The sequence below is a fragment of the Anguilla anguilla genome, chromosome 5, assembly GCF_013347855.1.
Source record: "Anguilla anguilla isolate fAngAng1 chromosome 5, fAngAng1.pri, whole genome shotgun sequence".
NCBI classification, from domain to species: domain Eukaryota; kingdom Metazoa; phylum Chordata; class Actinopteri; order Anguilliformes; family Anguillidae; genus Anguilla; species Anguilla anguilla.
The window spans coordinates 44,335,278-44,454,059 of NC_049205.1; the positions used below are offsets into that span (position 1 = coordinate 44,335,278).

The 118,782-nt window shown below is 40.8% G+C and overlaps 2 protein-coding genes across 5 annotated transcripts; one reads left to right on the forward strand and one right to left on the reverse strand.

Moving 5' to 3' along the window:
• Nucleotides 1–3,880: 3,880 nt before the first annotated feature.
• On the forward strand, nucleotides 3,881–68,228 carry LOC118228001 (OTU domain-containing protein 7A-like). Of its 4 annotated transcripts, XM_035419161.1 has the most exons (16): nucleotides 4,001–4,124; nucleotides 5,373–5,736; nucleotides 24,922–25,027; nucleotides 35,504–35,630; nucleotides 38,631–38,683; nucleotides 43,786–43,943; nucleotides 51,233–51,415; nucleotides 52,075–52,293; nucleotides 53,329–53,430; nucleotides 54,360–54,487; nucleotides 55,191–55,303; nucleotides 56,438–56,565; nucleotides 57,734–57,883; nucleotides 64,411–64,525; nucleotides 65,392–65,476; nucleotides 66,768–68,228. In XM_035419161.1, exons 6-16 carry the CDS (start codon nucleotides 43,859–43,861, stop codon nucleotides 68,226–68,228), a joined length of 2,769 nt encoding a protein of 922 aa, XP_035275052.1. In that variant the 5' UTR covers nucleotides 4,001–4,124; nucleotides 5,373–5,736; nucleotides 24,922–25,027; nucleotides 35,504–35,630; nucleotides 38,631–38,683; nucleotides 43,786–43,858. The 4 variants fall into 4 exon arrangements, with proteins under 4 accessions (XP_035275050.1, XP_035275052.1, XP_035275053.1 ...); XM_035419159.1 differs by lacking the exon at nucleotides 38,631–38,683 and having other exon boundaries at nucleotides 3,881–4,124; XM_035419160.1 differs by lacking the exon at nucleotides 38,631–38,683 and having other exon boundaries at nucleotides 4,002–4,124; nucleotides 5,373–5,728.
• A 12,189-nt stretch (nucleotides 68,229–80,417) lies between these two features.
• On the reverse strand, nucleotides 80,418–106,448 carry LOC118227078 (Krueppel-like factor 13). The gene is made up of 2 exons (XM_035417195.1): nucleotides 105,667–106,448; nucleotides 80,418–88,433 (listed from the first exon to the last, which is right to left on the reverse strand). Exons 1-2 carry the CDS (start codon nucleotides 106,112–106,114, stop codon nucleotides 88,138–88,140), a joined length of 744 nt encoding a protein of 247 aa, XP_035273086.1. The 5' UTR covers nucleotides 106,115–106,448; the 3' UTR covers nucleotides 80,418–88,137.
• Between the last annotated feature and the right edge of the window lie 12,334 nt (nucleotides 106,449–118,782).

The window sequence follows — 118,782 nt, forward strand, 5'->3', positions numbered from 1 at the left end:
AAACAAAAAAAAAAAAATGTGAATCAATAAGAGTCTACTTTTCTGTATTAAAATCTTATTGGCAGGGGAATTTATGGAAAACCAATGCAGATTTACAGAACAATTTACACAGATTTTTCATAATTAATCACCAAAAAGGGTTTGAGACTTTCTATGGATTGTACACATGCGATATCACTCAAAAAGTGTTCGGTGTGACAAAAAAAAGACTGTAACTCTGCCATTTCTGTGTTGAACTGTGAGTGTGATGGTGCATGAGTTCTGCTGGGAGGAACTCTGACATCACCGGGGGAGATGGGTTTGCAGATGACAGGGTATTTCCTGCCATATCTCACAATAGGAACTCCTGAGGCCAGTGTGCCCAGCTGTGTCATTTGTGCTGTCTACTGGTACAGCCGCTCAGCTGGCGGATTACAGAGTGAAAATAAGCAGCGAAATCTGGGCCCTCATGGAGGACTTTGCAGCAATTGGATGGATCTGCAGTTGTGCAGTCCAACCCGGGAAATGAGGAAAATTGGAGTAAAAAGGTTTATAAAGGTGATTAAAGAGTAGACTAAACTGAGAAAAGCTTTCCAAATTAATTTAAAATGCATGCTAAAAAGCAGTTCTCAGGATTCAGGAAATTAACCAGCATACACAAGCAGTAAGAACTCAATTTCCTCTTGGCAGAATGTGAGTATTGAGGCTGGATGCTGGAGTGTCCACAGCACCTGTTATTGTGGTTGCACTGTAATGCTGTGGGTTTTTAGCAACAGGGGAAGACTGCAGTTAAGTGGTGTCATATAAAGCCCTTCTGTTGAACCAACAGTCTTGATTTACTGATGGATATTGTGTGTTGTTCTAATAAGGGTTCCAGGAAACACAAGATAACACTCCCCTTCAGCTGGAAGTTCTGTGGAAAGTGATTTCAATTTTATGTTTGCCAGCGCTGATGAATTATACAGTGAGTCAGGGAGAGAACTTAAAGCACTAGGTGTTTGTTTTCAGTTGTAATGGGGGCTTGGGGAAGGAGGGAGACCAGACATCGTTTAACAGTGCTCCCAGAATGCACAGCAGTGGCACGGGCCGCATGGAGGAGATCCTAGTTCTGGTGGGAGGTACTGAACTTCACTTTGAGGGAGAAAGCTTGTTTTTGTCTCACTCAACCACACCCTCTAATCATCTGAAGGTTAACTCCATTAGAGGTGGGAGGGCAAGAGCTGGGAAAGCAAAAAAAATTGATGGCTCAAATTACTGGATAATTTGTAATCCTGTATTTCATTTGCCAGTCCAATTAATTATTCCCACAGTTATGACTGTGGTAATTTATTTACTGCAGCTTTTATCCTTCTCATTTCCCACAATGGACAAATTACCCAACGCTGCCTCAGCAGCCTGCAGGAAGATTTTCATTATCTGACTCATTTAACTATATATACAGCAGCCTATGAGTCCAGAGAAAATAGGTGACATGTACCTGAGACAGTGATATTTATTACGACATACCACTCTCTTCTGCTGTGTGTGCATCATCGAGGCTATGCTATTAAAATGCGTAGATGGCAGGGTTCCCGAGTGGCTCATTAGGTAAAGACGGGCCCTACAGTGCCTGGTTCGAAGCTTGGCCATTTTATGAACTGACTGCAGTACTGGGAGAAAAAGGTGTTGGGCAAGATTAAGCCAGCCAAAGGTCTTTTTTGAGTTGCATTATTTCCATACTGCTAAATTTTCTGTTCTAATGAGGATTACACAGTATAATACCTATATGAGTTATCTAGGCATATTATTTAAAGAAGTGAATTGTGAAAAATAAGTTTAAAAAAATAACAACAACAATAATAATAATACACATGATGTATTAGTAGTATTCATTAATATATTATGTATTAGTAATGTTAATATTGGCAATACTCATAATTACTTTAAAATAATGCTAAGTATTTAAGAATGAACACTGAACATTTAATGTATAACCAGCTTTAAATAACTTGTTAAAAAAATTATTAAGATGATTAAATTATGAATTTGATTTCCAAAACTATATTTTGTATATATTTTTTACATTTCCAACAGGCTGTTTTTACTAATAAATGAAATGCAGGTTTGATAGGGACGAGTCAAAGCACAGGCCCTGCCGCTGGTAGACGAGTTGGGAGGGAGCCGTCCTGCTTCAGACGGAGCTTCGCGGCCAGCAGAACCCCTCCAGGGGAAGAATACGTTCAGTCTGTCCTCTTCTGCCAAGAACATGAACAGTGGTCATGTGACAGCTGCACTTCCCCTCTGCCGATGCGGAATCCATTAGCCGTGAGACAGATGGACAGGAAACATATTTTCCAATCATGGCCTCCTCTAGGAATAGCAATCAATGACTCCCCTTTGTCAATAACAAGCCTGAGCAAAGTAGCCTCCTCCTAATCCTCCTAACATGCTGGCCATTGAGGCAGCTGTTTGTTCCTGTCCATTCCCTACACAAGACAAAAAGAAGCTCTTAGAAGTCCACCTGATTAAAATTAATTACACACAGGGCACCGGCGTTTGTCACTGATTCCCATCAATTAGTTTAAAATAATTTGTTCTTATGCCCATTTTCCTTTTGGAGTAGATTTTCCTTTTTGGGCACACATTAGGCGCCTTAATATGAACTGCCTAAGCATTGTTGCTGACTGTGTATCCCTTTATTGCCAGCCTACCCGTTTTCACATGGATACTTCCAGCAGGATAATGTGCCATATCACAAAGCACGCATCATCTCAAGCTGGTTCAATGCACATGACAGTGACTTCAGTTCACTCCAATGGCCTGTAGTTCCCAGATCTCAATCCAGTTGAGCACTATTGACTTTGAGATGAGGCGGATAAGAAAGGTTTGCAGCATGAATGCGTGGCAGGAACTGTGTGATGCTCTTGAGACAATTTGGATCAAAATTCCTAAGTAATGTTTCCAGAAGCGTGTTCAATCAATGCTGCAAGGTATTCAGGCTGTTCTGGAGGCAAAAGGAGGTCCCACCTAATACTAAATCGGTGTACCTAATAAAGTGGCCACTGAGTATATATAGTTATACAAATCCAAGAGAAACTGGTATTTAAGGATGCATGACAATGATCATCTATTCATAATAGATCATGATTTATGTTGATGAGTCACCATTTCCATACCTAAGGGCGAGACCACAATGTCCCTTTTATCAGGAAATGTTCCGTAAATATCAGAAACAACGCAGCCAGACAGAGCTCCATGGGGTTACCACAGATGTAAACAAGGTCAATCGCGTGCAAAGAATCAAAACAAAAATAAATAAAGGAGCTTTGAGGAAGTGACATGGCGCACAACGCCAGTTGAGGGCATCACCGCCAACCACTCGCGGGACAGAAAGACGCTCACGTTGACTGACTTGAGTCACACTGTCACATTGAGTCAGCGGCCTGAAACGTGCACCCTGCCCAGAGAGCGGATGACAGGCGCCGTTACCGCCATCGGGGTAACGACGCCTGTCTTCTGACTCCAAATCACAGGACACGGGCACCGAGCGTACTGACACGGTGAGGTTTCAATATGCCTATGGAGCACAGAAGCCTCACAGCCATCAAAGCCTGAACCGTTACTGACACAGATACGTCAAAACTTGGACCCCAATACAACTTGCGTGTGCACTATGGTTCTAGTTATTTTTTTCTTCTATAAATGCTTTGAGAGACAGTTGATGACAGACTTCCAGAAAGCCTAAAAATAAGAATAAAAATAGGTAGGAACCCAGTTGACCAAAGAAGCGGTTACAACTGACTGAACGTGTGAACCGACCTCTCCCTCCCTGCTGTGGGGCACCCAGTCGCAGTTGGCACTGGTACTTAAAGGATTCGATTCTGGGCCGTGGAGCGCACACAAATTGTCTTCAGATTCTGGAGGCAGCACTGAGGGCTTATTTTTTTAAACCTCTTATTATTCATGATCATTAACATGAACATGGCTGCCGTTTGATTTTCAGTGCAGTCACAGTGTAGTGTCTTCTAATGTCGTCAGAGCCAGAGAAGCACAGGCACTTGCTGGCGGAGATGGAGAAGCACTACCAGTCTAGCAGGAAACCACCAAAGTTTTCTTGTTTCCCTCTGACGTCAGCCACGATTTGATGTTCATATATCCCACAGAAGGTACTAATCTCCATTCTCTTTGAATTCTTGTGATACTCATGAAAAGACACGTAGGAGAACCTTGCTAATAACCAGTTTCATTTTAAGCAGGGTTTCTAGGAATTCAGAGAAAACATACATTACATTACAGGCATTTAGCAGACACTCTTATCCAGAGCGACTTACATTGTATCCATTTATACAGCTGGATATATACTGGAGCAATGCAGGTTAAGTACCTTGCTCAAGGGTACAATGGCAGTGTCCTACCGGGGAATCGAACCTGCAACCTTTCGGTTACAAGACCAACTCCTTAGCCATTACGCTACACTAGGCTACTACATTCAGATCGAACTTAAAAACACAGCAGACATGCTTGGAAAACTGAAATACAGAAATATACCATTCAGCACACCTGCTATGGATGATCCTACTGAATCGTGATCCCAACAGCCTGGGCAACTGGCCAGCACCCTGCCATTCATGCATCCATGGTCTAGTAAGAACTTCAAAGCCCATTTATTCCCCTTTTCAAAGACTCTGTGTTTTCCATTGAAACAAACACCCTCAGAGTGCCCTTGTGGCTGAACTGGTCATCTTTAATGAAATCATTACTGAATAAAGCACTGCACCCTGAGATAAATGGACTGTGAACACCTGCCCGTGTCCTGATTGGATTGTTAGCCAGAGGATTCGGTCATCAATGCCACACTGCAATATTTTTTATACACACAAAAGAAAGTTTAGACTTATTTTCAACTAGAATTGTGCATATTCATATTATACATATGTCATTGAATCTTTACATTCATGAACTTCAAAAAAAAATGGCCAAGAAAGAGCTGTGTGTGTGTGTGTGTGTTGTCTATGTTTTGAAGTTCTAAAATGCAACTGTTTGCAAATGTGTTTCTAATTTGAACAATAATTAAATGTAGGTCTGGTACATTTAATTTAGTGTTTGGGCCCTCAGTTAATGAAAACAGCCAACAAAGAATTTTATACTTTCATACTAAGAATGACCTTTTTTCAGAAAAAAAAATCGTTTATCTGATCAAATTTCTGGTCGCTACAACATGTTAATTTGCCCTTATCACGGATGGACGCGGTAGACAGGTGACTGGCTCCAGCCAAAAAAGAACACGTGTTTGATATGCAAGCCTAACAATATGAGCCATGCCATTTAAAATGACTTTGCAAGCAAGTAGCAGATGCTATCAGTCTGGCATTACATGTTTGGTAATGCATATTCTTGTTCACTGTATCCCTAAGCCATTTTCGTAGCTCCCTCCATCCTCCTTTCCGAAAAGAGAAACCACCCATTCAATTTAATTGACGCTGAATCAGACGAACCGACGAATACGCCGCTTCTCAGCTCCGGGACGCCAGGTGAGGGGACCGCCAATGACACAGCCGAGGAGGGCGGATGCTGTGGAAGCTTGACGTCACACCCTGGAAGCGATAGGGGGAGTGACTTATGCTTGTGGTGCAACAGAGAATGACAAGAGGAGGATGAGAGAGAAACAGACAGCCAGACGGAGAGGCTTTCTGTACCAATAGGAAATACATAAGGCTTTCCTTAAAGGACGTGGGAATTAAACAACAAGGATGAGAAGCAATGACTGAATGTACGACGGTAAAGCTCCTCTTTTTTTAAATTAGGCGACGGGATTAATGAAAATTCATGTGGTAAATATTTAATTTATTTCACTGTTATAATGACTGCAGACCTGAAGCAGGTGTACCCACTACGTGGCCGTGTCTGCTTGCATTTTGCATGTTAGGGATTGTCTTTGTTAAAGTATGCGAAGGTCTACCAAACACGTTAATATTGGGGTGGGGTATTTGAAGTTACAGTATTTTCATGGATGTGTGGAAACCCTGCCGCAGGGAGATACCAATCTAAGCTGAAATGTCAATTGGTGGATGAAAAAAAATGTTTTTGTGTTTGGCCGTTTATAACGATACGTGTTACCAAATTGTTTCGCTCTGTCATTGCGTTTGTAGAGTCAGCTGGCCAAGTAATTGAACGTATCACTGTTGCCTATAGGAGTAATACGTTTAATTAATGTATATTCTTATTTCGGCGTGACAAAGCGCTTTGCTTGGAGTATGACATTTGGTGTTCGAATTAACATACAGAATGCTGTAACAATTGTTCGTTCGTAGGCGACAGCTACTGTAGCTATGTGTCTGTCAGGCGCTGATTCCGATGTATTCGACCTAATATTAGTGTAAACGCGACCTGTTTGTATTATAATAACCTTGCCGGAATTTGCTTAAGTTATTAGATTGTCTTCTACGTGTTGTGCACGACTTGTTAGGCGTTTGGGCTTGAATTGAAAGCATAGTCAGAGACGTTTTAATGTGTCTGTATATGAATACTGTTTGAAATAGCCTACATCCATTTGTGGCCGGCCATACAGGATTTATACATGACGTCAAATATGAGAGCAAAGTTTGTATAGGCTCTTCAGTAGGTACTTCAGATTTAATTTATTGTCCAAACACCTATATTTTTTGCCAGTCTTAAAGACTTAAAAAATAAAAATAAATGAATAATTAAAAAAAAAAAAAAAAAACCTTCTAGCTACGGCAGTTCATACTTATTTGCCTTTTTGAAAATGGCCATTTAATTATTCAACTGAATGAAACTTGAATGGCTTTTAGCCTACTTAGGTGAGGCAAGCATGCTCTTTTCCAGTCATCAAGCTGAGGCTCATGTCATGTCGTGTGTACTTAAAACATTTTTACTGTAAGCACAAAACAATGTTTAGAAGTTGCAAAAATAATTTATATATGTATAATATATTAAAAAATGAGAGAATAATGATAAAGGAGAATAACGCATCCCACCAGTTACTAGTAATTGATCCTATTGTGTGAAATGGCTTTGTTCAGGTCCACACTACTGCCCTAGCCTGAATTATGACTGTACAGTATCTATCAATGAATAGAGGAAAGCAAGATTTAGTATATCCGAATGGCAGACATATTTATTTGACTTTGAAAATGATAATCATTTGACCTTAAGGTCTGCCCTTGTTTTGAAAGAGCCCGATCATGGAGCAAGTGATGTGATGGACTGTGCCTCTGTAGTTAAATCTAAGAAAATCAATAAGGTGTTTTTTTCTCTCTCATATGTTTTATATCTGTTGTAATACACATTTTGTATGCTGTATGGTCTCAGGCCACTGGGAGTGAGGTTTATTAGGGTTTGGCCCTGCGTTTAGGCACAGTCCTTGCCGTGGTATTAATGTGTAATGACAAAAGAAGCTGATAATGCAAGGATGCCATCTTCCTCCAAGTGATCATGAGTAAATGCTAAGTAAATACTATCTCGCTAAGCCAAACTAAATGCAGATGGATTCTTTGGAAGATCACTACCCATGTCCCACCCTGTCTGGAGGCATATTTACCTTCATACATACATACACACATTTATACATGTACCTACGTATGTATGTATAAAGTTAAAGATGTCTCCAGACAGGATTCAGAATTTAGTGCAAAATTTCTTTGGAGTATAATTTTGGCGCCCGTACATACCTTAGGATAGCAGTGAAATGGGGTAGCACTAGTACCGCCTTGGTTAGGCTCATAGGCCTACCTAGGCAGAACCGTTGCTAAAACACAGAGGAAGAAGAAAGGCTAGCCTCCTTTCCTCCAGACCCCATGAGCCTCTACTTATACATACATACATACATACATACATACTGTATGTACATACATACAGTCATACATAAATACTACACATACATACATAATACATACATGCATGCATACATTTGCAGAGTTTATCCTTTATTACATGAGTAAGTCTGCATTGGGACTGGCACTGAGTTGGGACGTTGCCTGCCGACTGTATAGTGGGTTACCCTCCCAGAGCAATGGCCCAATAAACATTTGATTGTGTACCATGGGACACTTCGTTTAGAGCAAGTACCTTTGGTGGATACATCAAAGAACAGCCTTAGACTCTCACTCTTGATAGCCCTTCCAGATATCTCCTATGCTGTGGTTGTGAGTGAGTATTTGAAGAACTGAGGCAACATACACATTTTATACAATAATGTATGTAAGTTGTACCTACATTAATTTCTTGGAACATTAGGTTGTTATAGAATGCATGTGGCCAATTTAAAAATCCCACTGGCTTCTATGCACATTCTCTCCCTTAATGACTTGACATAATTACAGTTAAATGGAAAATGAGAAATGTAATTTATTTTTGCAATGTCTTCCAAAACATGCTGCCTACCTGTTTCTACTCACATTAGTACTGATGGCTACATCATTATTGATATCATTATTCCAGTGAATACATATAACAGTTACTGATCGGGTCAGTCAATAAAAATTGAATATGTAAAAGCAACAATCCTAACAAAAACAGAATGTTGTACATTAACTTAATTTTTAAAAAAGGTAGAGTAAATGAGATATACCATATAAAACAAGATTTAAATGGAAATGGGTTTCATTAAGCTTTTATCTTTGTCAGTCATTCCATCCTTGATGTTAAAGGGATAAGTTATGTGTATTCTTATCAGTGGCGTAGGTTTCGTTTTCTTATGATGCTTCAGCCTGATGTCATGTTTAACTACGCTTTCCCATTCTGCATGTACAGTTATAGCAGTTTTACTTCTTCACAGGACCGATACAATTAATTGCTGAAGAACACTGACCACAATTTTCACTTATGGGAGGCAGTATGTGCTGAATAGTAACCCATATATAATAGGAATTTCACACTTGATATACATATAGATTACTCTTCAATAAAAAGCAGTCTTGACCCTGAACTGACTGTCTAGCACCATGCCCAGGAACCATCACTGTCAAGCTCTGTCCCCGTCTGCGTTCGGCGTGTATGGGTGTTTGTCTGGGATGGGCCGCTGGGAAAGGGAGCCGGTCTGGAAACAGACGGAACAGCGAGGGGCTGGCAGCAGAGCTGACATGAGGTCTGGCTCAGATTTGAGGCCCGACGCCATGGTCGCCAGAGCACCAGGGGGCTATGCTAGGCATCCGATCAGTGCCCACTGCAAATTGCGTTTGCTGTTTATTTATTTAGTCTCGTAAGCCATAACAGCTACAGTCCTGTCCCATCGCTGCGACCTCCCAAAATCGGCTTGAGCCTTTTTCAGTTTTACTATCCGCCAGCTGAGATGCAGTTACTGCGTGGGATGACCACACACCTGCCAGTTTTAATGACATATGGAAAAGTTTACTGTTACTCATTTCTCTTTGCACCAAGAACATAGTTTACAACCAGGCTATATTTATTGCCATTATATTTACTGTAAGTGAGGCCAGGGCTATTTCAGCGCAATGGTGTGGCATTATATCTCTTATTATTCCACAGAATGCTTACCTTGCTGTGTGAATGATCAGTTACTAGTATTTTGAACATAAAATATATATAAAATGGGTGACACCTGAATGGCTATTAGAGTTGGATAGCTGAGTATGTATTTTCATATGGATAGAGCGTTTTTTTAAATCTTATGTGGAGAAGCTCTTGGCTCAAGGTTCCTCCAGTACTGTGACACAGAAGTCATATGAGGAGGTAATCCAGCAGTGATGTTGCAAACAGCACTGCAAACAACTATGGGTGTGAAAAAGAGTATTCAGTATACTATAAAGCAGCATTGTCAAGGCATTATTACTTTTGATCCTTTACTTACTTTGCTCAGGCTTTTTGAATTTAGAAATAAATGCTTGTTTAACACATTAAATAACTTATCTTATTGCTAAATGCTTTGCCAATTTAAATTTCTAACAGTAAATATGTGATTTAACAATAATCCTCTGTAACCTAAAGTTATCCATTGGAAGTGGAGTATACCTGTCAAACTTCCCTTTTAGGAAATACAACATGTAATTTTTCAGCAAATGGAAGTGAAATGTTTAGCTTTTTTTGTTTTCTAATGTTCATATTGAAAACATGAAGGTCCCTGTCAGCTTCAAAGACAGAGGAGCCAGCTTTACTTGTTCAGATTTTTTTCTGCCTCCAGAGCAGTTTTGTTCTCAAATGCTCGCCCCCACAAAAAAAGGTCCTCACAGTATTTTCGAGCTCTTCTCGCCCCTTATATTCAATTACGTACAAAGATTAAGAAAATCCAAAGGACATTTAAAATTGAGGAGTGCTTATTACTACAAATATTACCTCATGGTACAACATTGTGCCATATAACTCTGCTTCTATATCAGAACAGTTTATCATAAATGTGATCTGTTTAGACCAGGTTTTTTTTTCATTTTTAAATTGTAAATAGTCACTGCTATGGATATTGTTGCTGGTTATATGGATTATTTAGATTACATTTTGATTATTTTTGGTTTACATGTTAAATGCTGTTCTGCAATAGATTGGCGACCTGTCAAGACTGTATTCCTGCCTCTCGCCCAATGCACTCTGGGATAGGCTCCAGCCACCCCTGCGACCCTGCCCAGGATGAGCAGGTATAGATAATGGATGGATGGATGCTAAGTGCTTTCTTGGTTTTGGGAGCTGTGGTAGGATATCCCAATGCTTGATTTTTCATTGTAATTAGTCCAAAAATGAAAAGTAACATCTGGTAGCTTGTGTGTGAATGTATTGTTACTGTCGTTTGCTGTTAAAATCTCAAAATCAGGTGACAGATTCGCCAAGTAGGCAACATTTGTATTCTGGAATGAGATAGTTTGTGCATAACAAATCAGTTATATGGGCAAAAGGGGGGAAAGGAGAGTAGAGCTTGGAAATTGAATATAGTTTCCAAAGTGCAAGTAGAAAAGGCACACTGGCCAAAATAATTCAAACGGAGCTTGGTGTTAAAGTAAAATAAGTATCAGCTATCCGTCCAGTCTCCAGAATGACTTTATTATCAAGATGAAAAAGCGAACACTGTACCCACCAAAGCAATCACACACAGGGTAGAAGGTGCAACACACCTGAGTCCGTTACCTGAAGGAGTGCGGAGGTTCAGAGTGACCACGTCCTGACACACCAGTCTTTCCCAGCTGTGGCTGACGGTTAACAGCAAAGCAATGAACTACTGAAAACCTGCACAAGGTGCCATGTTCCATTCAGGTGTTGTGTCATGGTTTGTTTGCATGGGCTGAAACGGCAATTTTTTAAAAAATAGACATTTTTTAAAAGTATGTCCTTAGATGCTGTCATGTGCTGCTGAATTATTAGTGTTGTCTATAGAAACGAGACCTAAACATTGATTATTTATTATTCCATTCATATATTAACTTATGAGACTATTTACCATTTGAGTACAGAATTTGTACATATCTGTTCATCTTAACTATTGAAACTTGGTTGTCAAGCACACATAATAACATTTATCTGAGCTCTGTTTTTGGCTAAAACCATCTGGGGTTTGTGGGGCATAATTTTAGGCAATAGCAGATTCATCAGGGCCATTTACAGTACATTATATACAATTGACTCAGAGCCATCTTCACTTTGTGTGGTTCGTTTTTCCACTGAAATGGATGCAGTTTCCAGTTGATGTTTGGACAAAAAAGTGAGGCGTTTATTGAGTAGGTTTATATATTTCTATATCACTGAAGAATAGAAAGACAGGAAGAAAATGTGGGAAGAGAACAGGACAATGTTGGGCTGTGTATTTTCAGCAAGCAGTTCTGTGCAGCACAGTATGGTAGCTCATTTGTACTGAACATTCAGCTGCGGCCACTCAGACAAGACTGAAGGAAAATTGTCTTCCTAAATCTCTCAATTAAAAGATAGCATTGCGCTGCTCGAAGGCAGCAGTGAGGCATGGCAACGTGAAAAAACTGAACCGGTAATTGCAAGTTTGCAGGTTAAAATCCATCTGCTATGGTTACCTTAAGCATTGTACGTAACTGCTTCAGTACATATTAGTATAAATGGGTCTAGGAGGTATGTACATTGAATGTAATGCAATGGAATTGATAAGCCCGAAGCTGCTAGATGTTGAGACCTAGGAGAACGCAGGAAGTGATGTAAAACTTATATAATACTGTCATGAGTGTGGGATTTAATCTGAATTGGGAAAACCTATAGAGAGAGGGAATTGTCTCAGGGCGCCTTCAGTGCTTTTGTTCTTATTCACCCTTCTGCCAAATCTCTAAGAGTGGATTCAGTGTTAGCCAGGTTTTCCCCATATAAATCTAGTGCAGATCATTGGGGGCTTAGTGTTAGTAGACATGTAGACATCAGCAGCTTTTTCCAAATGTTCTAATTGTCTGAATAATACTGTCATTGGCTCAGTGTCACCCTGTTCAGGAGAGTGGTTGAGCAGGTACAGACACAAACCATAGATTTTTAGGGCTTGTATTCAGCATTGCTCAGTTAAGGCTTCGGTCACTGCTAATGGTAGAAAAATTGCCAGAGAGAATCAGATTAGTGGCGTGTAAATGTGGAAATGCTGATGAAGGAAATGAGAGTAAAACGAGAGGATGTTTCACTGTGACGCTGGAGCACTTAAAGCTGACTGCTTATGAAGAGAAAACTGGTTGGGAATTTGCTGAGTCGGGTGGTAGTCAGGGGAACTTGATCATATTTCATCCATCAGTGGGAACTAATAGCATTTTGAAGGAATGGCTGCCTTTGCAGGAAGTAGTCGGGTAAAAGAGGCAGAGGGTCAAGGGTCAGTAGTCCTGTTGTGTACTGGAGTCCTGATGGTACTGTGACTGCAAAGGTACCCTTCACAGGGAGAACTTGAACTGTGCACTAGTGTGAAAGATTCTGATTTACACGGTGACAGTTATGACCAATCATGTTTGCTGTACTCAGCGAGTCTGAGATTATACAGCTCAGGGTGAAATAGTTATATCTCTCTGAGTATCAGTGCATCTGCAACATACTAGAACAGTGGTCCTTACTGTATGTGCTCTATCTTCCAAAATATGTTCTGTCATGATGTGGAGGGAATATATAGCGGAGCAATACACTAATCTGGATTATTTGTGATATATTGAAAAACATTTTTTCTGTAAATAATATTTGTATGTTTTTTTTCACCACCATTAAAGGCAGAATTTCACCAGTATCCCACCATCTCAGAATAATCAGTTCTGCCATTACCAACATGGTGACAGAGTGGACTGTTCCCACGCCATTGTGTGGCTCCCTTTGCCTGGGTAGGCATGCATAATTTTCAGGTACATTCTGTGGAGAAGTCTGTTATTCTGCACTTCTGTCAAGAGTTCACCCGGTGGGGTTCTCTGAGGAAGCAGAACCCAGGAATTATACAGTGAGCTCCATAATGTTTGCGATAAAGATATTTTATTCTTGATTTTGCTCTGTACTCCACAATTTTTGATTTGTAATTATCTGTGGTTAAAGTGCACATTCTCTGCTTTTATTCAAATTTACTCTGCATTTTTATACACTTTGGCTTCACCATGATCCAGAGAAAAAAAAAGTCTTTGTCCCAAACATTGTGGAGCTCGCTGTATAAGCCAGTGTTGTGTAGTGTAAGGCAGAGTTCGGGCCAGTGAGTTGCTCTGGCACAATCAGACCATGCTGTCTGTAACCCTCATTCCCTTGATGATGCTATGGCCAATTAGGCGCTGTGTTGTGGGGTTGCCAGCTCTGTTGAGGTTTTGATTGTAGTTAGTGTGAACACCCTGGATGTCACTGCCTTTCATATTTAAAATAGTGTTTTATTGTATTATAAAACACATATTGTGTGCTACCTTTTAAATAATAATTTCAGTTTTCAAATGTTGATTGTCTGCTTGTTGTGTATACAATGGTAGCTCAGTGAAGAAAAGAAAAGTGTGTGTATTGCACAATGTTTGTTTTGTGTTTTGGAAATCACTTCTGGGCTATCTGTGACTGACGTGTGCCCTCGCTCAGATCTCGTAGCTTCACTGAATGAAGAAATGCTGCAGATTCCCAAACCGCGCCCTTCACAGTGTCTTAGCAGTGCTATTCGAAGTGGTCTGTGTCTGTGTCCTGCTGCGTCCGGCACGCCTAGAACGCTGGGCCCCACCCTCTACAAAGCATTCCACCTTCCGCCCGATAGCAACTGCATGACATTGCGGGGTCTCCTCCCTGCTGAGTCTGGGAAAGAAACCTGGCGGCCATGTCTGACATTGCTGTGAATGGCCTGTGAGGGACAGAGCCCTGACGTCAGGCATTCTTTAACTGAATTTGGCGGAATAGAGGATAAGTGTCATGTGATGGTGGAAAGACAGAATACCTACAGTATTTCAAAAGAGCCAAGAATTATTATTTTATATGCAGACATTATCATTTTGAGATGTAAATTCTTTTCAAGCTTTATGACTGTCAAGTCTGATGTCATAGTATTTGTTTGTATTGCATATTAGTTTGAACATTTATGAAATAATTTCATATATTTTATGTGCTATATAGCACAAAATAAATAGTTAAAATTTCCGTTTTAATAGGGTACGTGTGCCAATTAATCCCACCCAAATTTGAGTTTATTACTGTCACAGTTTTGCTGTAGTTTGTATGACTTTATATTTAATCTTTTAAATGTTTTGATGAAAAAAGTTATTATATGTGAAAAATACAGATTGGGCTTAATTGGTACCTAGTGTACCAATTTAGCCCAAAGATGTTCAAAGTAAGCCCACTTCATTAACTATTTTTTTTTTTATGAATTACAATTTAAATGGTAAAAAACATCACAAAGGTCAAATGTAGAGTCTATAAAAAGTGAACATCCGCTTGAACCTTCTACATTTTGTATCAGTATAGTTTTTCAGACATTTTTCATTGCAAGTACTGATTTGATATCATGATAGCATAAATTGTCATTTATGAGATACCAAGGTTAGCAGTTCTGAGTTGGCAGTCACACCTCATGGTTCAATAAAAGCACTAGTGACATAACTTACTATGACGGCACTTAAAACAGTTAGTAGTTGTATCTTACGTTTTCCTGACTCTCATTGATTTCCTGTCCACTAAAAACCCTTCAGATAGTGCAGAGAGGTGTATGGTTGTGCCCTCTTGAGTAAGGCAACATGCCTCTAGCATGTGTGGACACAAACATAATTTTTATAAAAGGTATGCTACACCCAGCACTATACAGTGTTAGCATTGATTATGTTTTCAGATATAATATTTTTTATGGTTTTTTACATTCTGTGTGGGAGGAGTGCTTTTATGGTTGCACCAATTAACCCTACTTGAGATAAATGCTATTTTTACACATATGCACATATGTATGAATCAAGTCAACTGTAGAACTGATATGTTAAAACACATTAGAAATTGTTTCAATGCTAGACATATATTATGTTGTTGTACCACTAGAAGTGTTATTACTGTATTACGGTGTGACTGCTCAAACAGTAAGACATGTTTTTGACAGATAAAATATATTAGTATATGACATCAGATTATGCATCAAACAATCTAAATTTCTAATTACAAACAGACAAAATGCAATTTTATTAAGGTCCCTTTCAGAGCAGTTTTTGGCCAACTTTCAAAATGCCCACCAGGACATAGCCTATGTGCCCATAATTCAATAACAATAAATATGATTGGCTTAGAATTTAAACTGGTATGGATATAACAAGTTGATGTATTGGTTGAGGCATTGAACAGCTCTTTTTAAATTTATTTTATTCATAATTCAAATCCAAAAATAGAAGTGGGCTTAATACTGTAGGTACATGGGCTTATTTGGCACACTTTACCTTTATATATTTTTTACACAAATGTCACAATCCTCTAATTCTATTGACCAAATTCTATTAATCAGGTTATTGTTACCCACATACGATATGCTGTGTGTTTAAATTAATAAATACATGGACACAGATGCATTAGGAATTTTATTTTTATGAAAATGCCTCCTGCTGCATTGCCTGTGCTCAAAATTACGCTGAGCATCATTCGCGAAACAAAATGGGCCTCATTCCCTAATTTACTTATACTGCACTATGTGGATGATGAGCGGCCAAATTAAGTGAGGCATCCCGCAGTACACAATGAGCACATGCTGCTAATGCTACAACGTACCGGTGCTGCTGTGCTAACCTTCCTGGATGTCTTTAACAGCATATTTCAGTGGAATATACTGTAGCTATGCAGATCTGTGGTTGTCCTTTTGATAGCTATCTCTTGAGCGTAAGCTATTGGGACTAGCATGCACAAAAATGTTTGATCACCATCAGTGCCCTCATATGGTACATAATTGTGTTGACAGTGGAAGACATGGGGATACTGGAAATAGCTAATTCAAATGATGTGTAGAACATACAGGTTGGTTTTTAGAAGAAAGGGCTCTGAGCTGCCCTTTACATCAATTGTATATTTCGAAAGGCTTTCATAAAGAACCTTGGAAAAGAAAATGTAAATTCAGAAACTTAAAATGATACCAGTCTGTACTTATACTGTACACATGCAATAATAATAATTTTATATGGAAAGAATGTAGTCACTTCATATGCATTGTTAATTTTTTTGCTCAAGGCAATATTAATGGCTGTGTGAGAGTTGAGTCAACCCCTGCAGTTTTCTTTAATAAATTTCATTTTCGCATTTTGAAATGCAGAACTGCATTTCAACCGGTGTGATCTATTTCAGACAGCAGAGGTGTGTTACTTCTAACCATTCTAACTAGGTACAAGTAACCATACTGTACATGTATATATAACTTCTGCTAAAATTCTCCTTGATCAACATTAAACACAACATCATTAATAGTGACTTATATTGAGAGCTGTTACTTTGATAATCCTATGTTTAGTTACCAGTATGTGTTACCTCTATTCATCATATCCTACAAATTCTTCTACATTGTATCATATGCACCGAATATTTAGACGTGAGCATAAATGCAATTCTCTACATTCAGACTGCTGCATCTAAAGGTCACGACCCTTAAACAGAAGGAAGGAGTCTCTTTCCTTCACAGAATGCAGGCTTGGCCCACGTCACAGCCTTCCAGCCACAGAACCACATGCTCAGCACTCTCGCAGAAACCTTGCTGTCCCCACATTTTACACCTTTTCAAAAAAAACTGTAAAAAGGCCATTCTCATTTTACATTTTAAAAACAAAATTAAGCCGTGTTTGGCAGTCGTCCAAAGAATCTCAGAGCCCTCTCTGCGTTACGAATAGCTGTGTGGTTGACGCAAGCTGCAAAGCCAATTTAAGAATCTTGGCACTATAATTGCTTTATATTTCAATTCCAAAGATATTTTTCATGCTAAGGAAGCACAAACATGGGAAATTACTTCTGTGAATGCTTGCACTGCACTCTGCAGTGGGAAATCATTAGGGGCATGTGGCAGGGCTAGGACTGATACTAGGGGCGAAGGGGTAGCAGTGAAGATTAATGGAGAACATAAGTGCTCTAAACCCATAGAATCTACTTTAGCCGGTTAAAATCATGTTGTGTCCCTTGGAAGAAGATTGCTACTGTACTAAGTTTAATGTCCCATGCGCACTCTAAGCTAATTTGGGTGGTGCATCAATTCCATCCAGCTGTGCTATGCTGTGCTTTGGCCTCTGGCAGTCAGACTGGTTCAAGGTTCAGGAAAAAGGAATGAAAGCACCTGTGAACTCCTCCAACTCTCACACAAAACATTCTTATTTCTTTACATAACTGCATGGCTTCCCTCAAATCACACAGAGTTGCATACTATGGACCTGAGGAGATGAAAAGTATGTAAACATAAATGGAGGCTCAGTTTCTTCTGTTAAGTTTGTTATGGCACTGCACTTAATTTAGAGTGTGCACTTCACAAAAGTACTTCTAAAGAAGCCTTCACAGTAGGATAGTCTTTTGATTGATTCAAAAAAGTCTATTTCATTGTGCGATTTTGTATGGAAAGAATGGGAGCCAATGGCACCTTCAAAGACCTCACTGCTGATAGCGTTGCTCACCTAGTGTTATCCACTTCATCTTCTCCTGACACATAGAATGCATGGCACACTAAGAATAGGAGGTTAGGGCAGTTTACAATATGCATCGCCTGATGTAGGTTGTTTTTGTGCATGTACATTTTGAAGCATTTTTTGCTTGATTCCAGCCATGAAAAACATCACAAAGCAGGTTTTGATAGGATGGCACACTGCTGTTAAGAGTGGAGATTGTTAAGGTGGTCTGCTTTATGTTGGAGGGCTCCCTCTCCATGGAAGTGGAGCGCCCTGGAAGTGTAATTCATCAAAGACACACAACCCCCCCATACATCATAGCGGCAGGATGCCTCCATGGATTACTCCACCCAGAGGTGCAAACGATGCAAATGCATGACTCTGTTAAGTGGGACCACAGTACAGCGTGTCACTGCACACTGACTCCACGACAACTTATTTGTCCAGATTTGTAAAGGGACATTCATGGCAGAGGGGAGGGCAAGGTCGACAAAGTTTGCTCTTTGAATAGTGATGGTGTTTTTGCCATGCAGCCTCACTTGCTCAAACAACAGCGTGAATGGACTAGATACTTGGCTTGAAGCTTGTAGTTGGCAGTATTGTGAATTTAACACCATTCTTTACTTTTCAGCCCTTTTCGGATGTTTAACCAAAGGCAGTTACATGTGTTAGAAGACTTTACATGTGTTGTTTTTTTGCACACAATTGATTTAGGCTGAAAGAGTGTGTATGAATGTGGAACTTGTGAGTAAAGCTTCAAACTGTCAGCTGAAGACAGGAAGCTAGAAATATCTGTGGTTATTGAGACGGCACTATTTTCATTTTTGTATTGTTTTTCATGTCAATTTTTTAAGGTTGGTAGCAGTCTGGGTTGGTGGCCAGGGTCACCATTCAGTGGCAGCAGCATAAACTGCTCTAACACTCATGCAGGCACTGTTCCCCTGTGATTAAACACTTCTGATGTTCCTAACAGGGATCTAGGAGTGAACTGACCTCCTTAAAGTGTCTTCCAGTAGTTAAGTTCATGCTTTTTCTCTCTTGGTATATGCTTCTATCAAATATGGCCGCTGATGTAAAAGCTCTGTTTGGATTAGTGTCAAGAGTAATGACCTCAAATTCTGGAAGTGTTGAACATAGATGTGTCAGTGCTAGTGCTAGTGCTTTGTCTTTTCAAGGAGAAGTGTTAGCATTTTTCCAAATTCATCAGGGCTTAAGCTTGTTAATCAGAACTAGAGAGGAAGAGCAGTGGAAAATCACACAGTCACACAGTGCTGCAAAAACTTCTTGTGAGCGCTGGACAGTTACATGTCATAGAAATTTCCCCTTTATGGAAAAATATTTTATTTAGTTGGACCTGAGATTGTAATCACAACACCCCCCCAGCTAGAAAGGAAGGTTTGAGGACAAACTTTAAGTTGTTAAAATATGCTTGTTAGCTAACTAAATTCTATTAGTTTGGGTTGAGCTCACATTGATGTCGCTAACGCTATTCACCTTACTTTCATCCATTAGAAGCTTTGCAAGAGTGACAGTCTGTATCTATGGCAGCTGCAGTGGCCAATAATAATAATAATAATAATACTTTATTGTGCATTTTATATAACATTAAGGTTATGTAGTAATTTATTATTGACATTTTAATTTTCTTTATTGTTACTATCATTTTTGCATCTTTATTTTTTTTATATCACCAAGCCTTGCAGCTGTGACTTGTGTCTGAATCGTCAGGGACTGAGGCTGAATTGTCCACATCTGTGTGAAATGAGCCACCGTGTTCCCAAAACGTGAAGAATATCTGGCGAAGGGGACACGGCGGCTGTTTGTTCTCCTGAGCGTGCCGTGGGGGCACTGCTTACCCAGGGAAAGGTTACGAACGGACGCTCGCCATTGGATCACTTTACTCACAGCGAGGTTTAGAGGCTGCCACAGTTCGGGCCCTGTCCCCTTTATGTGTCACTTCTCTTATTGAGTGTCTGCTGCTGCAGATCCTTTCTTCTTTCTTTTCTCCCCTGAACAACACTGCCCGGCTCGGTGGTGTCCTTCGACTTTTCAGTGCGTCCATTTCAGCGGGAAACCGTCCAAATGTGGACTATTGCTTTATTGATTGCGTAATGTAAGAGCGGCCGTGTGGATTTAAAACATTTTCTCAACAATTACTGCTTGTTGTCTTGTGGCTGCGCTGGTCTGTGGAAACAATGAAAACCAGTTCGTTTTAGTCACTTTTTCACGACCACAGATTCACCTACATAGAATCTTTTATTCCCTTATCAGAGTAAAGGCTCTGCAGTATGTTTTGCGTCACTCCCTTATAAAAAATAAAAAGCCACTTTTATCGGATTCTGTTATGGCATTGTGCAGGGTAAGACTTATTTGTCAGTGATAAATGCAAGCTAAGACTTGTGTACTTTGGCCAGTATGACTCAGTATTCACCACACATCTCATCTTCCCTACTTTTCCTTTCTCCGAATTTGAAATTCCTAATTATTTACCCTATTCTTTGAGCCGTCCTGTCACTGTGAATTCCTTTAACTCACTGTACTCGCTGTCCTTGGAAACTGTGCTGCTATTTGCTGCTTCTTATATGCACAGCTGGCACAGGCAGCTTGCAGGTGTCACTTGACCAGAGGAGTTGGATACAGAATTACTTATTTGAAAGCCTGTCTCCCGGGCAATATTACTGCACCTTTTAAGAAGATGTGCCATCTGGCAGTCCCAGCGCTGTTGGTTTCCATAAAGGCAACCTTCTGCTTTAGGGTGATAGGCAGCAGCCGGCTTGTTAATACTACGGTGGGTCAGGAAGCAAAGAGGAAATGTGCTGTCAGTACCCCGTGAAATGATGAGTCGCAGGAAATTACAAGCGCCTCGGATTCAGGAATGCATGAAGAGAGGCAGCCATTTGACAGATGGCCATTTTGCCACTCATGTGACACCCCTCTTCCCACTGTTTTCAATAACCCACCTCGGCGTTCTGAGTGCAGATCACCGCTGTGCGAAGCAAAACAAACGTTTGGATATTCACATGGGTTAGACTGTCCTCATAAAACACAGTTGGTTAATAACAAAGCTTTATCTGTAGATCTGTAAGGCAATACAAAAATATGGTCACACGTTTCATTTAGCGTTACTTCATTATCCCATTATGAAGCGCACATAATTCTTCATGAGCATGGAGTTGGTGTTTTATAAAGTGTTTATAAATGATTACAGGTTTCTATGACAGCTGGCATTTAGTGACATAATGCTGCATGGTGATAAAAGAAACCCTGTGCAGTAAAATGAGAGATACTGTATGTCACACCATGTCCACATACAGCTTAATGCAAAACATTGCAGACTGTTCTGTGTTACTAATGAATGCTTTTCTGAGGTTACACAATGAAGTTATATTAAAAGTTAAAATTATTCACAATTTTCATCATATGCACTGTATTTTATGTAGTAAAAACATAGACATCTTTGCACCTATTGTCCATTTCATCTTGTTTATTTTGTCCACAATAGTGCTGAAATGGTAAACCTGGTAAAACTTACAGATATGAATATACATTTCAGCCTTTGCAGTATATATTTTGTATTCTCCTTAAAGACAGAAGCTTGCTTGACACTCTTTCGCATATTGTGTTCTTCCACCTTCTGTGGTGTTTAAAAAAAAAAGGTGCAAGAATTATGGTTCACACGGTTATGCGATGGAGTTATAGATGATATTGCCCATAAAAGGCAATAGTGTGCCAATAGAGTGGTCCCTGAAAAAGCAAGAATTAGAAGCCATCCTGAATGGCAGGAAGCTAATGGATGCTAAGCATTTTCATCCTACACTGTTCTCTTCATCTCCTTTGTTTTCTGCTGTGCTGCAGTAAGGTGCAGTGCATTCTCTTATTGAGTCCTCTTGCTTACCATCCAAAGAGGAGGCTTTCTTTCTTTGTGTGTGAGTAAGTGAGTGAGTGTGTGTGTTTATGTGCATGTGTGCATGAGGGTGTGTGTGTGTGTGCGGGTGTGTGTGTGTGCACGTGTGCATATGTGTGTATGACAGGGTGGTGGGTTATCCCCCAGGATGACAGGTTGCTGAAAAGTAGGACAGTACCGTGAGGCTGTGTGCTTGTATAGTTTGCTTGCCTCTGCATCTACATAAAATCTGCTTCGTTTGTTCTTCTGCCCGTCCTGGAAAAGCCCCCTTTATTAGAGGAATTGTGATATTGACGGTGATGGGTGTCACCAGATAATAATACATAGGTCTCCATTTGATTCCAAGAATTGGGCTCATCTTTGCATTTTACACTGGACATTGTATACATTTTGTCAGCAGATTGGTGATCTCTCAAAATCACAGGTGATGTGATCTCTGTGATGCCATCCAGTGTGGCTCTTTGTGCTGATAACACCAATGGCACATTACACTTATCTTTGACTGTGTATCACCAACATCTGTTTAAATTCACTGATGAATTTGAAGGACAAAACATCATGGGTACTAGGCTGAATGTGGGCTGGATGTGGGCCAGAGGATGTGCTGAAGTTATAGCAGAAGAAGTGCAGCTGCCAGTGGCAGAGGGAATCAGATGCAGGAACAGCTCTCCCGGCTGCGGAAGGTGACTGTGATTTGGCGATGGTGTCGTCTGTCTGTCTCCGTGGAGGCGATGCTGCCCCAGGGGGCTTGTCTCAGTTTCTTCTTGTTCTCTGCTACGACAGCGACGTGAACGAGTCTTTGAGCTGGAGCTGGAGCTGTCAGAAAGGCTTCCGCATTAGCCACAGAACAAAAAAAAAAAAAACCCTCCAAGCCCATCTTACCAAATGCATGTATGCTTTGCTTATTTTACCTTTATCCAAGTAAGACCTATTGAGACAACAGTCTGTTTTTGCACAGAATGAATGACTGAACTTAATGAATTAACGACACATAAATTAACATAAAATACGAAGCTGGGGTACAACTGTAGGTAAACATAGATCATGACAGTATTATTAGAATAATGGGGGGAAAGAGACTGTGAGAGACATGAGGACTAAACCTTGGTGCGTATGTTTCCCCTCCCTCAGTACGCCTCTCCTGTTCCCACTTCAGCTCTCTTTAGTGGGAATTCAATTTCTGCTGGCTCTTGCTTTTCCAAATCAAATTTCTCAGTCACACAGGGGTTAGAGCAAGCTTGCAAAAGCAGACCTTATCAGAAAAAAAGGCCCTTCCTATGGGTCCCTTTTACTGTCAGTTAAATTGACATATTTTCACTTGTGCTGAAATTAGTTACAACATAAAGTATAAAATGGATCATTTCCCAATAATCTTTAAATGGGTATTTAGACGAGAGGCTAAGGCTTGAATTTTGACATTTGTGTACACTTGTTTCTTTTGTTAGACACACAACATTTGGCCATGTGTGTACAGTACTACAATTTGTATTTATGAATATTATTCCTCTGTTCTGAGGCAGTGGTGTGTCACCCGAACCAATTTAGAGCGCTTTTCATTCTGCAGATTTGCTGTTATCATGCCACTGCCCGTAAGGGCCTCCAGTTGGACCATACTGATCCTGGGCAATACAAAAAGCCTGTCGGGCAGGAGTTCATGACTGTGCAAGGCCGAGCCAGCTGCCTCTCCTTTCTCACTGTGCTTTTCTCATTTCTCCCTTGAGTAGAATTCCATATATACCATACATCATTTTTACCATCTAAGGAGCGCAGTTTCTTTGAACTCATTGCAATTCCACTAACAGTCCTTGATTAGTAGAATTGAATCACTTTGTTTGGATGAAACCGCAAAACATTTTATCGTTCAGTTGGAAAGCATAAGGAATAACCATAACAATATGTGATCCTTTCTGTTGTGCAGACTAATAACCATAATCATACACATGCTGTTATAATCCTGACAGATGTTTAACCGGCAGACTAATAACAATAAAAACTTACATCCTGAGTGGCAGTGTTTCCAGTTAATGTATGATACCTCTGAGAGTGGCACAAGCAGTACAGGTTTCATTTCCACTGAATAAAGGCAGAAAAAGCATCAGCGCGTTCTTTGTGACTTTGCACAGAACCGATTTGCAGCCTTACGATAACATATCTTAGATGGCCGGAGCTGGGTGGAGCGTTTCGGTTATGGTTGTGTAACTCCTCTTTGGGTTATGATGTAGATGTTCGCTCTTAGGGTCCGACCAGGATGATTCACACTGTTATGAAAGCCTGTGGGTACGCAAGGACTGCAGGCTCAACCCAGAGGGCTGAATCATTTTCCCATGGCGCCCCGCGAGAACAACACCAAATTTCTCGCCCCGCCGGCACATTCAGATTTCCATCGAGAATGACTTCAGTGGCTCCGTCGCCGGGCCGAAACGGCCGTAGCCGTCACGCTTTGGGCACTTGATGCATCGTTTCATATTTTGCTCGCGCGTACAGCTGTGATGATAATAACCTCGCTGTGCTGGGGGAGGAACATCATGCTCTGGCGCAGCCTCCATGTTACGCCTCCCGTTATCAAAAGGCTTATGCTAGGTCTCCTTTGAGAGCTATACGCAGGCATGTGAAGCTCCCACAATGCTTGCTTGTACCTTCCTTCATTATTAGGAAGACTGTTCCCACATCTTAGAGAACACAGTGAGTCACGCGAATGTTTCATTGCAGTCTGATGCTGTTCATTAGTGCCTCAGCAAAAGGTGGTGGGTTGCAAGTAAGCAGTGCTGTAATGATGTAGTACAGTATATAACATGAACTGAAACGCAACCCTGCTTCTGTCTCACACTGAAGTTGTTCAATACATGTCTTCATTTGTTCCTCTCTTTGGTCTAGAGTGCATCAACACCTGTCCTTAAGTTTCCTTTTTCGTATAAATGTTTTTTTTTCTTTTTCACCAGCACTGGTGAGTTAATTTTAGAGATATTCAAACTCACAAGAATCTTTAAAAGTATCAAATTGTCTTTAATGTATTTGTGAATCACAAATGTTGATTGAATCCTGGGCTTTGTTTCCTTATTGTTGTAGGTGGGGCTTCAGAGGTTGTGCCTACCCACAGGAGGTTCTGATCTCATGTGGACTCATGTGCCTTTGTGAAGCAGGAGAATTTGTCCCTCACCCCAAATAACCTATGGTAAGAGCACTCATCCTCTAAATGGTTTTACTGCTGCCAGACATTATGTAATGATGGCCGTCTGCACAGTACGTCCGTCTGTCCTTCCTTGACAGACATATCTGGAAAAGTAATGGCAATGAAATTTTATTCTAGTATGTGTATGTTATGGTGAGTAATACATGTAGCTAAAAATGTTTTTCTCTTTTTATCAAATATGAAACATTTACAACTTAAAATGCAGAGAATGATTCCTGTAAAAAAAAAAGTGTAATTTCTTATCATTCCCATTTGAAAATGAATGCACTTTGGGATAGTTTGCTCTTGTTCAACAATTAGCAGAATCCCGGGCTATGTTTGTGATGGCTGGGGATTTGCATTTATGTTTTTGCGTTCAACTGATTGCCACCATTTCAAGTGAGGGGTTTGTCCGCGTAGCACCAGCTGATGTTAGAAATCAAGAGCAAGATGAACTTGGCCTCCAAACAATATTTTGGATTTATTGATTAGATTAAATAATTAATCAATGGCAGGAATTCGACGTTACCCATATGAATCAGAGTACTTGCTGCAGAGAGTCCTAGTTCAGCCATTTTTCAGATCTATATTTTGTATTATCACAATATCAAATATGAGGAAAGTTGGGCTACTTCAGGAATTTTGGGTTATTGATTAATTAGGATAATGGAAACATGCAAAACGTTTGAAGAAGGAATATGCTAGCTAGCTAAATAGCTTTTATAAGTTCCATGACTATGTATTCCTATCTGTAACAGAATAATTTAACTTAGGACACAACTGTCTCAATGTGAATGTCTGTAGACTGCTCTGTTTCCATTGTTCCAGCCCTTATCTCTGTATTTAGGAAGTGCACTATTGACAGATATGGGAAGATGTCTGAGTGATGTGCAGTGAAATTAGATGTGGACTGATCATTTTTCCTCTGTTTATCAAATGTTCCATCATTACCAAATCATTATTAAACATGTGAAAGGGAGCAAACATGCTGCTTGACCTGGCTCCTGCCAGAACCGCAATAAGCCCATCTGGTGTATTTTCTTTTTTTTTTGGCTGTAAGAAGAGTTCATTAATTCAACCTTGGTTTTTCATTCCTTTCAAGTGGGAATGCCAAATTTTATCTGTGAGCCTATCACATCACTGTAATACCAGACAAGCTGCCCCTTCTTTCTACTCTGCAGCCTCCCGGCTGAGCTGCGCAGTCGTTGTGCTGTAGTAGTGCGTTTCCTGCTCAGCTGCTGCAGGAAATCTGCACATGCCCAGTTGAGTAGAGGAGATGTTCTTGCCCAGTGTTCCGGAAAAAGCTTCCAAAATTATTCCCTCCCTGGGTGATGCTAAAGGCAATTATGACCTAGGCCAAGAGGAAACTGGCCATGGGCAGCATTGCATGGTCAGGATTTGATACAAGAGCTTAGGGGGCATGTCTTAGCAGTACGCACCGTCAAGCAGATGAAGTTATTCAATCATGACCATAGTTATTTTGTCTCAGAGAGACCATGGGCATGGCCTACAGGGTTGAATGCTAGCCAGTTAGCCAACAACATGAACCACCATCACCACTGTGCTACTTCAGAAAGAGACATTTGAGCTAATGAGTAATATCTGTTGCATGAATTATCAGTAGTAACTCAACTTATGAGCCAAATGTAGTTTTACAATGTAGTCTGTTATGTAATCTACGATATACAGTATGTCATTACAAAAAGAGCAAGAGCAACACAATTGCCGTGCAATTGTACTTATTTTAGAATTTTGAGCATGCGCTTAATTTAGAATTGCCATGGTAACTCATCTGTGCTTATTAGATGCCTGCAAAATGCAATGGAAGAAATGATTGAGGCCATTACATGGGAGTGTGTTTTTGAAAGGAAGTCTACTGAAAAGCATTGTAAAGAATATTTCATACCAAATCTTTACTTTTAAAAATATAAGAATGTGGAATTTGAGGTAAATGAAATATCTTATATATCGTATGTTAGCAGTGAAATGTTCAGTGTTAAATTAACTGTTACATTGTACAGGTCCTTATTGGACTTATATTGATATAAACTCTATATATTTCTTAGAACACCTTACAAACTGAATTACACAGTGCTAGTTATTGTGTATACACAGCACTAGTGATTGTGAATGGTTTTCAAATGAACTTGTTATTTGCCATTAGAAGTAATTTGTTGATGTGGGTGTCCGTCCAATGTGACAACCAATGTACTACTCATTCGCTGTCATGTTAAGTCTAAAACAGCACCATTTCCTAAGAGCCTTGAGGGCCGGGAAGGGGGTATGGGAGACGCCTAGTAAGTTTTTTTTTTTTGGCATTTCTGTAAAATGAAACAGTATGAATCAGGTCCATCTCCTCCTCTACGGGTGGAGGCAAATGCAGCAGATTGTTTATCAGTGCCAGATCCAGAAGCAGCCCTCCGCAATGTGCGATCTTCGCTTTCAAGAGAAGGCTTTTTTTCACATTGTCAGGCTAAAACAGGAACTGATTTTACAGGAGTGTAGGAGTGATAATTCAGCTTTCGCAGTGCACACACAGTGTTTCTCACAGCTCAGCATTTCATTTAGCATGGTGACTTGAGTTAGCCTCCTCTACACTGTGCACTTTTAAGATTGCGCTTGTGTGCAGTTTTTTTCATTAAGTCAATATTTATCAAATGCCTTTTCATGTAGCAAGAAAAAACATATGGCCATTTTGTACATTTTAGCAAAGCTTGCTAAATCGAGCTTAAATTAAGCTAAATTACGCATTGACAAGGAAAATGTAACAGTGCAGTGCTTAAAATCTGAAGATCTGCACTCTCCTTAATATCTGTGGCTACTCTTGGAAACATTTATTTATTTTTTTTATTCATTAACTCAGTGTGCATTATATTTATTTTGATTAAATCCTAAAAAGGTTTTCTGTACTTGTCATGTACTCTGCACTGGATCTGTCCAGGTTATACGTCTTGCACACAAATTTATGAATTTAGTAGGTTTTTTTCCCTTCCTCAATTTAGAAATGGCAGTCGTGATTTTAGGCCCATCCCATTACGGTAATGTGCTCCGGCAATTTGGGAGGGTAGCCACTAGCACTTGCGGTCCCTCATAGCACTGCATCATAGCATTGCAATCAGACACCCCCTTTTCACTCTGCAGTCCACCTCCTCACTCCATGTTTAAAGTAGACATCACATCATTGTAACCTGACAGCAGGTTGTTTCCAAGCATCCATCTGGAGGGGAGAGAGAACAGAGCAGTTCTTTTAAGTTGTGTCCTTTGACTTTGACGTGAGTTTTCCTTCTCTTTCTTCCTCTCGTGCCTTTCCTCCTGTCATTCTGTGCCTTCCTCTGCTAATTATAGCAAAAGAGGAACCCTGGCATTGCGGTATATTCTGAATTACAAGAACAATGCAATTGTCTTTGGCTGTAGCCCATTATAATTTACTTTTAAGGACATTACATTTTAAATTGATAGTGATTTATACTGACTACACATGCTTTACTGAAAACAGAATAATTTTGATGAATGAATGCAATTTGAGTTACTGCTAACCCAGAGGCACTTCACTTGTGGACTTTGGAACTGTTTTTTGAGTAATTTTAGGTGCCCTCCAAGTGTTCACTCTCACACACGGAGTCCTTTATGCACCCTTGTGACGAGTACAAGTATGTGCTTTTCCTCTTGTACATTTTCAAGCTTAGAATCATCTGCTCTTCTGCAAAAGGGAGGGATTTATCACTGGTTGCCAAGGAGACTACCTTGGATTCTTAGTGCCCCGATGAATGGTGGGAGTTTTCTTTGTGGAATCCCACAGCGGAGAGTCTTTCCAGCTATGCTCACACTCCTGACAGCAAGCTCTTAATACATCCTTTCCACTGTAGAGCTGGAACCAGGCTGGCTCATTTTATTCACTTTCTATTGTAGAACTGGAACCAGGCTGACTCATTAAACCCTTTTTGCCCTGTACAGCTGGAACCAGGCCAGCTCATTATACCCCCTTTCCACTGTAGAACTGGAACCAGGCTGACTCATTATGTCCATTTGGCACTGTAGAGCTGGAACCAGGCTGGCTGATTGTACCCACTTTCCATTGTAGAACTGAAACCAGGTTGCCTTATTATACCCCTTTCCTGCTGTAGGGTTAGACCCAAGCAGTACAAGTCTTTCTGTGGAATTCTCGACATACAGAGCCTTAAGATGTGACATTTATATAATAAATTATATGAATAACTCTAGATGACTGTCAGGATGCCCTCTAAAGCCCACTGGGGAATCATGTCCCTTCTGTCCCCCTCTGGCTGTTTGCTGGCTTCATCTCTTATGGCATGTTCTGTTCTCCTTTTTGGTCCATTTCCTTTTTTTCTCCCATGCATTTTCATTCACAGTCTTTGTAAACTTGTAGGGGAGACATTAGTTTTCATAATAATAATAATAATACATTTATCTATCACTTTTGCTAAATCCCTTTTGTGCAGTGACAAGAGAACACGGAACTCATCCCAAACCACCTTTCCCTTTGTTTTTAGCGGGAATAGCTTTTATAATGTCCATGTAGCAGAAAACAAAACAAACAATCTTTGAGAAGTATTTTGTTAGTATGAATGCTTTTCAAACTGAAATCTCTTCTGCTAGCCGTATTTCTAAACCAGAGCCACAATGCTGCAGAAACTCAATCGCTGGCATTTAAACTTGGACCATTGTGTTTGCCCAAGTAGCAATTTCAACCAATTGCCCAAGTAGCATTTCAATTTTGCTAAACATGGAAAAGCAGTGGAACAACAGGTTTTGTTTTTTGTTTTTTTGCTGAGGTCTGTAATGGAGTCTAATCTGTTGAAGGTTACAAGTGGGCTGGTAAGACAACTGCTGTTGATAATTATACAGCAGGTGAAGACAACATCCACAAGTGCAGAAAATGCCAATTATTACTACATTAGGCCAGCAGCGTCATTGGCACAGATGATTACTGTACGTTTTTGGATGAGAAATTGGGTGCATGAAAGCTTTATGAGCGTAATCTTTGTTGCTGGTTCCAGCTTTGAATAGCAAGGTCTGCAGTTTGTCCCTGGAACCACAGATCTGGAAGGCAATGCTTTCATGAAGGTTTTAGCAGGGATGTGGCTGGTGTTCTGTTTTGTCACATCAAAGGTGTTTGGCTGGACCTTGCTGCTGTGCACTCTGGTAGATGCTCATCAGATGCGAGAGCAAATGTCAGAAAGCCAACATGGATCGCAAGCCTGCCGGTGATATATTACTGCTGCAACATATTTTCAAAACAAGCTTTATTGTCTTTGCTTGCACTGTACTGTGACAGACATTTCTTTCCATGTTTAACTTAAGTAAATGAACTTCAACAGAGCACTTTTGGGGGGAAAACAGCTGCCGGCCCATTTTGAGGAAGGAAAAAGGAAAAATGTGTAGGCTACAGGTTATTGTTGTCTGTAGAAAGAGTATCCTGTACTGTGCATGAACAGCACGTATTAATGCAAGGTTCAGCTGAGCACGTGCCTAGACACCTACAACTAAAAGCGGCCCAACAAAACATAAATAAAAAAATAAATGACAGGGGGATAACGTCAAACAAATATAAGCCAATGACAGTACGCAATAATATAATTGGCAATTGAATACAAATTTGTTTTGCTTCGTGGTGAGTGATATGAAGCGAGCAATCAATGAAGGCCGCAAGAGACAGGTAGCAAGTGGTTGCTTGGATTGAATTAGCCTAAACTTGCTCGCCAAGTTTAGCTATGGATTGATCAAGTGGAGCAGCTAAACACAAATTAAAGAAAGAAAAGGATGTGAGGGAGGCAGCCAGTCTTCAAAATGTTCCTTCAATTTTGTAAAGCACAGTTGCGGGATGGCATTTACGTGGAAGAGGCTATGGTAACTGGTACGGTAAATAGCCAAAGTCACAGAAATGACAACAGGTACAATGCATATCACCTGCAATAGTTAACTATGACTGAACTCGCTGGACTGAGACTATACTCTAATAAGCTAGTTACTTGCTCTGCCCTGCCCTTGATCTCATAGCAAGTTTCCCAGGAGCTAGCCAGCTGTATGTAAAGTTGCTATTGATTTGTTCTACTTGACTTGTTTTACACAGTAGCCTGCAGTTAGCATGCAAAACGAGTTTAGCTAGCGACATTTTTATTTTCAGCTGATTATGTTATAGTTAAAAAGCAGTCTCTGATATCATTTTTGCTGACCAGAGGCCCTCTTTATCATGAACATTTGTTCTTTTTAGGACTAAAACTAGTAGAAAGTAGAAAAAAACATTAATGTTTGACCGTACGGTGTAGGGTCATGGTCCGTCCCTGTGCATGACTGTATGTATTGTGCTTTGAAAAGAACTGCCCAAAAATACTCAGTGGGTCTTGCTTCAGTTCTCTTCAATTCTGTGAGAGCCCCATTTCTTATTGCTTAATATTGGTTTGGAGGGAGCAAGCTTTCCAACGGACCTACTTATGTGTTCTTTTTTCTCTTTTTAACCAATATCAATTCTTTTTTTCTCTTAAGTTTGAATGCTGTTTTCAAACACCAGTTCTGATGCTACAGAATCCTCAGTCACAACGTAAAGCTGGTGAAGAATATTCCAGAATATTTTGTGCTGTAGCCCTCACTCCAGACCTGAAAACAGGGGTTTTTCTGTAGTCTGACCTCTGACTTCTTGACACTGTCTCTTTGGTTATGGAAACATGAGGGGGCAAAAGGCATGTGCTCCAAAGTGCTTGGCACCAGATGCCACTTTATTCTTTCATCCAGCAGCTGAGCTGTGCAGCCGTCATGTTGGGGGAGTATACGTCACATGCTGCTGACGCTGCCAGGTACACAGCAGGTGCAAGCTTATGTCACTGGTGCAAGGTGACATGAAAGCAAGCTAAATCCCTCCCACCAGTGGTGACTGCAAATGTGATTGCTCGACTCCACTAACAGGCATTTCATGCCATACTGTAGGGCGCATGGCGTCTCTGAGCCAGTGGATTAGCTGGATGCGCCACCCGCCACCTGCCAGCCTCAGCCTATGCCCTTCTCAAATGTATGGTGCCAGTCTCGATCAAGTGGGGCAAGGGAAAGGGGAACTGGAGGACCTGCACCACCGGTTTCTTATGTCAGGGTGAGTCAGGCTGAATCAGCACTCAGAACAGAACATGCTGTGGGTACGTGCGCTCCTAGATTTTGTGCACTGCACGTGCTGAAAGGGACCCAAGGTTCTTTCCCAGGTGCGCTCTATGAAATCAGCAGAGCTGGACAGCTGGTACCTTTTGAGCTTTGCTGATACAATAACATGAGAACTTTAGTGTGACCCCCCTTGAGGTCTCTTAGAAGCAGCCATGTTTTTAAAGGACCATGGTCTTTGAGTTCCATAGAGTATTAAACTAGAAATCTTTTGTCATCAGCCTTATATTTGATCTTGACTGAGGTATGTTGTCGATTAATAATTGTGGAAATGCTGGTGGAAGGATTATTTTAATGTGTGCATTTTCTCCTTATTCAGTACTAGTTAGAGCACTGAGAAAATTCCGGCATATTTTTCCCTCACTCCAGACCTGAAAACAGAGGGTTTTCTGCATTCTGACCTCTTGACTGTCTCTTAGGTAGCAGAAACACGAATGGGCAAAATCATTAAGACTGAATAGTGAAGGCCAATTGCCTATTATTTGCGCATGAAATGCAAGGGGTGTGTGTGTGTGTGTGTGTGTGTGTGTTTGTGTAACTTTTTATAATCAATTTACTAAAATAATTATGCAAATCATATAATTGTGCAAGCAGTCCTAATTAACTTGAAAAACAATGAGACGTTGTACAATTTAGAAACCCAAAGGAAAAAGGACAAGCCGTATGAAAGGCAGATACTGCATCAGAGATTCTGGAAATTCAGAGGGAATTGGGTCAGAGAAAAGTCAGGCTGTGCTTTCACCATTCATTGAATTCTTCCAGGGTAAATTTGCAATAATACTGTATGTACGATTTCAAGACAATTGAATTTCCAGACGCATTTATTATTTAATCCATTCATTTAATTTTAACTGGAATTGAGCACCAGATACAGACTTACGTGTTGTTTTTTTTATGATTGCACTTGCACTGAGGATGCTCTTGGTTTTGTTTTTACTGGTTGTGAATGTAAGCTCATAAATACAGGAAGACTGCTGGCAGAGAGGTCAGGGTTCAACGGAACGTGGGCGGCAAACAAGTCCTTATGTGTGTGCATGTGCGTGTTTGTGTGCTTGTGTACACTTCTGTGTGTGTATGCGTGTGTGTTTGCGTGTGTGTGTGCATATGTGTGTGTGTGTGTGTGTGTGCATGTTAGTATTTGCTTGTTTCTGTGTTGGCACACGTGTGAATATATTTGTGTTTGTGTGAGTTTCTATATTGGCAAGAGGGGGAAACTGGAGAACACATTGCACTTCTCTATGTAACCTTACAAAAATGACCTGGAGTGATAGTGCTCTCCTACGCCACCAACACAATGGCAGTGCATCATGGAAGCAATTAAAAAAGTAATCATGGCTATAAAAGGATTGGGTTACCATGACACACATTCATTTTGTTTATTATTTTTTTGGACCGCAGCACAAGTGATTAGCGAGTCTGTTCTGTTAAATACCCTGTAAGTGATGTGCGGTGGCAGCTTCAAAAAATTAAACCAATAATACAGGGACGTACAGAGCTCCGTAATGTTTGTGACAACCATTATTTGTTCTTGATTTGGTTCTGTACTCTACAATTTTAGATTTGTAATTCAAATAATCCGCTTGTTGTTAAAGAGTAGATTCTCAGCTTTTATTAATGGGTACTTTTATACATTTTGGTTTTACCATGGAGGAAGAGGACACTCCTGAGCTCAGTAATCACAAAAGGGCCTTGAAGGCCAAGGAAGCCCTCTACAGTTGATGACTGAAAGATTGTCCCCATAATGCAGAAAAACCCCCCAAACACATGTCTAACGGATCAGAAACACTCTTCAGAAGGTAGGTGTGGATGTGTCAGTGACTTCTGTTCACAGAAGACTTTATGATCAGAACTAAAGAGGCTACATTGCATGTTGAAAACCACTAGCTGGCTGCAGAAGCAGTGCAGTGCCTAAAAGAGCCTGCAGTGTTCTGGAAAAAGCTGTTGCGAACAGATAAGACCAAAATTAATTTGTATTAGAGCGATGGCAAGAGCAAAGTGTGGAGGCCAAAAGGAACTGCCCAAGATACAAAGCACCCTCCCTCATCTGTGAAACATTGTGGTGGGGGTGTTATGGTTTGGCACTATGTATAAAACATGATGAAACCTTTTCATGGTGAAACCAAAGTGTATACAAATACCCTAATGAAAAGCTGAGAATGTGCATTTTAACTGCATGAGAATTGTATATATAAACAGTCTCAGGTAGTGCTCAAATACCCACCCCACTTCCCCATTATCGGCTCAAACTTCAGTTCCTATGCTTGTTTCTTGCATTGTCAACATTGAAATTTTCATTTCCTTTCCTTCTTCTCTGCTGGGATAGCCTTGGCCCTCCTCTCCCTCTGTGGCCCCTACTGCTTCCTCTCATGATCCTGTTCACAGATGTGTCAAGTGGAGGCTCAAATGGAGCTGTAGGTCATCTTGAAATTGCTCTGACCTGCCCAGAGCTGTACATAACCAAGAACCCTTTCCAATGACAATCCCTGAAAGTCAATGGAAATATATACTTTTTTTCTGTTAGGCTTATGCATATCGGGGATGACCCTTTCTTTTACAATGTAGATAGGGTAGTGCATCAGTTCTGTTCCCTACAAGCTTGTGTGCTTAGCAGGGAAAAAGCTGTTAGATTTCAGTGAATTAATAGTAAATCTTTGACAGAATTTTTGACAGATACAGATATTGTGCCTGATGTTGGGTAGGTGGTGTCAGTGCTATTAAATTAAATGTTTTCTAAAAATACTATGCCAACCCATTTGCATAATTCACCCCACTTTCATCTATATGGAGTTTATTTAACCTCTCATACAGTATAACCTCAACTGCATGATTCATTTGTGTTAGAGGTCTTCACCTGCACATTAGTGCACGTGTATAGCAATGCATTTGCTCTTAATTAATGGTGAAAGGTGATTTCGCATTTGAGATGATGACAGGAGATGAATGCCTGCTTGAGTGCCTTGTTAACATTATGGTGACATTGAATAAAAACATCATTCCTCAGCCACAGTGTGTTGATTGATGTGTGTTAAAATTGAGTTCCGGAAGCCAGAAGGGACGTTGCTTTTGTTTGCTCATTTTAATACACCTCCATTTGTGGTTCTGGAATTCTCCAGTGTAAATAAAGGTTATGGAAGACATTGCTCATTGTGTTAACGTGTTCCTGTAACTTGTCCTTCTTGGTTCACAAGGGAAGCATTCTTCAGCTGTTAACTGTGACCACGCACAGGTCATCCAAAGGCAATGTACTTCTGCTGGTGTCTTTCTTTTCCAGAGAATTGAGGTTCATTCTTTGGTGTTTTTCTTCTTGAATTTCAGGCCTCCTAGTTGCCATCGCTCCTGAACTTCCCTCTCTTGCGGGTGAAACCATGGACTAAAGTAACTGACTGACATGAGCGTGCCAATATCAAGGCTGTCGCAGAACTTCACAGTGAACACAAGGAAAGTATGTAACTCATCCTTTCGCCTTGTGTCCATTAAGGTGCATCTCACTATTTATTTTATTTACCGCAGCACATAACCTGGGCGAATTTATTAATGTATATACTTACATAGTGTCCATTTATTCTCACATATGCTTATTTAATCCAGGTTAGGTATGTCGTACCATTTTTCCCCTTTCCCCTTTTAAAGGGTGAGTAAAGGTTGTTGAGTAGGGAATAAGACACACTTGGTCCAGAGAAAAGGTCTATCATCTTGGTGTTGTAAGATATGTGTTAGCACATATTAAGGTTGATGTATGTTGTAAAACTGCTATGGGAAATGGTATTTAATTAGAATGGTTAATGCACCTAACCTGTATAGCCCTCTTTATGGTACGAGCCATAAAGCCCTCGGAGTCAGATTTGTATTTCCAGATATTCTCAACAAGTCCCCGAACAGTAATGAAAAATGTAATAGTGCAATTTATTTTACATCCGACCCTAATGATTCCATTCTGTGATAAGATGCTTAATCTTTTCCTTTGGGATTTGAGAAGCCTCCAGGGTTATAACTAAAACTCTTCAGTTAGTCTTTTCATCTGTTTTAAACTTGAAGGATGCTTTTTTTTTTTTTTTTAAAGGGAGGGGAGGCATTTCCCATTGAAATATTACAACATTTAATTATGTTGAATATGCTTAGTGCTGAATGTGGCTGAGATGTATATCACACATGCTTCATTTAATGCATACAGTGATCTGGGAGGAGTTTTCACTCTTCACTGGCAACCAGAGAAGCTACTGCTCTCTCCTTTAGGACAGAGGTTACTTTACAAGTCTATCATTGCAAAGGTTCTCTGGGACACACGCAATCTGCAATTGGCAGTTATTCAAAGAATAGCATCATTTACAGACTTCTGTTGATTAAATTCAGTGACTGGACATTTTTTTAGTGATGGTTTAGCTCAGTTTTGAATCACTAGTAAGTACAAATACATATTTCAAAACATTAATCATAAGGTTCAGAGAGGTACACGCTGAGGTCTTTGTAATTCAGCCATCCACCAGTCATGAATCAGGATACATCCATAACAGACAGACATGCACATTGAACATGCAAGTCCAAAAATCAATATGGATCTGGGCCAGACACAGAGGGTGAACTTATGGTCAGTTTGTATTGGTACATAATCTAATGAAGATGGTCTGACTGTAAATATAGTCTCTGCTTTAATTAATCAACATGTTTGGCAAGAATTATGTGGGCACACCCATCCCCAGCCACATTCATGTGCACTTTTGTAAACTTGGTTGATTATGGCGCAATTTATAGTTCTTAATAATGAATTAATAACTGTCGAGCACTTCTTCAAAAAACTATGTTGCTGATTTTCTGTCCAAAATGAATACACATTAATAAATATAACATTAAGAAGCATTCCAGGGCTTCCAGATGCAGCAATCATGCAAATAAATTACAGCACGCTCTGGTGCTATGCTAAATATAGCCTGCTCCACCATGTGTATAATGTAACTTTTTGTACTTTTTCACATCTGGTCTTCCTAGCCCTCTTTTTAGTGGCACATTTACATGTAGTTATTAATACTGGCTAGTAAAAAAAAAACTGTGTAAATGTAATTACACATAAAAACCTTTTAATAATATATGAAGAATTGCGCCTTAATCTGTTTCATACATTCTTGGCCATCACTTACAGTATACTGTATCCTTTACTATGGCCTTATAGTTATGCATATCTAGTGTGGTTAAACCTGCCTTCTCACTTCTCAATGTAGATCCATCTCTCTTGGGACAGATTGAGCTTCATGCAGGAGTATACTAACCTACTCACAATGTGTCCACAAAGAGAAAACACAAACTCACCTTGAAATCATTGTGAGAAGCTGTCCATCTCTCAGCGTAGGAGAGAGGGAGCGTGAGGGTATATGGGATTTTTCCCCCATAGTGTGTGGATCCTGGCTGGTTTGGTATGTGTCCCATTCCTAATTTGATGTATTTATCCAGAGTTAGTCCAGGCATAGCCAACTGACTGGCCTCTGTAACACCAACTCAGCTGGCCTTGGTTGGTGGGTCAGGACGACAGGATTCATCATTATTGATCGTTTCTACGCTGCAGAGATTTTCTGTATGCTACTGTAATCATTGTCATGGCAGGCTTTCACAAACCTGCCGGAAAACATTACATAATGCATTTCATTTGGCAAACAGACTGAAAAAGCGTTATGAACAGCAGTGCAGCCCAATTAGTGTGATGTAGTGGTGAAGAAACTGGGATTCTATCCAGAAGTTTTCATGTTCAATGTCCAGTTGACCCAATGTTGATATACTCTTGAGCACAAAGTACATTAAAACCTTGCTTCAATAAATATAATGTATAAGATACAGAAATTCAGGTTGTCCTTGCATAAAAATGGCTGTTAAGGAAATTAATGGCAATAATAATTTGTGCTTCTATAAATATGTTTAGTGATTGCTCCTTGTTGTTTAAGGAATGCTTTTGGACTGTGGTACTCTATGGAACAGTGTCGGGTGTAGCCAGTGTGTAGGGCAGTGAACTAGGAAACACTGAAATTGGGTTGTTTAGTTTCAAACAAAAACTTTGGATTAACCAAAAAAAAGCTACATGTTCCTTTCCTCTAGGTCCACAATTTTGAGTGAGACAGCATGTGGACTGCTCTCTCATCTTGTCAAATCAAACACACAGTCAGTAAAGGCCAGTGAGTCATATGTGCCCTCTGCCCCAGATATGTAACTCTGCTGAGTACAGCAGGAGTAACAGTTGCGATGCAAAAATTACCAATACTGCACAGTGAAATGTCCAGTGTTATTTCAACTCTAACGGAGTACATATAAGTTCAATAGGGACTGTATGTACTCAGTAAGAGTTGATTTAACAATCATGTACAATTAATTTTTTCATATTAATGACTAAAGCTCTATCATTGCCTTGGGTAATTAGTTGGTATGAACCATGTCTTGAATTATTATTTCTGTTTTGTTTTAGTGCCCATTGCAGATGGCGAAATGGCTGTGGCGTCATTGTTCACGTTCGTATCGGTAACCAAACTCTTTTGTATACGCATACGGGTTGTTTCAAGTGTAAACTGTGTTATCACGGGTATCGGATAAAATTAGAGGTAAACAGGTGGTCAAAAAAAATAGAATTTAGAGAAAAAATCTGAACTGGGCACCTGCGTGTAAACAAAGCCTCAGATTGCTGCATTTCGCAACTCTATTTCCTTAAAGGGAACATTTATGTAAACAGGTGAATGTGTAATTCACATTTTTCCATATTTGCAGTCATAAAGCAATGGACTGTAATGCTGAAAAACACAGTCAAAGCAGACCGATATATCCGAAGACCTGGAAATTAATATTTGTCCTACTTTGGTAAAACCTACACAACAAGGGACATTCAATAAAAATAAAATAAATAATATTGTTGGTAATATTTTCACTGCAATATTTTTGTCATCCAAGACACTTATTAATAATAATAATAATAATAATAATAATAATAATAATAATAATAAAAAATTTATTTTATATAGCGCTTTTCATGAACTCAAAGACGCTTTACAATAAGTGGTACATACATACATATATACATACATACATTGAAACATACAATTCAGAGAAGGAGAAAAAAAAATGTAAATACTTTTCATATAAGGAGACTGGCTGCTTTTGGCACTCTAAATCAGACATGTCCCTCATTAACTTACCTAAAAAACATCCACCAACTCATTCCTGTGAAAGGAATGGGACACACCTTTGTACCTCCTGTGTGTAGCACTCATCTGAGTGGTGCACAGAACTTATTTGGTGTCAGAACACTCACCACACATCAGATGAGAAGGAGAAGTAGGGATTACTCAGACACTTAAGCAGGGTGAGGATTATATGGCCAGATTTAGGGAGCCAAGTGGGAAATTTTTTCAGGACACGAGGGAACACCCAATTCCCTGCAATAAATGTTATAGAATCTTCAATGCTACAGTGGCTAGATGGCATTTATTATATAGTAATTTACATACAGTGTGCAGCAATGGTTACATCCTAAAATGGCTTGAGAAGTAAAAAAGATGACTGTTTTCTTGAATCATCTTTCTAAACTTACCCCAGACAGTAATATGAAATTGTATTATTTGAAGGAAACTGTAATATATGTAGAGTTCATTTACCACAGAATATTGTTTCATTGTTCATATTGAACCGCCTTTGAACCTCAAAAATGATTTGACTCCACTGTAATCCTACAAAGTCAGCAAATCCTTAAGTGATGGTTAGTGTAGGCTTGTCCACTAATGACTGCAGAGCATCCAGTCATTTCCTGTAAAATATGAAGAGGGTGTTCGATGTGTAGGGCAGAACCAAGCGGCCAAAACCGGGCTGCGTTTTTGAAGCTCACTTCCTTGTCTTGTTGAGAGACGTTGCTCACAAGCACCACTGCGGTTGGCCCCAGTATAAGTCTTTCACCCACCCGTTTTAATGTCAGTCAATGGCAGCAATAAGAAAAAATAGTCGCAATAGGTGTGCTATTGTGCTATTGTGAACGAATCAGGGACGGTTTGCGTCACAACCGAGTCACTGTATCTCACACACTTAGTGGATGTCTGGACTTCAGATCCCTACTGCGCAGTCTCTGGCTTCAATTTGTATAACATGGCAGCGCCCACATACTACACTTCCCAGGCTTCAAAACCCTTTTAACCAAGCCTATGGAAAGTCAATGGGTGACATCACAGTGGCTTTGTCCATATTTTTCCGTATTGTTTTACAGCCTATGGGCAGAACCACCAGTCGTGTATTATAAAATAGAGATATTCATAAATTGTACACACAGAAAGAGCTATTTCTTATGGCACCCAAGCAAATACAATATTTGTTCAGAACAGATGGCACGCAATGCACAGGCACTTTTACCACTATAATATAACATATTTAAATTAATTTGGGACTTTGTATTGATCTTGTTCTAACAGACCCAGAATAGTAGTCCTACTGTTCTACCCAGCAGTCTTCCCTGCCTGATGGCTGAATCTAGACATGATTTGTGTTTAGATGAGGCTTCCTGGTGTTTGTGGACCAGTGGGGGACAGCCTTGCATCTGAAACTGAAAAGAAAAGCCAGTGTCCCAGTGCAGTGACGGGATCATTGTTCTGAGAAAGGTGGCATGCTTTGGATGACAAACTGAGGTCTCGATTCACTGTGGTCATTAAAAAGAAAACAGCACTTATCACAAAGAATAGGATTTGTCTTGCCAAATTCCCAGTCTCCTCTTTTAAACTTTCCCAGGATAATTGTGCTTATAAAACCCTCCATCTCCTGCTGTGATGTGCTTTCATGGAGTCATAAGTAAGCATGTGAATGTCCACAAGATAGCATCACTCCCTGTATCCTGAATCAGAGTGTGAGTAGTTGCATCAGACCTCTGTTACATTTGATCCACAAAAGTTGGTTAACCCTATGTAACCCTGATGATGTATATATCAGTATAACTTTGATCCACAAATCCATGGATATAAATGCAGTCTATTATTATTATTTAAATATTTTAAATGCTTTTTACTCCCAATTTGGGATGGCCATTTGTTTTCATCATCAGCGCTCATTGCTTCAACCTCTGCTTTCGATTCGGGAATTGTGTGCTGTACTCAGTGCATGATGCTAAACGTTGCTTCCTATCACAGGCTCACACAGACATGAGTTGGAGGAAGACATGCAGGTTAACAGATGGGGCTGCTAGCCACAGTCGACGCTGCGCTGTTCTTAGCATTAGTATTAGTATTACTATTAGTAGTGATAGTACTAGCAATGATAGTAGCATACCTGCATGACTGGTACTGTATGCCAAAAACACAGCACTAAAAACAGGCTGAACGCGTGTGTGGCACGATTCACTAGCAGCTGTGATTCAGGCAAACACGACTGTTAATTTTTTTACTGAGTCTTCACCTGCAGTCAGCGTTTCTCAGAGTAGTACAGCCTTCTGGCGAGATAAAGTATTGCTTTCGCTCTCCTTATTCAAGTGGATTCAGATAGGGGCGAGTGCCAATAAAAGGTCTGGGGCTCGGTTCCCTCCCCCTGAATGACCTCGGCGGGCCGGGCTGCCTTCAGGGAGGGCATTTGAGGACATGACTGAGCCTGGGCAGAGGGCTTTGTCAGCTTTAATAGCCCAGTAGGGAGCTCTGGGTGTTTTACAATATTGCCTGGCTCTGCAGCACAGCTTTCATCAGTGAGAGCAGTGAAAGAACCTCGTGTTTTTGTAGTTTTGCCCTGGTGTGCTTTCCCGACGGGGGTTAGGCTATTCAATGGCAAAGAGACAGGTGAGGTAGTGCACTGCATTGGACCTCGGCTGGTATTAGGAGGTCTAGTGTTAAGCATATGGATCACATCACAAATCTTTTCACAGAAGTTGCAATTCTATTTAAATGAATAAAAGCAGCGTCATTTGTGCCTTGCCTCTCTGATTTTGGTTGCCAACCAACAAGGAGATTACCATTAATATTCTGAAAAGGCAATTCTAATCAATTCTCCTTGTCTTTTCATTACATGCATTGATGACTCCTAAGCAGGATATTATATGAAACACAGACAGACTGCTTTTTACCTGTAGCCCTGCTCTTGAATTAGTGTAAGGCAGTGCGTGACTGCTTTTCTGCATGGCAGTGTGTCATGCCAGACTCCCAAATGGAATGGAAACGAGCCGGGCTCAGGATTCTATTATTTCGGCTGGGCTCCTGGTCAGACTGCAGCACATGCAGTAATGAGCCTACATGTGCCAGAGCAGAGAGCTGCAGCGTTTTCATACACATTTACCTGAATCACACCAACACATCTGCAGCGGACTTGTTTAATTGTATTGTAAAACTGTTATTACTTCTATGAAATATTATATTCTGTTTCATCCTATTTACAGAGAGTAGTATGACTAAAATGTTTTACATTTGCACAACTGTACATTTCTAGCACTGCTTGAGCATTAATTAAAGCTGTGCACTCCTCATGGATTCTGAACGAGATCAAATCAGGTGACCATTATGACGGGTTTTTTAAAGGTCTGCATACTCTGTGTGATATCATAAAACACTGCACTGCTTTGCTTGGCATGAATGACCCAACAGTTGAAGCCAGAGGGCACCTAACACACGTTTCATCATTAGAAATGCATTTTGAAGTGAAAATAACGAGGTAAATGTTTTACTTGGTGAGCTGGAAGTTTGAAGGTTGAAGAAATATTTACTGAAATAACTTCACAAATATAAATTCACCTTAAAAGCAAGCTGGGAAGTTGTAAGAAGTAGTAAGACCCAGGGTCTGTAATTAACAGTTCTACGGAGCTCCCATACGCTTGAAGGAGACAACGCAGTTCCAGAAATAAGAATTACAAGGAGTAGAGTGCGTATGACTTGTAATGATCAAAGACTGTGTAATAAACAAATCATTTTCATTTTAAGGTAAAATTTATTAAGTGTGAACATTCTTGCTTTGACCAAGGAGGGAAAACAAATAATTTGGAGCCTGTCAGTGCCAAATGCGGGAGAACTTATGAAAATGACTGGAAATGCACAGATGTGTACTTACTGTAGCTTCTTCCATTAAGAACAGGCAAATAAACATCCAACAACAAATGAATGATAATGGGCCCCGAACTAAGAGCAGATGCTGCTTGGAGCTTTATTGTGTTTGCCATTATTGCTATTAAGCCAGTCACTGCTCTAAGAGCTTTGCGTATAATTATATACTATTAACCAATATGGTGCTTGACAGGCAGTCATCTGTAGGCAGTCCACTGTGTTCCAACCAATGCACCTACCTATCTGTGTGTTTAAATTAAATGAATGCAACTTGAACGCACGTTTCAAATAATCGGTATATTACATTTGGTTTATCAGATCTCACCAATACACAGAGATTAATCCAGTTTCCAGCTCACAAAAAATGGTTCAGTTAGTCCTCTGCTAGCCTACATGAAGCAGCGAACACTCATCCTGTATCTGCTGTCTTCTCACAAAAATAATTGCATATTTTCATGTGTATATATATATATATATATGCTTATCTTAATTCTAACTTAAATATTTCTACATTTATGCTGGATTTATAATGGCCTGATTAACCCAGCTAAGCTAACACAGTTTTTGTTTTGACTGCAGATGACAGCTTGAAGCCAGTCTGGCGACCACGGAGCCTTTCGCTGCGGTCTGGGCAGCGCACCCACATGATCACATGACTCTGGACATGGACGCGGTCCTGTCGGACTTTGTTCGGTCCACAGGAGCCGAACCTGGTCTGGCACGAGACCTGCTGGAAGGTAAGGTCCACCATGCTGACCATATACCGAGGTACTCTGTTTTCTCTCTATACAGAGTGAATCTGCGATGTACCTTTGAAAGTATTTTTCAAGTTAGATGCGTTTTCGGTGGTGAGAGGCTTTTATATTGTCTGTGTCGTCCATTAGAGAGTGTTCGTGAGAGGTGAAATTTCACAGACAGATGCTCCAGGGTGCTCCAAGCAGACTCTAATCTTCAAGCATTATCTCATTATAAGTAGACTCCAGAGCACAATTCTGCTTGAAAAGCAGGTAAATTTAAAATGTAGCCTGCTCTGAAGCAGCTCAGAAAGTTTCTCAGTTAGCTGCTTTTCTTGGGGTTCCTCATCTTCAACTATGAGTAAAATAAAATCGACACAAAATAAAAAAAGTAATGGATACAAGAATAGATTTTACATTTATTTCACTTCTGTTTTGTCATTAAACTTATCCAACTCATCCATCAAACTCATCCATGTGTTCCTAAAATCCTTTACAAACCTTAATGCAGATTTACAAAGTAACATAAGCATAACTAATTTTTATATAATGACAATTTGCGGAAGCTGAAAAGAACAACATTGCTGTGTTTTCTAAAAGGTGGCGGTTAGTCGAGCTGCTCTTCACATTCGAATTCACAAATTATCAGCATTGCCAGATTTCTGACAGTGCTATCTCTCAAAAAATCCCTCAAAATACCTCATTTCAATTGACCCCCATAAAATTTTTCAAGACTTCTGTGATTTTTTTGTCACAAATCCTTGTGTTAGGGGGATAACCTCATTCTGGCAACCCTGCAGAGGTTCCTTCTGTAACGAAGGCATGCGGCATGCTATCTACGCTAGGCTAGGCTCGGCCAGTGATTTAGAGGGCTGCGTGTACTGTTTCACAGACATCTTTCATGGATACACTCCCAGCAAGAGCTCAATTTCCATTCAGCGAAACTCATTCAGAAAAATGCCAGTTTGCATGCAGTGCCTTGCCCTTATCTTGGAAACACAGTGCAATGTGTGAAAGGAGACAGTGACAATCACTGCATCATAATTTTAATAGACTGATGTATTATTATATTTGTACAGTATGACACTGCACACAGTACAGTATGTTTTTTTTTTTTTTTTTTTTAATACCAATTTCTGAGTAAGAATAAAAGGGATCTTGGCAATTTTGTGCAGTACCATGTCTGCTGTTTGAAGTTTTCTGGTTCAGTCATAGGCTGGGTGAGTGGCATGTTTGTCATATAGCCGGGTAACATAATCTTAATGTAAAATCCATTTGAAATTCTGAACATTTTAACTGCTCAGTTATGTAACAGATAGCATTTCAGCAGGGTTTTTATGCAATGAACAGTAGCACACAGCATACCGTCAAGGGTATGAACAAGCCATTTTTCAGCATCTGGAGTGAAGCAGGACATTGAATCAGTGCTATCCATGCGTGTTCATACTCTCGAAGGAGGCAGGTGCAAAACAGAATGAAGTAGACATTAGATCCATGTCATGCCTGTGTTTTCCTCCTGTAGCTTATGTAGCTAACTCACTCTCTGAGAATACGTGAGGGAACAGAAGAAAATGGACCGCAAATGGTCTTATTTTCAGGAGAGTAAACGTGGTGTTGAGAAGAGCTTAGCTGCAGGGTGGAATCAGATCTTCCTCCTGCATGTGCATTTGAAGTAGCCTGACTGATGCTATAACTGCACAGCTCAGCTGGTGAACTGCAGTGTGAAAAGAATAGACTGGCAGAATGCTGTTCAGAGGAGGTGTTTACATATAAATATAAATATACATATAAAGGTGTTATTGTACACAATAGCACCTGCACACTGTGCTATGGGCTCAAGTGAATCTTTTTACAACAGAAAATTTTTGTTGACTTACAATTGTGCCTGACTAACATTTCAGGATATTTTCTCTTAGGGGCATAAAACAGTTTTGGGTATTACCGTGCGTCCATATCCAGTGAGAACACATTGATGCCCAGTGTATGGAAATGTATTTTCTTTCTTCTTTTGTTTTTTAATTATGTGCGAGTGTCTCAGAGTGTGAGCAGAATTCCCCACCCCCCTACTCCCCCATGTCCAGTGCGGGGGAGCAGGAGGCCTGGCAACTTAGGGTTGCTTCAGAAGAAAGCCGTGGGCGGAGACGAAATAATTGGTCATTTGGGGGTCCAGAAAATGTGTCAGAATACCTCAGCATTAGCAGCGTTGATCCTTAGTGTGAATTCACGTCTATTCCAGTCTCTCTTAACTGAGTGGAGTCCTTATCGCAGCCACAGCCCTGGGGATTTTACTCTGAGCCCCCTACACAGGCCCAAGGCGTTTCTACTTCCTGTGCTCAGGGGAAGATAGTTCTGCTGCTTTCATCCTGGAATGGCTGACCTGGGTAGCGTGTGTGTTGCCTCTGTGACTGCACTGAGGCCCTCACAGATAGAAAGGTGCTACATCAGAAAATGTGTGCAATGCTGCCTTCTGGGGGAAAGGCAGAGGTACTGACATAATGCCATAGGATGTGCTTAGACGTAGATTCATGTGATCATTTACATTTTTTCCTATCAATTTTTTTTCATTGGAATTTGGAATCACCAAGTGCCTCTCGAGTCACTGATGTGACATCTGTAACTATCCAGAGCACTGAACTGTGAGCCTTTATACACTACAGACAACTCAGTACTACTGGAGAGGAACAGTGTGACTCAGATCAGAGGATCAGCATATCTCCTACCTACAACCACCAGTAGCCTGTGGAAGCCATTGGGAAGAACCAAAGCAGCAGCAGTAACCAGAAAAAACTCAACTTAAACCGATTGGCCAGTTTTGGACTGCTGCTGTGGACTCCTCACCAAAGCCAGCTAATGGCTTAGCTGAGACTTGGGACTCATTATAGGGTCCAAGCAAGAATTCTGCAGCCATATTTCTTTCACAGAAGATTTTTTGGTTTGGGCTAACTAGCTGGTAAACTGACTCCAGACTGGATGTCCAACTGGGAAAAGAAGTGTCTGGAGTCCTCTGTCACATATTGAGTTCCACAGCTGTCTGATGGAGAACAGAGGTAGTTGTGTTAGACTGATAAAGTGAGTGAGTGAAATTTTTTGCTGGAAATGGAAATAAATCCAAAGAGGAATGGATATCTGATACTATTGATCTGCCAAGTATTCACACCCCATGGTGGCCATGGCAACTATTTGGGTGCCACCATTAGGACTGAGGCCTGGTCGGACTGGTTGAGATTAAAACACTTAGCGTCACTCTTTTTATCTGATGAATTTTTTAGTTTATGTCATAAATTAAACAAAAAAATAATTTCACTTTGATTAAATCATTTAATGAGTTTTGAGCCTGGCTAGCAGAGCATGAGACCCTTGGGGAGTAAGCAGTGTGCTTAGATGCCTGAGATCAAGTCTCTGTAAAGATGCTCAAATGATGCTGTGATAAAAATGAAATAATGATGTAATCAGATATCCCCTAAGACCTAGCAATTCATTTTTGTCCCCTACAGGGTCTCTGGTCTTAATCTCAAAAACCATATATTCTACTGTGTTGAAACCTACATTATGAGGGACATTCAGCAAAAAGAAAATATTTTCACTGCAACACGTTTGTGTCATCCAAGACACTTGTCTTACTGCTTAAACCTTTTTCTGCTTGGTCTTCGGAGGATGTGGTGTTTTTTAATTTGAAAGGGAATTGTGTAGTGACCGGGAAATTGTATATTGACGTTGTCATATTTCATTTGTGCTTGTAATCAAAGATCCACAGGGACTAAAAACTGAACTTCAAATATTATTTTGGTGTAGCTCCTAAAGTACTTGACAGCTTGGACAGCATGAAATGGAAAATAGCATGCATCAATGTTTTGAGTCGTCTTTGGGTTGTGGCCTTGGATTTTGCTGAGTAAATGATAGAGAAATGATTGTGAAATAATTTGTTCTGACTTGATTTGAGTGGGGGTGATTTGTGTTGTAATGTTTTATGTTGAGAATATGTTAATTCTGTGGAAATAGTGATGTCATTGTCAAAACAGCATTTCGCAATAGTTAAATGGAGGAAGGTGGTTTTCTCAATAGCCAATAAAAGAATCTGGTTTTATCAATAGCCAGTGGGAGAAGCTGGTTTTCTCAATAGCCAATGGGAGATGCTGGACAGATGTAAAGCATGTACAAGAGAAGACGCCAAAATGATCTGGTAATGATGACAATTACTATAACAACTAAAATAAAAGTACATGTTTGTCAAGCTAAAATGGAGTCAATCACATCATAACCATAACTGAAACGTGTCTCTAACTACTAGCATTGTGCTTTCTTTCAAAGGTGATATTCTAAAGTGTATCTACTAAAATAGTTTTTAAAACAATGATGTAGTCAGCGAAGAGATAAAATAATTGATTAATAGCTGTACAGATTGAAGCAAAAAAAAGAAACCCTTCCCATGTGCGGCTGCTCAGAAACACTTGCTCATTATTATTTATGGATGGTTATCATAAGTGCTGGCACTGACAAAGACCCCTTAAGACTAAATAAGCCAGCTGCTTTAATGCTTTATTAACTGAAGTAGATGCACACTCTCAAGGATGATAGCACTAGTACACTAAGTTGGCAGAGGCAGTCGAATATGACTAAACTGTTCCTCTGATGAAGTGCTTCCTGCTGCCCTCCTCCAACAACAACCATAAGGAAATAAAAAGATTTAAAACAGAAAAATATGTCAATTTTCCCTGACAATGTGTATTCACTATCATACTCCGCAATAGGAAGTGTTGTATATTTTGTTCACTGGTGGGGCTATGCCTATTCACCCTTACAGGCACGACACTAGCAGCCTGACACCACGCATGCAGCAATCAGCCTTATGTGAAGAACTTGTACAAAATGAGAGGCGGACGCACTGCGACATGCATCGCAAAATGTCGCTGTCCCAGCAACAAGCCCACAGTTTTTCGTTTGAATCGGTGAATCACTCCTCACGATTGCTTGAGATAAACTCAGATTCTGAGCCGTGCATCTGGGAGCAGGGACTGTTGGACGACTGCGGTGGGAGATTTGCGGGAGTGTGAGGGTGTTTTGAGGACAGCTGTGAATTGCAATTGGAGGAGACTTTAGCTTAAGGGCCCGCGCGCGTCTAGGGAGGGAGGCTGAGGGTTGTTTAAGGACAGAGGTGCGTGATTCAGCCCGCTGTGGGGCTGTGCGCTGAGGAACAGGGGAGAGCCCGGGGCCGTGTGCATCCCTGTGCATCTCTGTATCTGTCAGGGAGGTGACAGACAGCGGCTGGGTCAGTCCTGGGACCTAGCCGCCTTGTCCCTTTTGGCTGCTGGCTCCGTTTGCCTTCCATAGAGATTACTGCCATGTTCCACTGTTCCCCTTACTCCACGCCTACTGTTCCTACTCATCTCATTCCTCATCATAACCTCCATCAGAATCTCTTTGTCCTTCACCTCTTTTCCTCTTGCCACTTTATTCCTTCCTTTCCCTGCTTCTTCCTTCTCCTGTTCTTCCACATCATAACCATCTTCCACCTGTAGCTCCTCCATGGAATATGGGTTAGGAAATTGGTTGGGAAATTGGCGGCAGTAACTGCAAGTGCGCAAATGTCTTGAGCCAAACTCTACTTTGAACATTCTCCTCTGCTATCTGCAGGTAGGTCATTATAGGGATGTAACAGTACACTGAGCTAACGCTAAGTATCACGATACAGAGGTCACGTACTGGGGGAGAGTGGGGGTTGTCTCATACAGACTAACATTTCTATAAAGTGTGCTGTTTATTTTCGATGAAATAAGACTTTTTATTAACAAGAAGTGTCAAAGAAGTAGTTTTGTATTTATAGTCTTTTAGTAAAAATAGACTATAAATCCAAAAAGTCTTTAAAAAGACTATGCAATATCTGCTTTAAAAAATAGCTCTAAATTATTGGAAAACTATGCAAAACACTATGCATCTATCCTTTAGCCAACATATCGGTCATCAGACAACACTACTTTCCCTTTCAAGTGGCAGTCTTCCCTTTTAAGAACCAGTCACAGTAAAGCGTGTTCTACACAAATGGGCGTTCAGGGCTAAAACAACCTAATGAAATTAAATAGACTCTCAGTGGTCACGTTAATGCAAGATTAATTGCATTTTTTATGCAAAAGAAAAAACATGCAAGGATAAAATACATTGCGTTCTATAAAAGAGATATTGCAAGGTCTTTTTTTAAAGATTACAACAGGTGACAACCCAGGCTTGAACCACAAAAAAATAGTTACTGCTGTTTCTGTGAGACAATTGTCTTTCAGTGTCTGATATTTGCATAGTTTATTGTCGACTAATATTTACACAGCCGCTGGGACCGAGATTCAGAGAGTGCTTAATTTGAATGAAAAGTAAAAAACAAGATGCCATGCTCTAGCTAGCTTGCTCATTTTGAATAAATTGAAACAGAAATCACTCCTATTGTTTTTGAAAATATTATTAGCCTCGGTTTTTGAAAAACGTTATTAGCCTGTGTGGCAAACAATCATTTTGATCAGAACACCAAAACACTGGATCTTTTTTCATCTCGCATTTTATCCTGCTATGGTTATGTTTTTCCCTCCTCATAAGTGACCGGGATTCCAAAATATTTTCACACTTCAGACTAACATTTAGGTGGTGGGTTTTCTGTTTCAACTTGCCTGTTCACACTGGTCATGGTTTCTGCATGAAAATGCAATCTTGTCCAATGAACGAGTGAGCTCTTGCGAATATAGTAGTCATGTGACACTTAGGAGTTTTCTCTTTTCAGTGCCATGTTTTTTGGGAATCTTCTGCAGGTTTTGGGCTTCCCTCTGTCCAGGGAAATTGTCTGTCTGTATTTTATAAACTAAATTAGATTAAAATAAAATAATGTGCTAATATATGCAGTTTTCCTGTTTATATTTTCTGCACTAACCGTCAGCTATTTTCAGTACTATTTTTCGGTAAACAGTATGTTTTTGCACCTGTAGTTCATGATGTCATTCATTAGGTACATATTTTCATATGAATGCTATGTATATGCAGTTTTGGTTCAGGTTTATTCCTCTTCCTCTTTTTGAACTGTATCCAGGATGTACTGTAAATGTGCCCTGTACTGTGGTTTTGTTGAGAGCACAGTGTGCTTTCCTTCCGTGAAAAGCCTTTTGAATTCCCCAGCAATAATCGTTCCATGGCAGTCAAGGGCCATTGTGGTGCTGTGATGCAGGGCTGTGGGCTGGGGGACACGGCATGTGATTGAGTGAAGGCCGGTGTGTCCGGTAAAGTGTTCACTGACAGGTGCACCTGCATCATGTGCGCAGGTAAGAACTGGGACCTGAGCGCGGCACTCAGCGACTTCGAACAGCTGCGGCAGGTGCACACCGTCAACCTGCCGCGGGTCTTCAATGAGGGCCGCTACTACAAGCAGCCGGAGCGGGACACGCCCCAACACCTCAGCAAAATTGGGCGGTCGTGCCAGCCAAAACAGGAGGACAATGCTCAAGGTGTGTGGCGGTCAGGGTGAGGGGCATATAGGGAACCATACACTCACACATTAGGTAAGTATACAAAAGCATAGTCAACAACATAGATAAGGTTTTCCATAATGATGTCACTCATGGAAACCCTGAAAGGGAACCTCCACTGGAAAAATGTGAACTATAAGTGTAGAGAATGGTAAACTAGTAAAATAATTTTGTTCTCATTTGGTTCCTGTTTCAAAATTGCATTTTTTAAAAGTGATTTGGGCTTTGGCTTTTGTTTATAAACACAATTCAGTAATGCAATAATATGATTGCCTTCTCTCTGGCTCCAGGGTCGTAGTTGCTGTTTTCAGTGTCCAGGGGATGTGATTTTAACTGTTGCTGATTTGATTTGAATTTAAGAGATTTCATGAAATTGAAATGAAAATCACACCCCTGAATAACAAGAAGAGGCAATGCTCTGTCAAATATCAAACAAAAGCCAAGTGACAGATTTTTTTAAAACTTCTCTGCATTTACAGTATAGTTTGTGTTACCCAGTGGAGGTTCCCTTTAACCAGCATGCCACCCCACCTAATTGCTCTATCTGATTGAGTGATGGGTTTATTCTGATTTGTTTGTTAAGCAGAGCTGGCTGATGTATGCTTTAACCGGTGCCTCGTTCTCCTCACCCCCCCCAGAGAAGCGCCTGTCTCGGGGCATCTCCCACGCCAGCTCGGCCATCGTGTCCCTGGCACGCTCGCACGTGGCCAGCGAGTGCAACAGCGAGCAGCTGCCCCTGGAGATGCCCATCTACACCTTCCAGCTGCCCGACCTCAGCGTGTACAGCGAGGACTTCCGCAGCTTCATCGAGAAGGACCTCATCGAGCAGTCCACCATGACAGCTCTGGAGCAAGCCGGTCAGTGCAAGGCCTTCTGTGTTTGTATGTGTTGCCTGTGTTTAGGTTTGTGTGTGGAAATGTAGTGTATGGTAATTTGTGTATTCCTGCTTCCGTGTGTGTGCATGTGGGGTCGACGTCTTAAGGGCCTGGGTCAGGTTTTAAGGGGGGGTTACACCCCAGAGCAGGCATGGTGGGGCTCTATCATTTGAGCCTGGGTCAGGTGTGGGAGGGAGGGTTTGGGCCTCTGGGGGCCCCAGAACAGCCTGCTATTCCCTAAAATCTCTGCAGCAGCGCGAGTGACACACCCATCTGAACTTCAGCCACAGCTGGATGCCCTGGCTGCCTGCTCTCAGCAAAAAGGCTGTCCTCCTCTTCCACCACCAAGGACATCGCTAAATGATGAAAGGCTTCGCCCGCGCCGCCGCAAACGAGCTTCCGCATCAGCCTTAATAAAATATAGTGCTTCATTTTCCGCCCAGTAGACTACTCGCCGAAGGGCTTTTTATTGTAATAAGGCAGGGCATAAAGCCATCTCTGTGAAGCAGGTACATCCTAACCTAATTTCGCAGTCTTAGTTTTTCTCCCTGGATGCAGAATGGCAACATATTAGCATATCAGATTTGGTGAAATAAGTCTTAGCAAAGTGCTCCTGTTTAATAAAGGAACAGTCGCAGAGCATGACAGAGAATGCATTCGAGAGAGGCAGAGTAGAAGTACAATGGATATAACGTGAAATGGAATGGAAGAAGGTGAGTTACAGTGTCTCACAAAGAACAGAGAATGAATTAGAGAGACACTTGTCAGCAATTTTTCATAATATTCCATAAATATTCTATGAATGTCCAATATACCAGCGACAAAAGGTGCTTAACACTTAATCTACAGATGACACACTCAAGAAAATGTGTAACAGTTACATGAATGGGTTTGAAGGCCCTCTTTGTTTAAATTTATGGCAGACATTCTAGCCTGCTAGAGACCTGAGCGCTACTCGGTTCCTTTCACCATGTCATTCTGAATGTGTCTGTTTGTTGGTTTGTGCCCTTTCTGCAGGGCGTCTGAACTGGTGGTCCACCATGTGTACCAGCTGCAAACGTCTGCTCCCATTGGCCACTACAGGGGATGGGAACTGCCTACTGCACGCGGCCTCTTTAGGTTAGCCACGTGTTCCATTCCATTGAGGTTATTCTGTCTCAACATGTTTCTAGAAAGCTCTTCAAAGTGCAACTAGGCCTGTTCTCTAAATAATAATTAGTGTTGTTTTCTCTCTTTAAAAAAAATCTTTCATTTTTCATACAGTCCTCATATAGCATTACAGTGTATCCAACTGGAGTATTTACTATTGTTGTAGGCTAAGCCAGCATGGCTATGATACAACAGTGGACCTCTGGAACAATGGACTTCACAGATAAATTCAAGTTAATGCACATCAGATAGCACAAACACTCACTGCAGAATTACGAATAACTCAGTAAACAACTGTGTGCCTTTTAGAATTTTAGACATAACGTCAATCATTTCTCACATCCTACACAGTAAGGTTATAGCCATAAATGTAGGCTGTCCATTACACAGGTCTGAAGTCAGGGATGCAATGTGCAGGCAAAACATAAAATACCATCAAAAGACTGTAGCAGAGCTCAATGCCAGGGTCAGAGGGTGGGTGTTTGGTGTCAGAGCATGAAGGGGCTCTCCTAGGGATCACTTCACCTCAGGACTGTTGGGAAATTGAGTTCCAACTGTGACACATGCACAGAATGGAGAGAATGAACTCTAGGACTCCCCCTGTCTGAAACTTGCAGTACTGCTGGCAGAGCTGTCCTGTGGGAGCAGCTGATAGGAGCTACTGTCAGGTTAAGGTCGGCTTTTATAGACTGTACTTTCCAAGGTTAACGTCTGTATGCTAAAGATTACACAGTAAGCAGTAATTTTTCATAATTCTTCGTATGTCATGGTAACTGTCAGTGTGCACAATTTATTTCAGACTATACTGCAGATAATAAAATTGCGGTACTACATTGTATCAAGACATTCCAATAGCCTTAACAGCGAGTGTATGTGTTTTCATGTGTGCGTGTGTGCAGGGATGTGGGGTTTCCATGACAGGGACTTGGTGCTGAGGAAGTCTCTGTACGCGATGATGAAGAGTGGGGCGGAGAGAGAGGCTCTGAAGAGGAGGTGGAGATGGCAGCAGACACAGCAGAACAAGGAGGTCAGTGAGCCCCAACTAATCCCCACTTACCCAACTCACCACCATCTCTCTCTGTGCTTGTGTTCCATGCACTGCTTAACGAAGCCATTTTGGCAGATAGCGCATGTTCATATGTAATGTCATTCAAATGCAGTTTCCTTTACAGTGAATGATTTTTAGTGTCCACAGCACAGACCGTCTCCTGTGAGCATGCTTTAAAAGCCACATATTTAGGTAATAATGCAGGTGTTGTTCAGTCATTATATGCTTAAATAGTGTTAGGAATTGCCAAGTGTTATGGCAGCATGTCTATGAAAATGAAATTAAAGCGTAGGATCACTTGACTCAGGACACAGGACGGATTGTTGGTAATGGAGTCGGAACAGAAATCGGAGACTCCAGGTAACAGCTACCGTGCCAAAATTTCAGACTGAACAGCAAACCATTGGTGGCAGACATGACAATGTGATTAGGTTTTAGAGATCAAAAACTGCTGCCGTTATATGAGATTTCTTTGCTTTTGTCTCTTTCTTCCCTGACAATAGGGATGTTATTCCCTTTTTTGTGCATTCATTGTGTGCTGGTCACTTGTTTGTTTGTATGTAATGACTCAGGATTCAGGTATACTCAGAAATGATCAGTTGTGTACTATGTCTTGTGTGTAAATGTGTGTGTATGTGTACCTGTGTATGTGTGTATGTAATGATTCTTTCTGTCTGCCCAGTCGGGACTAGTGTACACAGAAGAGGAATGGGAGAAAGAGTGGAACGAGCTTCTGAAACTTGCCTCCAGTGAGCCACGTACAAACTTCAGCAAAAACGGAAACACCAGTGGGGGGTATGTGAAAGCACACAAGCACACACACACACACACACACATGCAAACACATGCACACACACACACATGCAGACACAGTAGATTTGTCAATAAGAAATCAATCATTAAAGGACAAATGATGTGGAGTATAGACTAAAACACAGAGTATTGGTGGAAATGGAATGTTGTAATTGTGGCTAATGGAGTCAGGTTTCTGTGGGTACTAGTGTCTGGAAATTGTAGCATAGAGAAACACATAATTGTGGGAAATTAAATCAGGTGGTAATTGTTCACTTTCCAATTGTACATTCTGGGAACTTTGGAACATGAATTCGTAATTGTTGGTAATGCATGCAACTATAGGAAATGAAGTATTGATTGTTGGTAATGCAGTCTGATAATGTGGGAAATGGAGTCATGTGCCTTGCTAGATATTGTTCTTTTCCTGTTTTGTGATTGTAGTCTGGCCATATGTCTTGCTTCTCTCATGAATCCTGAATGTTAAAAGCACTCCGAAGAGCCGGAGTGGAAATAGATTAAGCGCTGCTCCAGCGTGATGTGAAATAGCAGGATGTTCTCTGTTTGAGTAATGAGCTGGAACCACCACATCACAACACTGGAGCTGAACTCATTTCAGAACTGTCACTGGAAATCGTCAGTAACTAATCCCTGAAGAAATACTCAAAGGTTTCTCTTCATTGTCCTTTCCTTCTTTATCTATGTGTTTTTTTTGCTTATTGTTTGTGGGTATGTTCCCTTTGGTCATGGTTGTTTCTGCTCTTTTTTTGTATTGTAAAACAAAAAAAAATTGGATCAGGAAAAAAAATGATTGACAAATTTCTTTCCACCTCCAACAGCACGCATGTGCTATATTCCACATTAGGACAATGACCTGCAAATATCATCAGTGTTTAAAAGGATATTAGGCTAAAAAATGAATGTGAGGGTCATGGGCTTACAATATACAATACAATATACTTTATTGTCCCCATGGGTAAATTTGTCTTGGGCTCAAATGCTGCACACACATAGCTACCTCCATAGTAGTAATATGTAAAGGAAAGTCAGTAGTTGAACACTCACAGCTCAGAGCTGGACAGGATATCTTTGGGGTGAAGCTAGGCAAAGTGTAACGGTATTGGCCGTGTGCCGCAGGGTGGATGGCTCGGAGGATCCCGTGTATGAGAGCCTGGAGGAGTTCCACGTCTTCGTCCTGGCCCACGTCCTGCGCAGGCCCATCGTGGTGGTGGCCGACACCGTGCTCCGAGACTCTGGGGGAGAAGGTGCGAATCAGTATGCCTTTCACTCAAAACACTTCAGCACACACAGGCACGATTTATATTTGGAAAAGAAATGGTTGAGGATTTAGCCTGGAGAAGAGGAAACACCCAAGGAATATTCCTGCTCTTTGTATGGGTACCAAGGAACCTGAACACCTCCGATTAAATTAGATGGGTAGGCACTGCCTGCTGGGCTGCTGGCAATGGCCTGGCTCACAGTACATGGGGGTTCCTGCTCAGTGACATGGTTGAAGCGTGACAACATCTAGTATGTATGACCAAACATTCAGAAATACATTGGTTCATTTTTTATTATTGGTTTGTGTAATTCATGTCTTTAGCAGTAATCAGTTACAGATTCCAGGTCAACTTGCGTTGCCCACAATTTGCATGTGATTAATTATTACCTGCGTTATCCATGTGGATATGTGCTGTATTCAGTTTAAACACCTTCCTCCAAGGGCAGGATGACAGTGAACAATGGTAAGCAATCTGGAAATCAAACTTACAATCGTTTATAAGGCTTCACTGAAGTATTCATAGTGACTGATAAGCATTTATAGGCACTTGGCTTTGTATATAAAATGCTTCAGAGCCTGCAATGTCTTGTAGTCTGACAGTTTATGTCAGTTGTAATAAGCAGTTATGAATGCTTATTTAAATCGTATAGAATCCAGTCATTATTTCTGCACAAGTATCCAGTTTGCTGAAAATTTACATAGAATGTCCGGCTCAAGACTATTCTTACATAGAGCCCATTGTATTGTGTTGGAGTCTGTGGTGTGCATGGTTATTTTGCATTTTATGAGGAGGGGTTGCAGCTTGCAATCAATGTAATTGTATTTAGAGGCACAGCTTTTTTCTGTTCATGATCCCTTGGAAACGGGACATTTACCAAATTGGAGTGCAAAGGTGAAATATGGCTTACTTAAGTCATGTGGACAACCCGGTCTGCTGTTTGTTCATCCCTGTGAATTAATGAGTCTTCTTCGTTAAAGGAGGAAAACAGAATATTTGTTATATGCAGCTAAATTAAATGATATGCTAATTGATATGATCTCAATCTTCTTGGTTACTGGAATTAGTTGAAACAGTATCTTTGATTATGCTTTGCACAGCACGTTATGAACTGTGGCGTCAGAATTTGTGTTTATTACTCTTTTTTTTATAGCGTTTGCTCCCATCCCATTTGGAGGCCTATACCTGCCACTGGAGGTTCCCCCAAACCGCTGCCACTGTTCCCCACTGGTTCTGGCCTATGATCAGGCACACTTCTCCGCTCTGGTGTCCATGGAGCAGAAGGACCAACATCGAGAACAAGGTACACACTGACTGCTTACCACTAATAAAAGTATTCGCTGACCAATCACTGCTGACCAAACTATGGGCTGACCAATTAGCAGTTACCAAGGTAAGCACTGATTACACACAGCAAAGAGCAAGACGCAAACTGATCAATAATGGAACAATTGTCAGCAGACTGAACTAAGAATGAATATGACCAACCACTGTGCAGAGCATGCTACAGACTGACCAGTCACATTACAGAACGAGGTGCAGGCTGACCAGTTACAACGTAATGTAAGGAATAAAATGAAAGGTCATCCATTCAGCACCATGTGAGATGCTGTCTCACCATTCAAGGCATAGCGTCAGATACAGTCTGAGTAGCACAGACCACTGTAGAATTAGGTAAGTTACTGAAAATGGCAAGGTCAAGTTCTACTTTAAAAACATCCTTAGTCTGTTGTAAAATGGAAGAGTGAATTACATATTTAAAGCCAGAAGAGGGCAATATCTCCACTATAGTTGCTCTCGAATGCAGTAAGCTTTTATGCTGTGTTCATACAGCTCAGAGAACCACGTTGTTTATGCTGCACTCAAGGATCTATTATAGTTCATATTTTTATGTGATATCATAGTGGGTTGCAAGTACAGAGGTGAAAAGGGAAAGTTTTGCATTGCAGTTCAATAAAGTATTATGTTCAATCATGAAACATAAAGGCATGAATTATTGCATATGAGGGAATTTTATTAATTTGTCTTAAATGTTAAAACAAATTTAATGTTTGTTTTCATAAATGAAAAACTATTTTTAAAAATATACGGTGGAATGTAAGACCAGATGCATCATTCCTAAATGAGCAAACATGTATGTGCATCTAGACACTGATGAAGGTTTGTGACCAAAGCATTTGTTTGCCTTGAATTTGGACACTTCATGTTTGGCAATAAAACAATTGCCTTTTTGCTACAGTACTACCTGTTTTGGTGATTTGGGTGTGCACTTGGGGGGTTCCAAATGCAAGAATGGAGGAGGGGTCTAAAAAAGCATACAAATGTGTAAGAGATGTCCTGCAATATTTTACCCTAGAACAGTGTGACCCACTTCCTTCTGCAATGTGGGTAGTGGGAGTGGGGGGTTGGAGTCAGGCTGTTTCCTGTTTTAGCATCAGAAATGAGTTATTGGGCCTCACTGCAGAAAGAGCTTACATACCTGCCCACCCATCTTCCTGCCCCGCTGTGCTAGAAGATCTTCAGCTGCTGCCCGATAGATTTCACCGTTAATCAGAGCAGAGCTAGCACAGCATAACCCTGCAGACCACATGGGGGCAGCACTGTGCCTGTTTCTACATGCCTGTGCATCTGACTTCCCATTCTCTGACTGTCTGCTGTCTGTCATGGCAGCTCCCACAGTCTGATCCAACTTCTGCAATGCCAGTGTGTGTAATTGTTTCAAGAGTGGCAGATACTTTTACGGTGATTATCATCTTGAACCTGTTTTAGGTTTTTACATAATTAACTTCATTAAGCCTAACTCATTAAGCTCCCTGATTTTAGTCAAGATCAGCCATCAGAAGATGATTGCCTTTTTATGTCATTGTGTGTGATGCTGTAGTACTGCATACGGTAGATTACGATATCTTTGTGTACTGAACACTATGCTACAAAGGATCATTCTAGTCATTGGCGGTTGGATTTAACTTAAAGCCAGGGTTTTTCCTGGCTCAAAATAGGGCTTAGGTCTTTGTGTGACAGTGACTGTTGTCGGTCCAGCTTTACTGCCACCATCAACTTGATGAATTGTCTCCCTACTTTTAGCTATATTTAGAATGTGAAGTTCTGTGAAGTCTTCAAGAGGCTACCACAAGGCATTTAGATGTCAGCTATAAAAAATGTAACATGTGGCAAAGATTTTAATAATTATTTAATTATTTATAATGTTAATTATTTAAATATTTATTGAAAGGTTGCACAATGACCCAGTTGCACAAGGTTTGTAAGTGCCAGGATTGGGGGACATATAGCCAATACTGAAGGATTAACACACTATAATGGGTCATTCTACAGGAATAGTGGTGTTTGGAATAGCAATATGGCTTTAAATGCATTTAATTTTTGTCACTCAAAACTTAAGGGGTATAAAATGAACCTTTTAACTTAATGAATCCACACAAATGCTACCTTAATGCAATTAAATTATTTTTATACATTCACTCGAAGAATGTGCACTTCACCATGTCAAAATCAGATGAGGCTTTATAGAATTTATCAACAGAAGGGTTTATGTGTTTTTGTTTTTTGCAGAGCTCAGAAATTATAATTTAATGCCCATTCTCAATAAAAAACCAACTTTCAACAATGCTGTACTAGATTAATGCAATCTGCGAGACAATTCCTTGCTTGGACAAATTGAGTGCAGCTTTCTCAAGCTAAATATGTCTGTTTTTTCTCTGGCTTAAAAGCATGACAAACAAATATTAATATTTTTAAGCAGGGAATTTCAAGTTAATGTGGTTCAATATGGCCCGATTATCAATTAACTCCATTACTTAAAAAAACCTGTCAATTTGAGGAAGACTTCTGATAACATTTTGTAGAGGAAATGCACATTGTAAACACATTGGTTATATGTTTATAATATCCACCAGAGGGCACCCCTGTGTAAACTAACTATAAACACAAAGGGAGTATCCATTAATGTAATGGGCTTTGATATTTCCATGTCAGAACTAATGTTGTAGGATTACGTCACACATGCTGGCCGAGTTTATTTGCAAGGATTATATGAATGAATGAATTACAATTTGTGAATAATGCAATCGATCCATCAATACCCAATTTTTTGGAATATATTGTGACATATTTTCATATTCATTTCATTTTGCCTGACCTTTAATCAAACACGGTATATAAATTATTCCCGCTTGTACATGTATTAACTCAAGTGGTAGTGCCTTTATCAGCTGAGTCTCTTGGGAGCCGCATGTGCATGACCAGGCTTAAAAAATCAAGGGATTTCTGTTTATCATTATGGTTATTACTATTATTTATTTACTTAGCCAATGTCACGTTCAGAGCAACTGCCACAATTCACACCAGAGTGGGCATTTTCCCAAGTGACTATGAAAAAAGAATTTAAAAAAATAGAAAACTCCTAAAAGAATCAATGTGGGGGAAATTTTTTAATGATTCCCTGAATAGAAAATTGGGGGATACACAGAAGGGTAGTATGTTTACAGGATTCTCTAAGCGCAAACAGATGTAGAATTGTAAGGTTTACATTTCGAAGAATGATGCTTATGAAGGTTAGCTAACTTGCGAAGTCCTTGAGGTTTTAGAATCACTACTAATCACGTGCTGTTGCCAGTGTCGTCTCATAAGTGCTGGCGGAGGGTTTGATAAACGAGAGAAAACCCCGCGGTGATGTGCGGCCGTAGGCGCACCTGTTTCTTTTTTCACGTCTTTATTCTCCTCCAATCCCACAGCCTGGCGCTGTTGTTCCCACTCTTTCGAAAAAAGACTGTCCAAGAAACGCTGGCACGCCGCCCGCGTGCTCTGGGAGGGCCGTGATGTCATCTATGCAAATGCGGCCCGAGAGAGGTTGTCTGAGGACAGGGCCCTGCAGCTGCCAGCGGGAGTAGTAAACACAGAGTGCCAAGTCTTCTGGCATCTGAATGGGCAGCCAGAGCCTGGCACGGGCCCTAGAACTAAAACGGAACAGCGTGTGGTGCAGGTTCGGGAGGGGAGGGGAGGCGAGGGAAGGGGTGGGGAGGGGGTGCGGACAGCTGCGGCATGGGAGCCTGCCTCTGGCCTCAGACCGAGGTCACGCTGCCCCCTGTCTGAACCGCGCATCAATGACGCCCTTGCTAGGCGATAGAGGGCTCATTTAACACCCTGCGATGGGAACTCGGGATCAGATTCTGCTTTGTCCTCCTATCAACCCCCCTCCAGAAAGCTCTCTTCTGAATCCCTTTTTTTTCACACTCCCGTCACATGACACGCTCAAAGCACCTGGCTCGGTTTGCCGCCATCCAGCGTTCTAAAAACCTGCGTTTATTGAGCAAGGGGTCACATTTCACTGTGTTTTCCATTTAAATACATACCGCGTTCAACGCGTAGCCGCGCTTAGGAAACTCTAGATACGGATCTTTGTGCTTTATTTTGGCGGCACTCCCCATGCTAAGCCGATGCAGACACATGAGTCAGGCCTCTAATTGCCCCAGCATTAGCTTCAGGCCTTTCAGATGAGGGAGGATTTTTTTTTTTTTTTTTGGGTTGCTACGCCTGCAGCTGGCACTGTCACGTTATAATCACAGTATTTACACAGCAGACAGGTGTACGCCGCGTTCCTCTTGCGGTGCAGCGAGGCTAACCTCAAGCCCATGGCCCAGTCACTTCTCATGAGCTCTGACACGTTCACAAGCTGGCATCTGCAATAAATTACATTTTACAGAAAAGATTTGTTTCGAACTGAAACTCTCGTAAATGTGAAAATGACTCCGTTATCCTCGCATGCACCGGGGCTGTACAGCTGTGTGGCGTTGAACCACCAGTTCATTCGGAGGAAACTGCCAGTCTGAACATATATTTGCATCTCGACTGGGTGTTTGCCTAGCGGCAGCTTTGGGGCAGATGTGGGGTTCAGCCAGTGTCAGCCCCGCAGTTGAAAGGAGGAGACATCTAACTGGAGTGTAGGGAGATGCAGGTGGAGGAAGCCAGAGAAATCGTACACGGCAAGGAACAGGGTTTTCAGGTAATGTGTGACCACGCCCCTCGATGAACCCTGGGTAATTTAACACCCAGGATATCAAACTGCTGACAGCACCGCTGGGAGTTCCTGATGAAACTCTCTTTCCCTTCCCTCTCTTTCCTTACACTGCGTGAGCGGGTGAATTATTAGGTTCATCTAAGTTCACAGAAAGGATTTGTCTCACCTTCCATGTTAGCCGCATTTAATTACTGTTTGCTGCTCAGATCTACGCTGAGGATTTCTGAGATTAGTATTAATTGTTTGTGGTTCCCTTTTCATTGTTTTGTAGGCTTTAAGTTGGGATACACGCTTTAGATGTCTAAAGGCTTTCCTCTGACAAGAATCAACAGACGTAGAGAGACAAAATTATGTGTGAGACAGTCAGTTTTAAATGATGGGTTCATAAACCTGGAGCTGATACCTCCATACTTCAACTGCCAACGGAGTGTGTACATTTCAGTTAGCCTTAAATGTTAGATGTCAATTAGAGAGTAGGATAGGATAGGTAGGATATGAAGTCTCCTGTTAATTGAACAGTGTGTATTTGTGTGTCTGTGTGTTTGTGTGTGTATGCATGTACTGTTTGTGTGTGTGTATTGAGTGCAATTTATTCTGACATGTTCACCAACACAACATACGTATTATACATACGCATACCTCTGTCCATGGACACACACACCCATACATACACACTCACATATCACATGGGATCATATGTGAAATCTTCATTCACATATGCATATAGACAGTATATGTAAACACACACACACACACACACACACACACAGTAGCCCTGCAGCTTATTTCAAGTAGGCTAACTCTGAGAAAAAAACATTCAGATCTTCTGTACACTGTGAAACTAGAGCCCTGAGCTGTCAGTACAGCACTGTGTGTACCATGTCTGTGTCTGTGGGGCTGGGAAGTCCTCAGCCAGAACAGGAAAGGTCTCTCTCTCTCTCTCTCTCTCTCTCTCTCTCTGTCTCTTCTCTCTCTCTCTCTCTCTCTCTCTGTCTCTCTGCTGCAGTAAACTGCAGTCAGGTGAAAGGGGGAGGAGAATTCTGTGCTTAGTGCTACATTTTGAGAAAGCAGCCTAAGAATAAATATCAAATCCAAGCTAATGCACAAGCAGAAACAAACTGTAATGGGGAAATGTCTTTAATCTGAGATGGTGCAATGAAAAACAAAAAACACATTCCTCCGGCTCCATCCCCCATGCAACCTGTGTGTGTGCAGTACTGACCAGCGAATACGAGTGCGCATGCGTACCCGTGTATGCATGCATGTTTGTGAATGTATGTGGTTGTGATTGTGTGCATACGTGTACAGTATGTCTGGGAGTTCATTTGTTTTTGTGTGCATAGTTGCACATTTGTCTCGCATGCTTCATGTGGGTATTATGGGACGGAGTGTAGCACAGTGGGTAAGGAACTGAGCTCGTAACCGAAAGGTCGCAGGTTCGATTCCCGGGTAAGGACACTGCCGTTGTACCCTTGAGCAAGGTACTTAACCGGAATTGCTTCAGTATATATCCAGCTGTATAAATGGATACAATGTAAAATTCTATGTAAAAAGTTGTGTAAGTCGCTCTGGATAAGAGCGTCTGCTAAATGCCTGTAATGTAATATGTACAGTACATGCACTTTTGTGTTCCGGGTGTGTGAATGTGGGTTTTATTGTATATGTAGGCGTATGTGTGGTTGGGCGCGGATGTGCGAGTCTGTTTACATACAGTAATACGTGTACGCGTATGTGCGTAACTGCTCCCAGTGATGAACATCCCCCAGGTTGACCCCTGTCCCTGTGCTTTGTTGCAGCCATCATCCCGCTGACTGACTCAGAGCACAGGCTGCTTTCCCTCCACTTTGCCGTGGACCCAGGCAGGGACTGGGACTGGGGGCAGGACGACAACGACAACGGCAAACTCGCCAAGTAAGCCCTGCCCACACTGACCCATCCTGCGGGAGAGAGTGAGAGATGGAGAGATGGAGAGGTGGAGTAGCGCCTGAATGTGTGAGAAGGGTTATGAAGTAGGCCAATGCTCTTCAAATGCTCCTCATAGATCCCCGGTGGAACTATGAGAACAAAACCAGGAAAAAGCTTAGTTGGTCATGCTCAGCACATACTCAGAATTCCTGTCTGTTCTGCCCGTCTGCTGGAAGAATAAGCTTCCCAGGGCAAGTAGGATAGTAGAGATGCTGACTGTGTTTCCAACACAGGCTGTAGGCATGATTCTTTTTCAACGGTACAATCTGTACACTTTTTAATATTATGCATATTATGCATATGTTGTCAGTACAGTTGGTCTTAGCAATTGCACTACAATACTTGTTGATGATACAATGTTGCTTTTGTGCTGGCACTTTAATGACCTTTGTATTGTACTCACATTCTTAATCCTAAACCATTTTATAAATATGATGTTCAATGCTCATGTCAATTATGACCTATTATGTGGTCTTTATACAAAGCGTACTAAAGAGTCTTTTGTGCACAAAGCACTGAGAAACAAAGTCCTGAAAATGAGAGCGTAAGATGGAGACAAATGGCTTTGTGGAGGATCATTGTTTTATGTTGCGCTCCTGGCAATACCAAGCTCTATAATTTCAGCTGTTTGGAGTCAGAATTACGGCCCTCTCGATTCCAAGGAGGTTTAGTCTTATCCTCAGATTTCTTTTTGTTTGAATACAGTGTACAAACATATAACTCATGTCATAATGCTTTTGTGTGTCAGATTTTGTCATTTTTTCATGTTTAAATTAAGGGCCTTTATTAGAATGTTTTTTTGTTCCTTTTAGTTTGATCCTGTCCTTGGAAGCGAAATTAAACCTTCTGCACAGCTACATGAATGTAACATGGATACGAATCCCATCTGAAACAAGGGTACAGTAACTGTGTTCCTCTCTACTTTAAAGTACTTCAGAAAATATGACACAATATTGCAATCTTGAGTAATTATACAGTTATATGCTAAATTACTGGGACAGTGACACAATTTCTTTTTGTTTTGGATCTGTACTCCAGTACATTGGATTTGAAATAAAATTAATGAATGAGGATAAAGTGCAGACTGTTAGCTTTAATTGAGGGTAATTACATCCATATCAGGAATTACAGCCCTTTTTATACATAGTCCCACCATTTTACATTTAACTTTATGTTATAATTATATTGTGTAAAACATAATGGATGTATGTATTTGAAAACATTATATTAAATATGCGCAACATCAAGATCTGAACCTGGGACAGCAGCCCATAGTATAAAAATCATGAAGAGCAAAATTACAGGGTGCCCACACTGTGTGCAAAAATAAAGTCTTGAAGTGACGGATATTGTGTGATACAGTAGATTCGGGAGTGACGCACAGCTGATGTTCTGAGAGTAAATATAAGCTTTTTGATTTCACAGTTTTTTGCTTACCCAATTTAGCTTTTGTGTATTTAAATATAGGTTTTGAAGTAACTGCAGTCACTTACATTTATTGTAAAAAAAATATATATTTTATTATATTGCAAATTCCTCCTTCTGTACAGTTGCCAAAGTTACAGCAATTTTGATGTTGTTGATCAATAACTCCAGCCCTGTCTGGATAGGATCAATCGGTAGCCTCACTGACTAACTAACAGAACCGGCTCTGAGCCATATTGACGAAGCCCTTCTGGTGTAGATACGCAATGTGCTGGCCACCACTTTGAGCTTACACTGCAACGGCCTCAGATTTTAAACATCAGCAGATTATTGGGTCTTTTGTGAAAAGTCTGTTTTTATACTGCCACATCCTCACTGTCAGCCATACGTAGTGTATTTCCACTGAGGAAGCTCCATTGAGCTGCTGAGCACAGTCACTCAGCTTCAGCGAACACCGCTGAGAGCCTCATCATGGGAAAAGTCTGACTGCAGTTAGAGGGTGGATGAATGGAAGAGAAATGTCATAATAATAATAGCAATAACCTTTCACAGAAACTCGGGGATCTCTTGGGATACATGTATACATCTGGTAATAAGGAGACGTGGTGTGTGTCACATCTGCAACTCATGTCAGGGTTAAAGATCTCTCTCTATCCCTCTCGCTTCTCTCGCTTTTCTTCATTCTCTCTTTTCCTCTTCCCTGTCTTTGTTCCCCTCTCTCTATCATTCCTTTTCTCAAACTCTTACTTTCACTCGCTCACAGGCCCCCCTGGCTCAGCCTGAGTCTCCCACTGCCTCAGCAGGAGAGGACGTGCAGTCCCTGGCCGACTCCATGGACTCTGACCGCGAGTCCGTCTGCAGCAACTCCAACGTCAATGGCGGCAAGCCGGGCAAGGAGAAGGACAAGGACAAGCTGCGCAAGGACAAGGACAAGAACCGTACGGACTCTGTGGCCAACAAGCTGGGGAGCCTCAGCAAGTCCTTGGGGATCAAGCTGAAGAAGAACATGGGGGGGCTGGGAGGGCTGGTCCACGGAAAGATCAGCAAGTCCAACTCCGTCAATGGCCGCAGCGCTGAGAACGGGGAAGCCAAGGCCAAGAAGAAGGACCCCAAACCCCGTAAAGGCAGCAAGGAGGACTCGGGGCAGTCTGCCAGCACCTCGTCATCCGAGAAGGCCACCAGCCCCTCCCCTGTCGACAGGGCCTCGGGTGCCTCGCCCGTTGAGAAGCCAGGTGCCCCGGGCAAGCCCTCCAGCGACCGGGCCTCCGAAAACTGGAAGTACAGCACGGATGTCAAGCTGAGCGTCAACATCCTGCGGGCGGCCATGCAGGGTGAGAGGAAGTTCATCTTCGGTGGCCTGCTGCTGACCAGCCACCGCCACCAGTTCCACGAGGAGATGATCAGCTTCTACCTGAGCAGCGCCCAGGAGCGCTTCAGTGCCGAGCAGGAGCAGAAGAGGAAGGAGGCGGAGAAGAAGCCCCCATCCAACGGTGTGACCTTGAAAAAGCCTGAGCAGGAGAGCGCCTTTCAGAAGGAGAGGTCAGACAGGTCAGACAGCTCGCCCAACGAGGGCTGCTCCCCAGTCCTGCACCAAAGCCGCAGCTCCCAGCTGGTCCTGAAGGTCCAGGGGCGGCAGAGTCCTACGCCCGCCCCCTTCTCCTCCCCCGGTGTCAAGAGGGTAGGCCCTGTACCCGTGTCCGCCCATTACAGCCATACACCACCCGTGCAGAGGCACAGCGTTATTCACCTGCGGGATATGAACTTGCAGCCCTCCAGCTTGCGGGAGGAGCCGTACCGGCCCGTAGTAGGCACCCTAAAGACCTGTGCCACCTACCCGCAGCAGAACCGTACCCTGTCCTCCCACAGCTATAGCCCCGCCCGCCTGCCGGGGGTCCGAAGCATTGCGGTGGACACGGCGCAGTCCCTCGTCTATGGCACGCCCGGTGGGCACAAGTCGCATACTTACACCAACGGTTTCGGCACCGCCGATATCCGGGACTGCCTGGAGTTTGCCGACGAGGATTCCCCGCGAGTCCGCCCCAACCACGAACGAACGAAAGGCCGAAGCACGGGGTGCAATCCCTACTGCGCCCAGCAGGAGCAGTGCAAGAGGGAGAACTGCTCCTTCTATGGCCGGCCAGAGACTGAAAACTTTTGCTCCTACTGCTATAAGGAGGAGCTGAAACGCAGGGAGAGGGAGGGAAAGGTGCACAGGCCTGGATAGCCCAGGGTCAATGCGGACACGACTGCCGCAGGTGACCACCCAGCCCCAGAAACACTCCTAGATGCCACATTGAGAGGATGCTGGAACAAGAAATTTCCTCTGTGCTTTGAGAATCACACAAAGTCACATTTGAGGTTGCTAAAGGACACACTCCCTACTCCCCGTCAATGAACTGCATTTCCTCATGTAATTGTTACAATATCTTTCTATTAGTACGAGTGGACAATGGAACTTGACAGTAAATTAAACTGAAATGAGTTTACAGCTTTGGCCAGAGACATTGCTTTAGTCACACAGTTTTATTAATTGAAGTGAAATATTGTTTTTCATGTCATGCCAGTAGGCACATATAGATTCCCTGTTTCAACAGAGACAGAAGTGAAGCTTAATTTTGCAGATTGCGAACCTAAGCAAAGAAATTACTTGAACAGTACTGTTTTTAAGCATTTTAATATAATACATAATTTATTCACTTTATTTATTATTTATAAAATGATGGATTTTTATGGTGCAAAATTACATATGGTGAATTACGTAGGGAGACAAACATGCTAGTACCACGATTGACTTTTTAAAAGCAATAAGTTTCTCAGTGTGAGAAAACTGTATTGAAACCTTCCTTAAATTGAGCTATGCATCTATTATATTGGTTAATAGTGGTCAATAGTACTTTCTTATTACAAGAGATTGCCTCCTGTGTTTAACAGAGCTGTGTAGCCAAGTACATCACTTTGTATGATAGAAATCCAGAAACACTACAAGCTCTCACAGTTGTGTCGCTAAACTGCCCTCTGATGGCTTGAGGTAGGTTAATAATAATCAATGAAAGGAATAAGTAAAACTTCATGATTATTGAAAAGAATAAGAATCCCTACAAAAACCTTTTAAGTCCTTCTGGTTTGTCCTCATAACACTACAAGAAGTTGACAGTAATGTAGAGGGAAAATGAAGTGAAGTTATAAAATACATACACTCTGTATCGCAGTTCCATTATGGAGTATGGCTTTATCATTTGGAAAAAATGGCCACTGGCAGACTGTCAGGTCCATCAGGGTATTGTCCGCAGTATTCCATGGGCTAGCACGACCATTGCTAATGCTTTGGTGTGCCATAATAATAAGCCTCGTTCTATTAAGCCTCGTTCTATTGATATCTACCCTGCTTACTCATTGTACAGCATGCCTGTGTGTATATGCTACTGTATAATGGTTGAGCTAGGTTTTGTGTGCATGAGTGGGTGGGTGAGGGTGCATTGTTGAGGGCCCTGTCTCTGACCCAACAGTATGCTACTGGAAATGGCTAAGACCTGAACCACAACTGACCCACAGAAAGAGCAGGAGCTAGGGCAAATGGAAGGTTAAGCCCATTTGTTCTGTGCTGGACAGCAGTTTAATTCATAATCATAATTCAGATTGTAGGATAGAGCTGACATTTCAACACATTTTGGTGAGTGTAACTTTACCCAAAATGTAGCTACTGAGGAGTACTGTAGGACAGTTAACTTTTCTTCTTTATGCTGGCTAATGCTTTATTTTTCTGAGCACTGCTACTCAGTTTTCACTCCTGTGTGTATTCACTGCAAGTTAACACACATAAATCACCATGAATGCTTCATGGCATGAACTCCACAATTAAAAAACTCAATTTTTCAAATTTGTCAAAATAGTGGACAGAAGATTTGGTTGCCATGGAGCCATAAAACTGGGCTATCAAACCCATTCAATTATTTTGTAATGAAGGCTTTGTCCACACACACACACATACACACACGCACACACACACACAATCCTGATAACCTTCTTAAATGCATTTTATAAATAAAGAAAAAAATCTACCATAGTAAGGTAATTTTTGTTTTTGTAATATTTCTGAATTGCCAAATAGTCTCTTGGCCAAGGATGTCTGCTGCTATTTCAGTTGAGTTCAGGTTTCTACTAAACATTTTGCATTCCACTTCTTCCCTATTTCTATGTACAGTAACAGGTTCATGGACTGTCACCATTAGAAATGTAAAATATTATTTTTTATTCATTTGAGTTTTACACTTCTTTAAATGATTAATTTGCACATTAGGTACAGATGTAAATATTAAAAAAGAATTACAACAAAGATTAGTTTATTGTTAAACAAGCTGTGTGTGTGTGGTTTTTGTATGTTTGTGAACTACTGAATTTACAAGCCAATGTTAATCTGTAAAATAGAAAAAAATATAATATAATTGAATATTATTTCCACAAAATTCCATGAAGCAATATCAGCACTTTTTAAAACCTCCTTACACCCTTGTCACTTTGGTTAGTTGCAATGCTGCTTAAAATAATTATGTCTTGAAGGACAACTTTTTAACATATTTCAGTTGATTATTTGGTTACACAATACCGTTAACAGACATACATCTTTGTTACTACACTGTTGTTAAATAAGTACCATGTACACTTTAAGTATTATGTTCCTTTTTCTGAACTTACATATTGTTGCAGTTCTTGTGCAATTATATCTAACCTTGGAGTTGAAATTAGGGCTGAGCTTAGTGATGGGTTTGGGTTTAGCATTAAGTTAGTACAGGAGTTTGTACTAACTTAGTGCTAAAGGAATGTTTAAAAGTAAGGTCTTGGTAAGGTTATTCATACTATCTGTCAAATACTGCTACTGTTATTTAGCAATTCTTAGTAACAATGACTAAGCTACATGTACAAGGTTCTTACATAACAGTTAGTCCTACAGAGTGATTATATTGTTGAACTGCTTAGTTGACACATACTAAGGTACCAAAAACTTGAATATATGAACATTTAGGTTCCAAGCTATTACATGATGTGTTTAGAAAGCCACTTTTGTGTAACTGTATTTTGTAACTTGTGCCTTGAATAGTGCAGTCTTGCTCCAGTGTGTATCTATCACAACACTATATAGCTTTTTCCAAAAACTAAGACACACACAGACTTACAGGGTAGAAGTTCAGCTACAATATTGTATGGAATGAAGCCATACAGAATCTTCAAACCGGAAAAGTGAGTTGGCTGCTGCACGTACTGCACGCACTCTATAGTGGCAGGGATTTATGTTACGTTAACTAATTCATGCACAGTATCTGCTTCCTTCTGCTATACAGGATATATAGCAAGCGCATGACCCTTGCTTTTCAAAACAGGCTCAATTGAAAGAGCATATTTTGTTTTGATGGGTGTGCACATTCCTGTGTTTAAAAAAGTACCTAAAAGCGGCAGGCATTTCATCTCAGAATATTTGTAGTCTTTACCCTTGACTTTAAGGTACTTTCTTTGTAATAGAAATGTTCTTATATCATGTATATTGTTGTAGACTGTCTATACTGTTTGATTTAGCTTTGCCACTCTGGGCCTTTATCCAGGGGTTGTACATTAGATAATCTGTACATGTACTGTTCCACATTGTGGTTACTTTCATATATTTATACATTGGAAAGCCAATCAGTGTATGCATTAGCAGAATTTCTGGACTTCCTTAAAGGAGAACCATACTGTGTGGGAAGTGCTCTGCATACCTCTATTTTGTTTTAGAAAAAAATATAAAAGCAGAGTGAATAGGGTGTTTTAATTATTAGTATTAGTATTAGTCAATTTCTTACCCCTGAAATTTGTGAAATTTCATTTATGGCTACTAATTTAAAGGTCACATAAAGTAAAAATATCTGCTGGTATTATAAAGCATGTGACCTACAGACAGACAAAGGGCTCCATTTTGACTCAGTATTGTGTTCTTAAATTCATGAAGATTCTGGAGATTCCAACTGACGCATAGCAGGATTCTTCAGGTACTTCTTCATGGAGGCAGGAATTTTGATCAAAATGGTGCATATTAGCCAAACATTTTCCACATACAATGTGCAAAATAAATGGACTTACCTTATATATTCACATGTGTGTAAACAAAGTAGATATCTTTAAAAAAAAATTTTTTAAAAGAGCATACCTATTCATTGTTACTTATTATTCTAGCTTAATGGGATGTTTACTGTGCACATGTGGATGGAAATAGTCGTTATTTAAGATGCAGCTGCAAAATCTTTTTTTCTTTTCAGTGATCAAAGAGCTGATAATATATCTACGGTGTTCCTCATTTGGTCCCTGGTTCACCAGATGAATAGCTCTGGTGTACTTTATTAACGGTCTTACTGAAGAACTGAAAAGCCCTCTATAACATTGTTTTCCATATTCATTGTTTCCTGGTGCAAAACATATCACACTAACCCAAGAATCAGACACAACGGCGAATGCCAAGAGATGAATGAGAAAAAAAAATAATGTTGCTAGACATTATAAGCAGAGGCATATTTACAAGTTTTAAAAGAGCCAAGCCTTTCAACTGAGTTCCTATTTGAAGGGCTGACCCAGAATCTCTCAGATTCATGCTGGCCCCCCTCCTCTGCAGCACAAAGCTCCACGTGTGCTGAGGCATTCTCCAGCACTGGAAGAAATTGTCCTTAAATGACCTCAGGCTCGGGGAATAGACCTAGAGACTGGATTTGTTATGTCTGCCCTCAGCCTCAGAGATTTCGCTCAAAATATTCTTTATCTGTTCCCAGCAGTTTATTGACACTCTAAATTGATGCTTACATGTGAAGACTGAGAAACAGTTGAAGCAGTTTGCCTTCTGCAGTGCATTTAAGGACACACTTTATCAAGTTTCTATCAGGACCTTCAGTAGCTTATCACTTGAGACGAGGAAGCACTTCTTTACAAACAACAAAACATGTTGATGCATGCGATACTTAAGAGATGAGATAAGTGAACTGAATAATTAACATCCTGAATTAGTGGTACCATCGGTATACACAAAAAATGGACTTATCTGTAATGAATACCCTCAAATGACAGCGACCATTACAACAAGGTTCCTTAACTATTTTTTTCTGAACAGTGCCTGAACTGGAGGGAGTGCAACAAATATGACTGTTAAAGCCACACCCGGTAGGAACTTCACTGTTATTCTACTAAGATTTTTAGTTGAAAACATTCTGCAAATGATTCTGTAACAGATGAACACATGGTAACAGATGACCACATTGTAAGGAATATATCTTTTGAAAATAATACTAATTCAGCTTTTGAAGTCATAACGTAAACTGTTAAAGAACTATATTAAACTAACTCAAATACATGTGGCCTATATCATTAGTTTTGCAGACTGCTTCCTCCTTCCATCCTTTCTCTCTTCTATATTACAAAATGGCCACCCTAAAAAGAACATAGTGAATGTTACAACATGTCTTCTAGCCTCAATCCCCAGTAGTGTTAGGCCTGCTCACTCAGCCCTATGGGGCAATCAATTTTGCTGTTTGCAGATTATCTGAAATTGGAAGATTCATGTACCGGTATCCAAAAGTGTAACCTATGAGGTATAGTTATTTCCATTTTGGAGGGAGGTCCAAATGCCCTATCTCGTCCTCTGATTGGATAGCCTCATGCCTGTGTTCAATGTCAGCGGTAAAAATAGACCAGTGTTCTATTTTTCTGCTTTCTGCAACTCATGGATAAGTAATTTCCCTATGCAATTTTTCCTGTATCAACTGCATGCTTAGCTGAGATAAATATACAGAGACCACAGGGAGGAGCATTGCTTTGTTAGCCACTCGTCCCCTATATAAGGTTGTGCTAACTGAGCAGTGATCAAACATACATCGCATTTGAATGCTCTGACCTTGTGCCTACATACAGTTTTGATCATGGATGCCACCCGATAGATTGAGAGGCCTAGGTCATATTCAGTAGCTGCAATGATTCAAATCATTGACTGAACAGTTCACTAGAAATATGTTCGTAGTGCTTTATAGATGCAGCCACTGTGCATCATTTCACAGAAAGATGCAGATGGTCAGCATTATATTTGTCACAAGTGCATTTGCTATTTTTAAACATTCGCCTATGTAGTCTGTGTGTTTGTATCATGTATCAAATCACATTGTTGCAGCCGCTGTAGTACTGTGCTGGCTGGCTCATGTTTTAATTATATTAGTTTCATTTGACACATTTCATTTTTCATCTGGATGGTCAATTTAGCATAGTTTTGCATTAGAGAGATTTATGCAGTAGGTTTTATGGGTAGGATGCAACCCTTTTATATTGTAAAAGGTATTTCTCTGAAAAAAAGACCTTTAAGCCGCGTTTCAACTTTTAGTCCCAGGAACTACTTTTCAAGGAACTAAAAGGTTCCTTCAGCCCATTGTTGTCTGCGTTTCCACCGCGGTCTAAAGTCCCGCGAAGATTAGGCAAATTAGCCCACTGACGTATGAAAAAGCGACGTTGTCGTCGGTCCATCTGTCCTATGATTTCTTCTGTAACCCCATACTACCACCAAAGTAGCCTACATTATTTTCTAATAACCGGGACAGCCCGGAGGGGTTTATTCCACTTATATACAACGGGTTACCAACAATGATTATATATGGTTACTTTTGTATTTATTGATTTTTATCGATTTAATCACCTGGAATTGAAATATTCTTCTGCAGCCGTTTGGGCATATTTTACCGTTGTCAAGCAAAACTGTCGTTGGTAGTTGAACTTGGACCGTTGTTATGCAACAAATAGGATATAACAGGCCAATAGTCAGATTGTAACTGTTTTATATATCCTCTCAAACACATTCATTATGTTTTTGTACGAACATTCGCTTTCATGTCTTGACATCCGAAGCGACAGAATGCATTCACATTTCCAATATAACTGGCAACAACAGCAGAAAACATGCACACGTTGTAAACAATTTGCTGTTTGATTACTTTCTCATCGTCAATTCCATATAGGCTAATCGCAAAATGACAAGAATGGAACGAAAACTCGGACTTGCGTGAAAATTTAAATTAGTAGTGGTACAGCCACCGTTTGCTTTCCTTCGAAGTTACTGCTAGCTGAGCAGCGAAGTGTGCCCTCCAGATGCGAACCATGCACCATAAATTAGTCCATAGTCTTCCTGGTCTTTTTGTGGAATTGAAGAATGGCAGAGTAAAATTATGGCAGTCTGAAAAAGCTAAAGGGACGATTACTAGAATTAACCTGTTATTTTACCCTGACAAAAAGTGCGGAAGGTGATTTCCAGTTTGCTTTTACTGTATCACCAATGTGAATTACGCAGAATTAATCCGTTTGATTGTTTTGGTACGTAATATGCTGTCCCAGCACGAATGCTTAGCATTTTATAAAACGAATACTAAAGCAAGAAAAGAACAGAAGAGCACACGTTAGAATTCCAAGACGTTGGCAGGCTATAACCAAAACTAGGCTACTGCGCCGCATAACATACAAGTTTGATTTGAAGTTATTATGAAAATAAATCGGTTTGTGGCTGCATATTTTTAAACATGGCGGCTGAAAATAAACACAAAAAAATGCTGCGAGTACTCGACCAATCAGAAATGTTCAGCGCTGCAAGCTCCACCCAAACGGTTCCTGAAAAAGTACTACCCCCAGAGCAGGAACGTTTTTTGGGGGTAAAATAAAGCCCCCGGAACTAAATTTAGACCCTAGTTTCTGTGGTGGAAACGCACTGAGTTCCTCAAAAGGTTCCTAGTTCCGGGGTAAAGTTCCTGTGGTGGAAACGCGGCTTATGTCTACTAAAGCCTGATATGTAGGCCTTTTAAAAGGAGACAGATAGCTGTCAGGTGCTTATTTGAGTAATCGCAAGGACAAACCAGCTCGTCATATAGAGAAAGTCATAAATTGTACCACCCCTAATGCTAACATTAGAACATTAGAAGAGCAACAAGAATTGCAGGATAGTAAAATCCTTTGAACCAAAAAATAAGAAGTACTGGTCTCCAATATACTTTTAGGAAAACCAACAGTCTTGTTGTCAATTATTGTCAATTACCCTATTAACATATGATATGTAAAATCAAGTACTTTTCTGTGGTTTAGGAGATGCAGGGACAAGCTAAGAAAATGAGCTGGGTGGGTAAAGATGGTCAGTTACTCAGCTATTCTGAATGTCTTGGGAAGCTCATTCAACTACCAGGGGATACAGAAGAGACAACCGACGGGGGAAGCCAAAGCTGAGCATGCTGGGAGTGAGCTTCTAGATGCCCCTGGACCTCAGAAAAGAGCTGCCTGGCTGTATTGTATCGGTAGGTAGCAAGGGTGTAACTTTAGTTTGCTTTTTGGGGGGCTGAAATGCATCAACCCAAAGAATTGCAACCCTCTAGAGCATGCTATTTAGCCTTTAATTTAACAAAACGTTGTTAGAAATGGTGTATGCTCAGATTGCATTACTTAAACAAGACAGGTTTTATTTGGCTCTGAGCCTAATAATAAAACAGGTGTGTCCATTTCATTTTTTTAAAGTTTGTTTTGACCTCCATCGGTATTTACCAATATCATAAGGAAATCGCCATGTTTATTATATGAAATTATTTATCTCATTATCATACTATATTGATGGGTGGTTATTTGGCCTGTTTTGTAATATTGGGGGAGTTGTAACAAAACATACACTGTTCAGTACTGGAAAGCAAAGATCTTCTACATCCACATGTCAATCATACATGAACTCACAGACACACATTCTCAGTGATGTGTGTACACACAAACACAAACATACACTGTTCAGTTAGGACTTGCTGTGAAAGACATCACAGGTCCGTACAGATGAAACATATAAGTATACTGTATATACCCACATAAATGCAAGATTCCATACATACTCCTCTTGGTCTTGTCATTCACCCAGGAATTAATTATTTTAAATCTTTCATTTTTCTAATGAGGGGGGAAGGGATGTCTTTCTTCATTTGCGTAGTTAGAGTAAAATAGGCTTAATTTTAAAAGCCCTTTTTTAAAGATAAAGTCTTTAAAACTCACTTGATTAAAGTCAAAGATTTGTTCCATTTTTTGATCTGCAGTATACTCAGTATATTAAGATTTTCTGTGGCAGTTTAAGGGGCTGAGTTTTTTTTTTTTTGGAATAAAATTTAAACATGCTTATTATATTACTATATTAACAACATGATTACAGACAGCACTCGAGTCTGGTTATGATGTATGAGGTCATACCTTGTGGTATATTCAATGTCTCAGTTAATATTCAAAGGATAAACTGAGCCAAAAATGTAATTACAAGGAAAATAAGTTGGTTAACCAATTACATATATCATTTTCTTTACTGGCAGGGAGAGGCTATTTAATTTTGAAATAGGAATTGCAAAATGATTTTCTGCTTCTTTTGCCAAAGAAATAATGTTACAACAAATAACACCATCAATCAACATATGCAACATATTCAGTTAAATATCCGAATGGCTTGTAACTCTGATATAATGTAAACCCAAATAGGATATCTTTACAGCTCTGAGCCAAAGCTTTATACAGCTGTAAGAGTATATAGAGGAGGAATTTGTGATATGTGGAAATGAGACATTATGACAAAGAAACTTCAGAAGAACTTACAAAGGCAAAGTGACATTCTGCATGCTCCACCCTATGAAAGGAATCAAAATATGATTGTGCTATTCATTAAGTTATTGGTTGTCCATTGAACCAGATGATGACCATCTTCTTTATTTGTGGATTTTTTGGTGGAGATATATGAAGATATCTGAGCCAAGATGTGTTTAGTAACACAGCGGTATTAGAAATGCACACTTTCAAGCACCACTTCCTTGGTTGCAAAGGAGATGGCTTTGATGGCAAGAATTGCCCTAGACAGCCAGTATCTTACAACTGTAGGAGACTACTGAAAATATGTTCTGTCAGAAAACTACATCAAAGCTGGCTGCCAAATTTTGTTTTTCTTTCAGAGTTAGCTTCCCTCACCTTTTCCTCCCCAGATTTACCCACAAGCCTGTGGGGCAGTGCATGGGAGCTCTGAATATCTCAGTACACGCAGTGCTAACAGAGACAGTGAAGGCACATGGTGGACATAGGATGCTCTGTACAAATTGCAGGCGTCCACACAGCACTGTACCTATTGTATCTACAAAGTATTTATATAGAATCTTTAGTCTCTGCGCTACTTCAAGACACTTCACAAGCAGGGTTCAAATGCTAGGTCAAAAAGTGTGGCTTGAGGCAGTGGTAAAATATGTTCGGCGATCACTCCAATGAACTTGCGAGACAGTGTTAAAAGGTATATTTTTTAAAACCGTGGTAAACATGAAGATCTTTCATATGTACTTTGACAACTGTCTAGAGTCTCACAGTATATTAACTGGAAAGATTGTTAGCCTACTGTATTTCAAAGTAGTTGTAAATGCACACGGCTTCATTTGTGTTGCCATTCCAAAGTAGTGGCAGTTGCAGTAATCAAAGCTGGAGGTCCACCAGAAGAGAAACTCACTCTGTATGCAATGTCTAATGAGCACAGTTATAGAAATGCTGTTTGAGGAACTCCAGGAGGCAAGTGGAACACTGCAAATAGCCTGTTCAGGATGAGGACCTTCTGTCAGAATATGTGCTACTATCAAAGAAGGCTGCAGGAGTGTCTTCTGTGAATCCACTTCCTGCTTCACAAATGCACAGAAGATATTCCAGCACACAGAATGCGCTTCACAAATATGGAGCATAATCCGCAAAAATGAACAATGATTTATAAATGCGGTCATAATATGCAACTATGTGGTCAACTGTACGAATGTTTAATGCAGGCTCTAAAATAAATATTGCAGGATTCATAAATGTTGCTATCAGCCACCCCTCACCCAGTTATATTTATGACTGGTATTTGTGGATCCAGTTACGTTTGAGAATGGCCATGTGGTTTCTGGCTGTGATTTACCGTGCCCTTCCCTGCCAAAACTTGCAAATATATAGTTCTGTGGTGACAAATGCACTGGCGAAGGTTGCATTCCAACATTATGCCTTAAACCCTCGAGCCCTCACTGAGGGCCCTTGTTTTGAAAACGTGCCATGATGTCACTAAGAAATTATTCCAGAGCGTGAGGGGTTGATGAACTGAGGGGTGCTAAAATGGAGCACTCTGGAATGGACCTTGAAATCATCATTAGGACTGATGTGTAGATTATCCAGTTAAGGCACAGTTCTCTTTCTAGTGCATGACTGGGCCCCACAGTCCAGGACTGAATCGCAACCTTGCCGGTGCCAACTGTGGCCAGTAGACCCGCAAGGCAACAAACAATTGAGTCAGATCTAGGATTTTAGTAGCCCTTAACAAGAATGAACTGGGGAAAACCAATGGGAGACACAAGCAATCGCAGATCCGGAGGTTGGGGGTTGGGTAGGGAACGGGTAGAGGGGGGGTCATAAGCAATCACGGACCAGTGGAGCAGTCGTGAACTTGAGAACCGGTGCAACAACATCAAAAATGATATTTGCACCCTAAGAAAGCTGCACAATTAAAATTTCTTTAAAAAAAATACCAAAAACCTGTTAAACCTGAATTGTGTCGCCCACGGATGGTTGTGGCCCTAAACGACCACACAGAGCACCAACAGCCAGCTCTGCCTTTATGCGTGTGCTACATAACAATATGCCTTTGACTATTGTGTGTTCAAGTCACTGAGTTCAGTTTTAATAGTCACTGTAACTGTTTGTGAGTCAGTATATATTTGGGCATTTTATATTATATATTGTAGTTGTAAGATTTATAAATATCATTTATTTTCTTGAATTGTGCATTTTGTATGTGATTTTATTCTACACTTGCAAATCAGGTCGTAAGTCGTAAAATAATCACTGTTAAAGTCATTTTTGATATGTTCATCTGTCGTGAGAATTCAACATGAAATAGAAAAATACACAGATCCCACAGAGTGTTGGGAATGAGTGAGAAGTTGTCACACTAATATTATGGTGCAGATCTTCTGTGGACAGATCCCAGAATATACTTACAGGTCAAAAGTTGTGTTTTTGTAAGGTTTTGATAGTAAAATTGGTAAAGGTGACCACTGACATATGCTGTGCTTTGTAGTCACGAGTCTTGACTAATCTGGTCAGGTGCATTAGTGTATTGTGGTCACCAAGGCTCCTTGGATCGCCACAACATTAGTTCCCTCCAAAATATATTAATTCCTTAATTCCTCCAAACATTATGTTTCACATACACACACACACACACACAATTAAACCTATGGCAACCTCTTCAAAAATGTCATAATTGTTGTGGAAGCTGAGGAACGAACTGTTCAATAATCAACTGTTCAATAATCAACAATAATAGAACATGGGAACCAAAACAGTAAATCACAAAATTTCCAAAAAATGGCTGCTTATTTATGAATTTATTTCCCAAATGTAAACTTCACTAATTCATGCATACAGGTTAAGACAACATACAATATTTTACAATTCTGTTAATTTCTGTATTTGCATAGGACATGGTCACAATATGTCTAATAACAGGTAAAAAATTATGTCATAAAAAGATACAGCAGAGCAACAATAGACCAGCACATTAATATCTGTACAATTTATGGAACTGTACAACTGTAATACTTCAATCATATGTAGTGATTTTGGTTGATTGAGACAAAAATATTATACACGGCAGCTTTTGATGTGGTCATGAATAAAGGAACTGGCCAATGTTTAGTAAAAGTTGATCTACGAAGCAGGTAACACAGGTGCCAGTAAAGAAGAAGAGAGTAGCACCATTTTGCATCACTGAAGCAGGCAACACACGGTGGTGAACAAAGACTGCATTAAAAAGGTAAAGTCTCGCTCACAGGGAGGAAATCTAAAGCACTGACAATGGAGGAAGCTCTGCAGCCGATATAAATTCTCCTGCACCATTAATCTATACACGAAAACAGAAGGTATCCCTCAAACAGTATGTAAAGGACATGCACTCTCGAATCTGCAGAGCGAAAGCGAACCGACTGATTTGGATGTCGCGTTTTTGATAGATGAATGCGGAGCCTATACAAGCCTGTGAATTTTCCAAACTCCCAGTCTGTGTTGGAGCTTTTTCGGCCTGCAGAGGCTCAACCATATTTAGGAATTCAGCATAAATGTCTGAAATCAAAGTCTTTCATTTCTGCTGAGACAAACTGCAGGCCAGCTATTTTCATTGGCTCCTGTGACTATTTGCACAACTGTGCGTGCATGTGCGATCATGCTGTCATTGAGACAGCCAAACTTACAAATAGAACACCACAGCTCTCCCAAATAGTATTTTTTAAATAAATGGTGAGAGTGTAGATATTCATTTTTTAAATAAATCTGTTAGTTTAGGGTTAACATGCCATAATTTGACTTACGGCTACAAATTCAAAGAATAATCATTACCAAAAGCAATTATTGGGCATAACCAATTCAAGAATCTGTACAAAAACAGCTTGAGCAAATGCTTTTCCAATTTAAGTGTTAGATAATGTGGCCCTGAGGCCACGAGGAAATCAAACAGAATATAACAGCGAATTAAAATGTGACAATTCATCTGCACACAAAATCACAGGTTTGCTTATACCTTTCCACCATGGAGAAAAGTATATCAGCACAAAGGAATTAGCCACAACTACCAGCATTTTCAAGCAATATCACAGATATTCTATTTTCTGATGCTGCACTGCAATCTGTCCTCCATCTTCTCCAATGAGATTTTAGTTTTTACAACTGGAAGTTACCATGCTATTATGAATGCCCTTTTATGAATATTCAGATGAGACAGCAAACCAGAACACCCAACACTGACAACAACAAAACTTCCAAAGCAAAGCATACTTTGGAGCTGATTATCTCTTAGGTAAATTGAATATCTGTGGTAATACTGAATTACCATTCAACTCTTTTGAAATAAGCTGTGGGTCAGGGTCTGAGGCTTTAGGGGGTAGTATGGAGCACTGTGGACCAGAATCCTTAGTCCACAGGAGTTCTATCACTGCAAGAGCAACAGACATGCCCGTGAAAGGAAATACGGAAGGAATTATCCACTGTGCAAATCTTTATAATTTGGGGACAGTCATTTATCGAATTGCAAATTAACATTTCTGAAGCCTTTCTCGATCCACTCCTGAAACATCTGAGAACCATTCCTGGACCCAGTCTTAGAAAAAATAAAACACTAGGTAGAATCACTGTAAGCTGGCTCCACCCCCTTTAATTAAGCCAATGTGGTCTACCTCATAGTTTGACCCAAGTATTAATGCAAGTTGCTACCATGGACTTTAGTCACATCATGTCTTAAAACTGCATACCTCCGAAAACGCACTTCACAGGCTGAATCATGTTTTTGTTTTTTCTACAGTGAACACATCTGCCATTTTAGTACACGTCACTTTACATTAAGCAACTACTGCAGTAAGCCACAAAGCAGGAACGGATAAAGTGTTCAAAATTGAAACATCAGCATGACAAAGCAGGAAGTATTTTTCCTAATTCCCTTTTATGGCAGAGCAGGGGTGGGACTTGTCTGGACATGACATCAATTTAAAAATAAAAAAAAATCAAAGGACCAGCCTACTAAATAGGAAGAGGAACTCTGAAAGAAATAAACACACAAAACTTTTTTAAAATAAAGCAATACAACCAAAAAAGCGAACTACGTAGAAGTAAAGAAGTACCCAATCTACTACTCAAACAGTCTTATAAATGTATCACAGTAAGTAAGTAAGTAAGACAGGGACATGTAAAAAAAAAAAAAAAAAAAAAAAAAGACATGAACATAAAATTAGGGTCTGAAAACATGGTTTGAGGCAAAGCAGCGCAAAGATAGCAAGTTAAACTGCAGTCCTTCGGAATGGGTATGTATTCACTTTGTACTATGTGTGAGCACATCTGAGATTTGCTACATTTGACAATGAAGAATTTTAAAATGACAAACAGACATAAGGTTATAAAAAGAAAAACACAGCTTAAGAAAAAAATTGGATAGGAAACAAGTCTCCTTTCATTATGCAGGTTAAAATAAATGAAAAGTAAATAAGTATCTAGCTCACAGCAGATTTTAAGCATAAAAATACTTGCGTATTTAATACACAGACATCTTCATTCTATACATAAACATACAAACTAAAATGACATCACATACAAAACTGTACAAGTATGTTGGGTCTTAATATAGTTAGGGAATTTGGTGTTGTTTAATAAAGTCAATAATAACTGAATGATCACTTAAGCCTTTGGCACACAAATTCAAATCATCCAACTCATTCACTTTGTGATCAAGTCCACTTTTCCTTTTAATTAAATCCCAAATCATTCCCTTGCTAAAGTGTCATTTATAAGATCTGGACAACCTGGTTATAATGATACAAAAGGGTGTTAAGCAGGTGATAAAAAAGAAGGTTTTTTAAATTTTTATTTAAAAAAAAAAATTTTTGGGGGGGGGGGATGCAAAATCAAGATTTTACAAGGAATCCTTTTCTTTGTGAAGATAATGTAGTTAATCTCAGAATGTTCTTTCATTGTGCCTTTTAAGAGAACCCAGATACGATAACCACCAGAAACTGTTTTAGCTATTAGCTATGACCAGTGACATTCAGACATTTTGGCTAAATTCAACAAAAATGAACATATGCGTTCTGATGACCCCCACCCCCACCCAGATCCCTTCCTCTACAAGTATCCCACAGATCTCTTCATCTGTGGGTATAGAACAAAGCGCTGAAATCTTGGAGTGAAAAATAATAAACCAAATGAAAGGGAAATAAACAATAAATTGTATTATATCAGCCTTTACGGCTATGCAACATTCAGCAGACGGATAAGGTACACTGTACAGGTCTATGAAAATGCTATTTCCCTTTATAATTTCACCATGTGTTGCTTCTTATCACCATATCCCATATCAACAAGTATTAAGGGAAATGGAAATGTACTTTTAACTTCCAGAATCAACAGCATGCATTTTGGTGTTTGTAAATTTGGTGTCCATTTCTCAATATTCAACATAGTGTTCATAGCTCGAAAACAGTAAAATGAAGCCACCAATGTGACACTACATTGTTCCAACAGTTTATGAAAATACAGTGATAACAAATAAAATACCATAATATTATTAATAATAATAATAATAATAATAATAATAATAATAATAATAATAATAATTACCTGAAAATAGCAAAAGTATCAATCCAATGCAGGAATATACAAATGAAAAGGAAAAAAATATTTACCAAATTCAAAAAGTTCATGTCTATGTTCATTTGTTTTCAAAGCACAGAATAAATGAATAAATACTGCTGAACAGGACATATATGACAGCTGTTAATGGTCTTTCTTGTATTTAATGATTCAGGTAGATTTGGTATTGTGAATTAAAAGATAACGTGAATTTCTCAATAAAAATCAGTATAACCCAGATAAACTAATTCTGAGAGATATTATTGGGGACTTTTCACTAAGCATCTATCCCTTGCTAATTATTTACTGTTGGCAAATCTGAGTATGAAATCTTTGACAATCTGAACCAAGATTGAAGTGGATGTTTTACATCATCTTTATACAGTTTAGTAAATAAGTGGTTTTTATAAATGCACATGAGGTGGATTTATGTTTGGTTGCCAGGCGCTGCTTCGTCAACACAGTTGCCTGGGGCTGCAGAGGGGGATGGGAGAGGGGAAGGGTTTGGACTCTTTTTTTGAGGGAAAAATGAATGCAGAAGTGCTTCTGTCCACACTGACCGGCAGCGTACTGAAGGAGCAGAGGGGTCTGAGAGTAGTACTGTACAAAAAAACAAAAAATCTGAGAAGTGGTGCAATAGTCCAGATAAATGCTGTCGAAGACAGCCCCTGAGGTAAATGTGTTGTTTCCGGATTAGGAAGTGATGACCCTGACCAGTGTGGAGGCCGCACATGTAGTACAAAAACAATAATGAAGAAAAAAAATCTATCAAAACAAAATAAGCCAGAGTGGACTGCCCTCTTTCAATCTTTCAAGTATTTCCTCTTTTATGCAAGCTACCCTGTGCCACAATTTATCAAACATGAATGAGTATTCCAACACGCATATACACTTTGTTCCATAAAAGCAAAGCACGTAGCAAGGAGCAGAGAGCCGCCAAGGTTTCGAGGAAGTCGGTAAGCTTGTGTGTGCAGCCAACAGCGTGCATCAGGCAAGCCTTTAAGGGAGTGTCATCCATTCACGCCAAAAGGCTTTCAGAGTTAGACTCAAAAGCGGAGGGAAAAAAGCCCCATTGTAGGTTCCTCTATCCCCTCCCAACCCCACTCCCAGCCCGGGCGAAAAACACACACGCATCTCAAGGATCATGTTGCAGTTTGGAATCTGTATAGCAGAACAGGGGTAATCTTACTGTAGAGCTTCATATGCACTCAATTCCTGGAATACTGCAGCAGGGATTCAGCGTGTTTTTATAATGGGTGTTTTCTTTCTGTAAGCAGGGGGTTGCACAGGACTGATTATGTGCCTTTTTCAGTGACAGGGAAAAGAGGTTGGCGGGGGTTTAGAGGGACAAGGCCAGCCATTCACAGATCTACACCTGCTCATTCCTCTCTGAAGGGGCTCCTCTTTCTCACCAGCTGGCATTTCACTCTCCTGGCCTGAAGCTCTTCTTTCCCAGAATTGAGGGAGTGCATGAGGAGGGGTCAGGGGTGCACAGCCAAGCAGCGCAGTAAGCGCACATTCATCCTAATCCTGGAACCTCTGACCCTTCCATGTGACATCCCAAAGCCACACAGGGTTGTTCCAAAGATTTGCAAATCAGTCAACCATGGGGTTTCCAACTGGTAGGTGTTGCTTTTGGCCAACTAAACATTCTGAATTTTGTTTTTCACAAAAACTCCACAATTCATTTAATTCTCCATTCTTTGGGTAGGATGCACTCAAAGGAAAGCTGTGAGATATGCCGCAAATCATTTCTTATGGAACAGCCCCAAGTGAAAGAGAAAGCCATATTGCAGGAGAACAGCTTCAGAAGACATGTCCAGGCTAATAATTATGCACGATGTATGGAGGTGGATGTGTGTGTAACATAATGATTGACATAATGTCTAAAATACATATTATGCATGTATTTGTTGGGCCATGCGCTAGTTTGATACATCCTTTACACAATCATTTGGGGTTTTTTTGTTTGGTTTTTTTCTTTCTTTTTTTAGTTTTTTTTAAAGAAATTCAGATTCACTGGGAGCACAATTGGACATTCAAAACGCTTTCCCTGGTTGGCCAAAAGAGTGGTATGTTCGATTTCATTTCAGTGAAAAGTTTTCTTATTTTTTACAAAGGTATGAAGCCTATCCGTAATCTGAAACATATTTTAAAAGCAACTGTCTAATTGCAAGTAGAGGTAACACATTCTATTACGTTCTGAAACTTTTAGTAATGCCCCAATTACGCAGTGTGTCTGCAGTTTCTACCCCCCTACTCTCGCAGGAAAGCCTTACTGTGCACTCCAGATGATGGGTTTGATTGGGCTTGTCTAAAAAAGTGGCCACTAGCATGCTCCTATATTAATTACACATAATCATTAGCGGAACTCATTTTGTCTCCATAAATCTTACAAACAGAAAGTAATGAGGCCTTTCTGAAGTTGGCAAAAAGGCTTCAAAGTATTTGAGCTGAATGATACAGCTCTTTACAATCTGTCCCCCATCACAATTTGATGAGTTCATGTAATGTTACCAGGAACAACATTACAGACTTGTGTTTGTGGGCTGTGCCTTTTGCCTCCTCATTCAGCTAGCCTGCCCACAGGCATAACTCAAAATGTCCACATTCCAGAAGCACAGTCTACCTCGTATCTCACCGACACCTACACCTGAATTAAGCCCTATGTAATTTTTGACTCTACTTTCTATCAATTGATGACAATCTAAACCACCATTGAAGCAGTTGGATCATTCCCAAGTGTGTCTATACTTCAAGCCTACCTGTAGTTCCTGCTGAAGAAATGGCTGCTTTGAAACCACCTCTCTTGCGTCTCCATTTCTATTTTAAAGCATGGAGAAGGGCCGACTCCATTTGTTACTTCCATTTGAGAGGTTAAAGGATAGCGATGGGACAAAATATGCATTGCTGTGTGCTTGCCTATGCTCCAAGACAGCAGTGATGTCTGCCTTTGAGGAAAACAATACAAAACTGAACAAAAAAACCCTGTCAAAGCCCCTGTGGTCATGGTCATCGATAGACTGTTAAAAAAGCGGAGGTATGAGGTGAGTTATTGAAAAGACGAAAAGTGAATTGTATTTTCAGTCTCAAAAATAAACCAATGGGTGGTCATTCACAGAAGTCACCCAACTATTGTCTGAGGTGCATTATGATACAAAGAGAAAAAAAACTAACCAAAGAAACCTGAAAACCTCAGGTTTAATTGTTAATCTGGTGCTAGTTTCCCCCAGTGTGAAAACTAACAAATCTTTCAAATAAAACAAAAAAAAGAGTGCAAATCCTGTTGACTGTAAGGCTGTTTTAAATATGTGTTCTGTCTTCATCATGTTCATTCTTTCAAGCTAAGGAGGCCATCCCTGAGCAGGGCACAAAATTCAAGCGTGTTGAATTTCAGAGTAAAGTGATGCTTGTATTGTGCAGTCAAGTTAAGTAGTTAAGAAAAGAACTGTATTAAATCCTGAGGTGTAGATGAGACCCCCCCATGTTAAATAAAGGTGAAGAATATTAAATATCCGTCAATCTGTTGTCGCTGTTGTCATTGTTGTTTCTTGAAAATCAAACAGTTTCTTGGAACTGAGTTTAAATGAAGGAAATAAAAACATGACAGATAAACTGGCAGTAGCCAGAAGCTAAAAAACAATACATACATATCATATACTATGTAAATATTGCCACCTCTGGGAAAGGTGTTGCTTTTTTTTTTCCTTTTTTTTGAGTTGCACAAGAGATTGCACTACAATAGGCAGTTACGCACAGTACATTACAGTACAGTACAGTACAGCAAGCGGAGAGTTAGCAAAGGGAAGCCAACAAACTGTGCAACACAAATGTCGAGGGGACAAAAAAAGACTTTAGTACTGCGGGTTCCGTGGGCGTGTCGTCTGGCTTTCGCCGGAATGTGCCGGGGGGGGCGGGGCTTAAGGCGAGCTTGCGGGGCTGAGGGCGGGGCTGGAGATGTCGGAGCGGCTGTAGTCGCTGAGGGAGCCGGCGCGCGTGCCCGCGCCGCCGTGGGGCCGCTTCAGCATGCCGGGCTGGAAGTCGGAGTGGCGGCGGGCGTGCTTGGTCAGGTGGTCGCTGCGCATGAAGCGCTTGTCGCAGAGAGGGCAGCCAAACTTCTTCTCCCCGGTGTGGGTGCGGTAGTGGCGGGCCAGCTCGTCCGAGCGGGCAAACTTCTTGTTGCAGTCGGGCCAGGTGCACGGGAAGGGACGCTCTCCTGGGAAAAAATAATGTACAAGCAGGGGTCAAAGGTCAGGCATGATATTCACCTTCAGTTTCACTAAGAGTGGGCTTCTTCAATACCACTTCTATGAGGCCAAACAAGGAGCACAGACACATACATCTCAGTGTTAACATTTAAAAGTTCGGTATTTTCTAAGATGTTCCGTATTCTGTTTTAGATATACACATTAGAAATCAGTAATAGCCATTGGAGACAATCCAGGTGAACTCCATGAGTCATGAGCTTCTTGGCTGCCACAAGGCACTGGTCATGAAGAAATAGAAATTTCCTTCGCACAAATCTAGCAACAAAATTCTGTAATGTTTCTCTGATTTCAGATCTTCTGTATATTGCATAACACATATGAAGGGTGATTTGTTGGTGGTGGAATGGTGGTGGGGAGGGGAAGAGGGTTTAACAGCTACAATACACAATGTGCTCCTAATGAGAATTTGAAGGGGTGCCTCACAAAGCCTATTATGTAACTATAAACATAATGATTTCATCCTCATCTCAAAGACAGTAATTTCAAGCTTCATCCACATTATCTCTAAATTTTCCAGTTAACCTCAAAGACAGACACTTAAGCTGTCAGACAGACAGACAGGGACAGAGGGGAGATAACCTGCACTCCAAACTATACCACATTATAGGTACATTTTCTATGTTCTATATTAAATATTTAAATGGCAACCTCAGCATAGCTAAGCAGCCAGACAGTAAACCTCCAAGTTTAATTAGTAAGTTTTCAGCCCTCCCTGTTCCAACCACATATTATAGTCTCCTCCTCCAGACAAAAACTTGGGTCTTGATGCAAATCCACAAGGCCCAAATGTTACCACGTAACCAAGTGTGGCTTTCTCTGTGTTCTCTCTTGAGAGAACAGTTTAAATCCAAAGAAAAAAGTTTTTTTGTGCTCCATGTGGAACATCTAAGATGGATTGGTTTGTTTTTATCTGTTTATATTTTTGCTCAGACATGTTCTGCCTGATAAAAAATATTTTCCCAAGTTCCCAACATGCCAAACTTAATCCCATCATCACTTCAGGATATGAATGCACAATAAGGGCCACGTGAGGGATTAATATGAGGTGAGATACTCACTTCAAGCCGGAACGTTTTATTCCCTTTGAATGGATTTATTTCCACTAAGAGGCTGATCCTTTGAGCTCAATGGCTGGCTAATAACAGAGAGAGCCCCTGGAAACGAGAAGTCCCTCCATGAGTTATGGGCTCAAATAAAGCACAGGAACTGCTCTTTAGCTACAGGGCCACACGTCAGCCAAGGTATCTGATCCCTGCAGCATCAATATTTCACATCAGCATAGTGGCAACAGAGGCCAGGGGTTCAGAAGCCTGTTCGAAACAGAATAACAGTGCAGGTAATCAAACGGGCCCAGCAGAGAAATGATGTGACGGGGCTGATGGGAAATTAACTGGGATGTGTCCACTGGCCACAAATCTCACACATTTCTCACATTTTTTGGTAGCTGGGAGGGTGGCTAGTTATTATGTCAAAATGCACACAAACACTCATCAGCTCTGGCTAGAAATTCTACATATAGTTCATCTATTGCATGTTTTTAACCTGTAACAATGTAAACTTCACTGTCCCTGACAAATAAATTAATTAATTAATTGAAATTTTTCTTTTTTGTTTGTTTCCACAAGACACACAGACCACTATAGATAGTATGGTTGTAGTTTCAGGGTGCAAGCCATGAAAACCAAGCATGAGACTTTTAATTTGCTTTACTCTTTCAGAATAACAACTTTCTGCCAAGGGTGTGAAAACACCCTTGGCAGAAGCAAAACATCTAAGCAAAGAAAACTGCTGATTTGACAGTGTTGGGAGGGCCACCATCTCCTTTCCGGTCCACAAGAGAAAGCAAACAGTGGAGGTGGGCATGAACCCAAATTTCTCCGAATTTTTAGGGACATCCCATACCAGAGCCCAGTCCCTCTAAAAAAACAAATTAATTAATTAAAAAACCCCATGATTCCATTCTCTGTGCCCTGCTATTTGATTATTGAGCAGCTTTGTGAAACCAGGCGTAGGGGGCGGGGGCACGCTCTGTACATCTGTGCAGCCACCAGACACGCCCACACAAAGAGAGCACTGCACCACCATGCACAGTGACAACATGCTGCAGAATGGCCATTGAAAAGTGTTGCCCTCAGGACTTCAGCAAGGCAAGGCTATGCACGCATGAGAACACACACGCTCTGCTGTCCCTGTCCATACAAAGCTTTAATCGACCCTCGCCTCCCCAACACACACACAGACACACACACACACGTGCGCGTGCATGCACACACTCACACACACGCACATACACTTACACTCTAGATCATGTTTTTCTAAGCTGTAAACTTGTTCGTATCCCTACTTTATAATGAAAAGATTTTAATGCATGCTGTTATTTCAACACTCATTAAATAGTATCATTTGGTAGAAGAAAGACGTAGGAAATCATCTTGGTACTGCCCTCTAATGTTTGAAATTGTATTCCTGCATTCCACTCTTGCCCCCGCCCTAATCATGATGTTTGAGTATCTCTTTGGAGGTACTACTGCGTCACATGAATGTCAATCAAGCTATCCAGCTTTACTTTTACAATAAGACGGAACACTGCCACCACCTGTTTGGTTAGACGCACTATGCCCAACGTTTCCAACCGGAACAACATGGCAGCCTAATTAATTAGCCTACTTATGATTTTGCTGTTTTTGAGGTAATGGTGCAGAATTAAAACCATTTTAAATGATAGCATAATCAAAATTCCTACTGTCGTTACTGAACTTTTTATATATCGTTCAATGCTACTCTGGACTGTTTTGACATTTCTTAATGTTCAGAGCTGTCATGTGCAGTGGGGAGTGAAGAGCATCATTTTCTTTCTAGATTGAGATAGCACAAACAGATTCCGGAGAAGCTTTGAAAATAGTTTCCTCCACTCAGAACTCTCAGCCTGCATTATTCCTGATGAAATGTTGTTGGACCCCATGTTGACTGTTCCCTCTGTCCCTGCCTCCACAGTCAACAAATATTTTCTATTTTTTTCTTACCCCCCCAGCCCCATTCTCCACAATCACCCCCTCCTCCCCTTCCCCCTTGTTTGTCAGACCACAACACTCACTGTGATGAAAGAGCCTGCCAATAAGCAAGTCTCTTTCTGGAACACTGTGACCTTCCTTTCCTAGAATGGGAGGAGTAATTATGGAAGCGTTTGGATGGCTGCTTTCTTCTAATGAACACAGTGACCTAGTTACCCTGAAAGCCAGTTACATCAGGCAAAGAACACAGTGCTCTGCCTGCCTGCCGACTCAACACCAGTATCTCCCCCTTCCGATGCAACGTGATTATGTCACAGGTAGGAGGGTTATATAAATGTACCCATTCAGTGCCACTGGGTCAGTATTTTTATTTTTTTTTAATGACTCAGAAAGAACAAATTGAGTCAAAATTGTTGCTACAGCCAGATAAAGATCGAAGAGATACGTTATCAGCACCTGAATTCATTTTGAGATTAAGGACGACAGAAGTGGCAGCTATTAAGGGGATGTGAACTGCCACAGGACAGCTGTGGTCAAATCATTCCTCCTTTTGGATCTCACAATTCAGAGGCTCAAATCCAGTTGCTTCTTGGTTAGTTGAAGTCACCAGCAATTTCCCCTTTAGGTCAAATAATGGACCTCCTGTCTATTCAAACAGGGGAAAATCACTCTGTCAGCTAATCATACTTAAGTACCACAACAGAAGCTGGCAGATAATGAAAATTGTTGCAATGTTGAGCAATAAGTGGTGGATAACTAGGGAAAGGAAATCCACAGTGTTTGCTGGGGAACTGGGGTCCAGGGTGGGCTTCATCCATAATGACCTGAGGGGTAGGGAGGATGTAGTGTGACCAGTTTGGCAGTCACTGTCTTAAACCATGCCCAACCAACATTGCACATTGGAGCTCTGGCAGAACAGAGGCATGTGACGTGACACAGTGTGGTGAATCTGATTAAACATGTTCCTTTTTGCTGATGATTGTGGGAAGACTCAAAAGCACCTTGCAATCAGAAAATGGAATCATTGACTTCATTTATGGCCTGATCCCTGCATCAGCGGAAGACAAGATGGAAACGCAAGCTGAAAACAGCACCACAAATACACGGGGGAAGACAGTTCATCACAGAGCTTGATTTATTTCTTATGGCCGAGAATATACAGTTGTGGTCCTGAGCCAATCAGAAACCACGGGCTCCTACGTAAGGTAATGACAAAGATGCTAATGTGGACTCTGGCAGCCCTTTCATCATAGTGTTTACTCACTGACCACACTGACCACACTGCAAGAAACCAGAAACCTGCCCTCTGTTTCCTGGAAAGGCAACAGAGAGAGTTCAAGGTGGATAATTACACACACACACACACACACACACACACACACATATATATATATATATATATATAAGGTGAGCTCCATAATGTTTGGGACAAATACTTTTTTCCCCTTGATTTGGCTGTCCACCACAATTTTGGATTTGTAATCAAACCATTCACATAGTTAAAGTGCATATTCCCAGCTTTTATTTAGTGTTGTTATACACTTTGGTTTCATCATGTGGAAATTAGACAACTTTTTATATGCAGCCGCCTTATTTCAGAGCACCATAATGTTTGGAATATATTAATGTTATATAAATGAACGTAGTAATGTTTAATATTTTGTTGCATATCCTTTGCATGCAATGACCGCTTGAAGTCCGTAACCCATACAAATCACCAGGCGCTGAGTATCTTCTCTGGTGATTCTCTGCCAGGCCTGCTTGTTTTTCAGACCAGGTGAATGGCATGGCCAGCCAAGAATGTCAAGACAATGTTTGGGATCATTGTCATTGTCTGTAGGATCAAGCGCCATCCAGTGAGTTTTGAAGCATTTTCTTGAACTTCAGCAGATAAGATACTTCTGTACACTTCAGAATTCATTCTGCTGCTGTTATTAGTAGTTACATCATCAATGAAGACATGTGAGCCAGTATCTGTGGCAGCCATACATGCCCAAACCCTAACACACCCACCCCATGTTCCACCAATGAGAGGGGTTGGGGGGGTACTTTGGATCATGGGCAGTTCCTTTTGGCCTGCACACTTTGCTCTTGCCATCACTATGATACAAGTGAATCTTGGTCTCATCTGACCGCAAGACCTTTTTCAAGGACACTACAGTCTACAGGGTCGTTTACATACTTCCTATAAAACTGTAACCTGGCCGTCCTGTTTTTGCAGCTACAGTAACTAGTGGATAGCATCTTGCGATGTAGCCTCCGTTGTTCTGTTCATGAAGTTTTCTGCAGACATTAGTCACTGACACATCCACGCCTGCCCCGAGAAGTGTTTCTGACCTGCTGAAGGTGTGGTGTTTGAGGGTTTTTCTTCATTATAGTGAGAATTCTTCAGTCATCAACTGTAGAGGTCTTTCTTGGCCTAGTACTGAGCTCACCAGTGCTCTCTTTCTTCTTAATGAGGTTCCAAACAGTTGGGTTTTGCCTTTGACTGTCATTGACTGTTTCTCAGCCTCATAATGGTTTCCTTGACTTTCATTGGCAAAACTTTGATCTTCACGTTGACAAACTCCAATAGGAGACTCCAAAGGCAATCAAAAGCAATTTATTACATTAAGACTACATACTGAAACTCTGTTATACCTGCACTAAGGAAGCAAATGAACACTTCTGACTAAATATAAACACCTGTGAAGCCATTTGACCCAAGCATTATGGTGCCCTTAAATGGGGGGGGGGGGGGGGGGACTGGGTGAGCTATGTATAAAAAGTGCTGTAATTGCTACATGGTTAAACCATAATATACAAAAAATACTTTTTTATTAACAGCTGAGAATACACTTTAACCACATTTAAATATTTCATTTCAAATCGAAAATTGTGGTGTACAGAGCCAAATCAAGAAAGAAATATATAAGTAAATGACATGCCAGGTCTTAGGTATATATTCCTTAACATATGTTATTCCAGAAGAAAAGAGAATATATGTTGACAAAGTTGTATATGTGACTGTGCATGCCAGTGTGTGACTGTGCCAACACACAGATCACAGCAGGTCACTGAGTCTGGTTAATTAGACGGACCTTGTATTACCTCATCGTGGTAATATTACATAACCAGCTCCTACATGTTTTCACAATGGCTCTTTCCTGCTTTTTTATTAGATACTTTATTAGCCCTCCCACTGCCAGCTTGGAGAATAGGTCTATGGGTGTTTCATGATCACATGACAGGATAGCATTTGGAAGAGTAGCAAAAATGAAAATTTAGCATCTTAGAAGACATTGGGCTTTTTTGGAACCCACATTAATTAAATCCACAAATAAGGAAATAATAAAATCTCCTTCTTGGCATGGGCCATGGCCTAATACATGCAAAACAGCACTTCTATGCCACTGATCTTGTAATCTTCACATAGTTGTGTGTAGGCCGATTTGTGAGAGAAGTAAATGAATGATTACAGAGTATAGAGACTCCTGCACACCACGAGAACTCACTTGGAGAACTCACTTCAGCTCTGTTAAACTTGCTGAAAGCTCAATGACCCACTGTACCATGCTCTAGACTCAGGCTTAGAGGTTTTTGTTTGAAGATTAAACGTTTAAAAGAACCAACATCGATATTCACATCAATTTATACATCAAGCCTTTGTGCTACAACTTCTGTTCTCATGGAATGGATGGAGTTTTGAGCAATGGCTCAAATTAACAATGATTTAAAATGCTATTTAGGAAATGGAAAGATTTCTTAAGATTAAGGCTAAAACAATGCAATTTGATTGAATACACAAATAACATACCATAGTCTATGCACAGGACTGCCATAAGATATGTTCTGGAACAACACGATCAAAGCAACACTCAGTAGACTACACCCTTTCATCTGTGGAAGAGTGCAAGTGTGTCTTTTGTGTGTAAACGCTACCCGAGGCTCAAATCCAGAAATATGATCAGGGCAGGCGTAATCTCCAAGACAGGACCTGACTTCAGTATGATTCAGTACTCAAACATCACTATTTTTTTCAAAAGTACTCTTCCTTCTTCGGTAACAGGACCTTCCAGCCCTTTGAACTGAACACCTTGATCCCGTGAAACTGACAGCAACTCGGAGCTATGCCAGGGCAGCCGCCCTTGTTTCGGAACAAGGCAATTACCTTGGAACCTTTAAATCAGCTCTGCATGATACCCATAATTCAAAGCTGTGCTCAACCACAGACCATTAATATCAACAGGAAAAAGCTCACTGCACGACTGGAGTGAGACTCAGGCACAGAACGTCCTGCACCTTCCCAGCATCCACACACCTCCCTGCCCTGTCGTGTCTGGGAAGTAAAGAGACTGTTATGACGACTGAGCTGGATCATTTCTATGGCCTTTGGGCAGCTGGCTGAAATATTTTCATGCCGCATTTTGTTGCAGGGAGGGAAGAAAGCAGGGCTATTTAACTGATTCAGGTTAGCTGGCTAATGGTAATGGAAAACCCTGCAAACATCAACAGCAATGATAGGAGCTTTGGCACAAACAACAGGAACCAATTCGATCTGTCTGCTTCTTAGCCCAAGCCTGAACGGAAGATGATATTGATCTAGGTATTACAATTCACTCAACTGATTTCATAAGATCTTGTATACTTGTTTTGCAAACATGAGTTCTAGGTCACATACATGTGGAAAGAATAGCATCACCTGAAGGAACTATCTTCAGTCTGCATCAAAATAAAAGGCTCATTTACTGGCATATCACAGGAACATGGCCAAGAAAGCCAGCTATGTAGGCTGGCTACAGCGTTTTGTTCGACACAACTGTTACATAATTATTTGTAATAGTCAAATAAAATGGAAACATCTGCCTACAAAGCAATACATTGGAGGCCACGGGGTTATATGAAAAATCAAAGGCAGAACTTTTTTCGCCTCTACCAGCCACTGCCCCTCCCCCCAAACCCTACCCTCACAACCACACCCTTGTACGGCAATGAACAGCGAACTACAGCCCAGCATATCTGAGAGATGACACACAGGAGAAGAACAAACACATGTATACACACAGATACACAAATATACACACAGGCGCATGCACAAACAAACACACCGACAGCACAAACACATCCATTCTTAGAAACAAAGTTTACAGAAACATATAGACAACACATAAAAGGCCACTGGCACACAGCCACATACAAATAGACACAAGCACGACACGCACGGGGCTCTGAAACTACAGAAAGAGATAGCACCCTCCATTTTCTGATAATGGATGAACATTTAAACCATTTTGTCTTCTCTTCATGTATTTCTATGCTGCCGGGGAGGCACCACGGGACGGCGGATGTGGAGGATGGATAAAGGAACTCGCGACCGCATGGGTGCCGCTCACAGAAGGGTGTTTCCTGCTCTGGAGGTCACTGATGAATGCGCTCATCAGGCAGTGGGCAGACATTCAGCAGAGCAAATGACCTACATCAACCGACCGCGGTGTGCCCTCAGGCAGCCCCCTCTCCAGTGTACTCACATTACCAGCCATCCTCTTTCCCCCGCCATCCCACGGGTGCCCGAGAGACTCTGGGACAGAGTTTCCAGATGCTCTGAAGGCACACGTCCTTTAGAGCCCTCTCTCTCTGTCTGCCCAGGGTAACTGCCACCCTCCAAGGCAACAACCATGCCAAGGGCTACGCTACATCTGGCCCACAGAGCAGTGGCCATTTCTAATGTGATGGCAAGCAGGAGTCAGAAGCAGCAAGAGATGGTCTTTCATGAACATCTTCCACAAAAACAGACCCTGTAAATTGAAGGTAACAATGGTAAATTTCCAGGGTTTTTTACAGAGTGGCATATATTTGAGAGGGGAAGGCTCACAGTGCCTCCCATATCCTCTGTCTTTCTTATAAAGGTGTGTTTTTATAAATGCATAGCCAGCCCTCTTGGGAGAAGGGGCAGACAGCATTTTAAAAATGAGGCACCTGCCTGAAAATAAAAGACATTTCAAAAAGAAACTGGAGGTGGGTTGCACATAGGAAAAAGGTGCTCTGTGCTGAATATATTGGGGACAGGAACTCAAAAAGCATAGCATATTGTCTCCGGGCTTTCACATGGATTAGCCAGACAGGAAGAATCCTTTGGTTTTTATTTACATCCTGGAAACGAAATGTATTTCTCAGAAAGGATGCTGAGCCGTGCCAAATGGGAACTGGGTGGGCTGACCCCAATCGCTCGAACTTGTGGCAGCTGCCACTGTGCTGAGGTCAAAGGGGAAAGTGGAGCAGGGAAAATGCATCCGCCGTCTCCTTCTCTCCCTCCCCAACTCGGATAAGACCGAAGAGAGCCGACGAAAGGCGCATGAGATCAGAACTACGCAGGGCGGGGGCACAAAGATCAATTTTAATGAACTGGCCATGAGGAAAAAAAATTCATTTAAACTACTCTTATTTACAGGGAGTCAAAGGGTGAAAGGTCGGCCTCCCGACAGACAATCAGTAATTTCTCTCAATGTACAATTTATCAGGTGTATTTGCGAATGACCTTGTTGTAGTTGTACGGAATGTTTATAAGCTTAAATCAATCAAAATTAATCCTAGGGAAAACTTGGTTGGCAATATCCATTTGGCAGTCCAGTCCAAAACTGTTGCCCAAGTTTTATTTTCTCACAGGACTATGATGTGATTACATTCCATTGCTACACTCATGGGTCTTAAGGGGTTTGACTTAGCTTTTCCCCCAAAAGAAACTGAAGTAAATCCAGATTGCAGTAAATGCAGGAGCCGGCTCAATTAAAGAATGGAGACAACCGTCTATCAGGGAAAATATTTAAATATTTTGGAGCCCACTGGGAGGGAAGCAGGTCTCCAGTATTAACTGTTGAAGGCCAGGCCCTTTGAAAGACAAAGGTTTTGGTCACTCAAAAAACAGATCGTAAAATATATGATTATAGCCTTATTATTGTCTGTGTGTAGTACAGCTCTTAGCAGTGGTTAGAGGCAAGGTTCTAATCCTGATTTGGTGCTTGAGGGGTGGGGGGCGAATGGGGTGCAGAACCCCCCTTTGTTGGAGAGGCAACTGGGAAGCCGAGAGGGGTCATGATGTTTTTTGTGGAAAAATACAGCTTAATGAGGCTGTAAGGGGCATTCACTCCATCTGATGCATCAGTTAACATTATGAAGGCTGTGTTCTGTCATGAGCCACATATCACCAGCTATGAAATGCACTGCTTACTTAAGATAAAAATGCAAAACCATTGCAAATGCAGACAATTCCATTACAAGCTAAATGGAGGAAAAACAAAACTCAGCAAACATACCTTCTCCTAACGGCTACAGTTTTTTGTTATAAGGCATTTATCCCCACAGTAGGTGGCCTAGATAAATGCCCATCTAAAATAAAAGGACCTCTCTTTCAGGCATCAAATGAGACTGGCTGTTTGTAAATATGTCATGTATAATAGTTCCAAATAACTACTATCTGCTTATCTGTTTGTGGCATTACAGTACCCAAATCATTTGCTTAGGGCTACGGAGAGAGACCCTCCCACCCCACCACAACCCCCTCAAAGTCTAGCACGCATGCACACACACAGAGCGAGAGAGAGAGAGATAGATTGTATAAGTTTATGCAACACTAATCCTGCAGTAGGACTTGGGAGAAGGGACAATGAGTAGATCTGATTCTTGGCTCTGAAGACGGTACAAATGTAACTGATAATTCAACATAGATATCATATAATGAAGTTGTACAGAGATAAAGAGATTATAGAGTGAGAGCGTAACCCTACCCACAGGTTAAGAGTCACCACAGAAATCATTCTGAAATAGAAGACACAAGGCAGAATCATGAGCACCCAATAAAACCATATTTAAGGATCCAATCTGTTTATTGAGAGTCGACTTAAACAACCATGGCTCGTCTATTAAGCACCATGGCTAAAGACTAATTCAGTAGTGAACCAGATAGTTTTTCAGATGACTGACTGCACATCTATACTGCAGTTGAGCACCAATTAAAGGAAAGGTGAATGGAATGTTGATCCTAATGTCATTGAGTGGACACTGCTGTTAACTCTTTCACCTCACAACAGAAAATCTCTAAGAAAGGGCTCACATAAACAATTCTTTTTTATTTCAATGATATGTTAAATTATGAAAATAAGTTGGGAAACTGAAAATGCACTGAATGACCACACATCTTTAATTAGTTATTTATATATGGGCTTGAACCTCCCATTATCACAGCACAATAAGAAGAATCCAGAGGTCAGGCCTACTTACTTTCAGTGTGGTTTTCAGAGGAGACATCAGAATGACACTGCATAATGTACTGTTCTTTTCAATATCATCCTAAAACTTTGGAAATCTTTTCAAAAGACATACAAAGAATTGAAAGAGAAAAAAAACAGAAGACCAGTGAGAAAGTACAGAGAACGCCACAAAAATAAATCACTTTCAAATTCTTCAATTCATTTTTGTCTCCCTGCAGTGGAGATGAGGTTCTGGTTTTTATCTCAAGAACCACATATTCTACTATGTTGAAATCTTCACAAGAAGGGACATTCAATAAAAATAAAGCATATTTTTGAAAATGTTTTCACTACAACATGGTTTTATCATCCAAGACACTTTTATTATGTCAACAAAAAAAACTTTTTTTCTGCTAGGGCTCAAGAGGACATAAACAACCCTATTATGTAATATACAAAATAATCTAAGATGATAATTAAAGGTAGCACCCCAGCATGTAGTTACAGGTCCGCTTCAGAGGCATTGCACCAAAAAACAAAAGAAACATTTGCCACTGATTACATGACAGACCCAAGCCTCCGGGGGTCCGCCCACCCATCTGTGTGACTCTCTTGTGAATTGCTGTTGAGAATTACCCAGGGAGGTTACAACCTACGTGTGAAGACCCAAAGCTCCAAAATTTCCTTTCTGCCCCCAATTCAGAATAAATACATTCCCAAAAAACCCAACCAAGAGTTCAAAACAAGCAGGTGGGTCTCCTCAGAAACTGCATTTCCTACCGAACCCATTGTCAAACCCACAATGACTGTGCGGACTGTGTGGTTTTAGAAGTAGCATGCTCAGACATTCCTAAATGCTAAATAATACCTTCAATAAGAACAACAAATTGTGAAAATTAACTAATTTTTTTAGAACTGTAAGCTGTTAGTTAGTTTGTTTAATACGTTCACATGTCATGAGTTTCAACAAGCCCACACAATTAAAAGATTTGGTTATTTTTCTTATCTAGAAAAATTGTATGTATTTTTCATCTGCCTTGACAAAGAGGACTCCTAAAACACAGCCAGTCTTTGAGAAAAGCTGTAAAATGCACAAGTAATACAGGCCATTCATCCACATACATGGTACTCTGAATATTCAAACTGTAGTAAAGAATAATCACAGCATGCAAGTCTGCTGCAGTGAAGATAATCATCAATTGCCAAGACAGTTCTCGTACACAGAGTCCAATTTGCAGTCAAGTTCAAACTGTGGGAAAAAATTCCTCACGCTGTCATTTGCAGAATGTGTGCTCTCAGTTGTTATGCTGTAACCGAACCCCTGGCTGTAGCATGAGGAAGCCATTACTCTTTTCAGCATGACACTTTTCAAAATTGCATTAGGCAGAACAGGTGATTATGCTCTGTACCAAATCAGTTTCCTTTGTTTTGACAAACTGGCTAAACTGGCCCTTTCTTGAAACACTATTGATATATTAGGCAGAACACCGTGTGCTAAGGCTATGCCATCGGTAAACCGACTGTGATCCATCGCATGCTACTATGTTCAGACAAATTACGCTCAGCAGGAGCTGCTGAAAGCCGAGACACTTGAACGTTTTTGAGGGGGGAGGGGGAGGAGGAGTGCAGGAGTTACAGGGGTTGAGTAAGGACACTGTTCCTCTTGGCTCTGCAGGACTCTGCATTCCACCCTTCATCCTGCCTGCACCGTTTAAGTGGGAATCCCTGTCATTATTCCCATTATTTACCGCCTAAGCTGACAGCCTTGGCCATGGCGACTTCGATGGCGTGCATTTTACACAATATCCATTCGTGCAACCGGATCCGTTTACAAAAGCAATTGGGCTAAGTACCTAGCTCAAAGGGTACAAAAGCAGTACTGTGCTTAGGACCCAGGGCTGCACCTGTGTTCTGGTAAGTCAAACACAAAGCTGCACTATTGTCTGCTATCTGCGCTCCACTAGTAGAGCCTGGGAGGGAAGGCTGGGGAAGCGAGTCCAGGCTGGCACAGGTTTGGCTGAGGGGGAGATGAACTCAAATGACCCTCACTTTCTTGATTACCCAAACAAAACGAGACGGAAAAGGCTCATTATTCAACCTGCGGCGCGGGAGCAAAAGCCCCCCTCTCCACAATTGGTGAAGCGGCACAAAGAGCCAGACGCACACAATACAATGGGGCAAGCAGTTTGTCCACCGTGTCGAGACACCGTCTCCTCAAGTGCCTTTCAAGGATGGCTGTTCATCAAAAGCTAAAAACTGCAGCAACAGACACTAGGAACTAACCGTATTTTAAGAAATTAAGCATATACATGAATTCTTCACACACACACACAAAAAAAAAAAATAAATAATAATAATAATAATAATAAAACAGATATACATTTGGAGCCAAGAGAATAATATTAATCGAACACTGCAACATACTATTGGCACATATAGTGGTCTGTGTGCCAGAATTCATCCTGTTGAGAACTGGAACGGCATTTTTTCATGCACTAAATCACAACTAGTGGTCTCCACAATATCTTTTACAAGAGAGAAAGCAATAGCAGCCCTTACAACAATAGAAAAAACCAAATTTGCGCAAAGGGTTAGCTGGCCATCTGTTCTGCAGGGAAATACGACATAACAGGGCTCCAGTGAAGTATAATAAGGGAGCACAAGGTGTATCCATGGAAGTGCATTCTCACATAGCCATACAGTCTACTTGTCACAAAAAACAAACACAGTATTTGCAACAAGTTCTTTTTTCCTTTCCAGCTGCAAAATCTCTTACAGTGACAAACCAGGTGTGTCCCACAATATATAAACCTATAATCTAACCCTCAAAAGACGTTTGGCAACGAGCAAAATATTTTTGGTGACAAAGACCCAGCTGTTACAAAGACTGAACTCCAGAACTGAAAAACTACATCCAGAGCAGTCTAGACAAATGTCTGTACAGACTGTTTCCATTGTGATGAATACAAATGGACAGCATGCATGCATGCAGACGGCATAAAATTGCAAACTCCAAATATCAGATATCTGTTACGTCATCCTTCAATAATTCTTAAATGAAGTAGGAATGAACCAATCAAATAGTCAGCACACCAGCCAGTGTGTCTCTAATATAAATGTAAAAACAAATGTGGTGCGTGAGTGGAGTGGGGTGGGAGGGGGGCGGCACTACTTGGGAATTCAAGCTGGTATCATCCCATTTTTTTCACTCACTAAGGATTAAATGTTACCATGGGAGCCAGTCGCTCTCTCAGAAACCGAGTCTAAGAGTTAGTGAGTCAGGCAGAGAGGGATTCCACTGTTCCCAGGGCTGCTCCCTCCTACCCCTCCAAGAAAAAACATTCTGATAGCATGTAATAATAGTCCCACAGCCTATCAAATTGCATGGTCGAAGACACATCACGCATCAGAGATTTTTTGAAATATATTTTATTGACATTTCCAAAAATAAATTGTCAAACTACATTTTACAGTCTACTCCTTGCCTGAAATGACAGGAAGTCTTTCCTGAGACACAACCCATTTCAGTGGAAGCATAGGACTCCTGTCAGGGCCACTTGTTGATATACTGTCAGCTGATAGCAAATGCATTTATTATCACTGGCTTTAAACAGATGATAGAGTCTTGTAGTTAATGGATTGTTAGGGTAAATTTCCTTAACTGGGTGTAATAATTTCAGTCACGCAAATAAAGTCCTTGTCCAAATATTTGGAGGTACAATAAATCCTCAGAGACAAAGGGAAACTACACTGTTCGTCTCAGCAGATACTTGTATGTGCTTTTCATAGCAGATACTTGCACACCTGATGTTTGACACCTGATGTTCTTTCTCCCCCTGAAATACAATTTGATCCATTGTTTTCACTCCAAAAGGCATGAACAGCAAGGTTTGTCTTCGGTAGAGGGTTTCCAGAAAGACTTAATGTAGGTGCTTTCATATACAAAAACAAAGGAAACCATAAATAGCCAGGCATGGCTGACGTTGTAAATAGGTCATAGCCCTGTTTTTACTTCACTGACTAGTCTAGCCAGCTAAAACATGTCCATCCTTCTTGGAGAATGCAGATTATTGCACTTTGGTAATTTCCATTTATCAATGAGTTCAATACTCCTGCACGTACATAACTGATACTAGTGTCCTCCTGATTCATCACCTTTCAACATGCCAAGTCAATATTTCATAAAGACTGGGTGGGGCATTTCTAAGCAATTTATGGAGTACACGCATTTCACTTCTGGACTCCCTTACATTTAATTCAGGTAAAGGCCAACTTGTACTGCAGTCTTTGCATATTGGGAGATTGAGAGAATACTATTTTCATATATTCATACCACAGTGTATTTGCTTGGTGGACACCCGTCTCCAGGACAACTAACTTACATGTTGGTGCTTTCCGTTTACACAGCTGTGCATTTATTGAAGCAATTTGAGATTAAGTTCTTTGCTGAGGGATATGATGGCAGTGTCGCCATTACCCTATAATTATACAATCCCAGCTGTAATATATATATATATATATATATATATATATATATATATATATATATATATATATATATATAAATAATGGACAGGTGTGTACTATATATATTATTAATGATATACTCTTGGAGGAACAGGTATTAATGACACTTGATCGTGCTTATAAATCACTTCAATCCATCCCTTGGCATGGAATGCATAAATATACAAACAATAATTATTTATTTACTTATTGGGGGAAACTTATTTGCACTACATGCAAAGTTGTCTGCCGTGAGTGTATCCGTGCGCGCGCATCCTGAGAGAGCGTAAGGAGGTGGTGATGAGTCTGAACGCATTTTCACAAAGCACCACTGCTGCATTGCTTTCATTAAGTGAACAACGGTCTTGATAAACCTAAAAGGTTGAAAGCGGTCTTTTTTAAAAGTGACAAAGATTCTCACCACATGCATAACGCCCCTCCCCACTTTGCCTCTCTGAGCTCTGCTAGCTGTGTCTGTTGCTGGCCAGATCAGCTGGCAGTCTGTCTGGCGGGGGTGTGGTATATCACAACAAAGAGCTTAGGAGTCAGACATGCAACTGCAGAACCATCAGCCCCCTCTTTTCTTCTTTTTCGTCGTTTTGCTTAGTTATAAACATCGTAAACATCTGGTCTACGACGTTAGAAGATAAAAATGATGTACGTTTCTTATTATTACCAGTGGATCCTACCGCGAATTTTATGTCGTATTTCTTCACCGATACTGCATTGCTAGTTTTCCAGCTAGTTCCGAGAAGTTCGCTCATATTCGCAAAGTTCCTTGCTAGTCTTCTGTGTTACAGTGAGTCTTTCCGTCTGATAGGTTAAAGCGTGCATCTGTTTTATTGCAATAGAGTCCATAGGGCACCGCGCTTTCGACTTATTTTTAAATAAAAATTAGAAAAAAACTCCGGGCACTAACACGGATCTATAGACTTTTGCTACATTTCCTTTTATGACGGGGACGCAAGACATGTAAATCCTGAAGATTTTTATGATTCGAATCGTGAGGTATAAAGAAATTGGACTGGCGATACAGAATCACCTGAAGATCGTGGGCGTTACAGTAGGCTACGTGCAGCTCGGCAGCAGTTTAACCCCCCCCCCCCCCCCGGTTAAAAAAAGGCTACATCGTTGCGCAAAATCAGGTTGCGTGAAACAACCACACCGAGTAGTTATTTCGTTTATTTTTTTTTTTAAATGTGTAGGATACATTCTCTTGGTTCAACGATTAATATAAAACAAGGCGTGTAGACACAGTATGTGGGTGGAGCTCGGGGTATGAAAACGTATATGCCTAAAGTTGAGTTTTCTTTTAATTAATAGTTTTTCTTGTCACCCAGTGACATTCCAAACATGTACTCCGAATAATTTTACAATTGAAAAACATTTCAAGTGCACTTTATTCTGCGGAACAGCAAACACTTGCTCAAAACATAACTGACCTGTATGTGTCCTTAAGTGGGCTTTGAGATGGGACGATTTGCCATAAACTTTTTCACAACCTGAATAGTGGCATTTGTGCTTTTTCAGGGGAGATTCGTGCTCGGTTCGACCTCTCGCGCGTTTGCCTCTTTGTTTGTGACCCGGGTCGTTGTAGATGGCGGTAGGTGTGGCAGCGTTTCCATCCACTCTTGAGGGGGTTTGCTGTTTGTTCTCTTCCTTTATGTTTGCCTGATCGGCAAGACCAGTAGGGGTCTGCTGGTTGAAATCAGCTAAAATCCTCGCCACCACGAAGAGAGACGAATTATCTTTTGCCAGGGGGTCCCTTGTTTCTTCTCCATATCTCTGGGCAGACGCAGTCTCTGGTTTGATCTCTCTGTTCCCTTTATGACCGTGGACAATGGCACGACTGGACATTGACACAAGGCACTCGGCTGCAAAGTGATCCATTTTGTTTAGGAGGAAAAAGTCCCCAAAGTATCTTTGTTATATTAAAATGACTGATTTAAAAAAATGATCAACGCTTCCTAGATCCCTTTCTGTGATGTTGATAAGGAGGTATCTACGGATCTCGTTGGAAAACTCACTTTAAGATCTGAACCAGCTTTTCTGCTAAATTGGCATCCTGGTTGGGAAGCGATTCAAAACGTGGACGTGCAAATGACTTTTAAGTAATTATGCTGACAGCGAAACGCTTTAAAAGTTAACGAGATTTGAAGTGAAAACTTCCATAGTTGCTTCTATCCTCTCCCCTGCATTGTGACAGTATACAGTTCTCTTATTAGTGCTGTTTCTATCCACGCTGGGGGCGTGTAGGTCTGGAGCACTTCGAAGTGTCGTCATCAAGGCAGCTAGCTCATTGGACAACGCCGTGTCCTCAAGTTACCTGCCCCTAGCAGAACCTGAGATGCGAAGCCGAGTGGCTTCCAAGGCGTAGAATGCGTATAAAACATACAGCGAAACTACTGAACATTAGATTTCTCGTTAGGAAAAAAAATGTACATCACAACGTCGAACAGGAAAATCTTTCATAATCAGAAGATGATAGTGTTCCGTAAAATTGTGTTCAAATGGTAGGAATGGTTAATAACGATTCAGTCCTACATAAGCTGTATAATTGTATTTCAATGCACATTTTTTAATCGTTACACAGGCAGCGGACGTGTCCAGTCTACCAGTTATTACTGAATATACAGAAAAGGGTAAGAAAATGTAATCATTAAAACGCGCGCGCGAAATGGCTAAACGTTTTGCCAACGAAACATTTCTGACTACCAGCAGGGATATTGTGTTGCATTGCTTCAAAGCACGTGCAAATACCGCAATGACAGTAAACTGGATAGTCACCTGTATGACGGACTTTGTAACAGACGAACTGATAAGAAGCATTGAAATAAGAGCAGTGTTTCAATGATGTAACGTGTCATACGAGGCGAAGCGACGGTTACAGTAAAGGTCATTTGAGGATACAGTGTATTGAGAGGAAGCCCAAATTATGTAATAAAAATACTGAAGCGCTGGATGTGAAAATACGTTTGGAAATGTACATGAGGAGTCTGCTGAGTGAATTCTTAGCGATTAGTCTCCCTATGCCACATATCCGAGGTAGCCTACCCTAAATACAAAGATACCGTTTCATGCACTTCTAATTCCTTCCTCTCTGAGACTTTTATAGGCGCGGTTGCCAGCTGGCCTCGTGCCAGACATCCATGTGCGCGCGGGACTGTACGCTTTTAACAATATGGTTCGAGCCAAGTGACACTAGTACCGAAGAAGAAACTAGCGCTGCCCAAGACCTGTATGAAATGACAATGAAGCCTTGTCATTGTTGTGACAGCCAATTCATGGTACTGTTGACCATCCCCTGGACAGCATCTTAAACATCACATGTGACTTTCATAAAGAAACATGACAAAATATAGGTTAGCCTATTAAAAGGGGCCCTGATTCTTTTTTGAACCCCTCCCTGTTTCATGTGATATTTTCACCCTTCCCCAGTTGAAAGCTATTGTGTACCCAAGTATTCAGTTTTACACATCCTTATAGATTATTTGAAATGGTGTAAGTCCATCAGACAGTCGGAACGACACATTGCGTATTGTTGTGATGGACCTCCTCCAAACCTACTGATGTGCAGCCTACGCTGGAGAGTGCAGATTCAGTCTGTGCTGAAGCCCACTCAATAGTTCTTGGTGTTCTATGAGAAGACGGTGACACTGCACACGGAAGGCCATCTGGATGTGTTGCCTCACACATTTTGTCCTCTCAAGAACTCTGTTCCTGTTTTTGTGTGCTTTGATGGTGTAGCCTGTGACACCAGAGCAAGCAGTCTGTTTTTTTCTCATAAGTGCTCTCTCATGCGGCCAGTGTTTTGAATGTTGATCAACTGTAAATGTGTTTGCTAAGAGTATAATTATTCCAGCAATGCCACATATTGTCTATTTGTGTATTGTATGATAATACATTTCATTGGCTTAATAAGATCTTCACTACTGCCTCACTAAAACATTCAAGTTTAAATACAGAAGATGTGTTGCTCATTTTGTATTCCAAATTTTGCGTGATTTCTGTATGTACTGTTCTCACTCATTTTTAAAACATATTATGAGGTGTGCAGTGAACACAAATGCATTCCCAGACTTCAGCCATTAGACCTGCCAAATGCTTGAAATAAAACTCAAACAAGACCTACATTGTCATTATTATCAGTCAAGAATTACTTTGGAAAGTTAAACTCGGGGGTTCTTAAGACGTATGTCCAAACATTAAACTATAATAAGAATAATTCAGTTTTATCCAGAGAACGTTTGGACAAGAGAGTAACTGATTGATGCAACAGAAAATAAATCTATTAACAAAGATAGAAAAAAAGCAGAAATTCATTATTCAACATTAACATGAATACAAAGCTCTTGACAATACTGGATATATATATACATTGAGTACTGTTATAAGTGCCTTTGATATAAAATGACTTGTTACTCAGTTTCAGGAACATTTCTACATTTATCTGATTTTAGTGCTTGTTTGCATGTCAGTGAGTTCTTAAAAATGTAGTTCTGCCGGAATTTTTCAATCGAAGGAACTGCAAAACTATAAAATAGAACTTGATATATATTTAGTTTAAGACATGGAATCTATATGTATTGCATATAGAGATTTTAGGAGCATCAAGAATGAGACAAAAGCAGACACATGGCACAATTCAGTATTATCAGGCCAACTTCCATCACACAGGGTGTCATTCTGAAATGAATGATGCTGGTTGCAATGGATGTGCAGTGTGCTATTGAGAACAACACTGGAAGTTGGCGTTATACATTCCTATCTGTCTTTGCACTATATATGCACACCTTTACATTACAGCTGGCTGTGCATGAGCCATATGCATTTTATAACAGTGAAAAAGGTGCTATTACGAAGATCTAAAAATAACTGATCGAACAAAGTCGAGAAACATCAGTATTTCAATTAAGGGTGAATTTGGCTTGTCACATAAGTTGGAGTTTGAGTGAAGTAAGCAGGGGTTTTGTATACGTATCAGTTGTATCAGGGGCTACGTAATATCACACATAGCTTGGGGTTTGTATAAACACAATGTGAAGGCTGGTGTTTGATTGCTAGGCATTAAATGCTGATTCAGAAGTCTGTTGAAAATTACACTCTTTACAGGGGTAAAGAGGGCCAATCCAGACAGAGCTTTTGATAAAAACAGCTTCTTAGTTGCTTCTCATCTTTCTTTCATTTAAACTTTGGGTCATCTTTTCTAAATTTCCCCTCTCTTCATTTCTTGTCCATTGTCTTACATGTGGCTGTTTCATCTGCCATGTGCGCCGATTCAAGACCTTCTGTAAAAGTTTTAGTTCTTCATTTTTATTTTTGCTTCTCAAAATTGAGAATAAAGCAATAAAGCAAGAAAATGAAGCACATGCTGTATTTTGTCTTTCATTTTTTGTGGTTTCGTTTAGTTTTTTCCACTCCGTATTAGGATATGTGTCATTTCCTGTCATGGACACTTTGATAGACACTTCTCTGCATCTTAGCAGCTAGCACACAAGGATGTGGGTGTGGCTCATCATAATGACTAAACGCTATGTTGCTGTGCACACTTCTCCCCAAAAATAGACTGTGCACTGGACTTCAGCATTAGGTTATTTCAGTTTATTTAAACTCAGACACTTGAAATTTGAAATAAGTCAAGTGCAATAAACTTTTGGGAATATGTTTTTTCCCTCTCTGGTATTAATGACCAATTAACCGATCATATGTTTTGTGAGATGAAGAGTGTGTCCATAGCCCAGAAGTGCCCATTAATCCAGGGGAGTCTTTGTAAAAATATATAAATCAATCTGTAGTGAACATCCAGGAAAAGGACTAAGCTACGCTTCTGGGAATCCATTTCTTTTTGCATTGATTTTGGAGATAAAACCTTCGAAGCTCACCGGTTTATGCATGCAGGTGAAGCTATTTTGGGTCAATATGATTCCCATGAGAGAGAAAAACAAAATTATGTAATGAGGGTGGAATCTCACATGCACATCACATGTTGTGAAGTTTTAGAGGCAGGGGATCATCAGGCTTACAGTGTAATTGGTCATTTAAGAAAACTCCAGACCACAAACAATCATTCACTGAGAACATTTCTGACTCAGGGCTTACCATACTGAGCAAGCTCAGTCTCAAGACTTAAAACTGTCACATTTTTTTGATTTTCAGCAAAAGGTTGATAGTGGCTGCTGTACACCTGCATATTTAGATTCACCCCCTTCTAAAACTATTGTCAGTGAATGTACTCCACCCAATAACTAAATTTACATTTATTTGAACAATCATGGTAAAAGGCTTTAAGTAATTGTTTTTCAAGGCAATATGTTAACATATAATGTTATATGACCTGTTTAATTTGGGGCCTCATCAAATCCAGTAATTCATGGTCACATCAAGTTTTGTTTCAGTTCAGTCAGTTGGCACACAATTGAATGCGGTCACTGACAGTGCTGCACAAACAATAAAGAGCGAAATAAGGTTTTCGCAGTTCTGAGGGACATTTGATGTCAGGGCAGTGGTATCACATGGTTTGCTCCAGGGGCCAGACCACACAGTGGGGCCCACCATGGAGGCCCCCTCACTGACATGGCCCCTGTTTGCCCGCAAGTCATGACCTGGTGCTCAGATTTAATCTGACTGGATGGCAAGGAGGAGCCTCCCCATTTCCTGCTCCTCATTCAAACGTCCCGAGTACTTACACAGCAGATTGATTAATTAAGTCTCTGGCTCCTATAATGCTCTCTGCTCCATTGCTCAGCCATTCTTTTTTTCTTTCATTCTTTTGGATACAGCAGAGTACCAGTAGGGAGTCTGGTTCCATCACTCAGTGTCTTTGCTACAGTATTGTTTTTAATAAAAGACCAAGTGACCCTATCACTGCCTGTGTTCCCTTCTCAGGACTAATCACTTTCTACGGCGGGAGTGAGCTGCTTCCACAGAGTACATGTAGCAGTGCGTTGTGGGTAGAGTAAAAAAAAATACAGAGAAAAAAGCAAACATGAGGGTGAAAAATCTGGCACAACACAAGCTAAGGGCCACAAGGCAAGTAAACTGGCATGGGGTGAGTAGGCCGAAGTGAAGATAATCTGGCATGAGATATGATTAAATTGCCATTTGAGCAGGGCACATAATTTACCACAGGGTAAATTAGGGTTGACACCACGAAAACCTGCAGTTCACCACCAAACTCAGCCACATGATCACGCAGGGGCAGTCGTCAAAATTTGCCGAAAACCATCAGTAAGTCTCAGTTCTCACACAAGGTGCAACGAGAGAAGGCAAGCTCCTGCTTTCCGTGACTCAGATATCAGGGAAGTAAGAAGCGCATAGCTTCTGTTTGTGGGATGGTCAATGCAATAGGCTTGGTCAGACAGAAATATCACCAAAGAATCGTGGTAAAGATCTGAGGGGCAAAACTGCACAACATTACATTAGCCTGGTTACATTACATAACACAACACACTGCATGAAAGCTGGAGATGATATCAGGCCATTCAGCCTATTTAAGGCACAATTGGTTTCCTCAGCTGAAGTTCTATTAAAACGCATTTTACTTTATCAAGGAGACTCACAGCAACATATGAAGCAGGAGTAATCATGGGTACAGAGTGGTATTGATTGGAATTTATTTCCACCCCAGTGGTTCATATTTTCATTCTACCATGAGGAATGCCTTTGGATTAAGTTAAAAAAAAAAAATTTAAAAAGTCCTCAGACATAGTGGATCACTGGTCATGCTACGATATTTCAATTCTGCTTTGCAATAGCCTACTGTATATAATTAGATTTATCGTTCACAAAACAGATTCTGGAACACAGCCACAGAGATAGAAACAACATCTGAAAGTGCTTGTGATTCATGACTGTCTTGTCATCTGATTATGCTTTTAAGGCTCAGTAATGTGCCATTGATCAATGCCTGTGGTCTGCTCTTGCAGTGTTAAGGATGCTGCTGAATTGTTACTGAAGCACCCTTTCAAACCGAATGTAGATTTTAGTATTCTGAGAGAATCCCAGAGCTGGGGCTTCAATCTTCCACAAGCAGAAGAACTCTTACACCTCCTACACAAATATACTCACGACTTTACCGGGAGGCTATTCACTAGACTCGCACTGTGAAACTCAAACGACATTTTTTTTTTTAAATGGGAGCAACCAAATAGAACAACTGAAAAATATATTACAAATACAATTCCTGCGTAAGGTAATATACTACCTCCAACGGGCTTTTGAGATAACAAAGATCCACGTCCGTGTACCCCAGTCAGATGTGGATAAATGTAGTTACCCAGAATTAAGGGATTTGCGAAAAAATTAAATAAACGCACAGCATTTGGGTTCGTTTCCCATACTGTATCAAACTCTGTGCCCCAGATTTATTGTGCTAATCCATTAGTCCTGATGGAAGATATTGGATTACTACTTTGGGAGTAGCCTATTTCTACTATACACAGCAGATCCTTTGCCTGCACTTCAAAAACACTGCAGACGATTCTCCAGTCAAGAAAGACAGATATCCAGTTTTGTTTTTCAAATCGACGAGCTGCACTGCACTCACGCTTTGGTCTGTGCACTGTACCCGAAGGGCGGACACCAGTGATGTTGAGTCTGCCACGCGTACATTTCGGCTGCGATAACCGAGACATTATCTAAACAACATAATAATTAAATTCAACAGCTTAATCGTGGTAATCATATGTAATCAATACGTATCTAAGAGAAAATCCCTGCACGTTGCATTGGAGTAGGCTATATACGCACTGTGAAAATGAATATAGGCTACGTAGCATATTCTCTATTTTTCATATTGAGCCCCCATGATGAGGGGATGTAGCGCGATTTACCCGGCGACATACACTAGTTGAATATCAAAATTGAATAGTATTTGCATGTGCGCTATTTCCACGTGTATATTTATTTTGTCAATCTGCTAGCCTAATCGAATAAGTAACCATTTCACGATGTTGGACTTCGAAATACACGAAAACAAAAAGAAAGATGTTTTTGCAGTTTACTGCACGAACCCATTCTTTGTGAGGCTGTTTTGACTGGAGTGGATGCTGAAAGTCAGCGAGTGGGCGAGGATTATTGACTGCTCTCGTGAATACGATAGCTAATATCGGCGAACGTGATGAAAGAATTGCGCTTGCCTGTGCTATAAAACGAACCGATTTGTGATAGACGACCTTGCTGCAACCAACCAGCAACCAATAAAGAGAGAAGACGGCGGGATTTGCGCTGTAACCGTGTTGGCGCCATGCTGCAAGACTACACACTTAGTTCTCCTCAAATGACCCCACTGCTGTACTGAGGACATCCTGTCCCACGATATAAATAGACGCGCTTGCAGTACCAGATTGTGCCAGAGAGCACGGCTAGACACGCGACAGAGCCACAATACGGGAGACTGCAGCTCACGCTCACTCGAAAGCAAACAGGTCCTCAAGCATTGTCCAGTGTTACCTCAGCAACCGCAATTATCTAGCTCACTATCGAACTATGCTCACCTCCCAAGCAGACGTCCCAAGAGACTTTTAATGAATTGAGTAAATAGGCTTGTTACACGAATTAATGGAGACATTCAGTTTAACTTCTTATAATGTGCCACAGAAGATAAACAGGTGAAATACGTGTTGCACATTTTTGAAATTCTCAGTCATTTCACTGCTTTAAGAAATATTATGAATAGGTTTGGGGGAAAATAATGCCTCATTTTCAGACCTCTGTATGTTTACAAAATGGAGGAGATCATGCACAAGAAACCAGCTGGTGAGGGAGGCTGTTCCAAAGTCACAGCAGCTTCGCTGCTGTGCCCCTCCCATAAAATAAGTGGGTGTCTAATGAGCCCACTTCTGTCTGAACTTGAGTACCAGCAGATTTTTTGGAGTTTATTTTCTTTTCCTGTAGCTCACATTCCTATACAATTTCCTATATCAGAGGTTGTACTAAAGCTGATTTCATTAAACAGAAAGTTAGTACTTGTTGCTATATGTCATTGTTACTTGGTGTAACACTAGACCCAAACATGACATTTATAAGGACATTAGGAGGGTAGCCTGTAGGGACACAGATGGCTGCTATGTTATTCTAATTGCCAGGTGTGGGTCAAGCGGGGTGAAATTTCACATGCACTGTCTGCGTATTATGGAGAATGTTCCATGTCTGACAAAGATCCATGTTTTTCTCCAAGCATGTTTTGGGCAGGGGTACTGGGGCAAAAGCTTGGCAATGGCACATTTAGCAGCTGTAGCTGATAGTTCTCATTTCCTCCCCTTCCTCTGGCAGTCTGGAAAAGTCACTGGATTTGTGGAAAGTTGCAGTTTGTGAGATAATATTCCCATTATATTGCTGGAGCTACAAAAACTCACAGAGGTAGGTAAAAAATTTTTTACAAGCATGTCGCTAGCACTGAAAATTCTTTATGTGTCTGTGTGGGTTTCCTCTGGGTACTGGTTTCCTCCTACAATCCAAACATGCAGGCAAGGGTCAATAGGAGGCATTTACAAGATGTTGCTGTAAAAGAGCATGCATGCTCAGTCAACCAACCCCTGTATAAATAAAGGTTAATAATACATAATAAATATAATAAATAATACTAGCTAGTTGTATAGACTGGTCAGAAAATTGTGTTTGATTTGCGGCCTCATTACCTATGGCACTGCCTCATAGTGCCATAGGTAATGAACCTGACAATCGATGGTATTTACTCAGTAAGTACATTTTTGAAAATGTGAAATTTACCTTTTAAATAGTCAATTAAAATATTCACATGTGAAAAGAAAATGACATGTGAGCAGGACATTTTTGCATGTGATTGGCTTTTTTCACACGTGAATGACAATTTTCACATGCGAAAACAAAACGTGACATGAAATCACGTGAACTTCTACACTTTGACGTGACTGAAAACGAAACACCTGAATAGCACAGGTTACCTTTTCCCAATGTCATCTTATAAGTAGGATTATTTTTATAGTTCGCATGTACCCTTCACATTCTGGGTGTCCACATGTAGTTTTTGGACACGTGTGATTTTTTGTATGGGGTGTTGAAGTAAGCTTCAACATGCAGACAGAAAAATATACTTCACCCCTCTCCGACAGAAACACACTTTTAAAATGAAAAAATGCAATGGTAATTCTGTTATATTGATATATTATTCCATGTATATATTTCCTGCTGAACCATGTGTTGGACAAAATTCTCAGGTGAACTGGGGTCACCAGAAACTCTATTCACTCACTAAGTGCATTCGCTTGAAGAGCTTGAGAACTCCTGCCCCAGGTATATCCCAAAACTGTTTATGTTCACATACTGCTATCCATTCCCAAGATCTGCTTTGTGTGTTCAACACTGCACTACAGACAATAACCCAACGCTGACCCATTTCCTTCCCACAGCTCCTTGGCCCTGCGTAGTGCAGCAGATTGGAAGAGCTGGCTGAAAGCAGTGAGGATTTGGCCCTGTTCCGAGAGAGAGGCAGACAGGGAGAGACTGGGGATGGGGTGGGGTGGGGTGGAGTCTGTGTGTGTGTGTGTGTGTGTGTATGTGTGTGCAGGGGGTGGGGAGGCGAAAGAGAGGGTGGGTAGAGTTCTCTCTTGTGGGGCTCTGAGGCTCACTGTTGGGTAGGGATGAGAGGTGAGGTTTCTCTTGGGGAGATTTTGTGGGAACACAGTCTTCTCTCAGCTGGCAACGCCTGGAAAAGCCTGTAACCCCTTTGGGGAAAAAACAGCAATGGAACTGCAATTGAACTGACTCCATTTGCTCTACAAATCTGTTTATAAAAAAGTTTAAGAAGTCATCAAAAGTCACATTTTGTTATGGGTTTTAAGCTTACCTCTGTATATAAACTTTTAGCAAAGATGCAAACCAAGTTTGTAATAATCCAACAATCAAACCCTGTTCGAAAAGGCCTCTGGGGGCTACGAAATAATCTGTACCTTATTTTTGTTTACTGGTGCAATATATTACTTCAAAAACATATAATAACCGGGGATTAATACACTGTTAATAAACAACAGTTCAGACATACAGGCTGATTCTGCAATAAATGCTGAAGCAAGAGTGCAACGTTGAAGCTATTTTTATTTTTAACATCCCAAAATACAATTCAGGGGTTGATGGGAGGGTGTGAACTGAATGTGGGTTGTGTGTGGGCACTGAGATGGGCTTCAGTTCCAAAAACCAGCCTGTCACAGAAGAATCCAGCAGATGGAATGTGTGCTGACACTTGAAGATGAAGAAAATGTGAGCAACGCAGCTGTCGTGGAAATGCGCCGTTGTTGCCACCAAAGTGAGTCACACCTCTACAGAACAGTCTGGAGGTGCCATACAGACTGTGTCCCCCGGTGCCCCGCTTCCCCCCTCCCTCTGCCCGTCGCACCAGCCCCAGCGATCCGATCTCCAACGCCGCCGAAGACACAATTGGCCAGGCCTCTCTGACCCACATCGTTTCTATTTTGCTTACAGGGAGAGGCGACCTCGCACGTCTCGCCCAGACGACAGGCACCATGCAAATTACAACCAAACCCAAACACACCTACCCACAATCATGTGCTGTGCGCTAGTTTTGGCCTCTTTACAAAAGAGTTTGTCATGTTGGCAGTTGTGATAAAAAGGGGGCAGGGGGCAGGCACACGAAAAAAAGTCTCACTGGTGCATGATTTTAGTATTAAGGGGATGACCTTTGCCCATTGTTACACAGAAGGTGTGCACATTTGAGCAATTATGTTGTTTAATGGCTTTGTCCGATGCCTGTCAAAATATATCTAAGTTGGATGCCATAACCAAGATGAATAAGTCCTTCTGGAAAAAGTTAAGCTTTGAGAATTTTGTTTTTACTTATTAAGGGAAATTCCCTTCAGCTCTAAACAAAAAGGGCCCGGGACCCTGACACACACGGGAATGTGCCGGCACTGTCGTCTCATGAGAGAACAAGGGTCAGGCCTTTGCACACAAAGAGGCTGCAACAACAACAACAACAACAACAACCACCACAATAACAAAGAAAAAGTAGTCTGTGAGTCACCGGGAAAATTCCAGAAGAACTCCCGCAGTGGATTTTTTTGGGCGGTGCAGCGAGCGATGCCAAGCTGGGCCATGTACAACTCAGAAGCCTCTTCTACACTCAGACTCTTGCTCTGGCTTTGTTCAGACTTGGGGAAAACAAGCAGCAGTACACATAAATGTAATTGGCCTTTTTCTTCCAAACCAAATTTCTTTTGAAATAAAAATGGATTTACGACATTTTTATTTCAAAATGTCAAGCTGAAGGCTACACAAGCACACACATGCACGCACGCATGAAAGCACGCACGCACACACAGTTTATTTTCAAAGAGGAAGATAAACATGAGAATGTTTGGGAACCTGGCCTCACCATAAGGTCACAGGGTCAAAGCCCTGAAAGGAGGTCAGATATATATGTGCAGATGTATATTCATATATATTTTTAGGCACAGTTCTAAACATGGCCCTATTTAACCTGTAAATGCATACATGTATTAAAAAGGAAATGTGTGAGTGTAATGGACCTTAGATATGTTTGCTGTATATTTAATGACTTGCCAGTGGAGGAGACCTCCATAAAACAAGAGAGGCTTTTACCTCAGAGCAGAGCAGGGAATGCAGTCCCAGTGGAAGGAAACCTCGCCCTCTTCATGTTGTTGTTGCTGCTTTTTTTACCTTGGTTGACTGGAGCAGGTCCAGACTGTATCTGCTTCCTGTGGCACAGCCAATTACATCACCTCTTAATGCATAGCAGGGCTTTAATGGCAACGGGTGATTTTCTCTGAGTTTAAAAAAAGAACAAAAGTCAGCACTGTTTTCCACACTGCCCCAGCTCTTCCAGATGACTCTCCCTGCTCTAAATATATAACTTAATTCCACCATTTGTATAGTACACAATATTAAAGAAAGCACATCACACAGTAATGTAGGAGTCTCCAGAGCTACATAAGTTATACTGTTATACACAAAAAATCCATCTCATTGACACACAGAATGGCGCCAAGATGCTGGGATTCAGGGTTTCATGTGTTGCTGGCAATGTGTTTCTGGCACTGAGGAACTCCAGCTCTCTTTGAGGAAGTGATTCTCAGTTGATGATGTCATCGGGGAATGCAGGCCATAGCTTTTTTTCTGTCCTCTGTTCACATATTTATCTTAACAGCTTAACGATGCTTCCAAACCTCCCTGAGTCAGCATTTCGGCTCCTATGATAAACAACAATCACCAGCAGACCGCCACCATTTTGTCATTCCCTGCAAACATTGAATAATGACCCAAATCCTTTAAGTCCTATATACACAATATAACTGCTAAAATGGTTATGTATAAATACTGGCAAAGTTGGTTTATTTTACAGTAGTCACTTATTTAAAAAAAGGCTAGACACAATCTACACAACCGGGAGTATAACTATCCATGCACCAAGTACTCTTACAACACAAGGGTTATTTCAGTTCTTATACTCGTCATGAGCAAACAATTACAGTAGCCATCCCCCGTGGACAAGAACATATGTTCCTGTGTGCTAATGCAATTTACCACAAAATGATTTGCATGTGCAC

Coding starts and splice junctions, on each gene's coding strand:
- LOC118228001 (XM_035419159.1), top strand. CDS start 43,859: ATGACTCTGGACATGGACGCGGTCCTGTCGGACTTTGTTCGGTCCACA. Junction 43,944..51,232: donor GGCACGAGACCTGCTGGAAG/GTAAGGTCCACC, acceptor TCATGTGCGCAG/GTAAGAACTGGGACCTGAGC. Junction 55,304..56,437: donor AACGGAAACACCAGTGGGGG/GTATGTGAAAGC, acceptor CGTGTGCCGCAG/GGTGGATGGCTCGGAGGATC.
- LOC118227078 (XM_035417195.1), bottom strand. CDS start 106,114: ATGGATCACTTTGCAGCCGAGTGCCTTGTGTCAATGTCCAGTCGTGCC. Junction 88,434..105,666: donor CCACTTAAGGACACATACAG/GTCAGTTATGTT, acceptor ATTTTTTCCCAG/GAGAGCGTCCCTTCCCGTGC.